This window comes from Denticeps clupeoides, chromosome 3, assembly GCF_900700375.1.
Source record: "Denticeps clupeoides chromosome 3, fDenClu1.1, whole genome shotgun sequence".
Taxonomy (NCBI): Eukaryota; Metazoa; Chordata; class Actinopteri; order Clupeiformes; family Denticipitidae; genus Denticeps; species Denticeps clupeoides.
In genome coordinates, this window is record NC_041709.1 from 25,886,530 (window position 1) to 26,027,837 (window position 141,308).

The 141,308-nt window shown below is 42.1% G+C and overlaps 9 protein-coding genes and 1 long non-coding RNA gene across 20 annotated transcripts in view; 8 read left to right on the top strand and 2 right to left on the bottom strand.

Moving 5' to 3' along the window:
• Nucleotides 1-9,139: 9,139 nt before the first annotated feature.
• On the top strand, nt 9,140-27,091 carry abcc6a (ATP-binding cassette, sub-family C (CFTR/MRP), member 6a). Its single transcript, XM_028971637.1, has 31 exons — nt 9,140-9,539; nt 10,859-11,035; nt 11,492-11,617; nt 13,763-13,900; nt 14,852-14,974; nt 15,851-15,912; nt 15,986-16,117; nt 16,389-16,595; nt 17,112-17,289; nt 17,437-17,598; nt 17,693-17,785; nt 18,651-18,854; nt 18,953-19,099; nt 19,292-19,379; nt 20,628-20,697; nt 20,778-20,904; nt 21,100-21,276; nt 21,440-21,607; nt 21,693-21,876; nt 22,323-22,404; nt 22,492-22,609; nt 22,679-22,886; nt 22,962-23,272; nt 23,348-23,547; nt 23,696-23,822; nt 24,070-24,171; nt 24,245-24,391; nt 24,514-24,672; nt 24,802-24,968; nt 25,684-25,878; nt 26,083-27,091. The coding sequence occupies exons 1-31, from the start codon at nt 9,498-9,500 to the stop codon at nt 26,189-26,191; spliced, it is 4,530 nt and encodes a 1,509-aa protein (XP_028827470.1). The 5' UTR covers nt 9,140-9,497; the 3' UTR covers nt 26,192-27,091.
• Nucleotides 27,092-27,975: 884 nt separating this feature from the next.
• Nucleotides 27,976-29,670, top strand: cep20 (centrosomal protein 20). Of its 2 annotated transcripts, XM_028973830.1 has the most exons (5): nt 27,976-28,080; nt 28,178-28,375; nt 28,538-28,622; nt 29,034-29,160; nt 29,518-29,670. In XM_028973830.1, exons 1-4 carry the CDS (start codon nt 28,053-28,055, stop codon nt 29,152-29,154), a joined length of 432 nt encoding a protein of 143 aa, XP_028829663.1. In that variant the 5' UTR covers nt 27,976-28,052; the 3' UTR covers nt 29,155-29,160; nt 29,518-29,670. The 2 variants fall into 2 exon arrangements, with proteins under 2 accessions (XP_028829663.1, XP_028829662.1); XM_028973829.1 differs by having other exon boundaries at nt 29,034-29,670.
• A 2,090-nt stretch (nt 29,671-31,760) lies between these two features.
• LOC114785174 (uncharacterized) lies at nt 31,761-35,282 on the bottom strand. The gene is made up of 4 exons (XR_003749026.1): nt 35,183-35,282; nt 32,693-33,687; nt 32,410-32,575; nt 31,761-32,205 (listed from the first exon to the last, which is right to left on the bottom strand). It is a non-coding gene; the product is annotated as an uncharacterized LOC114785174 (long non-coding RNA).
• A 5,926-nt stretch (nt 35,283-41,208) lies between these two features.
• On the top strand, nt 41,209-70,837 carry myh11a (myosin, heavy chain 11a, smooth muscle). Of its 6 annotated transcripts, XM_028971017.1 has the most exons (43): nt 41,209-41,362; nt 44,044-44,418; nt 45,025-45,181; nt 48,339-48,366; nt 49,990-50,089; nt 50,245-50,271; nt 52,886-52,978; nt 53,057-53,120; nt 53,553-53,651; nt 53,778-53,921; nt 54,384-54,479; nt 54,719-54,837; nt 54,940-55,092; nt 55,199-55,372; nt 55,780-55,953; nt 56,019-56,133; nt 56,523-56,716; nt 57,629-57,750; nt 57,850-57,919; nt 58,048-58,208; nt 58,309-58,417; nt 58,848-58,979; nt 59,371-59,577; nt 59,655-59,792; nt 60,217-60,340; nt 60,478-60,649; nt 60,969-61,181; nt 61,293-61,437; nt 61,817-62,023; nt 63,825-63,929; nt 64,018-64,170; nt 64,250-64,498; nt 64,577-64,789; nt 64,888-65,100; nt 65,204-65,365; nt 65,443-65,571; nt 65,654-65,742; nt 65,860-65,983; nt 66,087-66,295; nt 66,659-66,767; nt 66,919-67,091; nt 67,696-67,728; nt 69,511-69,644. In XM_028971017.1, exons 2-42 carry the CDS (start codon nt 44,077-44,079, stop codon nt 67,718-67,720), a joined length of 5,832 nt encoding a protein of 1,943 aa, XP_028826850.1. In that variant the 5' UTR covers nt 41,209-41,362; nt 44,044-44,076; the 3' UTR covers nt 67,721-67,728; nt 69,511-69,644. The 6 variants fall into 6 exon arrangements, with proteins under 6 accessions (XP_028826850.1, XP_028826845.1, XP_028826848.1 ...); XM_028971012.1 differs by lacking the exon at nt 67,696-67,728 and having other exon boundaries at nt 69,511-70,837; XM_028971015.1 differs by lacking the exon at nt 67,696-67,728 and having other exon boundaries at nt 50,248-50,271; nt 69,511-70,837.
• A 420-nt stretch (nt 70,838-71,257) lies between these two features.
• LOC114786470 (nuclear distribution protein nudE homolog 1-B-like) lies at nt 71,258-76,496 on the bottom strand. The gene is made up of 9 exons (XM_028973612.1): nt 76,311-76,496; nt 76,109-76,214; nt 75,873-76,026; nt 74,982-75,130; nt 74,763-74,899; nt 74,548-74,679; nt 74,388-74,473; nt 74,149-74,300; nt 71,258-73,257 (listed from the first exon to the last, which is right to left on the bottom strand). The coding sequence occupies exons 2-9, from the start codon at nt 76,195-76,197 to the stop codon at nt 73,164-73,166; spliced, it is 993 nt and encodes a 330-aa protein (XP_028829445.1). The 5' UTR covers nt 76,198-76,214; nt 76,311-76,496; the 3' UTR covers nt 71,258-73,163.
• Nucleotides 76,497-77,714: 1,218 nt separating this feature from the next.
• On the top strand, nt 77,715-78,899 carry LOC114785182 (carbohydrate sulfotransferase 1-like). The gene has a single exon (XM_028971036.1). It carries the CDS (start codon nt 77,715-77,717, stop codon nt 78,897-78,899), a length of 1,185 nt encoding a protein of 394 aa, XP_028826869.1.
• A 1,743-nt stretch (nt 78,900-80,642) lies between these two features.
• On the top strand, nt 80,643-89,004 carry rasal3 (RAS protein activator like 3). Of its 2 annotated transcripts, XM_028973602.1 has the most exons (18): nt 80,643-81,570; nt 81,961-82,091; nt 82,400-82,484; nt 83,489-83,556; nt 83,684-83,745; nt 83,927-84,056; nt 84,331-84,429; nt 84,511-85,164; nt 85,235-85,379; nt 85,470-85,614; nt 85,707-85,943; nt 86,074-86,275; nt 86,407-86,495; nt 87,308-87,566; nt 87,670-87,777; nt 87,855-88,045; nt 88,587-88,671; nt 88,782-89,004. In XM_028973602.1, exons 1-18 carry the CDS (start codon nt 81,015-81,017, stop codon nt 88,845-88,847), a joined length of 3,312 nt encoding a protein of 1,103 aa, XP_028829435.1. In that variant the 5' UTR covers nt 80,643-81,014; the 3' UTR covers nt 88,848-89,004. The 2 variants fall into 2 exon arrangements, with proteins under 2 accessions (XP_028829435.1, XP_028829436.1); XM_028973603.1 differs by lacking the exon at nt 80,643-81,570 and having other exon boundaries at nt 82,029-82,091; nt 82,400-82,843.
• A 928-nt stretch (nt 89,005-89,932) lies between these two features.
• wiza (WIZ zinc finger a) lies at nt 89,933-102,232 on the top strand. The gene is made up of 10 exons (XM_028973605.1): nt 89,933-90,106; nt 91,071-91,166; nt 91,937-92,617; nt 94,549-94,980; nt 95,735-96,124; nt 97,347-97,697; nt 98,223-98,437; nt 99,002-99,242; nt 99,501-99,651; nt 100,138-102,232. The coding sequence occupies exons 1-10, from the start codon at nt 90,037-90,039 to the stop codon at nt 100,322-100,324; spliced, it is 2,814 nt and encodes a 937-aa protein (XP_028829438.1). The 5' UTR covers nt 89,933-90,036; the 3' UTR covers nt 100,325-102,232.
• A 25,451-nt stretch (nt 102,233-127,683) lies between these two features.
• On the top strand, nt 127,684-129,597 carry ptger1a (prostaglandin E receptor 1a (subtype EP1)). Its single transcript, XM_028974418.1, has 3 exons — nt 127,684-127,838; nt 128,352-129,240; nt 129,328-129,597. The coding sequence occupies exons 2-3, from the start codon at nt 128,383-128,385 to the stop codon at nt 129,595-129,597; spliced, it is 1,128 nt and encodes a 375-aa protein (XP_028830251.1). The 5' UTR covers nt 127,684-127,838; nt 128,352-128,382.
• A 1,352-nt stretch (nt 129,598-130,949) lies between these two features.
• The window catches only part of ilf3a (interleukin enhancer binding factor 3a), a 13,249-nt gene continuing 2,890 nt past the window's right edge, over nt 130,950-141,308 (top strand). Inside the window, exons 1-15 of one of the 4 annotated variants that reach the window (XM_028973867.1) lie at nt 130,950-130,998; nt 132,029-132,175; nt 132,257-132,377; nt 134,249-134,433; nt 134,519-134,681; nt 135,570-135,717; nt 136,501-136,592; nt 137,952-138,047; nt 138,694-138,805; nt 139,209-139,306; nt 139,463-139,547; nt 139,661-139,765; nt 139,906-140,111; nt 140,723-140,851; nt 141,122-141,259. In XM_028973867.1, the coding sequence (XP_028829700.1) occupies nt 132,063-132,175; nt 132,257-132,377; nt 134,249-134,433; nt 134,519-134,681; nt 135,570-135,717; nt 136,501-136,592; nt 137,952-138,047; nt 138,694-138,805; nt 139,209-139,306; nt 139,463-139,547; nt 139,661-139,765; nt 139,906-140,111; nt 140,723-140,851; nt 141,122-141,259 (1,791 nt within the window). In that variant the 5' untranslated portion in view covers nt 130,950-130,998; nt 132,029-132,062. Of the gene's footprint in view, nt 131,183-132,023; nt 132,176-132,256; nt 132,378-134,248; nt 134,434-134,518; nt 134,682-135,569; nt 135,718-136,500; nt 136,593-137,951; nt 138,048-138,693; nt 138,806-139,208; nt 139,307-139,462; nt 139,548-139,660; nt 139,766-139,905; nt 140,112-140,722; nt 140,852-141,121; nt 141,260-141,308 lie in introns of all 4 variants that reach the window. The other 3 variants (XM_028973866.1, XM_028973865.1, XM_028973868.1) reach the window with 3 other exon arrangements.

Genomic DNA, 141,308 nt, shown 5'->3' on the forward strand with positions numbered 1-141,308 from the left:
CTTCTGTACTTAGACTACAAATGTAAAAAGTGAAAAAGTACACATGCTCTAGAGAAAATAACATTTTTATGTTTAAAGCATGTAGCACGGGATGGGATTTAATGCAGCAGATGCAATCTGAAATTTGGTATTGCCTTTAAAATGTGGACAGAATACAGATACTTCATTTTTGCATTCTAAATATGTTTACCAACGCTTTAGTAGATTCTTTATGGGGCATTTCACTAGGAAAAAGAATAAAGAAAAGAACAGAAAAAAATAGGTGGCTTGAAATCAGGTTATGCAACAAGAGTGCAAAATCCAAAACCAAGCAACACTTTTGGTTTTATTGCTTCAGTGGCGTCCCATTGCAAGTAAAAACAAACCGTGGAAAAAAAAAACCTTCGCATTTCAGATTTAAAAATTTGTTAAGTCTCCCCAAAGCCACCCATCCCTTTTTATAGACGACCATATAAGAGTAGAGCAAAATACGCCTGGGCTGGAATTCCTGACGTTTTGACGCTTTGTGTTAAGCTGTGGGATTTTGGAGGAGGGGGAGGCCTGTCTGCTCATCTCATCTCGCTTGTCTCTACACGGCGGCAGGATGCATGGACCTTGTGTGCATCAAAATCCGCCTACAGATCAGGTGGTTTTGTGTTGAAATGAATGACACACATCACATCAACTTACCACATCGGGTCTGAGTTCTATAGAGAAATAATCAATACGTATGCAATAACCAGCTATTTTCAGAATTGGCTTTGCTTTTTTCATGCATAATTTAGCACATTGTTGACATGGCATTCATAATGTTGAATGACAAAGACCATGAGTTTGGAGACAAGGATGTGGTTATTTTAGATGTCAGATGCGTAACATTTAAAGGCTTAAAAACATATTAAATCATAGAAGTGGCGCAACTCTTGCATTTACATTTTACTTGTTTGCTTCACAGCAATCTCTGAGCTGACAATGAAAAAAAAAATGAAACCTGATGTTTATTCTGTGCATTAATAAATATAAATTACAACAGCAGCAATTTGAACAACAACATATATATAACAACAACATATATTAAGCACAAGAATGCAAAGATATTTTGCTTGTGTGGATATTACTGTGCAATTCAGTTAGGACTTGATCTTTATGAACTAGGGACACATTCTAAACATGAAGCCAGTCAAGGTTCCCGCAGTCAAGGTGAATATCAACTGATTGCAGTCAACATCTTATTTAAAAGACGATGAAAAGAAGAAATAAGTCATGAACCTGAATGTGAATAGTATTCACGCTCACATTTTACATGCAGAAACATCAGACCAGCTGAGGCTGAATGACCATGTAGAGTCAGCCAAAAAAGAACAGTGGCCTGTTTATTATATGAAATTAAGCTAGCTAGGTTTGGAACTTACTGTCTTTCATTGTGAATTCATACATCACAGTTGGTGTAGTGCCAAAGGATTTGTAATCCACGTATTACACAACATAAATTAAAGACATAAATTAAAGATTCCGGACATTTCCAGGCCCATCCTGACCGGAGTGACTTGTGCTTCCTGATTACCTGGATTGCTCTCATTTGTGATTATTATGTGTGTACATGTGTGTGTTTGCCCACATACCCAGTTTATTCATGCAATGACACACATTATACTAGGGTGTGGTGCAAGAACTTACATCCTGATCTTAACCATGGCCCCAAACTAGTGCGTTATTATGGTTTTAGCAAATGTACATATTGTTATGCAATGTACAAATTGTTATGCATATTGTTACGCAACGTGCACAATTCACAAAAATATTATAAATTGTGCACACTGAAGTGTGAAGTGTGTGTTTAACTGTAATGCCACTAAACAAGAATGCCAGGTTGAAGCAAATTGTGGTGAACCATTGGCAAGGGTCGGCCTGAAAAACAATATTTGGAGACATTTCTCATGCAGTCATAGCTTGCGCACACATGAAGACACTTGTGTAGACAGGTACGAACAGACCGTGGCTCGGTCTGTTAATTGAAACCGGGACCAACCGTGACCCAAAACACCAACACTCCCCCTCATATTCAACACACAAGCACCACTAGTTAACGCCCTAAAAGCAACTCAGACTGGGATATTTATAGCCCCATCCTGAGAATAAATAAAAAAAAACTGGTTTTGAGCAGCATGCGTATTCTCATAAATGAATGGATGTACGTCAGGCACCTCAAGTGAGTGGGAGGTGGGCTGCAGTCGATTAGTGGGCCAGTCGGCTGGTCTACCCCATGGATTTCCACAAGACTCTAATTTGGTCTCAGGACGCCTGTTTTCAGTTTTGCGAAAAAGCCACAGCATCCTATAAAGACCTGTTAAAAGTAATAGGGCGATGTTTACGTATTGCTCTAGACGGGGTCTGCTTCTAGAGACCTGCCTTCAGTGACTGGCCCAGGCCACTACTCTGGCAGAAATGCAGGATGTAGGTTCTTCTATTCACCCTGAAGATGATAGCAGGGACAGAAGGCCTTAAAAATGGTAGCACATGGGGAGTATTTCATAAAGGTCACATCAAGTTTCTCTTCTGGATTTTCAGAGAAAAACAAAGAGAAAGAAAAAGTGACAGCTTGCTGTATGTTTGTTGGAGAGGAGGAACAAACTACCCACCCATTATAGTTAGTTTTGGCAGCATCTCTTAATTCTTGTTTTGCGTCAAACTGCGATTTTAGTCTTTATTGGTCTTAGTCACATCCAGACTCATTTTACTGTAGTCAAGTTTCAGTTGACTAAAAGTCTGAGCATTTTTTTCTTATTTTTCAGAATTGTCCATGACCATTTTAGCATGGTTTTATTCAATGAAAACTGTGTCCAAAGGTGTCAGGATTGGCTCCATTTTCATAGATTCTCGGGTGAATTTGACCTTGCAACGGTTGGTTGTCTTTTGAGTTCTGGCAATCGGCACACACCTGCGGGCAGGTTTGTGTTTTTCCCCTGTTATTTTTCACTGTTTTCGGCCACTGAGCCGCGTTTATTTGTGTTTATTAATAAATCCTTGTTACCAGTGAGTCCCTCCTCTGCGGTTCCTTCCCCCGTCAGCTCGCCGGCGTGACAAAAGGTTGCTTCATCTTTTTCTCCCAGCCGTCTGAAACCCACCACAATATATCTATGACCCTCCACAAGCATTCTGAAATCTAAAAAGTTCATGAATGCGAGTTGAAGAAGTGACATCATCTGTGCGACCAAAAGAAAACAGAAATACTGCATAATAATATCACGATTGAACGAAAGAGAAATAATGTCTCATCACATTTTCATTAACGAAAATAAAGAGACATTTTAGTTTTTTAGAATTTTATTTTGCAAATTACATTTAGTTTTATTTTATTCATCAACAATATTACACAATTGTCAATGTGCGAGTTCGGGGACGCATTTGCAGGCATGCTTGGAGCAAGGGAACAAGTCATCGAGGACACTGGACGAGCTGGGGAGGAGGACCGGCGGTGCATGGCCGGTGAAAGGGAGTTGTAACGGGAGTGTAGCAGTGAACACACCGCGGCGGGGAGGGAACTCTGGCTCCGTGGGGGGTAGCAGGGAAGGAGGCGAGGGAAGGAGGCTGGACGGGAGGACGTCTGGGATGGCATGGGATCAAACTCCAGATCCAGGGCAGGTGAAGGTCGTGGTCACAAGGCAGAATCCATCAGGCGATCCTCGTAACAAAAGGGGCAGGCAAAGCTCAAGGTCAGGAACAGGCAAAGGTCGTGGTCATGGATTCTTATCAGTCGGGTGTGGGTAAATAAGGCTAGCGTCTCTGGGAATAAATTCAACAAAGAGCGGGCAGCGTCTCCCCGGGGTCACCTGTCTTTTATACACTTCCGCTTTCGTGTCTACCTGGCTGGTCTGGTGCTCTCTGGTGGGCTGGAGCTGTATTGGCCGTGACAACAATATATTTAGTTATAGTTATAGTTATTACATGACCAGCATTTACATCTCATCCGATCTTCATAACATCATAAGGTTTGTCAAAAACTACAACCCAGCCTTTTTTGTTGGTGTGTGATTATTTCTAACACCCAGAATGTTTAAAAAGGGAGGAGCCTGTAGGCATGACTGACAGCTCAGTCACTGTAGACATCTTGGGACCACACCCACTTCCATGAACAACAGGAAGATTATCGGTGCTTTCCTTTAGGATATATATTTCTCAGTACATAATTTATGCTATTAGCAATATTTTTAACTGCATATGTTTTTTTAAATTCATGTTCCACACCAACAAATTGCAACACAATTAACTTGGCTTACTGGTTTCAGCTGAAGGAGGGGCCTTCATGCATGTGAAAATAATTACAATTCATATTTTGGGACAATACTATGCAACCCACTGCATGTACTGTAGTGTAGACATTTCCTCTAAAATCCTAGTGCAGATATCATTATACCAGGCTTGCATTACCCACAGGTTTTGAAGACATGAGAGAAGAAAGGCAAAGCACTTCCTGCATTGTACTAAACCACACGGGAAAGGTGTTATAGTCATAAATCATCAGCCGAAGTTAATTACCCCTGCGAAGCGAGCGGGATGGAGTTACGTTTCATCGTTGTGTAATTACAGACGTTGGAGGATGGACCGTCAGAACTTCCGGTGAGAGCAGACGAACCATTTGTAGGTGGCAGGAAACCAGACAGCAGAAGTCCCAGATCTGTCTCCATCAAAACACACTCAGCCTGTAATCATAATTGAAATCTTCCGCCTTCAAATCATCTAAGAATATGCCGGTCATGTCAACAGTACTCGGTCATTCTGCAATGCATAACATGTTATGAAATGTTTAATTATTGGCATAAGGAATCATTACTAGAGTAATGAACTGTATTTTCCTTTTATATAGAAATTGCTGCCAACAATATGATCCCAACCATGATAACTGTGTATAAATATAACTTTGTATGAAATAATGGATAAATAATAATCTTACATGCTCCATTCAGAATATGAAATGTAAGGTTGTAAGGAGGCAGCGTTGTTGCCTTTTTTGTATTATAGCTTTGGGGAAATAAGCACCAGCAAAATTATTGATTTGTTTGATGTATTGAAGTATTTTTTTTATTTAGGCCAGTTGTGATCAGATTGAAGTGTTGCCTTCACCTTCATTCGCAAACACATTTAAAAAAAAGAGGGAAATTCAAAGGAATTCAAGGAAATCCATAACTGTAACTTATATACAGGGACATGGATATATATCAGAATTCTTTATGACAGAATTTAGAGTAGCATTGTCCCATGAAGGGATGTTTCTGAGGAGCTATATTAAGTTGTGTTCATTTTTAACAGCACATAATGCTACGCATCATTTATAGGAGGCACACACTGGGCACGAGCAGCCAGGGTGAAACACTTTCATCTGTGGGACGGCGATTGGTGCCAGGAGAGCCAGGTGGCAAATGGGGCTGGTAAAGGTCTGCGAGACTTCCTCACATGTTTGGCCTTTTTTCAGGTGGTTCCAGTGAGAAGCTGCCTAGACGAGCTGCCTTAACGTCTCTAGACGATCAGCAAAGTCTGTACCAGAACTGACGGTAGACACAGGATGGTGAGAAGCAGTCCCTTCTACTGTCAACAACAACAACATGTGTTTCTTATATAGCCCAAAATCACATACAGTATGTCTCAAGGGACTTTGACAGACCCTACAGTTGACACCCCTCACACTTACCCACAGGGTAAGTGTGACCCTTCTGCACACAAGGAAAAATGCCACACTAAAAAACTCTAGGAGAGAGAAAAAGAGAAAGGAAGAAACCTTCCAGGGTATAGTGAGCCTGCAAATGGTGTCAGTGCAGGGTTGGTGATGATTTGTCCAATAAGAAAAAAAGTCCTACAGCTGTAGTGGTAGAGAAGTCCAAAGTGTAGTCCATTATGATACTACTGGTCCATTTGAAAATCCCTGAAGCTTTAGTTGTCACAGTGGTGGTGGCTGTGGTGACCCTCTGGTTCGTTAAGTCCTCATTTAGCAGTTGCCAGGAAACAGGATTTATCTGCTGTTCTCTTCACTGGAGTTTGCTGGTGGTCTGTGCGCTGGATTCTGTGTCCCAGAGAGAACAAACAGAACCAGCGGCAGACGGTGGCATTGTACGACTGGTACAGAAATATGTAGCTATAATGGTATATTTGTGCAACGGTGGCCCGGTGACTGTGTGATAAAGCGGACTTAATAATTGACACTGTGTCTGGGACTTTAACAGAAGGCCAGAGAAAACAGATGTGTTTTCAGTTTAGATTTAAACACAGAGATTGATTTATTAATAGTGACTTCGCACCCGTTGATTGCAGGGGGCTTGGCAGGTCCTAAATATCTAAGAGTTCACTCTGGTAAGGTGGAGCAAGACCATTTTGAGCTTTTTAGGTCAAAAGGAGGATTTAGTAGTCAATCCTAAATTTGATTGGTAACCAGTGCACTGGGGTGATGTGGTCAAATTTCCTAGTTCTAGTTAGAACTCTGGCTGCAGCATTCTGATCTAGCTGGAGTTTACCCATGCACCTACTAGAGCATCCAGACAGTAATGCTTTGCAGTAATCTAACCATGATGTGATTAAGGCATGGACCAACTTTTATGCATTATGCATTGAGATGATGTTTCTTATCTTTGCAATATTTCTAAGGTAAAATAATGCTATCCAAGTGACATTATATATAAAGCTACCCCTGGTCTACTGCCCCTGCTGGATGAATGCAGTGTTGTTTAAAGCTCCGCCCATCATCATGTGTTTCAGTGATAAAACAGTGGATTTATCATTTCGCCATGACAGGTGGGTCTCTCATGATCCGGTCTGGTAGGGGTTACTCTTGTCAAACCAGCGTGACAGGGCCTACCAAATGAGTACTTATTAATTGATTCTCATTTGTACTATACAGACTCTGCCTCATGATTTCTCTTGAACGGAAAGCCAAGAGAGCCATAAGAATCCTGCTGACGCAAGCATGCACCAGATTAGCTACTTGACCAGCCCTGATTTGACTCGACTCAGTCAGAGGAAGTGATCGTGCTCTGGTTAACCAGGTCCCCTGCACCAGCTCTACTTACAGGCTTGACTAGCCTGACTGCCTCTCTGCCAATTCCATATAAACTGTATTTTGGTTCCCACATGAAGCAGATGCATGTGCCCTGCATGGCACCTTCCTGGCCAACTTGGTTTCAGGTTTAAGTATCAAGTCTGGTTGAGCCAGTGGTCGTTCGAATATGATGGTACAATAATTTAACACTTACAATTTATCCACATTTACAGAACCCCCGAAGCTGAATATAAAATTTCATACAGTCCTCTGAGTCTAGTAACATTGTAAGTCATGAAGTCTTTAGCTCCATTAATCAAACAGACAAACCTGGACAAACTGAAAATTTTATAAAAGCAACTCATGTTGTTTCTGGAACCTTTTTTGTGGAACACCTTCTAGAACCCTAACAGGTCAACTCAAGGATGACAGAGTTGTATTTCACTGGAAGGTAAAATATAACTCATGACTCCCAAATGTTGCGTTGCCATGTCAAGGCTGTTGGGTGTGTAATTTTGTGGCAGAAAATGTAATATGCTTTTTAGAAATGACTTCTTGGGGTTCTATGGTGCTCTGAATCTTAAAATAGTTTCTGTTAGACTATTTTTAAAGGATATACATAAATAAATAGATAAAACAAGAAAGGCTTGGTAGTTATCTCTATCTTGAAGAGGAGAAACAATTTTTTCTGTTATCAGAGCACAATCAATAATGATGTTTTTATAAAACAGGAGGCACCTGATGATTGGCGGTCCCTATGCATGTCCCTTCCTCACTGTAGATGATGTACACCTGCACCCATCAACGTATCACATGCAAACAACGTTTTCTATCCGTTAACGTATGTAATGCTAACAAACAAGCCAAGCCACTGCGTTTAGCGGCAGTTTGAAAACTGAGTGTTACATTATCCATGTTAGGAATCATACTCTACATGCATTCTGAATTTGGAGAGGAATGATCATGTTCAGAATGGAGCACAGAGCAACAATAAGTCAGTATGGTTACTGAGAAATGTGGTATGTGTGTATAGTAATACATATTGTTTATTAAATGAACATGTTTAACAATGTAATGTGATGTACTGTATTTATAGTCTGACCCCTTTTTGTTTCTTTCCTCCATCGACCACATCAGCTGAGTCATCATCATCATTATGACAGAAATGTGCATGTTGACGTTGTGCATTTCCCAGCAGAGGGGGCTGATGATTTTCATAGATTATACAGATTTATTTACCCACACTGCTACATCAGCCGTACAACAATACAACAGTATAACAATACAGTTGATGGGAAGCATCTCAGGATGCATCTCAGCATCAAATGCATGTCAGCTTTTAAATCTGTGTAATTATGTACACATAACAGAAACAACCCATCAATACAGCACTGAAACAGAAATACGTTTCAGCTGAAGTTCACTGTAGTCATAAGTGTAAAGTGGAAGTGTATGCAAGGCACTGCATTATGTCATGTAAAGCATTTTTTGTTGATGGAATAAGAAAAAAGCAACACGGAATCTTTTTTTTACCTTCAGTAAAGTCTCCTGAGAATTTCAGATGTTAATTAAACTTTATAAAACTGTAGAAAATATGCATTTATTTATTGGAAAAGTAATTGCATGCATGCATTAAAAAGCATGATTTTGTGTAAAAAATTTATTTTGTTGTTGTTGTTGTTATTATTAATGCAGTAATTACATGAAATCAATAAACGTGTGAAATGAGGACTCCTTGGCTGGCACACAGGGAGTTGTGCATAAACGTCCTCCATAAAGGAGGCGTTTACAGGCCCATTCTGTAATGGTTGAGTCTATCCAGAGAAAACGACAGAATAGAGCAGCAAAGTAAGCAATATTTTACGAGTGATGAATCAGAGGCCTTTCAGTATAAGATAATATTTGCTTTAGACTCTCACAAGGCTCAGCTGATCCACAGTTATTTTCCATGATTTTAGCCATGCCTCTCTGGCTCTTATTCCTTCAACAGATGGACCGCTGTCCAGTTGTCCAGTTGTCCAGCCAGGGCTGACCTCTGAACAGAGGGGGTCAGATACCACGATAAACCATAAAAAACACACATTGTGTCAGGAATTACCTCATGTTCACTGTTAGTCTCACACACACACTCACACACACACACATCAAGGGCTTTATCACTGGATGCCCACTGATTGAGAGAAAAGTGCCTCAGCACCTTGAGAAAGCCTCCTGGGTGCGGTGTCAGTTTGCTCAGGAATCACTCCAGCGGTGGTTTGATTAAGATCCAGCCCAACACATGTACGTGAGAGGGAAGAGGGGGAGTGAAGAAGAAGAAGGGAAAAAAAGTGGCTATTTCCACCCACCTAGCAGGCAGCGCTCATATAGAGCAGCCGGAGGCAGTCAGGGGCTCAGACAGACCGAGGACAGAGGGAGGACAAGATCAACTCACACTGTAGACAGCTGCTGACCCCTCACCCAGGATTAGAGTCAGGAGGACACAGGAGGAGAGTGAATGGATGCCCTCTGCAGTCTCAGTGGCCTGGACCCACTGTGGGTGAGTTCAACCCCGGGCAACCTTTTATTCCGTCAGTCTTCACATATTTATTTATTTCAGGTACAAAAATGACCTGATGTTATCTACATCTAGAAATATCTGAATCTAATATTTAAACCTACATTAAAAATATTAAGAACTCATTCATTTCGTCTTTCACTTATTCATGAATTTCTTCTGAAAATTCCTGATCCGTTATCTATTATAAATATATCACACAGCTATTATATAAAGTTATAGGTCTAATTTAGGGTTGTGCGCTATTTCACATATTAATCGCATAGTTGATCTGATTATAATCTGACTTTATTTTATCATCACTTATCCATTCATTTTCATCTATGCAATGCAATCATCTATGGTCTAGATTTATACATATCATAATGCACTAAATCTACAATGTAATCCTAGAGTAGGGTTAAAAATAAACTATTTTCTCAACTGAAAATTCTATATAGTCTAGAACATACTGAACATAATCTAATTGGTTCAATGCAATAAAGTGTTATAATGGTTGAAATCTCATAGGTGAAGTGAACACAGGTTTATTACGATGAATACTGATTGCCAGGATGAATACTGGTGTTTCCTGGCCTGTGTAAATAGTTTATTGAGGACCGGTGAACTCTCCTGTTCATGTGAAGTTAGAGGTCATGTGATCCCCTGCCGTGCCTAGCAGCGGCACCTGCAGTAGGCAGGAACGGCTGCTGCATCTGTGGGCGTGGCACTGGAATGGGTTGGGTTGCGGCGCGTTTACCTGAACCTCCGCACTTTGGCTGTCTGGCTGGTGGCTTTTCCACCCGCCGCCAAGTGCTTTGTACCCTCATTACGGCAGGGGTGGCTAATTACACCCTCGGCTCATCCCGGTGGGGAAGTTGGGAAGGAGCTGGCGGCAGAAGGCAGAGTGCATAAGCCACTGGCCGCTTGACCTGTGGTGCCGGAGTGGAAAGTTTCTGGAGACGTTTGACCGACTGACTCAGCTCGCTGGAGGAGCAACACTCCGCTGCTGCTGTAGAACATGTCTGTTGAGTAATTGTGGTTTCATTCACATTTCCCACTGTCGGAGCCCTGGGGATTGCACGGCAACATAAATATTCGTGTGCAACTGACTGGCGGGTAAACTTTGAAACCAGAGCAGAGCAGACTGTGGTGCAAACCCAAAACCGAGGCTCATTCAGTGAGATTCATGTTCGTTCCTGAAGCGAAGCCATGCTGACACCCCTGGACACTCTGAAATGCAAACAAATGTTCTGTTCTTGACCAGTGTCCCACTTCCCTCTGGCCAGTATGCAAACGCGGCATCTTCACCTTGTCCACAGGACTGGAACACCACGTGGTTCACCCCCAACCCCGACTTCACCCAGTGTTTCCAGAACACGGTGCTGGTGTGGGTGCCCTGCATCTACCTCTGGCTGTGCGCCCCCTTCTACTGCCTCCACCTGTACTGCCATGGACATGGCCGCATCCCCGTCTCTGTCCTGTTCAGCACTAAACTGGTGAGTTCCGGTTCACGTGTAAACTTTCCATGGTTCTCAAACCCCTAAATACTCACAATAAATGCAGACCCCACTTTCAGAACCCATGAGCACTCTGGCTGGTCGGTCCAAAATTAGACAGTCTTTATTAACCACTAAAGCCAATACTGGAAAAAGCCAATATTGTAAACATTATACACTTTTAAGTAAATATTAATGCATTTCCCCTCATCTGTTCACTGACACACACATTGATATATTAGACAGGTTAGGAGAATCTGTGATCTAAGAAGAGATTTTTGATTGTTCAGCAAACAATCTATCAGGAAACCAACAACAGTCTGCACTGGTATTGGATGGATGTAGGAATGCAAAAGTCAAACTACGTTCCATTTGATTCTGTACAGGTTTCACAGCATGAACCACAAACTGCACCAATCTGAACTGAACAATCTGTATGTGTTCTTGCTCCTGTAGCTGCTGGGCTTCTTCCTGATGTCCTTTGGCCTGGTGGAGTTCTTCTACATCATGCTCCTTCGGAACCAAGAGATCCTGAAGCATACAGTGTTTCTGCTGAGCCCTGTCCTGCGCAGCCTGACCATGGTAATCTCACACATCAGAATCTCCACAGCTAGCTGGAAGCTTCTATGAAAGCTCCCGTGTCTTATGAAGTTTCTCCATTGATATCAAACATAGCCTAAACGTTGTAACTTCTCAAAAAATATAAACCAAGAGAGATATGAATCTGCATACTGATCCAAAGGTGTCCGATGAGCCATATAAAGGACAGGGGAAGAATACGGAGAAGCTTCTTCAATACCACAATCCTATGGTTGCACGCTAACAATTAATGCTAACATTAAGACATGACTTTTTAATAACGTTTTTTTGCTGAGCAGTTAGAGACCACTGCCAACCCCAAGTAGCAGATTCAGGATCAGTTTCCTCTCGCCCAACACAAATATTTATCATCATGCCTCATTAAAATGTAATGACCTTTGGGAAGAAGCACAGACTCAACACAGTCAGCTCTGCGGTCGCACTGTCCACGCTCTTTGCCAGGCACCCTCTCCGTGTCCGCGCCCATAAGAAAAAATAAAGCAAAAATGGTACAAGATTGTGGAAAACACCCGTTCTAATTTGCACAGTGAACAATGGCAGGCGAGAGCGTGCAGAACAGGAAAATGTCGGCCTATAAAAACAAGCCACAATTCACTGTAGGGAATAGAGTGGTGTGAGACGACGGTTGAGGTCGTTGTGGCTGAATTAATGGATGCAGAATTCAAAGAAAAGCTCTGCGTCAGCAAATCACCTATTAGAGAACATTCAGACAAACATAGGCACGCACCTTATATTTGGTCGTTGAGTATGAACATGTTCTATTTAACTGGATTATAATTTTCCTGAAATATTTTTCCCCTGGAGTGCATGAGAACTGGACTTGTGTGTCAGAAGTCCCACAAACCCACACCTAATGCAGACGCGCTCAGCCCAACCAGACGCTTGCTCCCACCTGTGGTCTCTTCAGACGCTTAAGTCAATATCAGAAACAGTGAACGGTCACAACGCCCGACTGTGACTCGCTCTCAAAGCTTGTCCAAAGCGAGTCTTGAGTCAAAACAAGACAGCAGACCCGCTGACTGTAATTACAAACATCAACACTGAGATGGCAAAAATATTCCCGCCTGCGGTCCACCGCTCTTCCTGATCCCACTGCCGCTTACGATTATGTAATCTTGAATAGGGTCACACACACCCCAGTGGCATAAAACCGACCACGTTTTGGTTCCGGCACCATATGGAAATGAGAAAGGTGACGACTGTGCTGGGAAATGACGTAAAGCTGCGTTAGCCCCAAGTGAACAACACCCTCCCATCCAGCCGGTAATTATGAGGTATGGGTTAGACCTTGGGTTTTGAGGCCCTCGACGCTGTACTACTTTCCACCCGCCAAACTGACTGCATCCCATATCTCATTTGTTTGCTCTGTGCAACTCACAAGACAACCTGATCTTGGAATGTACAAAAATTCTAACATAATACAAAAAACTACAAACATAAATTAATGTAACATAAACTCTATGTCATCTACTTATTATCTTTTCAGCAGTTCAATATGTTTTTTAATGTTATCTTTGCTAGTTCCCCCAGCAAATTCTCAAATTCTGCATGTTTCGAAATTCTGCATGGTCTCTCTACAGCAGAGATCACTGCTTTACCTTGAGATCCTTTGATGTACCATGTCCACAAGGTGTGTTATTAGTGTAGAAGACAGAGTGAAACGGAGATGGATGCTGCGCTACACCTGGGACTACACCTCGTCTTTAAGGGCACTATAAAGACATCCTCAGGATTGACACAAATAAAGAAAAAAGAAAAAGACAAACACACCCTTAAGTGATGTTTGCACATACTTAATTTATGAAAACATTATTTCTAATAGCTACTGAACAGTTCAGTTCAGTTCACGGCTTGAGTTTTTCCAGTCAGCCATGCATCCAGTCACTGGGGAGGGAGAGGCGGTAATTCTGGAAGCGGACGTGGTTTGGAAAATGGCTCATCTCTGATTTAGCAGGATCTATTGTTGTTGTGCAATCAAAAGCCAAGGCTGAGGGAGGACTCTTGCGCTGAGGGAGCAACCTTGCGCTTTTTCGACCAGAATATTTGAAGGGTTCATGCATCACAAGGGTCACATGGCCTCTCATTTCACACCCAAACAAAGAAGCTGACCAGTGTTCCCTCCTGCAGATCCTGGCTCTGTGCGTTATCTTGTGGGAGCGAGTGAGGGGCTACCGCTCCTCGGTGTTCCTCTTCCTCTTCTGGCTGCTGGCTGTGCTCTGCTCACTGGTGCCACTGAGGGCTAAGATTCAGCTGGCCATGGATGAGGTGAGAAAAGTGACACTGGCCCCAAATGGCTCGACCTGGGTCAGAGCATCTCCATGCCGCCTAGGTCACCTGATGTCCACTTAGACCACATAAAAGGGCTGCTGCATGTCTATCAGGAGAATCAGGCAACACTTTCAGTTCTGCCAAGTAGGCGCTTTCTTATGGAGACTTGCAAACCCAAGACGCCAGGCAAACTTTACTGACCTATATTCTCCTCCCACTCAAACCCATGGGGAGCATGTTTTGCTTTGTGGTGAAAGTGCACTTTCCACACCTTGGCATGAGATCGAATGTCTACCACAACGTGTTTCGGTCCAGTGCAAAGGACGGGCATAAACCCAATATTGTAGCACAACACCATGGCCTATATAGAAGGTGGGTGGGGCTAATATTGGTCCCTGGCCCTGTTCCACCAAATTCGAGGCGCACCGCAATCTCGGATACAGCCTATAGCGTAACACAGACGCCTTAACAATTCTTTTTATGCCTAAACCATGTATTTAAACAGGGCTTTTAAACCCTTTAAAACTTTTAAGGGTTTTCACCATGATTTGCCTTAATTGTTCAAAATAAGCTTTACTGTTCCATTCATGTAGCTCTTGAGTAAGTCCCAAAGTACAGGAAAGCAAAAAGAATTGTTCTGTCAGTTTTGATTGCATGTTCCTAAAGTGTTTTCCAATAATATGGGGGGGGGGAAATCCACATTCTAGCATAGTCCAGTACAGGCATTTACATAAAAAGGGACAAAAATCAGACAGCAGACAGCAAATGTCCCATTATGGAAAGTGGCTGACGTCAGATTATGGAAGAATCTTAGTGTACCTGAACTCCCCTCTCTGTCTCATCATGACCCTGTAATTCCATCTGCCTTGTCCCATTACTGTAATGAATAAGCACCAGGGCCAGACAGTCATCTCTCTCTCTCTCTCTCTCTCTCTCTTTCTGTGACAGGGTCTCTCACCCAATCTCGTCCAGTACTTGGCCTTTTTCTCTTATTTTGCCCTGCAGTTGGCCCAGCTTTTCCTCAGTTGCTTTGCTGATCAGTCACCAAATCCTAAATATGCTAATGTCAAGGTAAGAGATGACACTGATTCTTACATACATTGTTTTTCTGAACTAGGATATTAAAAGTTTCAATTAACTTGTTATTTGCTACAGTTCCAACTTTCAAATATTTATAATTCATGCACACTTTAAAAAACTTGACAACTCCTGTGATTCTGCAAAATTAAAAAATATGTAATTATTTCAGGACTTAAAATCTGAAAAAAAAAATCCTCACTTCCTGTATAAAATGAACCCTTCCCTTGTATAAAGATTGAAATGTTTCCTCTCCATACATATGTGAAGTTTTCTTTTTCACCCTTCTGCTGTGACTCAGTCCATTGCTAAAAATCTGTCAAGCATCCATCATGTGTATCAAGTTGCAATCTGAGAAAAGCTCTGGTTTCTAGAACAAACTGAGTCATGCAGGAGTGCAGTCACAGCAGCCTGTGAGACTGCAGCGTGGTCCCGGAAGAAAACAGGAAAACACACTCGTTCAAAAAAAAAAAGACAGAGAGAGAGTGGCTGGGTGCAGTGGGGCCCAGAGGTTGGAAGCCACAGGCGGGTTTGGCCTCAGGGGCCACACCCCGAGATCCATTCATTACTCACTGCATCCCAAAAGGGTCGGACCTCCGGTGAGGGGGCGAGTGTGTGTGTGTGTTTCAATGAGTGAGAGCTGAAGTCAGCATCAGCCACTACTCTGCCTATAGTAAAGCACACAGTGTACACATTTTTCTTAGTGGGAACCACGTGTGACGCGTGCAACTTATGTAAGTGTTTAAGTGGGAAACTATGAAACCAGACTTTTCTAATTCTAAACCTGAAGTTTAGAAGCCACTTACAGCTTGTGCAGAGATAAAGTTAAGCTTCATCATTTAAATTTTCATCATATACATTTTTTTGCAGAACCCATGTCCTGTTGAAGATGCATCTTTCTTCTCAAAATTGTTGTTCTGGTGGTTCAGTGGGTAAGAGCATTTTTTTAACACATCCTAAACTTAACTTGAGGCACTACAAGAATTTTATTTTGTGTGTGTGCAGGCTGGTTGTTAAAGGTTATCGTACTCCACTGCAAGCTGAAGACCTTTGGTCACTGCGTGAGGAGGACACGTCAGAGAAGATCATCTTAGACCTGCAGGAGGAGTGGACAGCCAAATGTGCCAAACTGAAACAGTAAGACTATTTGAAAATGCCGCTACTTGATTCAGTCTGGAAACTAGTGGTGAACATTATTTGTCACCGGGTGGCTTGTTATGAAGGCTTCGAAGTTTGGTTGTTGTGAGCTCTCACACGTCAGGTAATGTGGTGTAATCTGTTTTATGACTGCTGGGAAACTCAACCGCACTACATGTTGGCTCTGTTTTAAATTACATCTTGAAAGGCCCAGAGATGTTTTCTTCCTGGGACATCTTTGTACGTCTCACTGTGTCCCTCCCACTGACAGACAGGACAAGAACCTGAGTGCTAACGTGGCGCTGGGGTCCAGGCTCCCAGAACAAGCCCAGCTCATCAGGAAACTGCAGAAAGAGCAGAGCTCAGGCTTTTTCCTGCTGCGAACCCTCGCCCGGAAGTTTGGGCCCTACTTCCTGAAAGGGACGGTGTGCCTCCTGGTCCATGATGTCTTCATGTTTGCTGTTCCACAGGTGCTCAGGTGAGATGGCGCTCTGAGAAAAAGTACCATCACAAGTTCCCAGTAGCAGAACCTCTGAGGTTGTGGTCACAAAGTCTGGCCACAATGAGAGAGTGAGCTTCCAGACAGGAGGCTAATTAAGATGGATGATTGTGTAACCAAGGCTGGTGTGTGTGGCCTCCTCTGGTTGTCTTGATGACCAACTGTTGCCGACTGCAGTGCAGAACTGCAGTTACAGCATTTCCCATTTTCAAAATGGCACTTCCAGTGCCTTTCAACATTTCTGTGTAGGATTAACGTAACTCAGTTTTATTTTGTTGGTGGTGGGTTTGAATGAAGGTAAAAAAAATGGGGGGGGGAAAAAAAATATATATATGCAAAACATTTTAAACAATTGGCCATGCAATAACATTTAGTTCTCATGAACTATTCAAAATAAAATTAAACTGGTTGCCACAGTGTGAGAGGTACTTGCAAGTTTACATTATGGTATTTTGGGACCCTGCTTAAGAACATCTCTTGTATCAACCTCCTCAGTCTGCTACTGGGTTTCATGAGGGAGACAGATGCCCCTCTGTGGAAAGGCTACTTCTACGCATCTCTTATGTTCCTGCTTTCCTGCTTCCAGTCCCTCTTCAACCACCAGTACATGTACACCTGCTTCACTGTGGGCATGAGGGTGAAGACTGCAGTCATGGGCCTAGTCTACAGGAAGGTGGGTTTCTATAATGTGCTTATATAATGTGCTTTTTTAGATTTCTTTTAAAAGTCGTTCCTCTCAATGCATGTTGGTGGCATGTGTACAACACTGGAGGTGTGTGTCTGACCCAAGGCTTGTCTTGTGTATTTATTGTATTGTTAGTCTTTGATCATAAACAGCGCGGCACGTAGGACATGCACAGTCGGGGAGATAGTGAACCTGGTCTCTGCAGACACCCAGAAGCTCATGGACTTTGTGGTGTACTTTAATGCAGTATGGTTGGCTCCTGTTGAGATCGCCCTTTCTCTGTTCTTCCTCTGGCAGGTGAATGACCCTCTTTCATATGTGTGAGAAAAAAGTCTGTCAAAAAAATTCATCATAATATTGACAAAACAAAAAATATATATTTTATTTACAGCACCTGGGTCCTTCAGCCTTAGCTGGAATTGCCACTGTCATCCTCATCTTTCCGCTCAATGGATTCATTGCCAAGAAACGAAGCAAGCTGCAGGTAGAGTCCTTGCAAAAGAACCAATGGACCAAGTTTCCTTTCAATGTAGCCAAAAAAAACTTTTTAAGAACCAAAATGATAATACATGGAATTTCGAAAGACCTGCAAAGGGTCCAGCCCTGTAAAATGGGATACACTTGGAGGAAGCTATGTAGTTCAAAAGTAGTTTGTAAAACCTGAAGTATCTCAAAGTGTCTTTCCTGAAATGGAGTCAGTGCAACCCTAACCCATGATCCTAACTAGGTCACACCCAGCAGCACTGTCTGGAGGCACCTGTTTGAGGGCTCCATTTAATCATCTGATGTTTCCACCAAATGCAGTTTAGCCAGAAAGGTCTAAATGTGTAACTGTCCCTTATGACTGCCAAATCCCAAAAAAGGACACCATGTCATCTCAGGCCAACACTTGGTGTCCCACAGCTGTTTTAGATAGGCGTGGGTGGTTGGGTTGGACACTGTCTGTTTCAGCCCTTTCATGTCATCTTGTTTGTGAAGATGAAAAACAACCACAGCAGAGAAAAATGCAATAAAACATTTTTAAGAGATGATGACACATCAATGAAACATACATTACCCAGAACATTAGTGACTGACTAGAACAATGTGACATTTTACTGTAGTCATTTCTGAAGGATTGGGATGTCCTAGAGGTGGTAATAACTTGATAACTTGAGGCTCATGTAGTCAACTTCATTTTTATTGACTAGAAAAAAAAAACGCATGGCTTGAATGACCAGTCACTCCAGTCACTCCAATTCAGATCGGAGAGGTAGTCAGGGTAAAACAAGACAAGGTATAGGGGAAAAGTCCAGACTCAAAAGTCTACAATTCTATCGTCACGACTGGTTTTTGTTCACTATTTTCAGGAAATTCAAATGAATTATATGGATGGTCGGATCAAGTTAATGAATGAGATCTTCAACGGGATCAAGATCCTAAAGTTTTATGCCTGGGAAAAGGCTTTCCTGGAGCAGGTACTAGGATACAGGGAGAAGGAGCTGAGGGCCTTAAAGAAGTCTCAGATCCTCTACTCCATTTCCATAGCATCTTTCAACTCTTCATCCTTCTTGGTATGTCCTACCTCACTGCATTTATTCAACCTAGAAACATAGTTAAGTTTCTGTGATGTTCTGGAGATGTTCTGACTGTATATTTTGGTTTGTCGCAGATTGCCTTTGCCATGTTTGGTGTTTTCGTAACAATTGATGATAAGAATGTACTGGATGCCCAGAAGGTCTTTGTGTCGATGGCCATCATTAACATCCTGAAGACCCCACTGAGCCAGCTTCCCTTTGCCATGAGCACCACCATGCAGGTATCTTTGATTGCTCTAGAGTGATTCTTGGTCTGTCAACACTAGCTGTCTGACTTGGATTAATCAACTTGAATGACTTGAGTAGATTAGTCGACAAAATAAATTTTTTATAAATGTAAGTGCTATACTGTGCTAAGGTAGCCAATGCTGTTTAAATATACACTCATTTTAAGAAGCCTTTTTGTGTTTCAGGCAGTTGTCTCACTGAAACGTCTGGGGAAATTTCTTTGCCAGGAAGAACTGAAGCCAGACAGTGTGGTCAAAGGGCCTTTCAAATCTGGTGAGCTTTCTCTTTGGCCACCGAGAGCACTCTCGGCTTCCATCACACTTTATGAATGGGGACCAGACAGTTGGTGGGGGTGTTGTTTACCGATTGCCGAATTCCTCAGTTATACGGTGGTATGTTTTCACATCCTGTAACTGGGATGAGGGCAATTAGAGTGCCATTCTTACCCTGCTGCACCAAACCGGTGAGACACCAGAACAGAAAATGCCCCTTGCAGGCAGTCAACACATCGTCAGACGCCTTGTAAAAGCGCAGCATTCATTTTCTCAAATGCGACTAATTATAGATTAAACTAGACTCTGCTGTCTGATAGCGGCTCAAAGCAGCACCCTTTTCCTGTACAACAGTCTATTGCCTGGTTGTCTGAGGTGCTTTTAGAACACTGACATGTTTTTCATCCATTCATTTTTGTTCTAAGGAAGAATGTGAAAATACACAATCCCACTGCAGTAACGGTGCAGTAACTTTTTTCAAATTTCTTATTTATATTGACCTGCAATGCAATTTCTATGAGTTAAATATAAATGCTAAATTGAATTATTTATTGATGAAAAAAGACTTGACCCGGTGCAGGGGTTAGGGTGGCTTCACACCTCTATGGTTGTGAGTTAGAATCTTGACTCGGACCGTTCAGTGGGTACATGAAGTATTCAGATCCTCTTAAATTGTTATATTGTTAATTGTTATATTGCAGCCATTTGCTTAAACAATTTAAGATCCTTTTTTTTTCTCCTCATTTATGCACACACAGCATAATAACAGAAAAACACAGAATTATTAACAAAGAAATCTGAAAAAAATGTCAACAATATATCAAAGAGTGAAATATTTAAGGGCATCTGAATATTTTCCGTACCCACTGTACTCTCCTCGTGTTGGTGCGGGTTTCATCTGGACTCTGCGGTTTCACCATACCAAGGCATGTACACTAGGTAAATTGTCTGTAGGTGTGAGTGAATGGGATATGTGTGTACTCTCCGCCCTGTGGTGAGTTTCCACCCTGCGCCCAGTGTCTCGGTATGGGCTCTGGCAGCCGCAATCCATAACTAAGCAGTTATGAAAAGTGAGTGAGTGAGAAGGAAAAACGTGCATGCATTTGATTTTACGTGCATGCATTTGATGTTCATTATTGTTGGACCATTTAAAATCCCTCACCATATTCATTTTTTCCTTGTAATTATCCCATTGAGCTGTTTTTGCATACGTCTCGTCATACGTGTCTCCTTGTCTCCTCTCTCACAGATGAAGATGCTATAGTCATAGAAAATGCAACCTTTTCCTGGTCTAAAGATAAAGCTCCATGTCTAAAAAAGTGAGTCAACGTTCATGTATTTAAATTTAATTTACAAATGTGTCTATGTTCCTTTAGCTTTCTAATCACCCCATGTGTAGGATTAATGTTAGGGTTCCTCGTGGCTCTCTGGTAGCTGTGGTGGGCCATGTTGGAAGTGGGAAATCCTCTCTGCTCTCAGCAATGCTTGGCGAGGCAGAGAAGAGAAATGGCAACGTCTATGTAACGGTAAGAAGCTGAAGAATGTCTTCTAATTTGCAAAGCTCTTCCAAAATGACGTGTCTCTTTTGGGACAAGTGTAGGGGTGGCTCAACTGTAGGGCCTGTCAAAGCCCGTTGAGACATACTGTATGTTATTATGGGCTACATAAGAAAATAAAATAAATGTTTTAGTTAATAACTTTCTTTCTGCTTCATTCCACAGGGCTCTGTGGCATATGTGCCACAGCAGGCCTGGATTCAAAATGCGACTCTTCATGACAACATCCTGTTTGGACAGGAGAAGCGTAAAGTCTGGTATCAGCGAGTGTTAGAGGCCTGTGCCCTGACATCGGACCTTGAGATTCTGCCTGCTGGAGATGCCACCGAGATTGGAGAGAAGGTTGGAGTCATTGGGCATCAATAATAATAATCAATATGGAAATCCAATAAGTTTGTGTTAAATGATAAAACAGTTATGCAACAGTGAAAAATGTGATGCAACATCATATTAGACTGAATGTAAGACACATGACAGCTGAGATTAATTTGATTTTTATTCACAGGGTCTGAACCTTTCAGGTGGCCAGAAGCAGAGGGTCAGTCTGGCACGGGCAGTCTACAGGAAAGCAGACATCTACTTCCTGGACGACCCTCTTTCTGCTGTAGATGCCCACGTGGGTCAGCACATTTTTGACAAGGTCATTGGACCCAAGGGTGTGCTGAGGGACAAGGTCAGTGCAGTAAATTCCTGCACTTTGCAGATCTTCGTCTTCTGTTTGGATGCATTTGTTTGTTTATACTGCAGTCTGTGTGCAGACTCGAATTCTGGTGACCCACGGAATGAGCTTCCTGCCTCAAGCTGACCTCATCTTGGTGCTGGACGATGGTGAAATTACAGAGAGCGGATCCTACCAGGAGTTGTTGAGCCGAAATGGAGCCGTCGCTGATTTTATTCGTACATTTGCCAGCGCAGAGCGGAAAGAGAGTACAGTACAGAGAGGTAAACATGGATACCTGCATTCCTCTTCCCACCAAAGCTGCCTCTAGCTGGGTTTCCATTGCAGTTTAGCACAAACTAGAAGTGACTAAATACAATCGCTCTGTGTTTATCTCGATGATGATATGAGATTAAGGGTCATTTCTCTGTCTAATTGAAGATCATTGTCTGCCATGATTGTGTGTAACATTTGCTGAATTATACAACACAGTTGGACTGAAGGAGCCAGTTCCATCCAAGAAGCTCAATGTCAATTCATGTAACTCAAATGCAAAATATGTATGTATATATTGCTTTGTCAAATCCTTTGGAAAATGAACCCCATATGAAAACCAGGCAGGAAAAGCAGAATCATGGAAACCCACCTACTGACAAGTAACACTTGTGTTTTAAATGTCTGCTTCTCTGCCAAGAGCATGATAATAAAAACACACTTTACTTGGCCATAGGATCCAGGAAGTCCATGTCCCGCCTGAGTGTTACAGACTTCATGCCATTCTCCAGAGATCTTTCCCAGGAGCAGCTCATTGGGTATGTAAGATGATCAAATACCAGCATGTTAGTGCGTTCTCCAGTTTCTGCAGTAACCTCCAGATCCTTCTCTTTTTTAATTGTTAGGGGTGACACTAGCAGTGTATCTATGCAGAACCTTGAGCAAATCCCTGACGTTGAGCAGGAGCAGCTTTCAGAGGACCTGGGGAAACTAACCGAGGTCGACAAAGCCCACACTGGCAGGGTATGTTCTTTGTGAACATTCAGATTTTGCAGAATGTCTTTGCAGACCAGTAATTCAGTTTCTCTGCAGGTGAAACTTGAGATGTATGCTGAGTACTTCCGGACCATCGGCCTTGGCTTGATCATCCCAATCATTATCCTTTACGCCTTCCAGCAGGCCGCATCTCTGGCCTACAACTACTGGCTCAGCATGTGGGCTGATGAGCCAGTGGTCAACGGAACCCAGATCAACACAGACATGAAGCTGGGAGTTTTTGGAGCTCTGGGTTTGGCACAAGGTGAGACCCTCTGTGGATGTTTACCCATCGGCTGGTAAAAGACATTGATTACGGTGTCCTGCTCTATGAAAACAGGCATGGGGATATTTGGAACCACTGTTGCCATCTCAGTTGGGGGCATTATCGCCTCACGTCACCTGCACATGAACCTGCTCACCAACGTGCTCCACTCGCCCATGTCCTTCTTTGAGAGCACGCCCAGCGGCAATCTCCTCAATCGCTTTGCCAAGGAAATTGACGCCATCGACTGCATGGTTCCGGATGGTCTTAAGATGATGCTGGGCTACTTTTTCAAGCTGATGGAGGTGTGCATTATAGTGCTGCTAGCAACGCCGTTTGCAGCCATCGCCATCCTCCCTCTGGCGCTTCTTTATGGTTTTGTCCAGGTATGTCTGACATTGCAAATATAGAGTCAGATTAAATGGGTTGTTGGGTTTGACCCATCTTGTTTGGTCAAAAAGAGCTTCTACGTGGCCACATCCTGCCAGCTGCGACGACTGGAAGCTGTTAGCCGCTCGCCCATCTACTCACACTTCAACGAGAGCGTGCAGGGTGCCAGTGTGATCCGGGCCTTTGGTGAACAATCGCGCTTCATACTGCAGGCCAACGAGAAAGTGGACCACAACCAGACCTCCTACTTCCCTCGATTTGTAGCCACCAGGTTAGAAACAGCACACTGGTTAAAACTCATTCCTAGTGAAGTCTGTGAGTACAGTACTTGTCTACCAATGGGTCTAAATTCTACCATGCCAACCAAAAAAGGAGAAAATGATACAATGTCATTTCAGCTTTCGGAATTATTTCTTCAGGTGGCTGGCTGTGAACCTGGAGTTTCTTGGCAATGGTGTTGTGTTGGCAGCCGCGGTTCTGTCTGTGATGGGAAAAGAAACTCTGAGCCCTGGCATTGTTGGTCTGGCCGTGTCTCATTCCCTGCAGGTAATGCACAATTCTGAAAAAAATGTTCACAATGGAACCGTTGCCCCCCTTCCTTGGGCTCACTTGCAAATTCAGTCTATTCTCTGGGGAAGCTGCTACCCTTTCTTGCAACAGACACTATGCGTGCCGCGTCTCTCAATTATGTGGTTAACCCATTCGAAAATAATGTGGCCGAGACGTCTCCTTGTTGCACAATTCTGTTACACAAACCTTCTGCCACAAGCTTAGATTCTCAAGTTTATTGCAGGTAACGGCCATCCTGAGCTGGATTGTGAGGTCTTGGACGGATGTGGAAAACAACATTGTGTCAGTGGAGAGAGTGAAGGAGTACGCGGACACGCCCAAGGAGGTGAGCATTGCCCTTTCACCTCCTTAAGTTTGTTTGGAGCAGCACCTTCACGCAACTGTTCACCAATCTGCAGGCAGCTTGGAGTGTCGAAGGCAGTTCCCTGCCCCCAGCTTGGCCCCACACTGGCACTATTGAGTTCTGTGACTATGGCCTCCAGTACCGCAGAGGATTAGAACTGGCTCTGAAAGGCATTTCCTTGCAAATCCAGAAGAGAGAGAAGGTCAGGGGAAAAAATAACTGTGTGGTTCCATAATAATACACGAGAAGACAATGAATTTAAAGCATCTGGATTATTCATGCAAAGGCTTTATAAACAGCAGTCCCACTTCCTCTTCAACGTAGGTTGGTATTGTCGGAAGGACTGGAGCGGGAAAGTCCTCCCTGGCCCTTGGAATCTTCCGGATATTGGAGGCGGCCAAAGGGGAAATCTACATCGATGGTGTCAACATTGCGGAGATTGGACTTCACGAGCTGCGATCGCGCATCACCATCATTCCTCAGGTAAAATGGAATAGCTGCTCTGTGACCACAGCGGCGGTGCCACGACGGTGTGAATTCAAGTGCCAGTGCTAAAATGACTGAGGTCACTTCATTCTACTTGTAATAAATGACTTCTCGTTACGTTGTCAGGACCCCGTGCTGTTCTCCGGCTCGCTGCGCATGAATCTGGACCCTTTTGATGCGTATTCCGATGAAGAGGTGTGGAATACACTCGAACTCGCTCACCTCAAGAACTTTGTGTCGGGCCTGCCGGACAAGCTCCAATACGAGTGCTCCGAAGGTGGAGAGAACTTGAGGTGAGGGGACAGCAAACAATGTGCGACAAACTCGCTTTAACAGATCCTTTATAGATGATATAAATGAAGGGAAAACCTCAGAAAGGAACATTCTGCCAAGTCGTTTGAGCAAACAGCAGATGGCAATGAAGGGTTGGTGTTAAAGTGTCCATCATTATTAGTGTACGGAGGTTTGTAGAAGACATGAAGTTTAATTGTTTTGTCTTGTTAGTGTCGAGACCATGTCCCAAGATCACAGCTATTTGTTCCTTAACAGCTTGAAAAAACAAATGTACACTTTTACGTTCTAGGGATGAGCACATTCACGAACTGACAAAAATAGAAATTTTCATATTAGTGTCTGTTATTTGGGATGGAGACTCAGGGAGTTAATTATATTTAAAAATTCCAATAGAAATTCAATTTAATGGACTTCCATAATAGGGAGTGGTTTTTTTTTTAAGTTCTATTTTTAAAGATATTAAAGCAATGTTGCATGTGCAGAACCTCCAGGCGGTAGAGACATAAATTATAGAACCTCTGGTAAACACATCCCAGACGCAGCTTCTATATTACAATACAATATTTTGTATAATTGTTGTATGGCATGGCATACAAATAAGCACCAAACGCTACCTTGTTGATAAAATGTGGTAGACCTGGTGTTTATCTTCGTTCAGCATGTTTCAGGAGAGGTCAAAGGGTTAATGCTGAAGTTTTACTTTTTCGCCCACAGCCTTGGTCAGCGACAGCTGGTGTGCCTGGCACGGGCCCTCCTTCGCAAAACCAAGGTTCTGGTCCTGGACGAGGCCACGGCGGCGGTCGACCTGGAAACAGACGCTCTGATCCAGTCCACCATCCGCAGCCAGTTTGAAGACTGCACCGTCTTGACCATAGCCCACCGGCTCAATACCATCCTGGATTACAGCAGGTAGAGTGAACTGGTGGCCATGCCCTGTTTGCCAAGTCTGCTGCCATTGGTTTATAAACACAGGGTGAGACAGAGTGAAACCACGCGACTGGATCGCATGGCGTTACGACTCCCCCGAAACTATAAACCGACCTGCTAGCATGACAAACAGTCAGCTCTCCAGCGCCGGAGTAACGATGGCGTATTCTTTTTTTTCCCCTCCAGAGTCATCGTCATGGACAAAGGAACCATTGTAGAAATGGATTCTCCACCCAATCTCATCTCCCAGCATGGCCAGTTCTACCGAATGTGCCGAGAGGCTGGCCTGGTGTGAACCTACTCTTCCACATTTAGAAACTGTATGTATTAGTTGCGATGAGACTAAAGCTAAATTACTCAGGTCAAAGGTCGTGCTCAGGGCACAGCAGATGAACACTTTACTTGGTAAATATACATGTGAAGCTAAAGGTTTCTCCAGAATGCAAAACATTCTCTACATAAATACATAAATAATCCACATGGGGATAGCAGCACAAAGCCCCGCCTCCTCGAACAGAAATATCTATTCATGAATGTGAAGGAAATGCACAGCAAACAACGTTGTATCGATAATGTACATATGAAGCCTTTTCTGAAGATCCATACGTTTCCCTGACGTCTCACCAGGACAAACATGTTTACTGAGATACCTGACTTGGGGAAAAGAGAACTCACCGTGTTCGACTCGCAAACCAGCCATTTCAGTATTTTATGAGAAGGGTGAAAAGACACTGCCGAGTGCCAAAATGCAAAAGTCCAAGTATGCTGCGGCATCTGTTCGTTTTAAGAAGAGTAAACACATAAAACGAACATTCTGTATTTGCCCCGTTACCCACGTACAGCTGGTCCTCATTTCATCATTGCTCTCCACACACACGCTCCTGTTCTGCGGCACATTCAGGCAGAACACGCGAATCTCAACATTCGACATGTTTCATACGCCTACTGTAAGATGAAGCCCTTTCCTGGTTCTGCCAGGTTCTGAAACGTTCTGTACTGTTGCACACCTTCCTCGTTGTTCTGCCAACGACAGCGCTATCCAGTATTTATGTGATGTAGCTAAATCCATATGCCATTATGTGCCTTCGAGATTGTACTGTATTTATTCTATTGATATTTAATCTGTTGTATTGTATTATTTCTTCTGGTTTGTATTCACGTTTATACTCCTGCGGGAAATAAAAGACTAAATGTTCGCTGGCTGCCACTTTGTTTTGTTTGTCTGAGGCTTTTCCAGAACTTTCGGACTGGCCTTGGTTTTTTGGTAATGGGAGTGGAAATGCAGTGCCCTGAAAGGTGGCCTTACAACAGGATAAACCTGATGCTCCCTATTGGTGCCCTTCCAAACAGTGGCCTATACATTTCCCCCATATGATTATGGGTAGAAAATGGTTGCACTTTAAAATAACCTAAATGGGAGTCATTGCCAGATTAAGTTATTTGTCTAATAAAGGATGATGGACCTGCCTCCAATGAGCTTCATCCAATGGATCAAATATCAATCAATGAATGGTATTCACTGCTGTATGTCTGTCCAGACAGTTCTAGCGTTCTTCTGGGAGGCACCATGTGGGTTTACAGAGCTGTACATTTACAGATCTCATGGCTGCCCACGGCCAACCAGGGGTGATAGGTTAAATGCAGAGGACACATTTCGTTGCGTCACCGTGTGTTGTGCAGTGTATCACAATGACAATCACTTCACTTTCAGCTAGAGCATTTCAGCAACAACCATTCTGCAGTTCCACAGATATCCACTAGATGGGCCTATCGCATAAGTATTAAATCTACAAGTTGTCCTGTCATATGTTGTTTTATTACTTTTATCGATTAATTTTGTATTTTGTATGAATGTGTTGCTTGACCTTTAAGTGTTTTAGACTACGTTGTTTAAACTGCGGGATGTGGCAACCAAGGCTGCCCCGTCCGCTTTTTTGTCTGTGACGTTGTGTTAAATTGCTTCGTCTGTTTGTGTGTTTCTCTTTATTTTAGCTTCATGAAGGTCTCACTCATCACTATAACAGGACGCTTATTATATGTTGATCGTCGTATCGCGTGAAACTTTTCTTTTAAATTCTCACCCTTCTTTTCTCGCGAGATTTGGCAACCTTGGCGACCGGGTTGTTAGCGGCGTCGCGACTGATCCTGTGGCTGCAATGGCGTCCGTCGCGGATCTGAAGGAGGGTGAGCATTGTTAAAATATTTCGGGAGTTATTAAATAATTCGTAGTACGGCCGCGCGCAAACGGGTGCTCTCTTCGTGATCCTGCTCTCGTTCTCAGTATTAACGGAGACCCTGGAGTCCCGCGGCGTCCTCGGCCAGATTAAAGCCCGAATCCGGGCGGAAGTGTTCCACGCGCTGGACGACCAGCGCGAGCAGCGCCCTCCCCTTTCTCGCGAGAATCTGCTGATCAACGAGCTCGTCCGCGAGTACCTGGAGTTCAACAAGTACCGCTACTCCGCGTCGGTGCTGAGCGCAGGTTGGCGGGCCTTTACACTCTCGCGAGACTTCTCAAGGTTTCACAATTGAATGGTTTCTAACTGTCTTGAGGGAAAATGCCTCCTTTCTGACACACACCGTGTGGTGAGACATTTCCAGAACGTGGTAATGAACGTGTTGCTGTTGTAATGCTCATTCCCAGAGTCCGGCCAGCCTGAGGTTCCTTTGGACAGGCACTTTCTGACAAGTGAGCTGAACGTCATTGAGGACCCCAGCACTCAAAAGCTGTAGGTAAACCCTAAATGTCGCACATTTATCTGTTTTTTACTCACTACATCGTTTCTTTAAGAACATTTTTCCTTGTTTATAACTACAATGTTTAAAACTAGCGCAGGTTTACGTAGTGAACCACCATATTCCATATTCGTGTCTCCTTTTAAAAGGAGTATAAATTACACCTGCTAGTCCATTTTACTCTGCAAACTTGAAGGAAGAAACACTGTCATTTAAGTTGAGCTTTTTAGGTTTGACAGAAGTTTAGTTTAACAATATTTTGGTAAATTTGACTTTTTGTGATTTCAGAGAACATATGGTCATGAAAATTTGACTTAGAATCATTGTAAAGTTGTGGAAATTATTTTCTATAAATGTGTAAGAACCCTACTCATTTATTTTTTTGGTGTGTGTGTTTTTACCAGGCCCCTTCTCTATAGCCTTATTTCTCATTTTGTGAACGCCTCTGGCAATAACACGGGAAAACTCTTCCTCCGAAGTTGTGCACCATCGGAACCCAGAACCAGCCAGAGCACTCAACCATGATGTCTGGTATGAGCACAATGGTTCTCAGCTCGTCCATCTCCAAGCTAACTTGGACCAGACCCCAATCCAAAATCATTTAATACAAAAGAATATTAGATGCAGAAAATCACATAATTGATTTAGTTTTGTTACATGTTTCTGAACATAAGGGCCATATGGTTTAGTAAGCTTGGAATGGTTTTTCAAAGGCATCAGAATAAATGACTGGTCGTGACATCATTTGTCTGCCTTTAAAATCCACCTTGGATGATCATTTAGGCCACATCATCATTGACCACATGTTTAGATTTCACAGACATTGCACTTGGGGAGTGTTTGCAAATGTCAGATTCACAAGTCGGCCCTGTATGTTTGATTTGGCAGCGGTGATTTCCTGAAGTGAGCAGAGCAAAAATGGAGTGAAATGGTGGCAACTTGACTTCAGGAAGTAGGGTTCCTGAGAGCTGTCAATCATGCCTACTAGCTCCTACTCCTTTTTCGACACTATTGTAAAAACATTAAATTCGTTTAGAATGAGATTATTTCATTTTAATTGGTTTATTTTTATAAATCTTGAAAACTTCTTTGATGTTACGTTAGCGATCGCACCATGGAAATAGGGTATCTGATGTGATTTATTCTTTTTATGTTCCCGGGTGAATGAGGTTCAGTATGTTAGACATGACTGATTATTCTCCAGAGACACTTTTTACTGTTTTTCTCCATTGTTCATTATGTTTTTTTTTTTGTTTTTTTTTACAAAATGGTAATACATAGTTTTATTGTACTATTACTTGACCCTTAAGTTTCTACAAATTATTTGTAGCTTTGAAATTATTTTACCTATTTTTTCATCTATTGCCAATAAATTCATACAAAATGTAAAATGATTAACTGATTATGTATTCCCACACTACAAAATTAGTGTGGGAATTCCTATACCGTTATCTGTGCATGTGTCCATGACGGTCCATGTCAACACATTTGGACTTTTACTTGCCAGTTTTGCTGTAGAATCACGATGTCTGGGCCACAGTACAATTTTATCGCAAATATTATAATTTGATTCTGTAATACAATTCAAAAGTTGAGGCACCTGGAAGTTATGGAGACGAATATGGAGCCATTATGAAGAATCCAATACCAGAAACATATTTAGTATTTGTTGTATGAGGAGAAAGTGAAGTATGTTTGATTAATCATTTTTTTCCCCAGAGTTGCCTCTTTTACCTTTCATGGCTGCTTTGTTCACTATTGTTATCAAATGATGAGATGCTCAGCTTTGGAGAGAATCAGATGTTCATCTTTTTATTTTATTTTTTGGTTAATCACATAAGCTCATGTTTGGTTCATGGTCCTGTGTCTTCAACTTTGTTCTGTAATGTAAACCCACTCAGGGTTAAGTGTCTTGCTTAGGGACACCATGATAGTAAGTGGAGTTTGAACCTGCTTTGTGGTCTTCCGAATAACATGTCAATTTTACAGTATAAACCAGTAAATATAACAGAAGTCCAGTGTCTTATATGCTGGTTTAAACTGTAAAATGTACATGTTATTCAGTAAAAGCAATTACTGTTCTGGTGTATATTTTACAGAATTGTTCTGGTAACCTCAGCTGCCAGTTTTTTTTTCCCGTTAAGACTACGGGACTTTTTTTTTTTTTTTTTCTTTTTACATTGGACATCAAAACCAATTTGATTTCACTCAAACACATTATTTTACTATGAAATCACCATTATTTTAAGACTACTATACTGGAACAGAATTGAAGGTATGTCGCAGATATTCGGTTAACTACACAGACTTTATTGTAAAAACAAAGCCCAACTTTTGTTAACCACAAGGCTGCCACAGAACAGTCTTAAGAACATTGGTTCACTCAGAATCAAACATGTTAACACAGCATGAGAATCAAACATGTTTCGTGTGAGTATATGTCTGTGTTAGAGTCTCTCTCTCTGTGTGTGTTTGAGAGCGAGAACGTGAGTTTGTCTTAAGTGTGTGTATATATAAAACACGTATTGTGTGCATGTGTGACATTGTCATAAACAATGAAGAATCAAAGCCCAACTTCCGGTAATCACAGGACTGCCACAGAACAATCAAACGTAACATTATCTTAAGAATATTGGTTCACAAAAGCATCAGAATCATGTGTGTGTGTGAGAGAGTAAATATGCCTGTGTAAGAGTGAGTCTCTCTCCCCGTGTGTGCATATGACTGCACGTAGGGGAGTATGTGTTTGAGCGGATCATCAAAGATGTACCATACTCTAGGTCATTAATGTATGTGTGTGTGTGTGTGTCTTTGTCTGCTCCGTACTACAGCCTGCGGGATGTGATTGGCGGGTCTATCGGTGATAATCCGCAGATTGAATGCACCTGCTGCTGCGCCCCGAGTGTTTCCTTAGCTGAAGCATTTGGCAGATTTGGGCTCTGGGCTTTGGGTTTTTGGAGTTTGGTTGGTAGTAGCACCTTTTACACTGCACCAACAGTACATCACAATGTTGCACTCAGGCACCCTGCGCTACACACTGATTCTGACGGTTGCAGGAACATTAAAATAGTGGAAAGCAACAACAAAACATAATAATCTTCCTGCATACATCAGAATCAGGGTGTAGCACAGGGTGCAACATTGTGATGTACTGTTGGTGCAGTGTAAAAGGTGCTAAAAGTAACCAAACTCCGAAAACTTAAGGTCCAGAACCCAAATCTACCAAATGCATCAGCTAACGCTCTTTTAAGGAAGCACTTGGGGCGCAGCAGCAGGTGCATTCAATCTACGGATTATCGCCGATAAACCCGCCAATCACATCCCGCAGCACACAGTCACTCTTACACGGACATATGTACTCTTGTCAATCTCACATACACACGTGTGTATGTGTGCAATGCCTGTTTTTGTGTGTGTTTGTGTCTATATCTATGTATGTATGTTTTTGGGTGGATGAGAGAAAGAGAGAGAGGGTGGATAATCGAACATTCATGGTCAGACAGGTTAACATGGAGGCGGGATTTGCTGATCTTCTCCACCTTGGTCCCCCTCTCCAGATTGATGGAAAAGAAACATCTGGAGAACAGTGAAAAAAAAAACGAGGGAAAGAAAACCAGACTGTTAAAAGCACAAAGGCTTCTTCAAAATAAGTAAAAAAAAAAAAAAATAAAATTATATATATATATATTTTATACAAACTATAAAGTCAGTATGGTTACTAAGGTTTATGCCAAATATTGAAGTTATTTTTTAATATTGATTTAAAGAATAAATAAAAACCTCTGTAAGAACTCCAGCATGGATGCGAGGACTACTGGATAGTGGATATTGAAGACACAGAAGCCAAACATCAGACACAGGGCCGGTATGAATGATGTGATACTGGGCTGTACAATCTTTGGGTCCACACTCAGCATCCATCTCTTTGCCGAGAAGCACGACTGTCCTACAAAAACAAATACAATTAACAACAAAAAGGTGAGAGGACAATGGATGTGGGTGTGTTTCTGAGACACAGTTTGGCATGTGAATGCCTGTGTGAGAGAGCGCATGGTAAACTTACCACAGACAACAATGGTTGGTGTCAAGGGAACTTGGTCCATCTGCACCTCCTCCGCCAGGCATGTGTCTTCCATGTATGTGAACATCATGTCAACAGGAGCAACACCATCTCCAACACATCGCCTGAGGGCCCTGTGTGCTCTCTCCTAATCAGCTGAATGTTTGTAAGATTGGACTAGCCTCTTTGACTTGTTCACAGCTCTTAAAAGTGAACAGCCATGCCCATCTCATCAAACAAAAATGGCCAGCCTTCCAGTAAGTGTTTGATTTCTTTCCCATTGTTGACCTCTTTGCGTTGGGTGTAGAATGTCGACTTGGTGAGCTGTTTAACCACATCCTGGTTTGGGGCATTTTGTTTAGACAGGTTTTTCAGTTAGTCTAGGCTCTGCTGTTGGCTCTCTGCAGTCTCCCCAAGGGGCATGAACTTAATTTCCCATTTGATGCAACCATAGGTCTCCTGGATTGGAGCTCTTTTTTCAGCAGGCATTTCATACGTGTCAGACTCTGCGCGCAGTTTTCTTTTTCTTCTTTTTGGTGTTGTGGAGCATTTTGCATTTTCAATTCTAGTTTGGAGCTGTTTTACGAGAGAATGATACCCTGACCCAATTATGTCCCCTTCAATTACATCCTGTAGTGATTTGGGAAATGTAGCCACTATTGTTTTGGCCACAATAGTGCAGTGCCTTTTACTTATGTCTGATGACTTCTGCATCATTTCACGTACAACAATCCTCACCATCTCCCTCCTCTTCTGTGGACTTGGACGCTTCCTTCTCTCTAAGGACTGGATCAATTCTTCTGGAAACTTCTTCCATGGAATTTCAAAAGTATCTGCCCAGTCAACATCTGGGCTGCAAGATGTTCACTTCACTTTAAGAGGCACTGGAAGAGGTTGATACTGGGGAGAGAGACCGAGAGGATGAAGAAGGTCCTGGTGAGACAGGGGGAAGAGATGAAGCACCTTCCTGGATGCTGAATCCTGGGTAGTATCCTGGCCTTTAAAATACACACAAATACACAAAAGATTATTAGGGACATACACATTTCAAATCAATGTTATTTTCTTTTATGGCTGACTGCATCATACTTATGATCAGTACTGGATCGGACATTTGCAGGTAAATTTGCCACAGAAAGATAAACTGCAACAACTTTTTCTTAGCAGAGCAGAGTGGATTGACAATTTCAAAAGCATCCTGGTACAGAATTAGCTTCAGACATCCTGGATTTTCAATGAAGAACGGGTTGGATTTGTAGTTTTGTCCATCTTTTATGTCACTATAAACACCTGACTGTTCACAAGACTGTTGTGACACTGAATTCTTCCATAATTCAGATTCTACTAAGCCTTTAAATATCTGTTACAAAGGTATGTAGTAAGCAAACTACTGTGTCATATTTTCATTGGTTCCTAATGTTATCTTTTTAGGGTCTATGTACATGAACATCTTTTTAAATGTCTGAGCTCTTAAATATGTTGTTCTCAGTGGTCCATGACAGACAAAGAACAGATCTGAATCCTTAACACAATCACATATTTTACCAATAGCATCATCAGTTAGACCCTTGTCATTTTTTAAAAGTGACCGTAGGTTACATAAAGTGTAATCCTCATGAACCTTTTAAATCTCTTCCACAATTGTCTGTATTGTGGAAGAAGCTGGAAGAAGAAGCTGCCCTTGCAGTTTTAGGTAAAACAAAGATACATTCCTAAGGAAAGTCTCATTGAAATTTTCTGTCATTTAAAAGCTTATATTTGTTGTGATATCATTTGATATGTCTTCAAAGCATCTTTACATGCACTAATAGCTGAAGTAGAGGCAATCGTTTCTCTGTACATCTCATTTATGCTATCCTCTGAACATGCTTTATGTTTCCTGGGCATGTGAGAAGTAAATGATGATTTCACAGTGAATGTATTTTATCAACATTTTACTGAACACGTCACAGGCCGCCCCTTCTACTAAGTGTGATACAAGTTCTTTCGCTGTGTGATATTGGCGCGTACACAGCGAAATTGCACATTTGGATTCTGTAAAAAACTACTGCAGCAATAGCAGGAGGTGTGTTATGTACACGATAGAAAGGAGCTTTAAAAGCTGCATGAGTACAAAATGCAGTCAGCGCCAACACATTTGAAAAAAACAATGAGGTTTGTTTTTATGACCTCTACAATGTAAAACATAACCCTTCAAAATCTCTATTGGTTAGCTGCAAAAACGGCAGGTTATCATATTTATCAGACTAACAACCTGCCTATTATTATGCCATATTATTAAAGTTTGTAACCTCTGCTAAAATGCAATAAAAACGACTACTTCAGAATATGAAGTTAACTAAAAGACGAAATGGAAGATTTTAGTCTCAAGATAATTAGACAGGCCCAGTGAGTCGCGTTAGCACTAACTGCTAAAAGCATCGACGGTTAAAGAGAGAAGCTTGTATTTTCCACACGACCTTCAACTTCACAGAAAAAAAGACGTTAGCTTACCAGTGTTACGACGTGACTCTCTGTGTCTTCATGTAGATCCAGCTCCACTCGTTGCAACAGTGCTCGCGCGCTCGCTCAGACTAAATGATCTGTCGTGAACTTCGCGTCGCTGGCTGCTCTCGCGATAATAGCGTTGTCCAATCAGAGAACAGATAGAAACCTGCAGCTTGGTAACTTGACAACACAGACCTCACCTGGTTTGAAATTCAAACGTATACGTGTATTTTCGCGGGAATGTAAAATATACACTGAAATTCAAACTTTTACATTTAGATTGGCGTTAAAGCCTTAATATTATACAATGACATTACCAACCATTTTATAATTTATAATAGGCTAAATAATAAAGAAGCAAAAATAACAAACTGATAAACAGGTATACACTGTCAGTCATTGCAAGTATTAAAATTATGGCTTCTTCTTCCTTTAACCTCATTTGCTGCTTAGTAAGAACATCCCCAAGACTCATTTACTGCTTCCAATACACCTCACAACACATTATGGTCTCAAAATAATTCGTGTTATTCAGTTTGAATGTTATAGCTGATTCATGTATGTATATTTTACATACTTGTATTGTTATTGTACATAATCTTGCCTGTAAATTATAACATATTTATTTGTAAATTATTATACAGTTTTCTTCTGCACAAAATACATTAGATCAACACTGTGATTATGTAATTTTACCTGTATTGTATAGTTTTTTGTAGTACAATTTTCCATTGTTAAAATTACAGTCATCTAGAGTTTCCACATAGAAGTATAATTATTTTAACATTTACTTACTGCAAAATAAACAGTTTTGTTTGGTTTAGTAGTTCATTAAATATTAGTGTAAATAAAACACTGCTTGATTGTTTTTCTATTTACATTTTTTTAATGTCGGTATTTTACAGCCCTTTACTGTTAATTTCACAGCCATTTTTACAGTGTAGGGTTCTCCTCTCTTTCCCTCACTCACTACCTCCTTCCCTCACTCACTATCCTTAAGTGCTTAGTCCTGTTACTCAGGAACCCATTACAGGGCGCGGTCCCCAAAGGCCCCATGTCTGACATTGTGTTGCGCAACCTCAGAGTGAAGCAGTACTAAGTCACAAAGTACCAAATCATGGTATGATTCAATTGGGAATGTGAGGTACAAAATCAATGCAACAGAAAAAAAAAGAAGTATTATGGTGATGCGCACCTGCCGGACTGGCTCCTGCTTTGTGTCCAGGACAGTTTGAATATGTAAAGAGGCAGTATTCTCTGTAGCGAGGGACTGTGGCCATTACTCACCTTCCTTAAGACAGAAGAGAGCACAGAGCGCTGCTGTCTGTATAAGGAAACTTCTGCCTCTGCTGTATGTTTCAGTGTTGCCAAAAAAAGGCTGAACTCTGTCTGATCCACTGTCTCCTCTTAAAAACGTAGTAAACTTCAACCCAGAGATGTTATTTTGATAATATCAGCTCTCATTTCTTGGTTCTTTTTAAAAGTCGAGTGGTTTGACTTTATTTTTTAAAACGAATCTCTTCTGAGTGAATGAAAATGATGAGATGAAGGCAGATGTTAACTCTGCATATAGGGGAGAGTTGTTGTAAATACAGTCATGGTTGAAATTACTCTATCACCCTAATGTGCTCACATTGTTTCCATGTACGGAAGTGTCCCAGTGCGAAAATGTCCACAGGTGTGGCACACTGGAAAGTGATCGAAAGAAACACAATGTAACTTTGTGAAATAGATTAATCAGATTAAATAATTGAGAATGCAGGAGTAAAGCACAAAATACAGGTATGCAATTCATAGGTTAAACTAACATAAATGTAGTGGTTTAATTTTTTATGCCACAACACCAAACTGTACCAACAACACACAGAAATACGTCACTGTCAGCTTTTTGCATGACAATGTGAGCCAAATTTTGTGCAGTTTGTGAAATACACTAGTAGTCAAAAGTCTAGACGCCCTTATTCTGTGGAAGTTGTGGAGACTAATATGGAGCCATTATGAACAATCCAATGCAAGAAACATATTTAGTATTTGTTGTATGAGGATTAATCAGTTTTTTCATAGTCACTTCTTTTTTACCTGAATGATAAGAAAGTGTTCAGCATGAACCTTCAGGACTGTTGGAAACCGTCCCTGTTGTCCAAATCAAGGTGGTGGACAGAAGACAAGAGTGTTCATGACAGCAAAAGCTCCCTGATTTGGAGAAATGGGTTTTTGGGTTTATTACATGACCTCTCATAAGTTATTTCATATTCCTGTGTCTTCAGTTTGTTCCATAGCGTAAAAACTTCAAGACCCATAAATGAGTAGGTGTGTCCATACTTTTAACTGGTAGTGCATGTTATGTAAGGTGATACTTTATGAGTTAAAAGGCTTCAGATTGGAACACAAAAGTTGTTGATCATACTTACCATTGCTCCTGTGTAAAATGATGATAAAAAGATGATAATAATACAACGAACCAAGCCAAACAATTTTTAGCAATCCAACGTAAATCCAGCACCTTTTTTTTTTTATCTCTGACATGCATGGTTTAAATTTGACAAAGTCTTCCAACACATCGGCACTCATGTTTTATTTATTTAAATATTTATTCATGGATGATTTTTTTTTTTACAATAATATTTTTGTGTGTTGTTCACATTACAACCGATAAAAAAGGAAGAAGAATCATTACCCTACTGTGTTTGCAGCTTTATGGACGAGCTGTGTTACATTTTGTCCCCTCTCACCCCTACAAGTCTCCCTCACATTTCCTCACATGCCTTAAAAGGGCATCCAGCATCCTTATCTTCCAGCGCATAAAGTCGTCCCCTGAAGTGCTGCCGCTGTCTTCTGAGATGGGATGTATTCAGTTATTTAAAATTCTCTTGTAATAATAAATACCGAGTGTTTCATTCAGGAAAAGACAGAAAGGTGCAATTGTCAGGCAGTATAGAGGCCCACGTCTGCTTTACTGCTTTCACTGGTTCAGGAACGTGTAGAAACCCTCAGAAGGTTGACCTGTTGCATCTCGTCATGAGTTCTGGAAGAACATAAAAGCTAAGCACTGATCCTGATATGATTCCAGCAGCACTTTCCTGGACTCAGGATTGTAATGACCAGTGAAATGAGCAGCAAGTGATATTAAAACGAACTTCACATGCAACCCTGGTTATTGTGCCCAGGAAATTCACGAGCGAATAGATGTGCTGCGTGGGCTGGGCAGGGTAAACAGGAAAGGGTGTTCGTTGAATTCCGACCCTGAGGATAATGTTAACATTCATTTGCATGTCAGATTCAGTTTTACAGTAAAAACGCTGGAAAACAAGTTTTGATGCAATTTTCAAGTAACTCAGTAAGAAAATGTCTGATGTCAGATAGCTCTTCTTACTAATTAATTAATTTACATTTTATAATGTAGTTGTCTAGTAGTGTCTAAAAATCTATTTTTATACATATTATATTTATTATATTTGTTATGTTTTTAGTATAGACTTTATATAATATATTGCATTGTCTGATTGAATGATAATAAAGTGTGTAATAAAACTATAGCAATAATCGTATGCAATAAATAATTAAAATACTGAGTTACTATACTGAGTTTTATGAGCAATAATCTATAGATCATTGTGTATTAACACTAAATAAAGACTTAAGCAGGTCAAAGGTCAATTCAATTCTTCAGACACCATATTAACATCCATCCAAATAACATCCATAGTGTGGTAGTAGCCTAGTGGGTAACGCACTTGCCTATGAACCAGAAGACTCAAATCCTACTTACTACCATTGTGTCCCTGAGCAAGACACTTAACCCTGAGTGTCTCCAGGGGGGGGGACTGTCCCTGTAACTACTGATTGTAAGTCGCTCTGGATAAGGGCGTCTGATAAATGCTGTAAATGTAAATGTGAGAGAACTTCTCAGTAATGTGGGATCCTGATCATCATACTACCTCCACTGGCTTGCTTTCTATCCCATAATGCATCCCGCTGAATCTCTTCACCCAGCTGTCCATATGATCTAAAAGAAAATGTGATTCACCAGATCAAGTCCAGTCCTGGTGCTAATTTCTGGGGGATTGAACAAGATCTTCACACCTTGAAATTAAGAATGAGCCTTGGGTTTATGATCTTCTCCTTTCTTGTTCCATTCTTCCTGCTTCCAACACATCATCTTCAAGAACTGACAGCCACCTACTATAACCAGATCATCAGAGTTCTTCACTTCACCAGTGGATTTTGTGTTGTGGCCGATCAGTGGGTGTAAAGTCAATAGGGTTTTTTTTTTTTTTTGAGGGAAGATGTTGTTCCTTCTACAACTCAGACGTGTTCTTGGCCTCTGGAGATGAACTGTTTTTGGGACTCGGGACTCCTACAGTCTGTCTGTGGAAAGATTTTCCACTCACTCTTCCCCTGCACAGGAACCCCTCCCTTTAAATAAAACGTCTGTCAGGTGAGGTGAGTTCATCAAACTGAACGAGATGTTAGATTAGTCAGTTTGCAACAACACAGACGGCCTCAGATGCCTCCATATGCATGTGGACTGTCACCCCAAGACAAATTTTCAACCTTTTTTAATGACACAAGCAAATATCATCCGGAAAAAGAGTGCAAGCATTCCTGATGTTACATTACTGATGTTACAGATGTTACATTTTCGCCAGCGTCCTTAACTTTAAGTATGACGTTAAGTATGAAGGTCCAAGCCTGAACCTGGAGGGAACCCGGTGGTGCCACTCAGGGGGATGGAGTGACCAAGGCGGCTGGGGGATCTTCGGATTCAGTTCTGAGCTCCATGTTGTACCTGTTATCTCCCTGCCGACCCTGTAGTGTCCGTTGAGAGCGAGGGTGTGAGTAAACAGGCCAAAGCTTGTTTGAACAATGCTTTTGCTGCTGGACCATATTTAGTCACTCGGTCCCGGCCGCTTCGGCTGCCGAGATTCCTGGCAGACCCCCCTGTCCTTATATGGCACAGCTCTCGGCCTCCCTCCCCCCAGGGCCTGTCTCCGTGGCCCTGCGGCCCGGGGGGCTCCTGGTCTCTTCCCTTCCACTGCTTCGCTCCCATCAGCACGTTCCTGACGCTCGCCAGAGCCAGCGTCTGTTTCCAAGCCCTGCACCTTCGCTCGCCGCCGCTGCCGCGACGTTTGTGAGCATACCGATCCGTGCCTGGACGAGGCCGGCATGATTTATGGGATGAAATGGGAGGGTTGTCCTTATATAGGAAGCTCTAATGGAGACTGTGGGAACGTGCCGAGGGTGCTGGAGGAATGTGGCCAAAACATTCCCTGCTAGAATCGCCTCCTCAGATGTATGCAACATAGGGAATCTCCACCCTGTCCCAGACTTATATGGCGCTGTGGCAGTGGGAGCGTGATAAGCAGCTCTCCCTTCTGGGATTCCATGCCTGATCTTGTCTGGATTATTGACTGCTTCCTTTTTATACCGGTTTGCCACACTGGTGCAGACCCGGTCTGTCCCCGCTTCCCCGTTATGTCACCTCCTCCATCTTCAGCTGGTCCGCTACTCCAGCTGAGAATCCCTGCAACAGCAGTCACCGTCACCAGCCTCACCTCTGCTTTCACCTGGACCTTGTTCAGCAGGGTCAGCGTAAAGCTGGTAGCTTGGAATTATTAAAAATGTTGAATTAAACAAATATTGTCTATTTTATTTCCTTTTCTCCAATATTATTTTCATTCCAACACAACACAAGTGAGCTGTTGATTATATGATTAGTTGAACCCCGGAATGGGGAACACTGCTGTGGATATACAGATTTTTGGATTGGATTGCATTGCTTTTTATATATAATTCTTATTGTGCATGATCGTTTTATTTGGAAGTTTGGTACAAACATGAGTGTGTTTTGTGTGCATGCATGAGTATGTGAGTGTGTGTATGTGAGTGTGCATGTGATTATGTGTATGTGCGAGTGCGTGTGTGTATGTGAGTGTGTGTGTGTGTCTAAGTGAGTGTGTATGTGAGTGTGCATGTGAGTGTGCGTGCGCGTGTGTATGTGTGTGAGTGTGTGTAAATGTGTGTGTGTGTGTGTGTGTGTGTGTCGCTGTTCCTGTACAGAGGAAGGTCTGAGCGCGCGGTCCCTCCCTTCCGCACACCAGCGCGGTTTAAAATGCTCGTGTGAGGAAGTTTCGTCTCAGTCTGGACTTTCTCGTCTGTGGAGAACCTCCTGGACCCTCCAGATCGGTGAGTGCCTTCATCATCATTAATCACCACCATCACCATCATCTTCTTCTCACCGCTGCAGATCCGGAGCGCGCGCGTCTGCAGGTGCAGCGGCATATTCATAATTATAAATATATTTAAATATCAGCGATTCAATTTTTTGATTTATGATTAATAGATTGCTTGCTTTAGTCTGTCGGTTGGGTTTTTACTCCACTTTACTTGGTGTTTTCTTTTTATTAATATCATTGGATGCTTGGAGGTGATGAAAACCTTTTTTGATGCCCCACGAGGGTAATCCAGCCACGATTCGACCTTGTGTTTGTGAGAGAGGGAGAGAGAGTGGGGTTATGTGAGAAACTCGATTACATCTTGACTAGAGTTGCATGTGTCACCCTGTAGGAAATGGTTGGGGTTGACAGTGTGAGAAACAGAAATGTTCCTGTTGTCCAAATATGGTAGTGAAAAGACTGTTCAGTGAGACGCCTTCTGCAGGAAGCAAAGCGAAGCCGTGCTCACCCGCATCGCCCATCCTCTCCAGCTTCTTCCAGACGAGAGGAGGCCGCTGGACGCGTGGGAACGCCAAGTCGCTTCATATGGCACCGGCGTTTGGAGTGATGGGGTGGGGAAGCTCGTGTGCGTCACAGGATAAAAAGGCAGGAGGGGGAGGAACCACTTTCTGGAATGGGACTGGTTTTATGTTTACCTCCTGAACACTATAATGTAAAAAGCCATGGTTTTAGATTTCCCTTCTGAAAACTTTACTTGTAGTGAATGTACATATGTTTGGGGCAGTGGTGGCCTAGCGGTTAAGGAATAGGCCCCGAAATCAGAAGGTTGCCGGTTCAAATCCTGATCCGCCAAGGTGCCACTGAGCGAAGCACCGTCCCCACACACTGCTCCCCGGGCGCCTGTGATGGTTAAAAGCAGAGGACACATTTCATTGTATCACCGTGTGCTGTGCTGCTGTGTATGGCAATCACTTTCCTTTTATTTATATACCTCATTGAATGAATCTACTAAAGCCATTTTAACCCTATTCTCAGTGTTTGAGAGGCACTATCAAAAGATCCCAAGCTAATATTTTTAGAAAATGCTGTACATGTTGTGTAAAAAGCTTGATGTTTCTTTGTGAAGGAGAGTTTCTAAAAAATACTTTCACAGGCCCGGAGGTCATGGCTCCATCCAACTTGCTGCAGAGGTCACACGGGTTTCTAGGCAGCAGGCCCACTTCCTGCTCTGCACTGGTTTATTTTCACGATGAAAAGCCAATATTTCCCCAGCTTGTCGGGGCTCAATTGCTGGTTTATATAAAGCCTGTGCTGAATTTCACTTCGCGAGTTAATGTCCGTTTCCAGTTTGTTTACCGCAACCTGCCTGGGATGAGCTGGGATGCAGAGGCAGCTGCAGCAGTGAATTAAACCGGCTAATCGGCCTAATTCTGCCCTGCCAAGGAGGACAGTTGCACGGTTCCATAGGTCCACTCCTTTTGGGAAATGTGGCTCATTTCCTGCCCCTTTTGGCTTTTGAATCCGGCCTGTTGCAGATGACGAAGTCTAACTGTGCAAGGACATTAAACGTCACTTAAATGTTTCTTCCCATCCAACACATTCTGGAGGGAGAAAAAAGTGAATTGAAATTGTATAATATCATCTGCACTTTATACTTTTTTTTCAAACATTAATAACCTGAGGAAGGATTATTGTCTGAATAATGCATATGGAAAAAATAATGAATGCTCGTCAGTGTTCGGGAGACACCACTAGATGGAGTCACCTCATGAATGAACATGCAAATGAGTTGACTGCGGGTCAAATTATAGATTTGTCAAATTTAAGGCCAGCTGGATGTTTAATTGAGTCACAATGCCCACAATGCACAATGAGATAAAGCAGCGCCTAGGCCTACAAAACCGAGGACCACCTCCAACATGGAGGAGAGCCCGTATGGTGGGGTGATGGATGGTTGCTGCAGGTTTCATCTTGAACTGTGCTTTGCTCTTCTCTCAGTTCAGATGGTTGTGTCTCGTTGAGCTGAGTCTCGTCTTAATTCCAGGCCTAGTGGGATGTTACGACTGATTCATCAGCAATAAAACTGGCCGATGTTCTGGCTGCATTCAGAAGATATATGGGACTCTGTGGGAACATTCGTCTCCAAATTTGCAGCCCACCCCGACTCACTGCAGGAACATCTTCATGCATCATCTGGTCCCTAATCAGAGGTATACAGAAATGGAGAAAAAAGCACCACCCGCCCCACCCTTCCCTCGGCTCCAGCCACCCCCTAGGAACCCGCAGCGGTGTGTAATCGTTTTTGGAGTAAACTGCGAGTGCGGGACATACTATTCCCTATAAGGGCTTTGTTTGGGAGTTCGCCTTGTTTAGGTCCACTGCAGTGAAGGTGCCCTTATATGGTCAGTGAGGCACAGGACCACCGCCATGTTGCAGGGGAGAAGCAGAGGAACAAGAATTAAAGAGGAGAAAGCAGTGTTGCTATGGTGACGAGGGTGGCTGCATGTATGGTTTGTTTTCCCAAGCACGGCACAATGGGCTTTACAAACCTGTTTCCACGATTATAAAAAACTACAGAACCTAGAACCCATTCTGGTCCTTGGATGTAGATTTATTTATTCATCCTCTTATTAAATGTAGTCAATAGTTATGGGTACATTTGTTAACGGGTCAACTTGCCTTTGTCTCCAGTTCTTAAGTAGATCCCCCCACCCAACTACCAAGATGTCCCAAAAACAAATGACTGAGGATGAGAAGTTCCTCTTCCTGGATAAGGACTTCATCAACAGCCCCGTGGCACAGGCAGACTGGGCAGCCAAGAAGCTGGTGTGGGTCCCATCCGAGAAGCACGGCTTCGAAGCGGCCAGCATCAAGGAAGAGCATGGCGATGAGGTGCTGGTGGAGCTGGCCGACAATGCCAAGAAGATGACCATCAGCAAGGACGACATCCAGAAGATGAACCCGCCCAAGTTCAGCAAGGTGGAGGACATGGCTGAGCTTACTCACCTGAACGAGGCCTCGGTGCTGCAGAACCTGAGGGAGCGCTACTTCTCCGGCCTCATCTATGTGAGTATGGTGCCGTTTCTGTAGATCATGTTGGGAGCACTGAACTTCCAGAAACTATTCAATATGAATCACTAAATTTGCAAATAGATTCACATTTAAAGAACACACAAAGAACACATTTTTTGATAGTAAGGATTTGGCCAAGTTGGTGACAAGATTTTATGCAGTACTGTCTGGCACAATAAAAGTTGATAAAAGTTATTTTATCACAAACAATGCAAAGGACGTTACTCCAGTAAGGCAAAAAGGCAAAATTATCCAAGCGCTGTCAAAGTATTAGTATTATTAATAAATGCAAAAATGATATTTATCATGTAAGTGGTCCTGTACTCAGTCAATAGGTTGATTGGCTACTGCAGAATATTTCAGATTATTTGCAAAGGATTCTGAGAACCACACACCAAACCATTTCATTTGATGTCATGTGGAAAAATCAGAATTAAGACTGCAGTCTTAACAGTCCCACCACATCAACCAATCCTGAACAATATTAAGAAAAACATTATAGTAGAAATGCATCAGGGCAAAGTATTCCATAAATGTATTTATTAACATGATTTCTTTCCATTCCTACACTGGAAAATACGTGTTTTTATTCTTACGCAGACATACTCTGGCCTGTTCTGTGTGGTGGTGAATCCGTACAAAATGCTGCCCATCTACTCTGAGAAGATTATCGAGATGTACAAAGGGAAGAAGCGTCACGAAGTGCCTCCACACATCTACTCCATCACTGACAATGCCTACAGGAACATGATGCAAGGTGATAACTCAGTCTGGAAAATGTGTTCACTTTCCCGTTCGTGGATTAATACCAACCCTAGACTAAAAGGAGTGAATGGAGAACTTCATGAGAGCTCCTGAGGACCTCGATCACAGTGATTTGTGATTTGCTGACACGTGTGGTGACAACGCTGAGGGTCAGAAGTGATTTGGGTTGTCAGAGTGTGTGTGTGAGAGAGAGCTGGAGCGACATTGGAGAAAGATAAGCTGTCAGATGGGAAACTTGCAAGTGGCTTCTTGTCACCAGGGATTTGAAACAGAACGTTGTTTTTATGTTCCAAGTGTTCTCACTTCAGCACCCTAAAATGAGAAAAAGTTCATGTCCACTGCACTTACGCCAGTGATGCTCACCAGATTTATAATTACAGTGTACTTTCAACATTTAGTGGACATACTATTCCTTTCTCGCTCTGAACCTCAGGGTTATTGTCCACTTTGGAACAGTCTGAACCAAGGATATAAATCTGCTGTTATGTAAGGTGTAGGTGTAATGTCCCTCCACAGAATATATTTCAGGCATATTACTGGGGCAGTGGTGGCCTAGCGGGTGAGGAAGCGGACCCGTAATCAGAAGTTGCCAGTTTTAGTTCAGAGTCGCCAAGGTGCCACTGAGGTGCCGCTGAGCAAAGCACCATCTCCACACACTGCTCCCCGGGCGCCTGTCATGGCTGCCCACTGCTCACTAAGGGTGATGGGTTAAAAGCAGAGGACACATTTCGTTGTGCTGTACTGTGCGTTGTGCTTCACAACGACATCACGTTTATTTGGAATAGAAGAGTCTAACGAATATACATTTCAAAACATTATTTTTGTCTGAGTGTTTGGGACAAATACAGCTTTTTTTTCATCCTGTGTGTCATCAAGACTGTTATGAATGTTTTTGGAAATGTCACAGTCACAGTATTAGTCTGAAAATAGGCCAAATTAGTACGAAAAACTGCCAAAAGAGTTTTATGATTCATATTTTAACAGTTCTGACCGCTTGGTTTTGCCATATTTTCCACAATCTGGCAACCATGATAATAGCAGAGCCAGAGCATGAATTAGCATCAACAGTGGTTATGGTTAACTGTGTCATTTTAATTTAGGTGAACATTTAACTGTACATTAAATTAATACAATTAAAGTAAAATAGACAAACAACCAATCAATGTCAATGGCAACAATTATTAACACTTTTATCCTAATATAAATACACTTTTGCTGCATGAACAAACACAGATAGATAGATAGATGTAATGGGATCTGTGCACATCTCAAGCATACACAAAAATTATGGCTTTGGTGCGGAGTTCCTGCTTTCCCAGAAGATTGTTAGCATGGTTCCCAGAGTCATGCCCACTTGACCTGTGTAATTTCAGAAGTTTTTCTGATTACCCAGCGGATGTCTGGAAATAGGTCGCACTTCAGAAATCAAACTGTTTGACTCTCATTGCTCATTTTTTGGATAGATTTAGTGGGCAGAAATTTTTTGACATACTTTTCAAAGCACAATGGCTTTCTTCCACCACACTTGCTTGTTGGCTTTTTACCAGAGTGTGATCTCAGGCAAAAACCCTTCTGTGAATAAGTGAAAACCCTAATAGTGTTTCCATAGTTAGCCGTCGTGACGAAGAAGGAGAAACAGGCTGATATCATGACAGTGCTGCATGAAAAACGTAGCCCACATTCATTCACACTGGCAGGAAGCTGTGATGATTAAGGTATTCTGAGGAGAACCAGCATTTTGGAGCTTTTACTGAGAGATAGGAAGCACTCTCTCACTGGGCTTATCATACATCGGTGGGTCTAGTCGGCCAGCTGAAAGGCAGCCCTCCCTTCCTGGAGGACCCACATTCCTTCACTAATGCCTTGACCCGTTTTTTCTTTTGAAGTTCAGCAGCTTGGCAGCTTGGCATAAAGCAGGGTTTTTGACGGCGGTCATGCTGATGTCCTCGTGAATACATCCTGGGTGTAATGACCTGTCAGCATAATAATTACCCCAAACCATTGCTAATATTAATATATATTTTTAAAAGTAAGTAAACACATACACAACTCTGGTTATATAGGTGTGTTCCAATATTTCTAGCTGTTGAGAAGATTTATGGCTTTACATATGAAAGATCTTGAATATATTTGTAATGCAGCTTGTGATGCAGTGTACGAGAGACCTGATGGGGAGGACTGTGCCTTGCCTGATATTTACATTTTACAGTCTGGAAATAAATTGCTTACTAATAGCAATTATATCATTTAGAAACCTTTAGAAAGTTATTAGACTTATAGCAGGTCTGGAGTAATTGAATTGACCTATATATTTATTTTTGGGGTGATGCATTTCCTGTCTCTATGTGAACTCGTGATTCTCACTATGACCCTGGTAACCTGGATGGGGAACGGATGGAGTTATTGTTCTCCCAATCCACTTAAAATAAAGAAACTGAAGCTTCAGGACTCATTCTTGTCCTTATAGGCTCTTTGACATGCCTAAGGTATCTGGTCGGAAAGCTGTGGCTGAACAAGGCGAGGTCCCCCTTCTTTGTGTTTAGATATCAGTTACGAATGTGATCCAAGTCTTGGACGGCTGTGCCTTAATTAGGAAGAAATAGAGGAACAAGCCGAATGTTATGTGTGGACATGCGCCCAGGCAGAGACCAGCTCCTAAATGAAGCGCAATCCTTCAGCATCTGCTCCAAAGCCAGGCATTCATACTCGGATCCAGTTGGTTCACCACTAGATGCATCAATCCTAATAACAGCCAAATGTTTTTTTATCAGCAGGAAAAGTACAAAAATATCTGTAAAGTTACAAATACAGCTCAAATTAACCGACAAATCTGGAATAAAAGCTATGTTAAATGAAAAGTACCAGCAGTACCCAAACTGAATATTTCTGTAGAAGGCTTCTACACGCGCATGTTCCTTATAAACTGTTGTCTAGCTAGCTCGCCTTCTGGATTTAGTGCTTGAGATCAGTGATTCCTGTGTTTGTGATCAGCAACAATATTTCAACAATATTTTATTCTAAGCAATTTTGGGCTTGTTGTTCTATAGAGTCATTTACAAATGGAGAGGTGAGAATCATATAAATGACAATCGTATTCATATTCGACATTTCATATTCAAATTTGCTTCATTTGTCTCATTTCTCTACAGATCGTGAGGACCAGTCTATTCTTTGCACGTAAGTAACACATTAACTTTTTTGTGTGTGAGAGTATCTGTGGGTAGTTACGGACCAATGGAAGCTTTTGAAATGCCTAACAAATGAATCAACAGCATTCAGTGTGGTGGGAATCACCATTAGTTGACGCCACTCTGCTTTTGATGGGTCATCTGGCAGGCCGGCTGGTATTTGACTTTGTGGACAGTGGGAACGATGGAGCGGGAACGCCCCTGGGGGATCAGCTCTGTAAAGAATTAGCCCACTCACAGGAAATGGTCCCTCTGTTCTGATACTAAAACTAGATTAGCATGTGTTTTGGGCTGTTTTGACTGTTTGTCTCCAGTGATTAGCAAGAATGCGACAAAACCTAGCTGAAGCGCTGATTTACTTTACTAATGGTGACTTTAAATGCACCAGTACTATTTCTTCCTTTTCCGGTTCTCTCCAGGAAATGGAACCTGTTTGCTTGGAATGGAATGAAGGTTGAATCCTTCCTGTTGGCTTATTTCATGTATCTGTTGTCGAAGAACAAATGCGAAGTGGTTTCTGGATTAAAATGTTTTTTTTCAAGTATGTCATGTTTGTTAACTGGCACAATCTAAACAAAACTATCAAAGTAATTGTTTCTGACTTGGGATGCAATATGATTGGCTGGTGCCTGTGATTCCAAGGATTCCTTTCAGCCAATCAATAGGCTGATGTCAAATTTGGAGGAAATTGTTATTTTTGGCTTCCTATTGGCTGTGGAGCATAGGTCTGTCTGTTGCGTCACACATGTCTATATAAACCGCTGCGTATGATCTGCATGTGTGTGATTTTCTTTCCATGCAGTGAAAAAACAATGAGAGACCTGGGCTGCTTTGGTGTTGAAGCACCCCTCAGTTTAAGGCTTTGCACACCACTTCCTGTGTTTGTGACGTGTGTTATGGAGAGAGGCATGGGCCTTTAACCACAAGATACACACATTAAAAGAAAGATACTGGAAACATACTTCATGAGGACCAGAAGACCCGGGTTCGAATCCCGCTTACTACCATTGTGTCCCTGAGCAAGACACTTAACCCTAAGTTGCTCCAGGGAGACTGTCCCTGTAACTACTGATTGTAAGTCGCTCTGGATAAGGGCGTCTGATAAATGCTGTAAATGTAAATGTAAATGTAACATGTATATGAGGACACTGCATGTTTTAGTATAGCTATGACTTGAGCCATCACTTGAATGAGTCGTATTTAGGATGGGATGGGAAGCCCTAACAGTAAAGACCAGGGCTACAACCACCCCCCACCTCCACCCTCGCTCTGCTAGACCAGCCAGTGCAAGGTCTTATGAATCCCACGCGCATATCTCCTTATAAGGGAATGCTGGAAAGGCCTGGAGGGCTGGCTGGGCCCGTATCACAGATCAAAGGCTAATAATAACTGTGTTCAAATTCACAGCTAGCGTTCCATTTCTGTCAACTCTTTTTGTTGCAGATTGAATGTTTAGAACATTAACCATATAATGTTAACACAATGCTAGAATGAAGTCTGAATAATGTTCTTGTCACAGCATATGAGCAAATGTGGAACCATGTACTAAAATGTACTACTACCATGTGCAATTGGGTCTCAGGTGACGTGATTTATAAATCCTGTTTTTTAGTGGGGAGTCCGGGGCTGGGAAGACGGAGAACACCAAAAAAGTCATCCAGTATTTGGCGGTGGTTGCCTCTTCACACAAAGGCAAGAAGGACACAAGCACTGTGAGTACAGACCAGCAAACGGGCAGCTTAGCACACAAACGCCACGTCTCCCAGCAGAATTGTTGTAAAAATTTACACCATTCTGACATTAAGTTCATGGAGTCAAGTGTGCAGCTGCATGTGGTAACCCATGTATCGCAATTTCCTCCAAATAGCAGCAGGCAGGATCACAGTTGTCCTATGTGAGTAGAAGAATACCCAGAGTTTGCCTGTGTGCGTGTGCGTGCTACGTTTGGGTTAGAGACTCCTGCATGCTGAAATTGAACACTGCAGATTTATTTTTTGAATTTTTATTTACTTTCTAAAGTCTTAAATGGAGGGAGTTCGGTCACAGCCCTTTTTAGGTATATACTGTATATATAATTGCAATAAATCTGCATTTGAGGCCCAGTGTCTCACGTTAGAAATACTGTGTTATTCCCCCATCTGAGCTTTAGTAACCCTTTCATTGCCAGAGTCATCGACTGGCACTGAAATGGCACGGTCAAGGTGTGAGCATGAGCCTGGCCTCGTGTACTGTCACGACCCTTCTTTCAGTCACCTGTCATCTAGCTGAAGGTTAATCTCTAACAGCCTCTGTGGAGCCCAGATGTATGAGAATGGTCCAGAATGTAACACATTGAAAATGTATGCTTCTCTTATCCACACAATTATGTGCTGTCTGAATCAGTAGTAAGATAAGGTCAGTAACATGCTAAACATTTCCATTTTTCTTGGAAACTGCTTATGTACCTGTGTGGCTTGCTTCATGTTTAAACTCAACTGCGTAAAAGCGAATCATGGCTACATTGTTGTAGCAGACATTTGTATCTTTATATGTGTGAGAGAATCTCAATTTGATGTTCTGATCATGAGTTCATTTTGTGAACGTAACGTTGCATTACTGAGCTTTAGCAGAAGCTGTTTTTAAATAATCTAAATATAATTGATGCCACATACAATTATTTTCTCTATAGGACAGACATCATTACAGATGACGCATAATCGCAGTGCGTCATACGTTTTACTCCAAAAGTTTACATATCATTATGTAAATTTGCATTGAATTTTACATTGGATTTTACACCAACAAAGAAGTAATTCAGGTTGACTAAACTTAAAATATATTACGTTTAATAATGGTAAGTCTTTTAAAGTTTGAACATTGACAGTCCTTTTATGTGCTAAATGCTTAGCAGACATCATTGCCACCTATTTAGTTTCATAATGTAAAGAGTCATTCTAGGAAATGCGTTTATCTTGTTGATACTAAACTGTATTGTGTTAATAATACATTAACTTCATTCATGTTAACTACAATATATATATTTTTTGCATTAACATCTCCTCATAGCTACAATGCATAATGTCCTGTAATAGGCCGTTAGCATGCTTTCTACATGTGGGCTTCACAGACTCAGGTTACAGGTTGATCTTTCCAGTAGCTGTAGTTGTAGCATTCGGAACACTTAACTGCACAGTGTGAAGTTTTTTTGTACCTTTTATTCTAAATCACCACTTGCACCACAAAAGACACCAAACAAAACCAAAGTTTCAAACCCTCACACTGATGCTGCAAACTGCCGGTGAGTTGAGGAAAGTATTCTGTGCGCAACACAGACCTTTGGGAGCCTTTCTGGGTTTATGTTTTGCTGGTTTACCAGAGTGTGTCTTATCCTTTCACCCTCTAATCTCCTTCCTTCTGTCGGTCGTTTCAGCAATCTGTTCAGAACATGTCTCTTCTGTCCTCTTTTATTTCTCTGTTGTCTCTCCCTCTCTTTCGGCTTTGTTCTGCCAGTGTTAGAGGCCAGATGGAGATCTGCTGAAATGTCTCTGCTTGACTTCAACTCCCTGCTGCAAGTACCTGAACCTCCACCTTATTTATCTCTCTGAAACTGCTGTGGTCTCTTTTGCTAATCGCTAACGCTGTTAGAACATGTAATCTGGCTAATTGCTTAACTACAGCAGACTACTAGTTCCAACCTAAAGTAGACCTCTCATCTGAAACTTATATACCCAGACCATAGCATTTTAATTAGTCAATTACATAGCTTTGAAGTTTGCCCCTTACATAGCTTAGAAGTCGCCCCTTTTTCTGGCTTTTATTCCGTGTGTTGAAGAATCCATATTTTAGAAGTGGACTCATCTTGATCCACTAAAGTAAAGGTTGTCCAGCTGACTTTTCATGCTTTCGAGAAAATGTCAGGACTCAACTGTTATAGAATTAAGCTGCCTTTTGATCAAGACTGATCAGCGTGGGGTCTCGTCTCTTGGAAGCTTGGAGCTTCTGTGTCATGCAAATAGGAGGAGACAATGGACAGCGGCCTTGTTTAGAGTCTGGCAAAGAAAGTCCTCCTCTTGTCTACCCAGTCATACTGACCACCATTTTAGCTGAAACTAATTAGCCTAGACAGCGTAAACAGATATTAAGGTGGACCAGTTTAGTATGAAATGAATTAAGAACTAAACAATGGTTGATGGAAATATCTGTACATTTAATGTATTTTTCAGATAATCTGACATGTTGGTAGTAGTTTGCTATATTGGTATATCATGTTTCAGAGACAGCTAGATAGCACTAAAGCTTCTAACTCATCCAACATTAGGTGGGGCCTTTTCATAGGATCATTTTACTCAAATTGTCCAGGAAACAGGCAGATTGTTGTAATTAGAAACTTAGTGGAAACACGCAGCTGGTTTCCTGCCTTACTACTGCCTGTTCTTTTTCACTTTCATGGTTCTCCAATCTGAACCTGAATCTCCTCAGTGAGGCTCCTGAAGTGCCGTCAGTCTTACTCTCTAACCTTGATGCTTTAGGGAGAGCTGGAGAAACAGCTTTTGCAGGCAAACCCCATTTTGGAGGCATTTGGTAATGCCAAGACCATCAAAAATGACAACTCGTCCAGATTTGTGAGTTTGATCTGATTCGTACTTCCTTTTGTCTATTTTATGATGAAATGTAACTGATAAAGGTTTTTTTTTCTATAGGGGAAATTCATCCGTATCAACTTTGATGTGAATGGCTACATTGTTGGAGCAAACATCGAAACTTGTATCCTCAAATGTATGAGAGATTCATATCAATTTGAGGAAGGTCCCAACGTGTCTACAGCAGAGATCATGTTTGATCACAAACACTGACAAACTCTGTGTACAAGGGGTATTGACAGGATTGGGTTACCCCACTTACTACAATTGTGTCCTGAGCAGGACACTTTACCCTGAGTGTCTCCAGGATGACTGTCCCTGTATCTACTAATTGTAAGGCACTCTGGAAAAGTTTGTTTGTGTCTTTAAAGATGCTTTCATCATGTCCATCCATGATTGAAGTACTTCTTAATAACGCTAACAACTGCTAAATGAGTGGTTTTAGTCTGAAATGTATACAAATTTTGTTCTAAATGTAAAATTACACTAGTACCATAATAGCATAAAGCTTGGCAAGGCTCTAGAGATTCTTTCCCTTACAGTGGAACTATCTCAGACCTACTGGAGAAGTCCCGCTGCATCAGGCAGGCAAAAACTGAGAGAGCTTTCCACATCTTCTACTACATGGTGGCAGGAGCAAAGGATAAACTACGTGGCAAGTGCAGATTTGAACACACATGGAACAAAAAAATCGTTGTATCTCTGTACAAATTTTACTTACAATTGCCGGCTTTGACATTGTTGGTTCATTGATTTCAAACCTTTATTTGCTTCAATGTAGAGGACCTGCTTTTGGAGAGTTTCAACAACTACCGCTTCTTAGTGGCGGGCCATGTCCAAATCCCAGGCAGCCAGGATGATGAGATGTATGAAGAAACCATGGAGGCCATGTCAATCATGGGCTTTACTGATGAGGAGCGCATCGGTAGAGTGTGAAAACATGCCTACATTAGAATTCTTCATGAAATGGGACGATAATTATTCCATTAGGAATAATGCTGCATGCTGAATTATACTTATAATGCATCTCATGCGCTTTGGATTGTCCAATCATAGTCCACTGTGTTTATGGGTTTTTATGAACATTATGTTATCTGTGTACATTTTATTTAACAACATATGCACATGAAAATACTTTGCCATTTGGCAAGACTCGCACCAGGAGCTGGTGTTGAGCAGAATGTTCCACAAATCACACTCCATATGAATGAACCATTAGTCAACTCAGTTTCATGGTAGGTTAACTTAATGTAGAACTTCAGAGTGTGAGTTTAGGGAGTGACAATCAGAACCACCAAAGCAAATCCAAAGCACCCACACCAAGACTCAAGATGAGCACCACACGTTCTACTCCATGATGTTGTTTTTTTGTTTTTTTGCTTCCCAGAGATTCTAAAAGTGGTGTCAACAGTATTGCAGTTGGGTAATATTGAATTTAAAAAGGAAAGGAACCAGGAACAGGCCACCATGCCAGACAACACAGGTGAGGGAGAGAACAGAACACACAATAACCGCAGCAGCTTTTATTCATGATCAATGATCACGTGATTATTACAATGCCATTAAACAGGGGATATTTTGCTCTCAATATCTTTTCTGTGAAATGCTCTTCAGAAAATCTTTGAAAAACAAACATGATTACATGTTACTTTCTATATAACTTTAGACAAGCAAGAGTAATACTTTTAATGCCATGGAATTTTCATTTCTTTTGGATCAAAGCTGCCCAGAAAGTGTGTCACCTTCAGGGCATCAACGTTATCGACTTCACCAAAGCCATTCTGACTCCTCGCATCAAAGTGGGACGAGAAGTAGTGCAGAAGGCTCAGACCAAAGAACAGGTAAAGAGCCTGAACTGCACTTTCATAATCTTGTTTCCTCTAATTGGAGACTCAATATGAATTTGAACAGAAGAAGTCCATGCATGTTCTGTTCTCTGACAGGCAGACTTTGCAACAGAGGCCTTGGCCAAAGCCACCTTTGAGCGCCTCTTCAAATGGATTCTCTCACGGGTCAACAAGGCTCTGGACAAGACCAAACGCCAGGGTGCTTCCTTCCTTGGCATCTTGGACATTGCTGGCTTTGAGATCTTTGAGGTTTTTATAAGTTTCTTCTCACTACCCATGATGTTTTAGAACATGGGCTGCATGCTGGAAAGTTACAATAATGTCACGAATTCATGAAGCCTTTGTGCTCCACCAGGATAACTCCTTTGAGCAGCTCTGCATCAACTACACCAACGAGAAGCTACAGCAGCTCTTCAACCACACCATGTTCATCCTAGAGCAGGAGGAGTACCAGCGCGAGGGCATCGAGTGGAACTTCATAGATTTCGGACTGGACCTGCAGCCGTGCATTGAGCTTATTGAGCGACCGGTAAATAAGTTATCATGTTAATAGCATGTTCTTGTGAACCATTGTTATCCATTGTTTAATGTTGTGATTCATGTGTTTCCATGGAGAAATGTCCATAGTTAGTTATTAGGGCTGTCACTGCATTTTAACACACTCTGCATCATGCATAGTGGAACATATACAGTACTTCTTAACTATACTACATAAATAATTTGTTGCATGTTGTATTTTCAGCACAGTATTTAAACATAAATACTCATTAACATTACATTACATTACAGGTGGTTAAGAGATGTTTTAATTGTGGGAATCTAGTTAACTTGTATCATGTTATCTATCATTTAAATGCATTTGGAAATTTTTACATGAACATATAGGTAATGGATGAAAGGATTCTGTTCATAACCCCTCTGAAATCCTCTCAACAGAACAACCCGCCAGGCATCCTGGCCCTGCTGGATGAGGAATGCTGGTTCCCCAAGGCCACCGACGTCTCTTTTGTAGAGAAGCTCTGCAACACGCAAGGCAATCACTTGAAGTTCACCAAGCCCAAACAGCTCAAAGACAAAACAGAGTTCTCCGTGCAGCACTATGCCGGAAAGGTGAGTACGAACACAAGAGAACCTGCGATTGGGTTGCTTGTCTGAAATGTTGAAATACGGTTTAGGTGGACTACAACGCCACAGCGTGGTTAACGAAGAACATGGACCCACTGAATGATAACGTGACATCACTTCTTAACAACTCCTCCAGCCAGTTTGTGCAGGATCTCTGGAAAGAAAGTGAGTATAAAGTTCAAGGGGCGCAAGTGACTTTTTGGTCGATGTGTTTTTTTTACACACACACACACACACACACACACACACACATATATATATATATATATATATATATATATATATATATAAGCAGAGGACACATTTTGTTGTATCAACGTGTGCTGTGCTGCACTGTATAACAATGACAAACACTTCACCTCCTCAAAATTTTTACACCCCTTGGTTTAAGCCTTTGTTGCTGTTTGATATCAAAGCTTTTTATATTATGAAATGAATCCAACCTTCACATTATTCTACATAGATTTGAACAAGATGTTTTTATTTTTAAAATATATATCATTAGTGTGATGACTTTGATGCTTCATATTGAATGGAACACTGTTGTCTTGCAGTGGATCGCGTGGTGGGACTGGACACCATCGCCAAAATGTCTGACAGCTCCATGCCCAGTGGCTCCAAGACCAAGAAGGGCATGTTCCGCACAGTGGGCCAACTCTACAAGGAGTCTCTTTCCAAACTGATGACAACACTTCACAACACCCAGCCCAACTTTGTCCGCTGCATCATCCCCAACCATGAGAAGAGGGTGAGTTTTTTTCCTGCAGGACTGTCATGAATGCGCTTTCACTTGCTCTGAGATGTAGATCCATGCTTTGAATCCATGGGTCCAGGTGCCTTACAGTGCATCTGGAAAATATTCACAGAGCATCACTTCTTGTTACAGCCTTGTTCCAAAATGGATTAAACTCATTAAATTATACAATTTTGTGCATTTAGTGCATTTTGTGGCATGGAATGTGATAGAAAGTGAAGTGATTGTGAAACACAGCACAGCACACAGTGCACACATCAAAATGTGTCCTCTGCTTTTAAACCATCACCCTTGGTGAGCAGTGGGCAGCCATGACAGGTGCCCCGATGGCACCTCAGTGGCAATTTAGCGGATTGGGATTTGAACCGGCAACCTTCTGATTACAGGGCCGCTTCCTTAACCGCTAGGCCACCACTACACCATTAGATTTAATATTGGAGAAAATGAACCATATTAGTAGTTCTAAAACTTCTGTTAAAGCCCATCGAGACATATATTGGGGAAGTGGTGGCCTATCGATTAAGGAAATGGCCCTGTAATCAGAAGGTTGCCAGTTCGAATCCCAATCTGGTAAGGTGCCACCTAGGTGCCACTGAGCAAGGCACCGTCCCCACACACTGCTCCCCGGGCGCCTGTCATGGCTGCCCACTGCTCACTTAGGGTGATGGATTAAATACAGAGGACAAACTTCACTGTGTGCACTGTGTGCTGTGCTGCTGTGTATCACAAGTGACAATCACTTCACTTTCACCTTTTTCTTTTCTTACTGTACAAGAAATATGGTAAATGTGTAACTTTTTATAGCAAATTGATTGCTCTGTAAATGATCACGTCAAGACATAAAATCTTGCCAGAATTTTATGCATTGTTGTGTGAGTGTTAATGTGCTGATAACTCTGCCCACAGGCAGGAAAGCTGGATGCCCACCTGGTGCTGGAACAGCTCCGGTGTAATGGTGTGCTGGAGGGCATCCGAATTTGCCGCCAAGGATTCCCCAACCGAATCGTCTTCCAGGAGTTCCGTCAACGGTATGTGCCCCGGATGTGTTGTCCAGACTGGAGATGCTGAGATAACATGTGAACTCTCCATTCAGTTTTTCTGTAACTATGTTTTCTTACCTCACCCAGGTATGAAATTTTGGCGGCTGGTTCTATTCCCAAAGGTTTCATGGATGGCAAGCAAGCTTGCTGCTTAATGGTGAGTAATGCAATGTGCAGTGCTGAGCTTTGACAAAATGTAATAATCAATTTAGACTTTTAATGTAAACCTGCCTTTAGGACTAAAACATGAATATTAGCTAATAAGGGTGTATTATTGTGACACAGATGAAGCACCTGGACCTGGACACTAACCTCTACCGCATCGGTCAGAGTAAGATTTTCTTCCGCACTGGAGTTCTGGCACAGCTGGAGGAAGAGCGAGACCTCAAGATCACCGTGATCATTATTGCCCTGCAGGCTCAAGCTCGAGGCTTTCTGGCCAGAAAGTGAATATGTTTCTCCACAGTCATTCAGAGGGTTGGAGATAGACTTAGAGGCTTTTCAAAGTATATTTTACTGCCCTAATTCTAAATATCTTATCTGCAGGGCTTTCGCCAAGCGACAGCAACAGCTTACAGCTATGAAGGTCATCCAAAGAAACTGTGCTGCCTACCTCAAACTCAGGAACTGGCAGTGGTGGAGACTCTTCACCAAGGTGAGTCAACACATGGAAAAAATATTTTGTATATTGTATATTACATAAAGTTAAGAAACTTTTAATTGTTTTTGCTTTGTCAAATCAATTTTATTCTTTTGTTTGCACAGTTTTTACAAAAAAAAAATCTAAAATTGTGAAATTTCAAAATATGAAATAAAAATAACTAATAAATTAAATAAAAAAAATCATTAATTAAATTTATGTATTTTAAGAATCATGCCAGAATGAAACAAAATAGAACAAAATATCTAAATTGGTGGTGCTGCTATTGGAAACTTAGTTAAGATAACAAACAGTGTATAGAAAATATGCAATAATTTTGAAAAAAATATGTATTGCACAATATTTACTTCATCATGCCACAGTTTCCTTTTCTTCACCCCCTGGAGGATGGTGCTTCAGTGGTAATGTCTGTCTTGTGCTACAGGTCAAGCCTCTGCTCCAGGTTACCAGGCAGGAGGAAGAGATGAGCCTGAAGGAGGAAGAGTTGCAAAGAATCAAAGAGTCTTCGCAGCGGTTCGAGACGGAACTGAAAGACATCACCCTGAAGCACACACAGGTAGACATACAAATCCCCTGAATTGGATCCACAAATCCACAAAAGATCATTTTTGGAATCTGTATAAATGCAGCCAAATCTCATCTCTTCACAGTGTTGAAAAACAACAGATTAAAACAAATATTTAATCATCTACTCTACTGTCTCTACTATATTATTATTCACTAATAAATTCAATCCATTGATTGAATCAATTTTGTCCAAATCTGGAGGGGTTAAAATTCCATTAGGTCAGTGTAGTTCTGGGCTAGTTTGGTGGCATTAAACTATGTGAGATATCCCATAACTTCTGCAGGACGTTGCAGAGGTTTCACAGGATTTTGCAAAAGTTAAGGTTGTGCTGGTTATGAGAAGACTGCTCTCAGGCCTTTATTTACCCGCCTTCCGTCAGGTTTTAGAGGAGAGGAATCATCTCCAGGAGCAGCTGCAGGCCGAGACCGAGCTCTTTGCTGAGGCTGAAGAAATGAGGATTCGTCTGGCCGCCAAGAAGCAAGAGCTGGAGGAGATCTTGCATGAGATGGAGGCTCGGCTAGATGAAGAGGAGGAACGCAGTGCCACTATGCAGGTGGAGAAGAAGAAGATGCAGCAGCAGATCCAGGTAACTTGCAAGCCTGCTGTGACCAAATATCCACTCAAATGTTCTCATTCACACATTGTCTTGATTTATATCCCCAGGAACTGGAGGAACATCTGGAGGAAGAAGAGGATGCCCGCCAGAAACTGCAGCTGGAGAAGGTTGCTTGTGAGGGAAAGATCAAAAAGCTGGAAGATGACATTATTGTGATGGAGGACCAAAACAGCAAATTGCACAAGGTTAGTGATACCATGACCAGAAAAATGTTGCACAAGTGGGTGATACATTTCTGAAATTAATATTATCACCAATTGAAACACTATATTCCAGATGTTATTTTTATTTTGAGCACATTTTATACACCCTATGTCGGTGACAACTATCGCCATATTCAGACCATACAAAAACACGCTATATTGGGTGGTAATGGCCTAGTGGGTAACACACCTATGAACTAGAAGACCACAAAGTCTTATTGTTCCTCAAACCACACTTACTACCATTGTGTCCCTGAGCAAGACACTTAACCCTGAGTGTCTCCAGGCTGACTGTTTCTGTCACTATAGATTTTAAGTCGCTCGGGATAAAGATGTCTGGTAAATGCTCTAAATGCAAATGTTATGTTATGGATGTAAATTATTTGTACTCCATCTGGTTCGTCAGGAAAGGAAATTGTTGGAAGAGAGAGTTGCTGACTTCAGTGCCAACCTGGCAGAGGAAGAGGAGAAATCCAAAAACCTGACTAAACTGAAGAACAAGCACGAATCGATGATCTCTGAACTTGAGGGTTGGTTGCACTTTTCAACATGAATCAAAATTAATCAACTCTTCCACTTGTATAAAACATAGAATTGTGCAGAACTGCATTTCACACTGAAGTTTTATTACTATTTGGAGTCATTTATCTATTTTCTTACCTTGTAGTACGTCTGAAAAAGGAAGAGAAGACAAGACAGGAACTAGATAAAGCCAAGAGGAAGTTGGAAGCTGAATCAAATGACCTCCAGGAGCAGATTGCCGACCTGCAGGCTCAAATTGCTGATCTGAAAGCTCAACTTGCAAAGAAGGAAGAGGAGCTCCAGAATGCCTTGGCCAGGTAAAGCACTTATTCCTCAGCAGAGAGAAAAGGGCATGGCATGTCTGTCTGATATAATGCAGCCTGGCCAAAAGTGTGGGTTGGTGTAGACCTCAAACTGTGATTCAAATCTTCTCACCTGGCACACAGTCACATCCGATCAACCGATTAATAAAGCTTATTTATAATATATCATTCATAGCAAAATGCTGTTCTATGATTGGTGGAGACACCTGCACTTATGTGCTTCTTGGAATCATGGATTCATGTGTAAATAAAATGTGTCATGTAAAAGCTGTTTGTTTGCCCCACCTGATGTCTAATGTGCTCTTCATCTTAGACTGGAGGATGAGATAGGCCAGAAGAATAATGCCCTGAAGAAGATTCGTGAGTTGGAGGGCATCATCTCAGACCTCCAGGAAGATCTGGAGTCAGAGCGTGCCGCCCGCAACAAGGCAGAGAAGACCAAGAGGGACCTTGGTGAGGAGCTAGAGGCCCTGAAGTCTGAGCTTGAGGACACACTGGATACCACAGCCACTCAGCAGGAGCTCAGGTACACGACCATCCTTTCATATGTCTAACATCAACACCAGCTTGGACAAAACATAAATTTTGCGGTTTTGGTAGAACATCCAGTGCTCTGAAAGTCTTGACCTGTTCACAGGGCCAAACGGGAGCAGGAGGTGACAGTGCTGAAACGTGCCATGGAGGAGGAGAGCCGCAACCACGAGGCCCAGGTGCAGGAAATGCGTCAGAAGCATGTGCAGGTTGTGGAGGAGCTCAACGAGCAGCTTGAACAGTCAAAGCGGGTAGGTTCCCCTGGCAACAGTATGATGTCTGGTGGGGTTTGATGTTTATCCATCTCATGAAACATATTTCTGTTGTGTTTCTGTTTTATCAAATACACAGTAGATAACCAAGTGGCCACCAAAATCAAATTGAGTCCAATTCTGTGGCCTTGTCCACCAAAATCTAATTAAAACAACAGATTTTTTTTTTAACCAAATTACCTTTGACCTGCTTACCTTTTGCTCACAAAAATGGGTTGGACAACAAGAAAACGAAATGTGACAAATCTTCTTTTCATCTAATACTTGGTAGTAGAGCTGAGCCCAAATATTCAGTAATGGTTCCTTGGGTTGGCTCCTTGACTAGCAGGCCTGAGTTCTTGTCATGTTTTATTCACAGGTCAGATCCAACCTGGAAAAAGCCAAGCAGGCCCTGGAGAAGGAGACGTCAGAGCTTCACGTGGAAATCCGTTCCCTTACACAGTCCAAGCAGGATGTGGAGCACAAGAAAAAGAAGTTGGAGGGTCAGCTGGGCGACCTGCAGTCGCGTTTCAATGAGGGCGAGAGGCAGAAAGCAGAGCTGGGAGACAGAGTGTCCAAAATCACAGTGAGTGAATGAAATCAAGCCTTTTCTTTCCATTTTGAAACAGATTTATATCCTCTGTAGTACAAGTACAAAACAATTCCATTCCAGGGGTTTCAAATATGATTTTGTTTGCATAGTAAATATCAGGATTTATGTCTACGTGTATCACTTTCAAAAAACCTGAGAAACCATGTGTAGTATAAGTATTCACAGCCTTTACTCAGTACTTTTTCAATGCACCTTTGGCAGCAATTACAGGCTCAAGTCTTTTTGAATATGATGCCACAAGCTTGGCACACCAAGCTTGGCACACCAATCCTTGGCCCATTCCTCTTTGCAGCACCTCTCAAGCTCCATCATAATAATAATAATAAAGTGAAGTGATTGTCACATGTGACGCACAGTGCACACAGTGACATTTGTCCTCTGCATTTAACCCATCACCCTGTGTGAGCAGTGGGCAGCCATGACAGGGGCCCGGGGAGCAGTGTGTGGGGACGGCGCTTTGCTCAGTGGCACCTCATTGGAACCGTGGCAGACCGGGATTTGAACCAGCAACCTTCTGATTACGGGGCAGCTTCCTTAACTGCTAGGCCACCACTGCCCCACGGGTTTGATGGGAATTGTTGGTGCACATCCATTTCCCCAGAGATGTCTGGCTCTGGCTGGCCCACCCAAGGACATTCACAGAGTTGTCCTGAAGCCGCTCCTTTGATACCTTGGCTGTGTGCTTAAGGTCGTTGTCCTGCTGAAAGAGTTGTCTCTGTACATTGCTGCAGCGGTGCCTGGTTTCTTCTAAATGTGACACCTGCCCTTCACACTAAAGAGTTTAATCTTTTTTTCATTTTGTTTTTCATGGTCTGAGAGTCCTTCAGGTGCCATGTGCCTTTTACTAAGGAGTGGCTTCCGCCTGACCACTCTACTATAAAGGCCTGCTGCAGAGATGGTTGCCCTTTTAGAAGGTTCTCCTCTCTCCACAGAGGATCTCTGGAGCTCTGATAGAGTGACCATTGGGTCCTTGGTCACCTCCCTGACAAAGGCCCTTCTCCCCTGATTGCTCAGTTTAGGTGACCGGCCAGCTCTAGGAAGAGTCCTTCTGGTTTTGATCTTCTTCCACTTATAGGTGGAAGTAGCCTCCATTATATGATGGAGGCTACTTTGCTCATTGGAACCTTCAAAGCACCAGAAATTTTTCTGTAACCCTCCCCAGATTTGTACCTTGAGATAATCCTGTCTCAGAGATCTACTGACAAGTCCTTTGACTTCATGCTTGGTTTGTTCTCTGACATGAACTGTCAACTGTGGGACCGTATATACAACTGTGTGTCTTTCCAAATCAGGGCCAATAAACTGTTTTTTCTGCAGGTGGAGTCAATTAAGCTGCAGAAGTGTCTCAAGGATGATCAGGGGTAACAGGAGGCACCTCAGCTCAATTTTGAACTTCATGCCAAATTCTGTGACTATTTGTGCTTTCTCAATTTCAGATGAAATTTCTGAATAAAAAAAATTGAATCCATTTGGAATAAGGCTCTGACGTAATAAAATGTGCATAAAGTGATGCGCTGTGAGGACTTTCTGGATGCACTGTATGCTCTGGATAAATAGAACATTAGATCTACTTTTTACTTTTTACCAAATGACTTTAGATTCTTTATATGTTCTATTTAAGAGTTTGCAAATTGGGGTTATGTTAAACTCTTTGCAGATTAGCACAACTCCAAAACATTAATGTGAAGCCACAGAGGGCAGCAAGGCCTGACTAGAGAAATCATTCGTATTTAATCATAAGATTAGATGTGACGTATGAATTATTTCTCTGTAGGTGGAATTGGAGAGCATCACTACTCTTCTCAATGATGCTGAGGGCAAGAACATCAAGCTAAGCAAAGATGTGGCCAGTCTGACCTCCCAAGTCCATGACACACAGGTAACATTCATAGACCTTGCAACATCACATCAGTCTGTAGTACGCAGTGTGAAGCTCATTTGGGCCTTTTTGGCATTTCGGGTCTCAGGAGCTGTTGGCTGAGGAGACCCGGCAGAAGCTACAGTTCTCCACACGCTTGCGGCAGATGGAGGACGAGCGCAACAGTTTGCAGGAGCAGCTGGAAGAGGAGGCAGAAGCCAAGAGGAACGTGGAAAGACACGTCTCCACATTAAACATTCAGGTGGGATGAACATTGTTATCCTGTAGAGTAAAAATAGGATACATGTGAATCATGCTAACATGCTACAATAAAATTCCAGCTGTCTGATTCTAAGAAGAAGCTTGAAGAAATGGCTGGAAATGTAGAACTTCTTGAAGAGGGAAAGAAACGGCTGCAGAAAGACCTGGAAGCTGCTAACACTCAATTTGAAGAGAAGGCTGCAGCCTTTGACAAGCTGGAGAAGACTAAGAACCGTCTGCAACAGGAGCTTGAGGATGTTCTGATGGACCTGGACAACCAGAGGCAGGTGGTGTCTAACCTGGAGAAGAAGCAGAAGAAATTTGACCAGGTTTGTCTTTTTTTCATGATTCAGCCATATTAGAGGTAACATTTAGTGGGAAATTGATAGGATGTTTTGTCTTGACAGATGCTGGCAGAGGAAAAGAGCATCTCAAGCAAATACGCAGATGAACGGGACCGGGCTGAGGCCGAGGCTCGGGAAAAGGAGACCAGGGCTCTTTCTCTCGCTCGTGCCCTTGAGGAAGCTCAGGATTCCCGTGAAGAGCTCGAGAGGGTCAACAAAGCCCTGCGTACTGAGATGGAGGACCTGGTCAGCTCCAAAGATGATGTTGGCAAGAATGTAAGGTGTTAATATCATTGTGGATTGTTGCTTTGCTATGCGATGAGCATTTGCCTTGGTTTTCACCTTGGCTATATCATTGGATTCTTTTTCTGCAGGTGCATGAACTGGAGAAGTCAAAGCGTGGCCTGGAGGCACAGGTGGAAGAGATGAAGACCCAGCTGGAAGAGCTGGAAGATGAGCTGCAAGCAGCAGAAGATGCCAAACTGCGTTTGGAGGTCAACATGCAGGCTCTCAAGGCCCAGTTTGAGAGAGACCTCCTGGGCAGGGATGAGCAGGGCGAGGAGAAGAAGAGGCAGCTTGTAAAGCAGGTACATACAAGATATTGTAGGTGACATGGCTCTGAACTAAAATGTGATTGGTTATGCTTCAGAGATGGTAATGTCTAATACAATGATCCTCATTTCTGCTCAGGTCCGTGAGTTGGAGACAGAGCTGGAGGATGAGCGCAAGCAGAGGGCTACGATGGCTGCTGCTAAGAAGAAGATGGAGGGCGACCTGAAGGACCTGGAGGGACAGATTGAGACATCCAATAAGGGCAGAGACGAGGCCATTAAGCAGCTTCGCAAACTCCAGGTGAGAAGCAGTCTGTGAAAATGTACTGTGTTAACAACCAAGGGTTGAGCTGACTAGTATTTGTACCACTCCCTCAGGCTCAGATGAAGGACTTCCAGAGGGAACTAGATGATGCTCGTGCTGCAAGGGAGGAAGTTCTGTCCACAGCTAAGGAAAGCGAGAGGAAGGCCAAAAGCCTGGAGGCTGAACTTCTTCAACTGCAAGAGGTAGCAAAGCCGGATTTGTGACAGATTAACAAACAGGATGGGATTCCATCATAGGCTAATGCATTTCATGTTGCATATGAAGGACCTGGCCGCTGCAGAGAGAGCCAAAAAACAAGCGGAGGCTGAAAGAGATGAACTTGCTGATGAGCTCTCCAGCAACACCTCTGGAAAGTAAGTAGAAAGCTGATCAGCAAGGAGGAGGACATTTCTGTTAAATTTTACTTGCTGCAGTACTAACACAATTCAGTGGAGGTGCACCGAATAGCCTGATTTACTGAATATTTCCAGGACTGCGTTGGCCGATGAGAAACGCCGATTGGAGGCTAAGATTGCGCAGTTAGAGGAAGAGCTGGAGGAGGAGCAAAGCAACATGGAGATGCTCAATGACAGGTTGAGGAAGAGCACACAACAGGTAAACATGCAGATGGTTTTCCGATTGCTTGAGTGTCTACTGGTGAAATCCACATTATTATGTAGATGGCTGTCTGTTTCATTAAGAATTTTTTCACCTTCAGGTTGACCAGCTGAATAATGACCTTCAGAATGAGCGTACCACATCCCAGAAGAACGAGAGCGCCAGACAACAGATGGAGCGACAGAACAAGGACCTGAAAGCCAAACTGCAGGAGATGGAAAACCAAGTCAAGTCAAAATTCAAGTCTTCAATTAGTGCTTTGGAAGCTAAGGTCGCTCAGCTGGAGGAGCAACTGGAGCAGGAGAACAGGTGGGACAACCAAAACATTTTTGGTTCTTTCATCACTTGCTGTGGCAAGCGAACCAAATTGCAATTAGAAGCTAAAAAGGAAGAGACAGTTCTGCAGATCTATTCATTAGCATGGGTTCAGGATCAATTATGGGTTTATTTTGTGATACATCATCTTGGACACCTAGACATTCAAGAGACAATTAAGGGAACAATGAAACACCTAAGAAAGGTGGCCAATGGTGACCCATACAATGGTGTAGGCAAGCAGATGAGCACTTTGTGGGCATCCTTGGTGGTAAGATGGTGTGGATACAGTGATTGATCATTGATGTCAGGATTCCATCAGTTAATGATGACCAATATAGTTTTGAAATCTACTAGGGAGAAGCAGAATACTGCCAAGACAATGAGACAGAAAGAGAAGAAACTGAAGGACCTGATGATACAGGTGGAGGATGAGCGAAAGCAAGCAGAACAGTACAAGGACCAGGTGAGAAATCTTCACTTTGCCCTTCTTCATACGTCCTCATTATTTATTGCCCACAGACCAGAAAAATAGGTGTTCCACTGCTCCTTTGAACTCATATTCCTGACAGAATCAGGCCCCTTCCACTGAATGTAATAGCTTTGTCCCACCACAGGCGGATAAGGCAAATTCGCGGATGAAGCAGCTGAAGAGGCAGCTAGAGGAGTCAGAGGAGGAGTCGCAGCGCATTGTTGCTGCCCGCAGGAAGCTCCAGAGAGAGCTGGATGAGGCCAATGAGGCTAATGAGGGTCTGAATCGTGAGGTCAATTCGCTCAAGAGCAAACTCAGGTAGGACAGAATTTGTTGTCTAATGCGAAAGATTTCCACTGTGCCTTGTGTATCAGCATGAAAGAGGCACCTATCTGTTCTTGAATGGCAATGCAAAAATTTAAACTACAATTTTATTTGGGAATAAAACAGAAAAACAAGGATACAACATTATCTCTATGAAGTGAAACCACCATAGGTCTAGTGCCCCTGCTGGCTGTCTGCAGTATGAGCACCACTCATGTGTTTCAGTGACAAAATGACTTTTCTTGTCCTTTTCAACCATATTATCAACTTCAAACAGTCCCATATGATTATATCTGCTTTTTTAAATTACAAACCTAATAATAACAAATTGGACATCCATGCACACAAAGTTGCTGTGCTGATGCCACTGTGGTAATGGGAGCAGGGGGCGGGGCTAGCAAAATAGGCTCAGCCGACTCTAGTTTGGCTTTAAAGTTGACAACATAGGGCTTTATTTCTATAAAATGAAATGGCAGTAATGCCTTGCTGGCCATTGTTTGGCATCTAAACAAACTGGAATAGAGGTTAAACGAAAGAAAAAAACTCTACTTCAGTTCCACATCAGTGGGAAATCAAAGCTTGTCTATGTCTGTTGCAGAGGCAACCCCGAGCCCTCGCAGTGACTAAGCAGGTATTATGCCCTCAGGAGTTGTCACATTGTGGTTCTCTTTCACTGGTCACTTAACACCTTTCCTCATACTTCTTCTGTCTGTTCGAGTGAAATATGGTAGCTGCAGGAATCACAAAGCAGCCCATGCGAATCCACAAATCCTCATCAGCACCCATGTCACCATATTTCTCTCTACCTGCAGGCTTGGTTTAGCACTCTGAAACAGTGTTTCCCATTCCTGCTTCAGAGTCTACCAGAATAGGATGGGAACCACTGTTCTAAACCGGACTCATTTGTTTATTCAGATGAGTTCAAGAACTTCTTAACCTGCATATTCTGCGCGTTCTTCACCGGGATCTCATTTATACACATTGCATATGATGCAAAACCTGTGAATGGTGTGACAGCTGGATGCCCTCTTGAATGGTTTTGGTTGGTTTGGGTGGGCATCAGTCTAATGGAGGTTGGTCACAGTCTGTGAGGATGATTTTAATGATTTGTTTTTAATTGTTCTCTATGTCCCATTCCATTATATTATACAACCCCCTCACCCATTGCAGTGAAATTCAGTTCTCCTGGGTTGTTGACCTTTCACCTTTTTATAAATGAGATCCTTAGTATTTGATTTTGGGTTCTTTTCTGGCCTAATTTTTGCAGGCTAAATGCTATAGATAAAAAAACTCTGTTATTAACTATAACACTGCTTTTAACATATTGACTTCTAATGACTTATTTCTAAAGAATGCTGACAATGTAAAAATCATTAACAATTCAGATGGTATATTGTGATGAATATTTTATGAATACCATCGATTATGAATGCTTTGATTGTTCTAGGCTGATAAAACTTTGACCCTTTGTTTTATGGTTTTGGTTTGTTTTCAGATTTATTTTCTTTCAAAATGTCTTAACAAGAGGGGTTGTCTTGTATTTGCTGTCTGACAAAAGAGGCAATACAAATAGATGTTGCCAAATGCAATATTTATTATTTAATTTAAAGGGGAGTGATGTTCTATTTGGAGCCATACATTTAGAAGAATGCAGTGTTATAAAAGATGATCTTTCTTCCATTAGTCTCTATGATGACCTGTTGGATGTCCACTGAAACTATAGCTGAATTTATGTGAGAGCATTGGCACTTCCATCGGACATTGACGGTGGTCGGCAAGGGGAATTACACCATTTACACCAAAATCACTGCATCACTGTGATAAATGGGCAGATAAATGGGCAGTAAAATTGTAATGTTTTTCACCAGAGATGCTTTGGAATTCTTTTCATTCCTTTCTTTTCAGGACATCAATCACAATATTTTCTCCATGTTGAAATCATGTATAAAACTGTAAAATATATTGAGTGGCTATGAGATGTTGATTATGATTACCACATTGTAAAATGTACAGCGATGGATAATGAGACCCGTCTAATGATAAATTGCACCAGCAACAGAATTTCCTATTCAAGAATAAAGTGCCATGCTCACAATATTGCAACTTCAGAATCATGGGATGATATTTAATCAAGCTATCACCCAACCCTGGTACTATACAATTTTCATATTTGTTTACTCAACTCCTTTAGTCTAAATATGTGTAATTTACTGCTTATTTCTATTTTAGTTTGGGTAAACTGGACTGGGACATGTCCACTTTTTTATGTTATGGAAAATGCAAATAATTCTGCACTAATTTGTAACAACATTACGCTTATGCTTTCCATTTTCTACTAATGGCGGTTTCAGGTGTTGTACCACACAACAACCAAGCTGCAATCATTTTGATTCCAATTTTTCTTACATTGCAGACGAGGCAATGAGCCAACCTTCAGCAGCACACCACGGCGCACAGGAGGAGTTGGGCGGAGAACGATGATCGACAACACTGATGCAGCGGAGGATGATGGCGACATCGGAGGGGATTACAACGGAACCAAGGGAGATTAGGATGAATCCGGTCCAAGCTTTTTAACTTTCTGCTATACCAAAAAGAGCACAGATCTGTTAGGCTGCACAGGCATTCGGGGAAAATTTTTGTCTTTATTAACCTGCAAAGTATGGCATGACGTAAAGATCTGCTACCTTAACTCCACTGTCTTTATCTAATTCTAACAAATTCCAAAGAAGGCTCTACAACAAAAAAGCTGGGTTCTCTCAGGTATCTCTGTCTTTCTCTGACACATTTCCAGTTCCATTATTTTCTAGTGAAGGAGTGTCTCTTTGCACCCATGTGCATGTAGCAATGGAAGCACAGCAAAAACACAAATGCAAACCATTTCAAATGCTACATTACACAAAATGGCAGCCTTAAGTGTTTCAAACGATATGTGGATGATCAGGGTGTAAATATAGTACGTTGCTGAGTACACCTGGATTTCAAACACAAGCACTGCAACCTACACCCCAGGTGTAAATTACACAGACTGCTACCTACAATGGGGGCTTCAACAGCGTACACCGCTGTCTACTGCCGGGGTGTAAATATCACACACTGCTACCTATACTGGGGAGAAAACTGTATAGATTGCTGCCTACACCGGGGTGTAAACAGCATAGCCTACTTTGCTACTTACCGTGGAGTGCAAATAGTACACACTGCTTGGGTGTAAGTAATAGGCATTGCTACCTGAACCCAGGTGCAAACAGCTTCTCCCTTTCTAATATTCATATCTTTTTTGTGATGACCGTACAGGGCCAAGAGCCGAGGCCAGCATTCGTGAATGCCATCTATCATCTATTTTATAGACTTGCTCCCCGTTTTTCTCCCCGCACTTTAGCACATTTCCTTTCACCTAGTTCGTAATATGATAGCAACTAACAGTTCAAGACATATTAACATCAACAATTTCAATTCTGTAGATACTTGTCAACCTAAATGTCACAAATATCACATTTTTTTGCAAACCAGTATAGCAGTCATGAGCAGTATAATTTTCATTCAAAATTTCTGAATTTTACAAAAGTGCCCGTTGTTGTAGTTAAAAAGTGGGGACGTTCTAAATTTATTTAAAATATATAAATATATTCTAAAGCTATAGCACTGTTCACCATAAATTAATTTTTACATAGGTGGCATTAACGTGTCACTTAAATAAACCATCAATAAATATTTGAAACCACTTGCACATGAAATAAAGTGTGAAAAGTTAAATGAGAATTTCTGTTTCTGTGTGTTTCTTTCTGAGTCTGCATATTTTGTGTATTTAGCAACACATGTTTCTGATGCTGATGTTCCCACACTTTTCCATTTTAATATTGTTCCCTACCTTTTAAAATAAGGATTAAATAAAGTTTAAGATTTTAAGGCAACTGTGTATCCATGGAAACCTTTCTGACAGCTGTTCCATGAATAACTTTATTGAGACAGGTTTCACATTTATTGTTTAGGAAGTCAAAACTGATTTCTTGGTCCAGTTCAGGTTTGGCCTATAAAATCTGAATTTCCGTTCCACCAAGCTTGTCTAATCCACCAAGCTTGACTTATCTGCTAAGGTGGCATGGTTACAATTGGAAATGGAATGATTGACGGACATGTGGATGCATTCAAGGAAACCATTCAAGCTTGTCAGAGCATTTATTGAGATGCAGAGCTCACATTACATCACAGCGCTGCCTGAAATCCTTGTAACGTGCAAAAGACAACAGCGCAGATTCTATATGGTATATAATATTGTACCATTATTGCCCATATACATGCTCACGCATAATACAGTTATATGGTCATGTACCTGAATCACCATTATTGCGTTATACTGCTTTATTGTTGTGAAGTGTTTTTAGAGTCATTCATCCTCCAACTCAAAGCAGCATTGCAGGAATGGCATGCCATACTTGTGCTTTGCTACAACTACAATGTGCTTATTAGTCCACAGCAACAGGAAGAACATCAATGAGCATTAATGAACCTCAGTGACGTGTAGCAAGGCAGCACAGGTGCAACTTTTGTTAACTGATGGATGAGACATTACCCAGACAATCAAAACCTGGAGACCCCATTGGTGACCAGGCTATGGAACAATGGTGACAAGCGAATAGATTTAAAAGTGCCACCCCACTAAGGCTTCAATGTGACACTGAATGTTGTACTTTCCACAATGCCATGGGGACAATCCAATCAAACGGTGTGTCTTCAAAGGCAAAGCTATTTTAGGCAAACAACACAATTTCAGAATTATGTCACTTATCAAGCCTATGTATTTGATGATTTAATGAGGAAACAACAAGGCAGCCTCCAGTCATATTTTCATGTTCACATTTTAGCACAAGCTTTGCCATTTAGTAAAATGCATAGATCATTATAGAGAGCAAACATGGAGCACTGAATTTCCCATGTCGTAACATTTTAGTGACAGCTCGAGCAAACAGTGACAATAATTAAATTCTTTCCAAGCAGTGAACTGTTGTACAGCTAAAAGCTGCATTTGTGCTGTCTACTTTATAAGCTGCCATTTTGTGAAAAGACCTAAAATGCATTCTAGGTTGCAATTTTCTCCAACAAGGTCCATATTGATCTGAGATACAGCTAGATTCATCCCTCATATTAACCAAAAACAAATCATCCACCACACATAAAAATTAAGAACTTTTTTCAATTTACAACATACTGGAATATTTGGCCAGAATATTAAGAGTAAAATTCTGTGTGTCCCCCCACATATTCAGTGTGCAAAACGAACTACGACCATTAGTGTTATTCGTTTGATCACATTTAACGATGGGGCTTGTGCCATGTATGGAATATGCTTGGAGAACATTTAAAAACTCATAATTAAGGCGTGGTTGTAACGTTTACACAGTAAATATAGAGCATCACTGCTGCACATCTTCTACTGATATGAGTTAATTACATTCTGAGATTTTTTTCAAATTCCATACAGCAAAGCCAGCCAAATTATTTCCTGTTCCATCAGAATTACCAAATCCTGGTACAACTTTACAGTCCAGGCAGTAAAGGCAGGTGAATTCTGACTTTTCTCCCCCACAGACTTACATTCCAGCTACAGAATAGTTGTAACGTAAGTAAACAGGACCATTGCAGGACCATTTAGTGCAGGACCATTAACTAAAACACGTTCGAGGCTTATTAAAAATCTGGGCAAAGTTAACACTAATAATGCATTAACACATTGCATTTTAACACCGATATTGCTCTTATCTATTCTGAAGGAATTTTCAAAATGTAACCCCTCCATATGATAGAGATGCATCACTGATATTCAGACTGTTAATGTATTATATTATTCACAAGTATGTAGTTAAATGTGTTGACTGAGCAGAATTGTGCTATTATAATGCATAGCGTTAACGTTATTAAAGTCATTAAAAATGCTTTAGACGGGGTTGTGCCGGGGAAGTTCCACGCTCTAAATACACAGTTGCCTCTTTTCCTCAGCACTCCCTGTCCCATCGAGGCCAGAAGATCAGCTCTAATAGGGGGTGAAGCGGCTCAGCAGGTCCTTCCCTACAGCAGGATCTTCACGCCGCTTTGGGGAGATTTCAGTGGCTGCAAGGCGGTGTGGGGAGACGCGGGTCCAAATTCCAGCCGTTTCACCAACCTAGAGAAGTAATAAAATGATCAGAATGCCAAATCTGGGAACTGAAATAAAGACAGACATTCAGGAACTGGAAATGGAATATGAAACAAAAACATTTTGTAAGAACGTGTACAGATTATTGATGAATTATGATTAATTCACTAAATAGAGAATACAAGGCCTACAACACTGTATCTTGTAATGTAATCAATAAATCATTACTAGCCTATTCACAATTACAAAATTAAACAAGGATGTTGGCTCAGTTGCACTCTGGCAACAAGGAAATCTATTATAAACACTGGCCATTTTGCTCAAAGAGGTTTATATTAAGGGTGCAACAATGCAGCTATCCTACGGTACAGTTCGAACCTTGGTTTTTGGGCCACGGTTTCAGTTTGTTTGAGAACAATCTACAGGTTCTCTTCTTTTATCTGTTTATCTGAAGTGCCATGGTAGGTCTGTTCAAAAGCATTTTCGATAGACAGTTGTCGTTTTGCTGCATGTACCTTTTCAAGTCACTCAAGTGTATTTCTTCCAACATTTCTGGACCGATTTCAAATTGAATTGCAAAACCGAAATCCCATGGTCCATGCAGGATGAACAAAACAGTTCAATATTTTACCAGATATTGTTGCACCCCTACTTAATAAATGAATTATATGAGCATCCATTGCCATTTATTAACTGATAAACTCAGTATTATGTTTTTAAAATATCATCTGTTATACTGCTGACTATGGATAATAGAAAATCCAATGTAATAAAGGAACATACAATCAATCAAAAATTCAGAATACAGCTGAAAAGTATCTTCATTTATACTTGATTGGGACTGAACCATTAAAGGTTTACCTTTTTGAATAAAATTACAAAATAATTTTTTTTTTGAGGACAGGAACTTCAACTCACCCCTTCTCCATTGTGGGTACATTACGGCTAGCTGAGAGAACTTCCGGACACTCTGCCAGTGGCGTTGATGGGGTTCCTGCAGGTAGGGCTGGTCTGCCCGCTGACGTCTCAAACATGAACTCTCGGCATGAGGCAAGTTTGGACTCCAGGTTCTAAACAGATGGAGGAGGCCAAAGACTTCAGCTGCGATGAAGTCGCACAGAACCTCCCGACTTCCTTCACAACCTTGACGTTCTTACCCCAACTTTCCTGAGCAGCTCCCCAACAATGTTCAAAGCCGAGATGCGAGCCGAGGTAGTGAGGGGGGTCCCTGTTACAGACGGACCTGGAGAGACCAGCACACTCACTCATGCTGTTAAGCCAAAATATTTCTTAAGAACATATGTTGAAATATTTCACCAGTGTAAAGGGACTGGGGGGTGGAAAACGTGCTGAGGGGCTTCACAGGAGTGTCTGGGTGAGGGGTCCGACCAAGACACTCCGATATTTTGTTTTCCTGCTTCTGCTGCACGCCCAGCTCCTGACGCAGGTCTACCACGGGTTACAAATCACAGGCATTTAACTCCAAATCTCACACCCACACACGTACACACACACAGATCTCATTCATCTACCTCGAGCTTCATCTTTAAGCCTCTGCACAGATTCCAAAAGGTTCTCCTTCTCATCCAACTCGCTCTCCAAGAAGGCATTTCTTTCAATAACGTAATTCATTCGCTGCTCAAAATCCTCCAAGGACATGATTGTGGCCCTAAAAAAACATAAAAAATTTTACATTAAGTGGAAGTTTGGACAGATACTCATGGTGGCAATTTGCCAGAATGCAACCGGACCTTTTGGTTCTCTCCAGGTCATCGTTGGCCTGCTCCAGCTCTCGGATGTATCTCTGCAGGTGGTCTTTGATAGCGGTGGTCTCTGCCAGATCCTGCTCCAGCCGGGAAATGTGCCTGAATGAATCCGAATGCTGGACCGCCACCTTTTCCTGAAGAAACCAAACCATTATGCCGCTATTTACAACTGATACCGCTTGCAATTTGCTGTCATATATTTCCACAAACTAGCAACATCTGGGCCAAAAGTAAATGTTGGGGATCTTTCAATTGTCTAATAACTTTACTGCCCTCAAAATACATATGAAAAAATCACAGGGAGTGTTGGCCTAACAGTTAACACAGCGGACTCGAAACCAGAAGGCTGAGGGTTCAAGTCCCATAGCAAGCACTGAGATGCCCTCCCCCACAATAAATAAATAGATAAACAAACAAACTTGGGCCAGTTTACTATACAATTTCCTGCTGAAGTGCATTTTATACGGACACCTTACAGTTACATTTAAAATATATACCGCAATATATACAGTCTATGGTTAAATTGATATCGCAATATGAATTTATGCCATATCGCACAACAACCATATCACTAGACATAAAAATGCAATACCAGTAGAAATTTTATATTTAAATTTATATTTTGCAGCATGTGTTTTCATTAACTTAAAGAAACTAAGAGAATTCCTATTCTGATCAGATTTTAACCAAAATGTGACAGTACTTCTTTTGGTGACAGTACTTCTACTGTAACTAACATACAATATTTTCACTGAAATTATAAAAACCATTATTCTCTATCGCAGTATATGCGGGGCGGTATGTCACCGATGCCGTGACGTCACCAGTCATGCGCATGCGCACTCCCCGCTGGAGAAGATCTGCCGTGGTCCGCACCTTGATGCTGTCCAGCTCGGAGCGCATCTGCTCGTTGCGCGCCTGCAGCTCCCGGTTGCGGGCCTCGCACTGCTTCAGCTCCAGCTCCAGCTCCAGCTCGTAGTCCCGACTCATCTGGCGGAACTCCTGCAGCTCCTCCCGGGCCTCCAGGGCGCTTATGGCCGCAAGACAACACAGAAATTGAGCTTAAAGAGACGCTCCTCTCTTCTGTTAGAAAGCATGAAGGCGCGACTCACCTCTGCTGGTGTTGGTGCGCCAGCGCTTTCCAATGGCCGAGCTCCTCCTCCAGGCTGCGGACCCTGGGTGGACGGGCTGCTTCTCCCATGGCTGCACTTCTTCACACTAAATGAAACAAAACAGGCAAACGTGTGATATTCCACAACTGTGTCTGGCACATGTGTGATGTTGATCAAAAAATAATAAAACTATTTCACTCACGATGCTGGTCGGCCGGGCCTTAGTTTGTCTAAATGAGCTCAAACTTTCACTTTAAAGATACGCCCAATGAACCTTTAATGGCGGGAAGTCGCGTTTATTCCCGGACGAACTCATACGTACATTTGGGTTTCTGTGCTGGGCAAAAAAAGATTCTCAAACAGCCGCCGCATAGCAGCACGGCGCTCCTCACGCCAAAAACCGAACGATAACAGGAAGCGCCGCAGCGCCGCCATTGGCTGGTAGCCCCTGGCGTAAAACCAAATTCAGCCAACCAGCGAGTGCAAGGGGGGAGTCGAGCCAATCCCGTGGCGCACTGAGTCTGAGGGCGGGGCCTCGACTTGTTGACTCCGCCTCCTTTCTGAAGTCTGGGCTTTGACATTGTGTGACGTCGGTTAAGAGAGGAGTAGAAAAGTTTATGCATGCAAAAAACATACACCACAGTTCAAAAGTTTAAAAAGACATCATAAATTACTCTTAATGATGGAACATCTGCCATATCATGCTGGGTCTCCCTTCTCAACAATCTCAGTACAGCTGAAAGCAGTTACATTTCTGAACAGTAGAGTACATTTTATTTGATTCATTTTTTTATTTGAGTCTGAAGCCTTGAGATTTAACATGTTTTGCACATTGAGGTAGTTCTTAAAATGAAGCACGTTTCTTTACTCATGAAGCAATTTTCTTATGTAACATATATTTGTTTTTTGTATGTTTTATCTTTAGAAGTCCATCAGTAAACAATATCATTTTGCTCCAATTCTTACTTAACATCTAAACAGCCAAATGAAATTGTGCTCCAGTCACAGTACTTTAAAAATGTAGACAAATGAACATTTGAAAGAAATGCTTAATAATTGTCAATGAATGTTCTCTTTATTGTAAACATATACATATAAATAAAAACATCCAATGTAAGTGTCACAGGTGTTGCAAGACTGTTATTAACTCCAATCGGCTTGGAATGGGATGCTCAGTATACAGACACTTTCTTCTATACATCGTGTGTTGGTCAAGCGGCATCTTCCGATATTTACTGTTTCTTCACAGTTTTACAGTATGTACTAAATCAAGTTATTATTATATAGTACAATTATTTTCACTGGTGACACACCCTTATCAAAGGCTAAAACACTGCACCACCCGTGGCTTATCTGACACAGTAAAAGTCTTGTGCTGCAGTATTCCATGGTACCTTAAGGTAAGGACCTCTATAGAACCATGTTCTAGCCTCCTCAGGGATTGAAACATTTTCAAATCTCATATGTTTTCTCATTTATCTTATTATCATTTTAGGTTGCAAAGGTTACATCTGGTGGTCAATAGATTTCGTGAACAGCTGGTGGTAAGGCTCATATTTTCCTAACCTTCCGATGTTCTGGAATGATATTGCAAGAGCTGTTCACCATGCACTGCTCATGGAAAGCTGTGATCCTGCTGGCTTTGGTGTTCGTGGCTGTTCAGTATGCACTCATCAGGTCCATTACATCGGAAAATTACAGCAGCTGTTCTGACACACAAAGGTGTTGTGATGTAAAGCAAATGAGTTCAAAGAAGAACCACATTCTGATCCTGGCTGCAACTCGCTCTGGCTCTTCATTCTTCGGTCAGCTCTTCAACCAACACCCAGACGTCTTCTACCTGTACGAACCTCTAAACCACGTCCAGACTGCCTTGAACTCAACCAATGACAACAGACAGGTGATACTAGGAGCCAGTCGAGATATTCTCAGAGGCTTGTTCACCTGCAACCTTCACCTCTTGGAGAGCTACATCAATCCAGTTCCAGAGAACCACATGACAGATGCAGTGAAGCGCCGTGGGGCCAGTAAAGCCCTCTGCACACCACCAGTCTGTGATGCTTTTAGCTCCAGCATGGTGAACATTAGTGAAGAAGAATGCCTCCAAGAATGTGGCTACCTCAACCTCACGCTTGCTTCTGTTTCCTGTCAGCAGAGACATAATGTGGTGATGAAGACTGTCCGGGTGCCAGTGGTTAGTGTCATTAGAGACCTGCTGGAAGACCCGCGTCTCAACCTGAAAGTGATCCAGCTGGTCAGGGACCCACGTGGCATTGTTGCCTCCAGAATGATGACTTTTCCAGAGAAGTACCCGATGATGAGGCTGTGGAAGATGAAAGGCCAGAAACCTAGAAACCTTGGTTTCACCAAGATCCCTGTTTGTGAGGATTTCCTCAGCTCTGTGTCCACAGGTTTAAGTCAGCCTTCATGGCTGAGAGGAAAGTATATGCTAGTGAGGTATGAGGATCTGGCGCAGAATCCACTCACAAAAACCCAGGAGATCTTCGCATATTTGGGCATCTCTTTGCACCAGCATGTTGTTGACTGGATACAGGAGAACACCGAGGCAAAAGGTGTCTGGTCACCCATGGAGGTGTTCAGTACCAAGAGAGATTCGGCTGCAAATTCTGAGGGCTGGAGGTTGAAACTGTCATTTGGCATGGTGGAATACCTCCAGACCGTGTGCCAAGCGGTTTTACAGAAGCTGGGTTACAAAAGAGTCCGTTCCTCTGGGGAACTGACCAACTTGTCATATTCTCTTGTTGAAGACATGAAGATTTCCTTTCAGTGACATTCACAGAACTGGCAACTTTACCATAATACTTGCTCAAGATAATAAAATATCAGATAAATATATTTTTATATATTTGAAATACCAATATAAATTGTAAAATCTAAATATTAGCTATGATTTGGCATAAAATATTTAATCAAATCTAAACAAGATAAAAAAAATGGCATAAAGTAATGCTCAGCTAAAACAGTTGTTTAGTCACAATTTTAAAAATTCTCTATAAGCAATTAATTAGTTTGCAGCCTTTCATTCATCTTTCATAAACTGGGATTTAATTTAACAGAGAAGCTGTAAAATGAACTGAACTTGCAATTTCTCTCGCCTGTTGTGTCTGGATATGCTCACTACTTTTGCTCTTGTAGACTATGTACACATTGCTAAATTTCAAGATAAGATAGGTTGACCTTGACTGAGCCGAAAAACAACATCAGGAACTTATTAGCATTAGCATTTACATTTACCAGATGCCCTTATCCAGAGCAACTTACAATCAGTAGTTACAGGGACAGTCCCCCTGGAGCACTTTTAGGGTTAAGTGTCTTGCTCAGGGACACAATGGTAGTAAGTGGGGTTTGAACCTGGGTCTTCTGGTTCATAGGCGAGTGTGTTACCCACTAGGCTACTACCACCCACTAGCGCTCAGAATCAGGCCTTTAAAAATCTAATACTGGTCCACAAAGATTCTGCTGCTGGGAGTAAAACATAAAGTAATATGATTTTGTGATGTGACACTGTGATGCTGTCATGTCAAGGAGGTCACACGATGTTAATAATATTTACTGAACACAAAACATGAGAAAAAAAACACATATATAAACTGAAATGTCAGGGATGTATGGGAACCGCTAACACAATGAGAAGAATATACCGGTCCACAAAGCAACTATACTGTAAGGGAAAGCAAACGTTTAAATAAGGACCCTAATTATGTGTTAATTATTACTGACAAGACAAGGAAACGGCGCCCCCTGGTGGGACAGGAGCACCAAATGTCCACCATGTCCCCTACGATGCCTCAGAACACATGAGGGGACAAAAGAGCATTTTGCTGAAACTTTTTTAAAATAGTTTTTTTCAATATAATGATTTGAATATATTTTATTTAAAAATATTTAAAAAAACGTATTATTACAATTATATGTTCATAATGAGACCTTAATATTGATTATGAGTGTTATATGTGTGTTTAGCTGTAGCATCTGGTTATTTCAAAACGTTGTTTAAATGTAACTTCTGTCAGCTAACGACAGAGCAAACTGAATAAATTGTTCTCACTCAAATAAAACAACGTGACCCAGGTGAGGATTTTGAAGTGTCAACGTTATTTGTAACTTGGTGCTGCACAGGAAGTGGTTTTCAGAAGACCTGAGAGCTGGAGAGAAATATGAGAAAGGAAGGGCTGCTGCAACAGGAAACTAAACCCTGCGGTTACAGATGGCTGTATATGGCAGCTGCATGTAGGCATCAGTAGCTCTGCTGATCATTGTCCTCATCGTCACGGACTACGTGACTACGAGACTGTGGCACTATGTCTTCTGAGTCTGAAAACCACTAAAACCCATCCGCTGTCGAAAACCCACCAGCTGTCCATGGTTGGTTGAATTGCAATAGTCTTTTATTGTAATATATTTACTTTATTCTGCTATATTTAGCGCTAGCTGGAAATTTGTTCCCCGCCCTGCCTGTAGTTGTTAGATCTGAACACTTGAATGTGATTGGCCAGATCTACCCACAAGCCACTTCCTGTGCAGAGAAGCGGAGACAAACTGAGCAAAATGTTAACACGCTTGAGACAGGTCTAACACGTAATGTGTTTTTTTTAATTATTTTATTTTATTGTGGGCAATAAGACATTTGCATTGTATTTGTATACTGTCTAATATTCGTAACAAAAGATCTGAAGGAACGGTGGCAACCTCAGACACCTGAAGAAGTCCTTGCGATGGACGTGAGCAAGATCAAGAAAAGAAGCAGCCATTAGAGAAAGCAAGCGGATGGAGAGGGGACTCCCAGACCAATAGTCGCAACCAGACACCCTTTTCTGGCGGTTCAAAAGACAACCTCTGCAGCATCAAATCATAAAAAGGCACGTCAAAGTTGCTGCAAGTCAAAATGGGCACCAACAAGGAATTGGACCCCGAACAGAGGACTCGGCAGGAAGAAAAAGGGGAGGAAGTGGAAGGAGCAGAGAAAGATGCCCCAGCAGAAAACGCGGTAAACAGTCCAGAGGACGCCAATCTCCTCAACACTTACAAATGGCATACCGGGACCAAGCAACTCAGTGAGGCATCGAAAGCTCCAGCCGGCACACAGAATGCCGTCAGCACCTTGACCAAGTGGGGCAAAATGCAATCTTGGCGCAGAGTCCAGAGTGAGGACACAGGGGACAGGTCTCCGAACCAGAGCAAGCCTGAGAAGAAGAAGAATCCCTTCCGAAGGGCCCTTTCTGAGCCCCCGGGTGCACTGTTCTCAGCGCTGTCCTCCTCGTCAGCCTCTGCTTCAGCATCAGCCTCAGCACCTTCCACATCCAGCACCGCAGGTGCCAAGGCTGCCAGTCCAGCTGGCCAAGAACCGGCACAGAAGGGCAAGTTCATGAAGTGCCTGCAGACCGTCTCTCGTAAGATCAAGAGACCTCGGCTGCCGAGTCGCCCGCCAATTGCAGAGCAAGGTGAGGGTGGTCAACTTTTAATTTTTTTTTCTTTAATACTACAAATGAGAACAGTAGCAGGGCCTGGTTCTAGTCCATCTAGGACTGAGTCTGTCATTGATATTAATATCCAGTTACCATATCATCAGATTCATAAATCAAATCAAACTTATGAGAAATATTTATCAGTCCGTTCCTCAGAACCTTTTAGGCATAAAGGTTATTAGGTTATAGTGTATCATATTGGTTTCAAAAGATGTCTTACATTAACACAGAAACAATAAACCAATATGAAATTTTCTAACAATATTCTGTAAGCTGACGTTGTTCAAGTTCATGGTTCCCAAAACCTATTGAGGTTTAATGGTCCACTGCTTGTACCTGTCTTCTGCTTCTTCTCATGTGCACAAGTGCCAGTTGCAGAAAGTGCAGCTATAGAACCAGTCAGGCTCTCCTGGGTTCCCCCACAGGATGTCCCAGTGTGGGACATAAACAACTGTGTCCTGCAGGATGGACAAATACTCATCTCAAGAGAAGAGGAGGTACTGGGTCTTAAGGCTACTGGCTTGTTCTTTCATTGCAAATGTTGCTGGGCATGGCTGATCGTAGAAAGTTCTTGTCTTGAAATAGAGCTTGATAGGGTCCATCTTGCACATTCATTCTCTGTTTTGATTGTTGATGTTGGGTTGTTTGGGACGTAATAATCCAGTCCAGATTCAGTTAACCAGTTATATAGGGGTTCCATGAGTCTAAATCGGCTATAATGATAGAAGGACCTGAATCTTGCTGGTTCTGAACCCCTTAGACCAGTGTTGTATCAATGAACCTTTGAAAACCATGTTTATTCTAGCCAGTGATGAGGAAGAGGAACCGAACCAGCAGCTACCTGTCGAACCTCAGCCTGCAAAACTTGACCGAGAGCCACAATGACCTGGGTGGGTTCCAAACAAGCAAAGCTACACAGTGTTTTAGCATTGCAACACATAAATATGTTTTGAAGACACATAATCCACACACAAAAAAACTAATTATCTGCCTGTGAAAGCACTGCTGCTGCTGCAGCAGAGGAAATAGCATACGTGATCATAAATGCCTGTGTCTGTCAAATTATTTCCTCTAAAATGTTGGGAGATAACATCAGACCAGAGGGTTGTAGATTTGCTGAGGACGTTGCTGTACTTCTCCCCAAATGGTTATGAAAAAGCAGTAAAAAATAACCGTAGAAAGACACTTTCAGGGTTATTTCTGGTGACTATGGGGTTCAGACGTTGGATAGTTTGTAGAGGAGCTCTGGGTAAGCGACATTCTTACATTAATTCATAATTTACAAAAAGTACAGTTGGTCTTGTTTCAGTTATGATTTTAATCTGAATTGTTTTTAGTCAACCAGTGCGGATAGTAAAAATATATTTACCAAGAAAATATTCAAATTAAGTTTAATGTTTGGTTAAATATTATTGGACACTTTTGCGTGATGTTTGCAAAGAGCAATAGTTTGCAATCTGAACATAAAATAATTTATGCAATAATCTGTTAGCGGAGTGAGTTCTGCCATTTTCTACTGTGTTTAACGTTTCTGACTAGGAGTGTATGTCTATGTTATTGCAAGCATAAGCCACATCCTGTGCAGTGTTTCATCTCCTGAGTAAAGACTGACTGTTGATCTCTTTTGTCACATCACAAGGTCACAGGATTGACCTCAGTTTGGAGCCCTTGGATGCTCCTGCAACCCCAGTACTTTGATTGTTCATTTGTCTCAGTCCTACCAACATTTTACAATCCTTCTATTTCTGTTTTTTCGTCAAAACACCCTTTGAGCTGTCCAAAACAGGAAATGAATGACTTCCAACCGTGGTTACGGATAAGAAAATGATTCAGCCTGCAATGAATCCACGTAACCAAAATCCAGCAACACTAATAACATCTCTCTGTGTTCAAGAATGCACTCCGGATCACGTGGCTCCCACGAGTGGCCAAAAAGTAAAGGGCCAAGATGGCGGAGTCAAGGTTAGATAACATGCATTTTGCTATTATGATTGATAATTGCCAAGTGTTTCCTGTGGGCATGAGCTGTAGTTCAGAGACCTCCCTTAACCATGCCTGCCTGAACTTCCGCCTCCTTTCTTCTGTTTAGGGGATGATCAAACGTCGCTTCCAAGCAAACCCCCTCCGAAAGAGCAGCACACAGCTGAACAGGTACAGTCCACAGTCAGGCTTTAACATGGATGTTATTTAGACCCAGATATTGCTTGCAAACATTGAATCTAATTGTGCATCATTTCAGAGCAGTTTGGCATGGGTCTGAACCATTTTTTGCAAAACCATATATTAATCTCCTGATGCTAAAGTTTTATTTTCTGTCATAATCTCCTTCCAGGCACTATGGCTCCAAAGAGTCCCTGTCTATTCCGGTCAGTGCAGCAGAAAGTCTGGACCTCAACACAGACCAAAGCACTATTATCCGGCCTGTGCACAGCTCCATCCTCGGGGAAAAGTACTGCTTTGAGGTAACACAATGTTGGATCTTTGTACCCACATCATGTGTTAGCATCAAGATAAAAACTGGCAAGATCAACATAAAGCTATACATAAAACGTGACAAAAATAAAAAGTCAACTTGAAATTCACCAAACATTGGAATTCTTAAGTTCAAACAAGCCACAACCACAGACAGTGTCGACGCTGTGGTTAAAACTGTAGTAAAGTGATTTCCATCATATGTTACATTTCAGTCTCCTAGGTTTAGAATTCTCTCTGACTGAAACCACATCTGTCACTTAGGTGATCAATTCTGACAGCAACCACTGCTTTGGATGCAGCTCCGCTGCAGAAAGGGACAGGTGGATTGAAAATTTACGGCGTGCTGCCCAACCAAACAAGGTATCGTGACTTGACTGGAGCTTACGTCTTATTGCATGCGTTTGTGATTGTAGGGGCTTAATTTTACTCCTTGTAAAACAGGACAACTGTGAACGCACAGAGAACTCGCTATGCTTGTGGGCAACCGAGGCCAAGGCTCTTCCTCCAAAAAGGCGCTATTACTGCGAGATTCACCTGGACGGCATCTTATTTGCCCGCACCACAAGCAAAGAGGTGGGCAAACCCACCCAGTCGTCCGGCCTGGCAAGTGACGTTGGTGTGGGAACAGCAGCAATGATGCCCGGAGGTCAGCTTTTCTGGGGAGAGCACTTTGAGTTGGATAATCTTCCCCCTGTGACTCAAATTACTCTCCACCTCTTCCGGGATGAGGATCCTAAGAAGAAGAGGCATTCCAAAGACGATTCCAACCTGCATCCACTAGGTAGTGTGACTTTACCCTTGGCTGACATTCAGGGCCGGGCCTTTCAGGAAAAATGGTATCCCATCCTTCCATACAAGACTTCAGGCTCCAGCAATGTGAAGGACCATTTGGGACCACAGGCTTCGCTGAGGGTCAAAGCTCGTTTCCAGAACCTCAAAGTGCTGCCTATCGAACGATACAAGGAGTTTGCTGAGTACTTGACCCTGAATTACGTGGACATGTGCAGTAGCCTTGAGCCCCTACTCAATGTCCGTGACAAGGAGGAGCTGGCTGGGGCTTTAGTACATGTGCTGCAGAGCATCGGGAAGGCTAAGGTAGGCAAGTGGCTCTCAACTACTATGCAAACTGTGTTTAGGTTCCTCTTAATTACTGTGTGCTTTGCAGGACTTTCTCATTGACCTTGGAAGTGCAGAAGTTCAGCGCTTGGGAGAGAAGGAGGCTCTAATTTTTCGAGAGAACACATTGGCTACCAAGGCCATCGATGAGTACATGAAGCTGGTGGGGCAGAAGTACCTAATCGATACACTAAGTAAGCTGTGTGTAATGTCGGTGCACTTTTCCAGATACACATTTTTTACTTTGAACATTGCTTGATGGTGGGCAATGACCCTTTGTGTAGGAGACTTCATTGATCAGCTCTACGAGTCAGCAGAAACCTGTGAGGTCAACCCTCGTAAGTGTCCTCCTTCGGACTTGGCCAGCAATCAGAGGAATTTAAGGGAGAGCTGTGAGCGGGTGGTGCAGAGGATTACTGATATGCACAGGTAATGCCTATCTTTTCAGATATGTTGATCGTGGGACGGTGCCTTCCATGCAAGTCTGACAGTGAACCCTTCTCTTGTCTTGGAACTGGTAGCTCGTTTCCAGTGGAGCTCAATGAAATCTTCTCCAAGTGGGTGGAAGAGTGCGAGGGTCTGGGTCGGCCGGAAATAGGCCAACGGCTGATTTCTGCCTCGCTCTTCCTGCGTTTCCTCTGCCCCGCGATACTAAGCCCATCATTGTTTAGCCTGATACAGCCGTACCCAGAACCTACGATTCTACGCACACTGACTCTCATCGCAAAAGTCATCCAGAACTTGGCCAATTTCACCCTGTGAGTCAACGTGAACATTTACTTAAACACATGTTAGCATGCTGTCTAAGGTGTCTGTTGAATTGAAGCTAGCATAGCATCACGTTTTTGTGTGTCGCTTTGGCTGACTCACTGCTATGTCTTTGTCTAGGTTTGGAGAAAAGGAAGAATACATGCTGTTCATCAATGACTTCCTGGAGCAACACTGGGAGCACATGAAAGGTTTCTTGCAAACAGTGTCCAACCCAGACAGTGAGCTGGACATGGCCCGTTTTGATGGTTATGTGGACCTGCCTCTACGTCTGGCTGTTCTGCACAGCTTGCTAGTGCACATCGTCTCCCCCATGAAGGAGGTGAAATTTTAGGGCTGAAGCACAGCACACATGTTGTAGGGGTGCTGGCCATCTTTGAATTTAGCTGAACTGAACACACAGCAATACATTGTGACGTTGCACCTAGTTCTCACTCTTGTGTAATTCCTCAGGAGACCATCTACAACTTGCAGCCACTCCCTTCAATTCTCAACCAGATTTCAGAATACCTGGGCCCTGATGCACAGAGGATCACAGTCAGGTACTGGAGTTACTTAATGTGTCTATTTAATATTTTTATTAGCCCACTAACTTACTCTATTGCTAATACAATCGACTGCAACAGCATTAGCATTACAGTTTTGTCACATAAGTTTAATTCTTTAGTCAACTCTAATGTCACTTTTTGTAAACATAAAAATATATAGAATAAATAATTAAATACACAAAAATTTGTTCTACCCCATTTATCTTCTTCTGTGAACATGGTTCATAAACTGCTAAAACACCAGGGCTTGCTACGTGTTTTCCTAGCTCGTTCTGTGAACATAAAGGCACAGAAATGATTGAATGATAAAACATGGAAACAGAGAATTGAATAAATAAAATGGAGGCCAAATTGCAGAAATATCATGACCAAAGTCAGTATTTAAAAGCATTGTCAGGTTGGGTGTGGAGCAGAGTGGAGGGGAAGGTCGGAGACAAACAGGGTTTGTACCAGGGAGACAGTCAAAGCAGAGAGGCTTGGCAGGAAGAGTAGTCAAGAGCCGGCAGGATTCATTACAAATCCAAAAGGCGGTGATCCAGATAAAAGCAGGGATCAGTCCAGGAATAAGTTAGTAGCACAGAGAGACAAGTCAAACTATGAACGAGCAAGGACTAGCGTCCTCATCATTCCTCATCACCTTTTTTATACTGGTAGTCTTCCTCATGGGTTGCTGGGGTACGAGATTGCCCCGAGGGGTGTCCGCGCCCCTTCTGCTGGGGTAAAGCTCATGACGGGTACATATAAGTTTACATATTTATACATGTAATGATTTAGGTGTACTTTCATTTGCCTCTTTTGTCCTACAGTGCTGAAAAAACAAAGCCCACCTACGTGCCTCCCAAGGACTTAGCCAAGTACAGCCCCATTCACAACTCCATGCAGCAGCTCACCGCAGATCTCAAGAGCGCAAATACGAAGGAGAAACCCAGGAAGCAAGTGATGAGAACAAGGAGTGTTCCCAGTCGCTCACCAATGCAGTTTAAACAGCCCAAGAGGCAGGCGAGCAGTGAAAATCTGACCCAGTACGGCGAGGACCCTCCCATGGACATTTCACCCCCAGAACCGGTGAGTTCCTGTGCCAGGTTCTATCACAAGCTGGGTCGGTCCTAGTTCATTCTCACAGGTTTACAGAGAACATCTTGGTTCATTTGAAACTGTTGGGCTTTAGAGCATTCGAGTGAAAGCCCCTCCTGCCCCGGTGCCCTGGATTAAAGTGACCAACAAAGAGACCTATCAAGTCCCCACAGAAGAAGATGAAGACAGCATGCTTGACAGGGTGAGTCTGTTGGCCCAAATTGGAGGATAGAGATGCTAAAAATGCTCTGACAACAGCCCTGCCTACCTGCTCATCAGCAACAGCAGGAGATGTCTGAGCTCCGCCTGGGCATGGAGCAGGTGACCGAGCGCGAGTTGGAGATGGCCAAGCGCCTGGAAGACTTCATAGCACAGAGCCAAGAACAGAACGCAGAGCTGGAGGGTAAAGTGCAGAAGCTGGAGAGTCTGCTGGCAAAGTGCGAAGAGGAGCTCGCCAGCGCTACCTTCAGGTGAGCAGATGCAGGACGAGCAAGATGTGTGCCGCAATATCGCATTCCAGACCTGGCGGTCCATGGTACAATAAAATATGTAATACCTTATTTTGCAATATTTTCAAAAGCACAACAATGATTTTTTTATTAATTCCTTACATGCAAGATTGCTTGAGTACTAGAGTGCTGAACGTATGCATAAATATATGTTTGTTTGTTTTGCTTAAATCTGTATGCACATAGAATTCTGGGTTCTTTTTCTACAACGAGATGAATGATGTAATACATCATATCACACTTTGATATTTTACATCCTAGTATCTTTACTGTGATGTGTATGGTATAGTCAGCCCCAGTCCAGAGATCCACAGCAAAATGAGAAGTTGAGATGATTAGTAATAATAATAATAATAATAATAATAAACATGCTTATCAATTTTTTACACATAGTGCGAAAAGCAGAAATGAAATATTCTTGTGACTTTAACCTAACTGTTAATAGGTTGTAAGACTTGTGTGGTGTCATGTTTTTGGATGGTGATCTTTCTGTTGAACTCAGGCTGGGGGTGATTGAGGAGGAGCGTGTGGAGGACGAGAGGAAGCTGAGTGTTGCTGTGGCAGCAACTGAGCGCCTGAATGCTCTGGTAAGACAAAGCTCTTGTCTCCCGAGGTTCAGTCACCTGTAGACTACCAAAGTCCACCAAGTCAAAATTTGCATCTGCGAATTTTGTGTTTTTTTTTTTTTTATTTACAGGAAGAGCAGTTTGCAGGCCTGCTAAAGAACATATCTCAACCCAACACAAACTCTGAGCTTCCGTGAGGAAAACAGCAAATATCCATTTTCCTACAGGAAAAAAAAAACCCATGGAACATAGTATACTGAACAAAGGTGGTTTATAGAAGCACAAAGAAATGATTAGAAAATTTTATCTCACCTTAAAACCAATATTCAGATCTTATTAAATTACTACACTCTCTTTCTTGTGTCTTGTTGCCTAATGGATTTTGTTCCATATTATATTTTTAATAAAACTCCCTGTTCACTACATTACAGTATTCTCATGTGACTTGAGAATACTGTAATGTGACTTGAAACTAAGCACACTTAATACTTCATAAAATAACACTTTGAGTGTTAAAATGTTTTGGAAAATGGAAGAATATACAAATATAGTTTCATCTTAGATTAGAAGTACTTCATATTTCTTTGTAGGGGAACCATGCATTTTTGTCATTTAATCATAATGTTTTAGGCCCATTGTTTTAAAAAATACTTATAGATTTAAACTGCATGTGCTAGATCATTATTTTTTTCACTCTAGAGTTAGATTATTTTCATATTTTTATTAATATTCACTGTCACTGTCTGCTTAAAGTAGTTTAGATCCTCAATCTGTACAACTAACATCCTCACTTGCTGTGTGTTTGCAGTATTGAGAGTGGATGACAATCAATAATAAAGAATATTAAAATTAGGTATAAAGACAGAATAAATTAAATTGCAATACAATTGAATACAATGAGAATCACTCCTCTATACACTCTCAAAATGTTACAAGTTCTTGTAAAGTAACAGATTGGGTTGAATCTTGAAAATGGGTAGTTCAAAAAGAAAAGAGGGATTCTGAAATCAGACCAAATCACCTCATCCAATCTCAGTTTTAATCTGGATCAAACCCTCACTTTGTGTAGTCCAAATGTTTATTTGAATCGGGATGCATTTGATGGATAGTCCTGACCCCAACACACTGAACAAAATTGATCACAAAGGCACGTTTGCTGTATCATTTACTTATATTTTGTACGAAGTACAGTCGGAAAAAAGACACGAAGGCTATCTGGATAGTAATGTTGTGAGTAAAGCTGTAAACATTAATACTGTGCATGAGTGAAAATGACGGCGTTTTTGTATTAAAAAAGAGAGCGCCGTGAGGAGCGTGGTTACGTAACTCGGATTTCCCGCTCCGCGCTCGACAGGTCACGCCTGCGGCGGTCACTCATGGTGCAAAATGGCAGCTTCCCCGTCACAGCGACCGCGGGAGCAGGAGGGTTTGTCCGGCGCAGCTGTCCACGAAGCAGGTATGGGTGTAGCCGCCCTTTTCTGGGCGCCTCGATAAAAAAACACGTCCGTGGTGCGGAATGGACGGAACCCGCGCTAACAGTCCAGCCAGTCGATCAGGAGGCGGTGCGATGTTTACACCGCGCTAGCGCCGATAGCCTCCAGCTAACAGGAGGATCTTTGCCGGGGTTTTTTGTTTTGTTTCTGAGTATTGTTAAAAGGTTAAAAGCGCGCTTCGTAAAACTACCGGTAAAACCGGCGGCCGGGCCGGTTCGCCCTGGCCGCATCTGTCCATTCATAATAATTCCGCAGTTGACCCGGAGGTGGCTTTCAGACCGGACATTTTTGTTGATATCGAAACACTCGTTATGTATTTAACTTACCCCGCAGCTAATATAAAACCGAGCACATTGTTAAATATACTGATATGCTGTCTATTGCAAGTATTAGTCGCTTATCGCTACGCTTTTTTTTGTTGCCATTATTAAAACCATTCGCCTTTCAGCAGTGATTTAAAATGCTGGGATTTTATGACATCTGAACAGATTTTTTTTATTTACATAATCGATTACATGCATCGATTTATAATGAAATAATAAATTAGTAATTAAATATTGGACAAATATTGGTTGGTTCTCGTTTTTTTTTATTTTGAGTGAGTCCCACTTTAATAAATAATCGCTAATAGCCCAATAATTTAACAAGCATATCATAAAACATTAAGAAGGCATCTCATTGGTGAAAGTAATTATTCATCAGTGCTTAATGAATCAGCTTCACAGTTGTGGAACGAGCAATAAAACTTTCATTTAATTGTGTCAAATAAATGTCTATGGCAGTGTATTCGTTATTTCTACTCTGCATCATCACGGTGGTAGAAGTGTATTTCCTTGAATTGCCTAAGGGAATCGAGACGGGAGGTTCAAATCAAAGAGAGAGACAGTCATGCGCATTTGATTTTCTTGTTTTCTTTTCTAAATAAAGACAAGGTGGCAGTTGTGAGCAGTGGAACGGCGAGGAAGGGTTGTATTAGCGCGGTCAAACCCGTGGGGACGTCCTCAGCGACAAGCGTGTCTGAGCGTGAGTATGAGAGATGTTATTTTAACAGGTCTTTTTTTTTTTTTTTTTTTTTTTTTTGATAAAAAAAAAAAAAAAAGTAAAGTGATTGTCATTTTGACACAGAGCAGGACAGCACACGATGCACACAGTGAAATGTGTTGTCTGCATTTAACCATCACCCTTAGGGAGCAGTGGGCAGCCATGACAGGTGCTCGGGGAGCAGTGTGTGGAGACGGTGCTTTGCTCAGTGGCACCTGGGCGGATCGGGATTCAAACCTGCAACCTTCTGATCATGGGGCCACTTCCTTAACCGCTAGGCCACCACTGTCACGTTACCGGAAAACCACATCCACAATCAAGTTTAACTAAAACTTTTAATGTTTTATTTACATTCTTAACTACTTACGAGCTTACAATTCACAAGGCATTTATATATTAAACTGTTTTGATCTGATGACAAATGGGCAGTGGTGTCCTACTGGTTAAGTAAAAAATGGACCCGTAAACAGAAGGTTGAATCCTGAAGTGCCACTGAGCAAAGCACCGTCCCAACACACTGCTCCCCGGGCATCTGTCATGGCTGCCCACTGCTCACCAAGGGCGATGGTTAAAAGCAGAGGACACATTTCGTTGTGTCATTTTGTGCTGTGCTGTAGTGTTTCACAATGACAATCACTTTCACTTCAAATGCGCACGTGAGACAGTGAAACGGTGCAATATATTAGACTAACTTTTTGCACTGGAATGCCTAATTATTATTTTTGTTTGTTTTACTGTCCTCTTTTCTACAGTGTTGGACTCGCACACGTGTGAGCTGTGTGGCTTGTGTTTCGAGACTCGGCGGGGTCTTTCCAGTCACGCTCGCTTCCACTTGCGCCAGTTGGGCGTCACTTTGTCCGAGAGTAGCGGCGCTCCCATTGACCTTCTGCACCAGCTGATTGAGGACAGGGACATCCATCTGCCCAAGGCCCTTTTTCTGCCACCTACTAATAAGAAACCAAAGATGCCCAAGACACAACAGTTGGTGCAGTCACCAGCCCCTAAAAAAGATCTCCCCACCTCTAAAAAGGATGTTTCTACTGCCAAGAAAGATTCTCTTTCCCACAAAAAGGATGTTCCTGGGGCTAAGTTGAAGATCAAGATTGCAGATCTGGTGAAGAAAAAGCACACCCTGCTGGCTCCCGTGTTCCGTAAAAACAAGGCGTCGTCTTCCTCCTTTCAAGGCCATTCTGTTTCGCCATCGCTTTCCCCTCATCCACGTTCTGCTTCTCCTGTGGTGAAGAACTGCCCTCCTACCTCATCCTCTTCTTCTGCTTCTTCTCCTTCCTCCTCCTCCTCCTCCTCTTCTTCCTCGGTGCTGCCACATGCCTTTGATTCCAGGATGAGTGCAGAGAGTGATGCTACCGTTAACCCTATGGCCCCCGAAAAGCCCCTCTGGGCTCCTCAGGAATCCGATGCTCCTCTGAACCTGAGTACGTACCCCCAACACACATCTAGTAAAGAATAAGTTCAGAATGGACACCTCATTAACGTAAAAAGAGTCTGCCAGAAATATGTTTTGCTAATTTAGACAGAAATATCATCACCACAATATGGCTGCTCGCTACTAACTAATCACTAATGCAGAATTGTTTAAAATTTTCCAATTCTTTGAATAGTTCATTCTAATTATACCCACCATAATTAGAAATAAACATTAGGCCGAGTTCAGATCACTTTGTGGAATGAACCACACATCAACATTTATATTTAATCACCAGTGATTTATACATCACTGGTGAGCTATAGACTGAAATCAGAATCACAATTAATGGAAGGTTTTAACTGTATTTGTGACTTAAAGAATGCTTATTGTGTAGGGCTGTGAAAACAAACCTTGTGATTAATTTATAACTATGTTATATAACCACTAGGGCTGCACGATAATGGGAAAATATGCAATATTGTTGTTGAATATTTCTTGCGATATAACATTTCCCTAGAGAATTGCTTTTTAAAGTATTATTATTATTACCTATTTTTTAAAAATCATTTATATATGTAATGATCATACTAAAATTAAATTATATATATATTCATCTGATCTAATGAAATCTAAAAATAAGCAATATGTCAAGGAAGTTGCAAATATTTAGACTTAAAACTCTCAGCAGATATTCTGATTTCTGGTTTGCTGTTACCATAGAACTGCCAACAAAATATGAATTGCTTTCAAATATGACTTTATTTACATTTAACCAAACACTCATCAAGAGTGTCTTAAAGCAAGAGAATCTTTTAAACAAAATGTTTCCTTGCTTTGGCGTTAATAATATTTTATATATATACATATTATTAAAAAAAATTATTGGGAGGCAGGTATACAGATAGTAAGGGCCCATCTGATTGGTCAAATTTGGACACACAAATGCTTGGCACATAAATTAATGCTCCATCTGAAATTGCATACTACTTGAGTAGGTACTACATTTGAATTTGTACGTACTGCGCTACCATTAAAACAGTATGTTCTATATAGTATGAATGAGGGTAGTACGAATGGAATTCGGACATACTACATCCGCTTTCTTGTGTAATTTAACCACAATGAACAACGTTCTCCTTAAGGTACTTACACTTTAAAAAAAGCTGTTTCGAATATGACGCCGCCTCTCCCACTGCTTATGGGATAGTGAACTGTCCATTGAATGCCTACTACAGAATTCGGCTGAAAGTAGTAGGTCCTCTGGGTACTTCTCGTCTACTGTTTTTCGAATACTATGAATTCGGACGTACTACTCTCCTCGCATACTGTTTTTCACATACAATATAGTGTGGCAGCAGAGGCAGGCCATGAGTTGGGACCAGCATGCCTTGCAGAGGAGATATACGCGCCGACGGGACGGCCCAGCAAATATTTAACCATGTTACGGGTAAATGTGTTCTGTTAGGGTTCGGGATGTGTGTGTTATGGGGATTTAATGTAGCATGTGCAAGGGGAGAAACTTTACACCAGGACGTAGTGGTGTAGGGCTGGAGGAGAAGAAGAGATGCCTCCCTGTTGTGTGGAAGCCAGAGGAGTAGGTATTGGCTGCTAGCACCACCTACTGTCTACCATTCAATAAAAAGCATTGTTCCAAAACCCACATGATGGAGCCGATTTCTCCTTTCCTGACCTCCGTGGCATGGCTCGTCACAATCGTATATAGTATGCGATTTTGGACGTAGCATGAATTTCATTTATCGCAACTCTTTGCGATACATATATCACGTATACTTTTATCGCGATAACGATAATTTTTTAAAATATCGTGCAGCCCTAATAACCACTCAGAAAGTCACATTGAAAGTGTGGTGCTGTGACAGCTGATTGGCTGCTATTGAGCTTTTGTTTGAAATGAGTTTCCTCTCTGTTGCTGTGTAGTGGTAATGGACCCTTCAGGACGGGATGACGTTCATGTCTGTGAGCTGTGTGGTGCCTGGTTTGAGACGCGCAAAGGCCTTGCCAGCCACGCCCGAGCCCATCTCCGACAGATCGGCATGGACAGTGAGGAGGCAAAGGGAGCTGCCATTGAGGTTCTTCACCGGATCATCAGGAACGAGGGCTTGAAACCTTCTGACCGTGCCACACTAGTTGACCTAGATCACACTGACAAGGACCCATCTCAACTTTCCATCCACTCCTTCAAACCCGCACCTAAACGGTCATCTTCTCCTGGGTCTTCCAAGGCCAGGCCAAAATCGTCCAGCTCCAGCTTTCCCCCTGTCAAACGCCTAAAAATTGCCTCCACAGAAAAGCTCTCGCTGGAGGACTTTTCATCCAAGGAAACTGAATTGGCTCTGCAACCTCCAAGCGGTGAGTGAAACATGTTTTCATCATTCACTCCTGAAATCAGAAATTAGGTTTAATTGAGGCATGGCTCGTTTATTGGTATCCGCCACAGTTCTGGTATCCACAACAGTTCGCAAAGTTTAATTTCAATAATCATATGTTTAAAATTTCATCTGATATAGCATTTGTGAGCTTAGAGTGTTAGAAGTTGATCACATGCAGCATCAAAAGTGAATGTGCTTTTTTTAAAAGCTGAACGCTGTCATGGGAGTTCGAATCTTGACACCGGATTGTGTGATGGTTTGCTCTCCCCATTTCCTCACACAGCCCAAAGTCCCAGCCCTGCATCCAAGACCCGTGCAACTACATATAAGACCATTGTATGACCGCTTTTGACTTTGGATGTGCCCTCTGGGCTGAATCTTTTACAACTGTTGTGATCACGGATTCACTTTGATTTTGATTCTTTTAAACTTTGTGAGATCCCATGCAAATTTTAGAAGATTCAGCAGAAAATGCTGCAAAATAGTTGCAGAATTTCACATTTGTGAAGTGGTAAAAACCAGCCTGAGATTCTGTTCTGAGATTCTTTTTTGAGATTCCATTTACTTCTGCAGGATTTCCATTTAAAACATCTTTAGATTATTATTAAAAAAAAAAAAAAACTTGTAGAGTGTAGAAGTAAAATGCTCTTACCCAGAGGTTCTGTTTGCTCATTACAGTTTGTATTCGCGGCTTTCCTGTATGTACGTTTGAATGGTTGATGTTTTCTTCCCAGGTGAGGCGCAGGGCCGGCCCATTGTGTGTGAATTTTGCAGGGAGACTTTTGTGCGAAACCAGAGTCTCTCCAGCCATGCCCGCTCACACCTGCGTCAGCTGGGCATCACTGAGTGGACCGTGAAAGGCTCACCCATGGCAACGCTGCGAGAAGTGATGGCCAAAAGGGGTGTGACAAGCTTGCCGTCCCCCACACAATCTCCCAAACCCTCTCAGTCTCCATGCTTTCCGGGCGCAGTCACCCAAACCAAGCTGCCCAAGGCCCGGAAGGGCTCCAGGTTGGTGAACAAGCCTAAGGATGAACCCATTGACATAGAAGTGAGCCCACCGCCCCAAAAATCCTTCATGGGAAGCTGGAGCAGCTCTACAGCCATCCAAAATCCCACTGCAAGTGAGTAGTTTTTATATGTATTATTTATATTTTCTGACATTCTTTTATATTTGCAGCATAATGACTTATAGGTTAATAATAATCTGATTATCTTGACTGCACCTCTTAGTGACAAATTTCACTGTGTGCACCGTGTGCTGTGACAATCACTTCACTTTTTCACTTTAATCCAGACCTTTCTAGCTAACTTTGTTGAGAAACTAGCCATTAGAAATTTTCATCGGGATTAAATCTTAGATTAGATGGTGAATTCTTGTAAGACAAAATCATATGGCACCAAAAGCATTTGAAAATGAAAGCGGGGGAAAAATCTCTCAAAGGCCATGGATGTCTTTGCAAACTGGACTTGCAGGTCAATAGCTGTGCACGGTCATTTGTTTGGTGCACTTATCTATCGATTGCTTCTGACAGGTCACGGGAGACACTGAACTCGCATGGTTCTTAGTCGACACGCGCCACTAAGCATTTTGATCTAACAGGTCAAAGGTTCGTAGTGGAGTAAAAAGTTCGATTTTTGACATTGAAATATACCAAAGTTAGAGTAAAAAGTTTCCACAAATAAAATACTTTTACTAAAAGTCCATGGAGGTTTGGATTTGTCAATTTATGACCGTTTCTGACCGTTTGAGCAGACTCATGCACATTTGTGCTCCTCCTGTTCCTCCTTGCACAACGGCGGAGAAAGTGGTCCTGCTGCTGGGTTGTGACCCTTCTACATCCTCCATGCTCTGGACACTACACTAACAGACACCACAAACCTTCTTGCCACAGCTTGCATCGATGTGCCATCCTGGATGAGCTGCACTACCTGAGCCACTTGTGAAAATGAAGTGACTGTCATTATGATTCACAACACACGGTGACACAATGAAATGTGTCCTCTGCTTTTAACCCATCACCCTTAGTGAGCCAGAGTGAAAGTACCACCAGCATTCAAGAGTGACTAAAACATCAGCCAGAAAGAATAGTAAATGAGAAGTGGTCTGTGGTCACCACCTGCAGGACAACGCCTTTATTGGGGATGTCTGCTAATTGGCTATAATTTCCACCTGTTGTCTGTTGGTGGTCAATGGAAGCCAATAGTAATAGAAATTCAAACTTTTGATTGCCCTATATATTTTTTTTCTCCCCGGCATTTTATGAATATAATCTTATTTCCCTGTAGTCAGCTGGCATTGGTGCCCTCCTACCTGATATAGGCTGTGTCTTTCTCTCTCCTCAGCCCCCAAGACTGAGCAGGAAGCCCTGCAGCCTGTGACGTGTGAGTTTTGTGGCGAGACGTTTGACTCCCGTAAAGCCCTTTCCTGCCACTCACGCGCCCACCTACGCCAGCTGGGTGTGTGTTGGCCAGCCAGCGTCTCGCCCATCGACGTTCTCCTCCAGATCATGCAGGAAGAGGGCATTAGCCGCGCGTCAGGAGACAAAATGGAGCCTGTCACTGTTGCCGTGCGAACCACGTCACCCTGGCGAAAGCAGGGCTCCTCCCCCAGAACCTTCAGTGTTTCACCAGTTGACTTTTCTATCAAGGGGCCAAAAATGTCATTTTCAGAGAAGGACCAGGTGACTCAGTCAGGTAGGCGATGATTTTCCACGTTTTATATTAATAAATCAGTATTTGGACTGAACAGTTTCATGAACAGCCGAACACCAACGCTCAGCTTGTGAAGTTGTCATGTTCTCTTAGAGGACTTTTATTGTAGGCCAAACTTTCCCATGCTGAGCCCCTCCAAGTAGCATGAAATTCTACCTGTTTGTTCCCACTCTCTTAGCTTCATGGGATGAAAACAGGGTGCATTAAAAATTAGTCAAATTTGTAATATGAAAAAGTAAAAAAGCTAAAGCATTATTAATATATTGAGAATCTTTTCTATATCAACCAAAGGTAAGGTTCTGTTGATTCTCAGGTACTGGATTTCCTGAGCTATTAACTGTAGTAAACAAAAATTTAAAAATATTTTATTTAGCTTATTAGCTTATTTCAATCATATCATATCATATTCTGCCGCTCCCTAGTGGTTCGATGTTTACAGTTTGCTGCTGCTTGCTGATGTTAATTCTCCAACATCATTTCAATGTTCTTCTTGCTTTTCTTCCTCAGCGGTTGACACCATATGTGAGCTCTGTGGCCTCTACTTCGAAAACCGCAAAGCCTTGGCCAGCCACGCCCGAGCCCATCTACGCCAGGTAGGGGTGGACTGGCACGCCATTGGTTCCCCTATTGAGACATTGACCGGCTGGATCCAGAGAGAGCCAGGGAAGGTGGCCGAGCTGCAGAAGCGCTACATGCGAGGAGATCTGCCCCCAGTTAAAAAGGTTGGTCCCACCCCCACCCTTCACATCAAATCAATGGGGACCACATCTCTTTGATCTCATGCATACAGAAAATCGACTTTTTCCCCCAATGTTAATCTGACCTGTAAACTGAACCGTTCCATTCATGTCTAATGAGCTGGTTAACCTCTTATATTTATGCACATTGGATTGTTGGACTGGCATACACAGTTTTTTTTCCATGAAAAGATACCGTTATTTACATTTTCTTGGCAGGATGAGGGAAAAGTCAGAATTCATTCAAATCTCCATTGTTGTTTTTTTTGTTTATTTTTGTTTGGACATGAGATTTATGTTCCCACATTTAAGAAAAATCTAATCTTTTGTCAAATCTTCGTTAGTTATCCTTGTGGCACAGTAATAGATAAGATAAAAATTAACAATTAATTAGTTTATTTAACATAGAAGTGCTGCAAATTGTAGCCTCCACACCACTGATAAAAATCATAATTCATTAAAAATCAATAAAATCTCCACAGCAGCCATGATACAGAACTGTTCTATTGTGTTTTAACTGTGAATACCTGTTATCTGGAACCCTGGCAGAGACACTCCTGTTCCCCACGGAGCTCCAGTGAAATGGCGAAGGCTCGCAGTGGATCAAACAAGTCCTCCCACAAGGCTTCACTGGGCCTTCCGCACGGGTCCCGGGCAGCACGAGAGGTCACCACTGCCTCCACCTCACGCTTGTTAGGCAAAGGAGACACAAGCCACTTTTCACACAAGAGCCACCGGGGTCAAGGGTCCACATCTGCCCATGCGGACCACAGCACACACGTGGCCAGAGGTGAGCGGGGCTTCTTTATACCATTTATCAGATGCCCTTCTCCAGAGAGCTTTACAGTCAGTAGTGACAGGGACAGTCCCCCTGGAGACACCTAGGGTTAAGTGTCATGCTCAGGTACACAATGTTTGTAAGTGGGGTTTGAGCCTGTGATCTGTCAAGTGACTTGACACAATGCACACTTTTACACATACTTATACACCGTTCGCACTTTATACACCCTGTGCTTCCTTTCAGATATTTTTTTTTTTGCTTTTTCAGGTGGTGAGCGGCGTCCTCCTAAACACACTTCACACACAGAGGGCAGATCTACGAAGCCCTCACGTTCTGGAAACATCCCTGCCCTGGTGCCCAGGCCACCAGCCTCACCTCTGGTCAAAGTGGTTGGGAAGGTCTACTCCCTCAAGTGCAGGTGGGTGTGAATGTTTAGAGTAGTTCCAATAAAAAGTGTATTAAATTTAAAATGTGATTTTCAATAAATAAATAAACAAACAAACAAAAATTCACTTTGGTTTTGTTTACTAATATCCACATAAATGACAAATGTTGTCGAACCAAGTTTTTGTTTTCCTCTCAATTGTATATCAATTGACTACACATTTATTTCAGTTTTGAGGAAAAAGTGACAATTTTGATACAAATATTAATTTGACAGCTTTTTTTATTTTATTTTCATTTTTCTACAATTTGATCATATGGGTCACAACAGTGCTCATACCAGAAAAGTAAATCTTAAAGTACCATGCCATTTTTCCTGCACCACTCGGTTTGCGTCTTTTTTTTATTACTACTATAATTTGAGGGAATTCTGACTTTATTTCCTGGTTCCAAAAATACTCATTAATTTCATTTTGAATTCAGTGTTTTATGTGTTTACTCAGTTTGGTTTCTGACTCAGGTTTTGTGATCTGGAATTTCGGGGTCCACTCTCCGTGCAGGAGGACTGGGTGAGGCACCTTCAGCAGCACATCCTGAATCTCAAGCGTGACGCGCCCCCTGCAAGCCCCGCCCCTTCACCCGCGCCCCTTCCCTCTGCCCCTCTCAACCCTGCTGCACCAATCCTGGTTTCTGCGCAGGCAGTTTAGGACCCTTCAGCTCTTTTAATTCATGGTTTTAACACTAAATAGGCCGACATCGATGAGAAATGGTCCAAACGGATCACTCTTGGGCCCTTTTAAAGAATATTCCATTTGTTTTACTAACAGTGCAACAGTGGGATTTTCAGTGTTATAAGTTGCTCCAGGGCTCAGCAACTCTGGGGCAAAGAATGTAAACACCCCCCTTCTTAAATTTCTGAACAGCACTATTCAGTGTCTTCTACATGTTCCAGCATTTTTTTTTAAACCTGACATTGGGTGCTTTACACAATTTTACATGAGTCTTGTATCAGTCCTCAATCTTTTCAGACTTTATATGTAAAAAAGAACTTTTCTACTTTTTTGTTTATCATTTTTTTAAAAATTCTTTTAAAATAGTTTTTAAATGTTATTTGGAAGGGATTTTTAACACCTTTTTTATTTGTAGACGTAAAGCAAAACAAAAAAAATGTTTTAAGGTCACCCAAGGTACTATGGGATTGTCACTGTGACACACTACTGACCATGTGTATTTCCTGTTAAAAGCTCAATAAATGTGTAAAGAAAAGTTTTTGCTCTGGTAGAAATCTGACTGTCCTGCAGTAATTTTTTTTTTAATTTTAGAAATCTGATTCTTCTGCATTTTCATGAGTGAAGCCATTTATTGTCCTGTAGGGGGCGAAGTTGAGGTTTTCATCTCTTCTTTCCCACTTGGTCTGTAACTGAATTTTGTCTACATGTGCGTTTTTCCATGTTCCGTCAGGTGGATGTTACATTGCCAACCTAGAGCTGTGCGTTACGCTCAGCTCATCTCATAGCTTGCCTTGACTGCCAGGGGAATGCATGGAAAGTGACTGCTGACTGTTGTCATTGTGACTGACTTTTAATTTAATTTGTCATTTTGATACATTTTCCCCCCCCTTAGTAAGCAGTGGGTAGCCATGAAAGGCGCCTGGGGAGCAGTGTGTGGGGTACCTTGATCAAGGGGACATTAGTGGCACCTTGACTGTTCAGAATTTGAACCCGCTTCCTTACCTGCTAGACCACCACTGATTTAAGCGGGTCTATAGTCAGTATTAGAACATAATATTCACAGGATATAAATATTACTACATACCAACGAGTTAATCATGGTTCATTTTCAGTATAATTTCAGGAATTATTTTGTTTCCAAATTACTGAAATCTGTTTGCCATTTTCTATCAATTTATTTGTTACGTCACATCATTGTATATACAGACCTTCTCATCATGCAGTATTAGCGCCAACTCATCACGTCTCCAAATTATTGATGTATGCTGAACTTCCTGGTGCAGACATGTGACTGTGCATTGGTGTTCCCATATTTTCAGATGCTAGATTGTTGTTAAAGATGAGATCCCACCCATTTAACAATTGCAATAACATTTCTGTATTACATCAAATCTCTTTAACTCTTTAAACATCCATAAAAAAAATTCCATGCAGTTTAGTTAAATCTATTTCCCACAAATAAACTTAGGTTTGTGAGCTTATGGTTTCAAATGGGGAAAAGTAGAAGTTTATTAGCGTAATGTAACCTATAACTGTCCTGCACGTCTCAGTATTGTGATCTCACATATTTCTCCCAACCATCCTCTGGATGAACACTTGATTGTGATTAGGTGGTAGGTGTTCATTAAAGAAAGTGAACGAACGAGTAGTGCTGTCTGACTTGATCACAGTTTTGAATCGACTGCGTCTTGGCTGTCTGCTGTCATTAGTGGCCTCTGATGGCACTACTGCGCACAAGTGTGTTTGTAACTGTTTTTTCCTCCAAACTTCCTTGACTCCTTGCTTTTGTCTTGTGTGCAAATGTGCTTGTAGTGTTCTTGCCTACTTCCTGCCATTTTGGGGCCACAAACTCTCACTTTTATTAAAATGAAATTTGCATTTTGACCTGTGTCCTTTATCCTCCATGCAACTGCGAAGCGGATTTGTCTAGGCTCTTCCCTACAAACATCCAAAACAATTTGTGGCCAATGCTAAGGATGAGGTTTTGATAGATTTATGATTACAAGAATTCGGGTGTTTAAATAAAAACCCTTAACTTTTGTCATGGTTGACCCTTGTTGCCTGCGGGGGGCGGGGGGCTTTTGTCTCTGTGATGAGTTAAGTGTTAGTTGGAATGAATGGGATCTTCACCATTGACCACTGGGATCCATTCCTCCACAAACCTGCGGTGTTCAACACCATGTTTTTCTTCAGCGGTCCTTCCCCAACTCTTGGCACCAGGAGGACTCTTCACATATGTCTTATGGCTTCAGCATCACAGATTGCTGGGTCTGCAGAATGCCTCTTGGAAAGACGTTTTCCCCAACACTGTTTTAAACTGTTAGCGAGTCCCTGTCATAATGAACCAATGTCTACTTTGTGTCTGTGATTTTTTTTTTTTGTATTTATATTTTATTGAGGTTCAGGTTAGATTTGGTCTTTTTGTGAAGGCATTATTCTGGGAAACCAGCACTGGAAAAAATGGTTTTGCTTACTTTGTTAAATTAAATATATGGTGGGGGGGTATGTCCCAACATTCATGAAAATTTCAGTTCAACAGTGTATTATGGCCTCTTTCCCACACTAGTTTTAATAGTTTTATCTGTAATCTGGCTCTGTGTGGATCACCACATGGCAAGTGGCGTCCCCTCATTAAACCGTGAATGCCATTTGTGGAACATTTTGGAGATGTGTTATTTTTGTCCAAAACTGATCTAAGGGACCCTTTTTTAAAAAATAAAAAAAAAATGGCCTGTTGAGTCCCAGGCTTTCCATTTTAATGGGGAATGAACTCCGATTGGGTCTGGGTTACGGAAGTATGTTCTGTTTTTTTATTTACTTTAATGATTCCTGATTACATTAATGATTCCTGATTCCGGATACTTGATTACTTTTATTAGAATCAGACTGTTCTTTCTCAAAGGTTCTGTTTTATTGTTCTATTAAGCAATGTGTTCATGTGTTCGGAAACATTTGCGATTAGATAACAGACGATCCCTCTCATCGCATACATATTTAGCCTGGCTGGGGAATTCAAAGGTCATCTGTGGTATCTCTGAAGCATCGACTGGAAACAACATCAACATCGGGACTCCGTCGTGTTTTCTTGTGCAGAAATGAAGAGCAACATCTGGGGAAAGGACAGTTGAAAAGTCCCTGATGGAATACTTTTGTGTCCAGGCCCACTGCAACCACTGGTTATGTACTGACACTGCAACCATTAATCTGCAGTAATATGTCATTAGAATGATATATTCTAATTGGGAAAAGAGCAGAGCACACTTACCACTGGAGTTTTTGTGTACAAGCTGTGAAAGATTATCTCCTTAAGTCATTACAGAAAGACAAGGATGCTAACTGATACAAACAGTAATGCAACTAAATATATGAATCTTTTCAACATTACACATGGTGGTGTCAAGCCAAGTCTCATATGTTCTCAAAATATTTCACATAGCACAAGGCTTGTGTTTATACATAAATTATATGAAACACACAAACACACAAGGGCTATGAAACACACAAATAACTACCCTGGTTTTAGAGGATGTAGAGTGCTCCAGGGCCCTTTGGCCTGGAGAACCCCAAAATGCCTTGTTTTTTTCAGGGGGTCAAAGGTCTTCAAATGACATTCACACAACGTCACCTTTCTATGTCATGACCCTTCACAGGCACTGCATTTAAAATGAGCTCCCGTGACTGGTGAGTAATTTCTGTGTAAATTTTCACGTATTTTCTTGAAGATCTTGAGACGAGAATCATGGCAACATGACAGAATAAATGTCAATTTAATAAATCAATTGGATTATTTTCTGTTCATATTAAACATTTGTGTGCAGATAAGTCTCAGATCTGGGAGAACCATTGGTTCTTCTTGTAGACTTTATTTGGTTGACAAGTTTTAGAACCACATTATTATAATAATTATTATTATCATTATTATTATTATTATTAAGCATTCCAGAATAAAGACACATCATTTTGTTTTTTATTTGGATGATTTGTCACGTTTTGATGGTGAGGGGATGTCTAATTTCTCTCTCGCTCAAGTTTTTGAAGAAAACTGAAAACAGGAAAACTGGAAAAAGAATTCTATCTTTTTTTTTGTTGTTTTGTTTGTTTGCTTTTTTTTTTTTAATTGATTGGTTGGAATAACCTTGGTTGAAACATCATGTGATTACAGCGGCATGCTATCCCCATGGAAACGGAGCCCCTCCACCCCAAAAAGAGGGTCGGGGCTAAAACCCCATGCGCTTAACTCTCTACAAGATAAAAATTACAGTTCAATATTAGTGAGAAAGTGATGCCAGTGTGACATTATTCAGATCTCTTCCCCCGGCATTTACCAAATTATGTATAAAGCTATAAAGCATCTTCACTTACTGGCCTGCATTCCCAGATCAGTACAGTGGTGCCTGCTTGTTAAACAGGTTAACCTAGCGCATCTTAAAATTATGCCGCTATTTTGCTCATTTCATGAAGCAATGGAATGCATAAGCCTGCTAATGTATATTTTTGTTTCAGGGCTGTTAGGGCTGTTACCAAAGTAATAAGTAATTATTATTTTCTTTCTTCGATTAACAGACTGATTTCATTTAACGTTTTCAACCATCTGTGTGTGGAATATTTACCACATACACATACACATACGCCTGTCATGGCTGCCCACTGCTCACCAAGGGCGAGGTCAAACTCAGAAAAGTTGTGGCACAAAGATGCATTGCCTTATTAACAATGAGTCATTTTAATGGTCATGGGGCAGTGGTGGCCTAGCGGTTAAGGAAGCGACCCTGTAATCAAAGGTTGCCGGTTCAAATCCCAAGCCGCCAAGGTGCCACTGAGGTGCCACTGAGCAAAGCACCGTCCCCACACACTGCTCCCGGGGCGCCTGTCATGGCTGCCCACTGCTCACCAAGGGTGATGGTTAAAAGCAGAGGACACATTTTGTTGTGTCACCATTTGCTGTGCTGTGTATGACAATGACAATCACTTCACTTAACATGTAATTTAGATGCATTGTTATTATATTTTTGATCTTCTAACTGGTTGTTATTTTAGGCAAAGGCATCAGAATTCTGGAACATGGAAATAACACTTCTGCTCAGAAACTCTACACACCTCGGCAACCACTGGTATCGATATGAAATCCAGTTCCTCAGGCGGCACAGAAATAATTTTCTCAAATTGAAACGAATGCATTTTGCACTTTTCAGGCCTATGAAAATCTATGCCTACATGATGACATTGACATTCTGGAGGTCATTAGGGAGGGTAGGGCGGTTTGAGAAGAGGTGAACAGCCATGGTCACATGGGCTTCATCACGATCAGGACGCCCAGAAGACACAGCCACTTGAACCATCTAAAATTCAATTTCCCCGATGCCTAATGTTTTTAATCCACTTTCACTGCCCAGGAGCAAACATTATGCAAAACTAATATTGATCAAGCTGAGGCCACAGGCGCGTAAAGGCCAGGCCTTTTCATAATTTATTTAGTTCAATAGCGCAGAGCATGGCAGTGTGGCTGCAGCAGCTTTTCTGAAGGATCTGGATTAAAGTGACACTTTGTGATAGTTTGGCTCCATTGTTGGTCCTCAGGTCTGGCTCTCAAATCCAAATGGATATAAAAAAAAAATGATGATTATCACTTAAGCAAATGTTCTTACACAATGTAAAATGAAAGCACCCATCCTTATATTGTAAGCACTATTATTTTCTCATAGTATCACTTGTACCTCAAAATCCCACGTTTGTTAATGGGTGTTTTTTTTTTTTGGTGGACATTTGAAAGGAAAATGACCGTTTGGCAATTATGATCACTGACCAATCAAATCCTGCAATAGGAGCTATGAGATATAGGAGTGGTAGGAGGAGTGGTAGGAGTGGCATGTTTACCGTATACACTACCAGTCAGAAGTTTGGGCACGCCTTTTCATTTATTGGTACTGCATTTTTTCACATTATTAAACAAAACTAAAGACACAGTACTATGAAATAATAAATGTGAGGTTGTGTAATAAACAAAGAAAAATTCAAACAAGGCAAAAAAAATTACATTTGCGTCTCTCTCAAAAATTCTAATAACATCCCTTGGATTAGACAGCTCTCTGGTCTTGGCCATGGAGGTTTGGAGTCTGACAGTCTGAAGGTGTGGACAGGTGTCTTTTATACAGATAACGTGTTTAAACAGGCGCCATTAATACAGGTAACGAGTGAAGGACAGAAGAACAATGCAATTTCCTGGATTTCATTCAGCCTCTCGCAGTTGAAGTGTACCTATGATGAAAATTACAGACCAAAATTGGTGGCTGCCAAATTATTTTTTGCCCCACTGTTGCAAGTCACTCCCCTGCCATACCAAAAAAGGTCAATAGATAGCAATTATAGAACACCAAAGTCAACTGGGAATTGATTAGTTTATTTATTTTTAATTGTTTATTAAAAATTGCTTACTTTCATTCTCAGACAGAGATTTTTTGATTATTCTGGCGATATGCTGTGTGTAACAAGACAGCGCACATGCTGCCTCGATGTCCATCTCGAGTTTATCCTCCGCTAATTTCTTACATAAAGTGACGAGTAGATGTAAAGCAATAGAAAATTAAAGGTGGAGCGCTTGTGGCCGTGAAGACATCTACTTCTTAGGAACCATGATGTGAGGACTTTTTGCTGATTGGACCAGGCATTGCACTGGTGTATCGAAGATTGAAGGAAATAGTGACAAACGCTCAAAACCCCACCAGGCTGACCGGATAGATTGATTGATTTAGCAGAGCTGTGGGCACCTAGACTGAGACTATCAATCGCAATTTGGATTCCATCTTTGTGACTATAGATCGCAGGTGGTTGTTATTGATGGCTTGAGGTTTTGCATAGAAATTTTGATTGAGTTGTCAAGAGAATTTAGGAGAGCTGTGACAGCTTTTCACCTGGAAAAGACAAACCTATACTATCTGCATTTGGCTCCCCTAATCGGCACAGGCATCAGCCAAGGTTTCCGCTGAATTTCCCCTGGAGGATGTGGCAGTTTGACTGTCTCCGTTCCTTTCCCAAACGCAAGGACCCACACACACACAAATGCACACATACAGACATGCACCCACCGCATCCTCCCCATCCCACGTATTTTTAATTTCCCACAATGTACTCCCTATTGGAGTACAGTCTTGTTTGTGTTTTTTTTATTCTCCTTCTCTCTCCTCAGGTAATCCAGTTTTTCTCTGTTCTTCCTGATTCGGTTGTGGTCACATGCGGCTTGTTATTGTGTGTCAGCGACAAATAAAGTAATTTGAACTGAATTGACAATAGCATGTGGACTACCGAGGTACAAATACAGCAGAAAATGTTATAATTTAACCTCAATACAGTTGCAGACGTAATGGCTATATCCAAAAAGGACATATAGTGACATGTTTCTGGGGACACAAAAGTCTGTCCTCCAGAAGTCATAAAGACCCTTATTGGGTCCAGGAAAGATCCCGTTAGAGGTACAGGGTTTCACTAGACCGTAACTGGTATATAGATCCAACCAGACTCAGGAGAAAGTCTATGTTGTCAAAAACCTAAGCACACCCTGGCTTGGACTACCAGCCATTGGCCTAATCATGTGAATTGACAGCATTACAATCAACACTTTAAAGAAAATGGCAAGCTATGCAGTGGACTGGGGGATATTCAACAAGCTCAAAGCTGAAACCAAATGCAGTGCCATCCTCCTTAAAAGCACCAAGGAGAATTCCTCTGCCACTTTTGGGAAAATTCAAAGAAGAGCCCCAACAAATGGAAAAGCTGGGCATCATCAGCAGGGTGGAGGAGCCAATAGAGTGGTGTGCCGGCATTGTGGTCATACCAGGAAAAAAGACAGCGTCTGTTTGTGGACTTCATTGACCTGAACAAGGTCAGATCCCTCAAGCAGAGGAGTCAGTATTTCACCTTCATAATGCCCTTCAGGCAGTTTTATTTTAACTGTCTTACATTTGGAATAAATTCCGCCACAGAACACATCCAGCATGTGATGGCGGAGGTCAAAGATGGACTTGAGGGTGTGGTATGCCCGGCAAGAGAACACCACTTCCAGGCGCTGTAGATGAGCTTTTATGGAGGAGGAAAAAAGGACAACATCCAAATATAACAAATTCTGGAAATTTTCTGCTTCAAAAATCCGCTCAGTCCCTTAAAGGTGCGTTACAAAGGCCAAATGGGATCAGATTAAACTTGAACAGGCTGAAGGGGGTACAAAAAGTTGTCTTCATCAGTCCTTTTCAGCAGCTGGAACCTGATTGTAACCACTAGAAAATGTGGAAAACCAGACAACCCCCCGCTAGTAAGTTTGCCAGTTCTACCGCCCCTACAGTACCTAGCGTGCAGAGGGGAGGTAACTTAACATTAACCATTACATAATTTATCACAGCAATGTACACCCAGCCTATCCCAACCCGTTCCGGGAAAACCAGTAGGCCAGACAGCAACTGATCATCATTAGTCAGTTGCTCAAATAACACTGCAGAGGAGGTTGGAATTAGTAGCTGTCCACCCCAGGATATAAAATGGGCACTTACCTTAAGTTTAACTTAACAATCCTACACGGGCAACCCTCAGGTCAACTCCAGGCCTGTCGGATCTGGCTTGCAGCTTGCTGAACTGGGGACTGCTCAAACAAAGAACCATACTGCCTGAACTATTAAACATGCACAAATAATGTTCATGCCCAGCACCCCCGGACTTAGAAACCACAAGGCCCAACCAAGAGTCGTGGGGCAGTGGTGGCCTAGCGGTTAAGGAAGCGGGCCCGTAATCAGAAGGTTGCCGGTTCGAATAATGATTCGCTGAGGTGCCACTGAGGTGCCCACGGCTCACTCAGGATGATGGGTAAATTGCAGAGGACAAATTTCACTGTGTGCTGTGACAATCACTTCACTTTTTTATTATTATTAATACTTTAAGAGTCCTTTATGTTCAAGTTCAAGTTCAAGTGACATTTATTGTCATCTCTTCTATATATTGTGCAGATATACAGAGAGACGAGAAGACGTGGATCCAGTTTACAGTGCAACATAAAAGTAGACAACAAAAAAACAGAAAACAGATGCGTCACATGAAATACAATATATAAATAAATAGGATACAGAATATACAATTTAGCTAAAAAAGTAGTGTTAAAAAGTGACCAGTGATATATACATGTTTAGACTGTGCAAATAAATAACAGTAGTGATAGTACAGTTATTGGTTTCAGTGCAACAAGAAGAGATAGTCCGTATAGCAGCGTGTGCATATTTGCAACAATGAGGTATAAAGTGCAGAGGTGCAACAGAGTTAGTCCACAGTGCGAGTGTGTGTGGGGGGAAGTATGAGTGCAGGTAGTGTGTTCAGGAGCCTGATGGCTTGTGGGAAGAAGCTGTCACGCATCCTGGAGGATCGAGACCTGATGCTGCGGTAGCGTCTGCCGGATGGGAGGAGTGTAAAAAGTTCATGTGATGGATGTGAGGGGTCGAGCACGATGCAGGAGGCTCTTCTGATGCAGCGCTTGTAGAAGATGTCCTGCAGTGGCGGAAGAGACGCTCCGATGATGTTACCAGCTGCTTTGATGATCCTTTGAAGCTGCCTGATATCGGCAACAGTGCTTTTACCGAACCAGGCGGAGATGCAGCTGGTCAGGACAATCTCTATGGTATCCCTGTAAAACACGGTGAGGGTGGGAGGGGGCAGGTTGGCTCGCTTCAGCTGTCTCAGAAAGTGGAGAAGCTGCTGGGCCTTTTTGGTAATGGAGGTGATGTTGGTGGTCCAAGTGAGATCGTCTGAGATGTGGACTTATGATAAGGTGCCTTTAAAAAGTGTAGGTACTTTTTAAATGTATGGTGCATGTTGTCAATGCATTACGGGCTTATGTTATGTCTGTTTTCTGCACAGATCCCCTGTTGTCCTCATTAGCTTTGCTTTCTCAAATAAACACACCGTAAGTTACCAGTTTCATTTATTTATTTACTTATTGTTATCCATCCTAGCGAACCCACCTCTTCAGCTTCAGTATCCATTTATAGTTCCATACAATTACGCATACACATTCACATTTTCACACGTTTTCCTTGTCCGGCAGCATAAATGTTCCCAATGAGAACGGTGAAGTGTTTGTCTGCTGTGTTTATTTTGTTAATGTATAAATGTTCTTTTTGATTTGAGTCATGTCCTTTGTCTTATGAAATGGTAAATTGTGAATATGCACAGGGATATGTTATGTTGATATATAGAAATCTAGAGTTCACCTGATATAACCACCTGCTTTCCCCCCCCTACCATCTTGAGCTCACCCAATTAGGCTATGATTCTGGGGTGTATTTAAGGGGACAGCGTAGTAGGCCAGGGACCTTTGTGTGGGTTAAGGTCAGGTTGGTGGGTCAGGGATTGATGAGCATTAGTGTAACAGATTGCTGTGAATCTCTATCTTTTGTCATATGTATGTATATATATATTGGCTGTTTTTTGTTTGTGTTTTTCTGCAGTTTTTTTTGGTTTGAATTTTTGACACTTCACGCACTGTAAATAAACCTGCCCCTTTTTTTCCTTCATTACACCTGGTGTGTTTGGCCTTTTTGTTTGGTTGAAACACCCAGTGTAGACAGGATGTGGACATTTGTGCTTCACAGTACCCAAAATAGCAATAGCAAGCTCAATTTAAAGAATCTCCAGACCATCAAATTTCAAATTCAAATTTTATTTGTACAGTCATACACGATATGACATGCAGTGAAATGCTTGTGAAACTGCTATTGACCTCAATATAACAAATATTGCAAGTAATTTTAAAAAGTGTTAAGTGTTACAAATATGCAAATATTGCTAATATAAACAAATGTTACAAATTTAAACATAATTTAAACATAATTTATATGCAAAGAGTAGGGAGAAGGTGTGCAAATGTGTAAAGTGAAGCTGTGCAAATGACTGAGGTGATAGTCCAGAAGTTGTTTGAAAGTGGTGGAGTGTATTAGTGTTCCGTCCTATGTAGTGTTGTTATTGTATGGCCTGCGGGAAGAAGCTCCTCCTCATTCTCTCTGTGTTGGACTTCAGGGAGTTGAAGTGCTTCCCTGATCACAGCAGAGAGAAGAGTCCATTGTTGGGGTGGCTGAGGTCCTTCACAAGACCTGGCCCTGGTCCAGCACCGCTTGCTGTAGATCGATTGAAGGTCAGGGAGCTTGGTACAGATGTAACCACTGACTCTGTTTTAACGTGTCCTTAAAGAAGCCATGACAACAATTACTCTGAAAGGGTAGAAACCATTCACCTGATGTCCACTAAACACTTCACAAACATCCCATCCATATTTACCATAACGTGGGGACATGGGCCAATCAACTGAGGGAGTGCAGACCTTTAGGACCGGAGGACATTTTTTTCACACTCATGGAATACTAAAAAAAAAAAACTATGGTTGTTACGTTAAAGTCTCTAGTATTGTTTATGTACAGCAGTCCTTCTTTATTAAATAGGTAAACTCCTTCATCGGAGTTGCTGCAGAATCTGTAGGCCTCTCCCCTGTCTTGTCTGCTCATGTGTACAGACTACTCTGCTCATTTAATAGTGTGCACACAATATACAGTTCCTGACAAAAGTCTTGTCGCTTATCTATTTTGTAGAAACACCTGCTATGAACCTGACTTTTAATTAATCTATTGGTGTTAGAAATAGCTCATATGAAAATCTAAAACCCTACCAAACGATGTTTAATGCATTGAAATTAATTAGTTTCACTGAAAAAAAGATTTATCATTTAATTAAAACAAAAAGGTCACATTTTGGCAAGACAAAAGTTTTGTCGCCTATACAGAAATTGAACAAATTTACTGCAAATACATGTCAGTAAATTATGTATGGTGCTGTGAGATCCAAATTTAATATCTTGTATGACTTCCATGAGCTTAAGGACAGCATTTTTGCAGTTTGGCAAGATTTCATACAATTTATTGATTAGGTCATCGGGAATAGAAAAAGAAAGCAGTCTTGCATGCCTCCCAGAGTTCATCAATATTCCTTGGTTTCGTCTTCCATGCTTCCTCTTTCATCCTACCCCACACATGCTCAATGATGTTCATGTCTGGTGACTGGGCCGGCCAATCCTGGAGCATCTTGATCTTCTTCGGCTTGAGGAACTTTGATGTGGAGATGAAAGTATGTGATGGAGCACCATCCTGGTGCAGAATTTGGCCTCTTTTATGGCTGGGAATATAAAAGGTTTCTTGGTATCTCATTGATGTTGCCTTCCGCCCTGCTGATCTCTTGCAGAGCCCCATGCACAGCCTTAAAATATATTTCAGCGGCACTTGAGGTCAATTCTTACACAAGCGACAAGACTTTTGTCAGGGACTGTACGTGCACAAAATTTGGCTATGAATTGATTTCCCTTGTGCTTCTATGTGCACAGCCAATGACGAGAAAATTAATGACAGGCCGCGATTAATTGTTCTAAACAAACATGTTCCAATCAAACACACTTGAACTTATACATGAACAGCGCACACAATATAATACTGGACAAAGTATACATACAAAAAGATTTTATAATCTGGTAGCACTTTGCAATTTCCCCGGTCTGTAAATTCTTAGCTTCATTCTCAGCAACCCTTCATAACTATAAAGCGCACAGTGCACTCACTTTCTGTGCCACGTAAATTAAAGTTGCAGGCCTGAGTCATAGCTGGTGTGCGGTGAGGCTGCTTCCAGTGAGCTAAATAAAAATACGATGTCGGTACCTCGCTCTTGTCACCTCCTGACCTCTCGGTGAGCAGCTCAGGTGTCGTCTAATCCAGGAGAATTTGAGTTCTCCCAGTTGTCAATGAAGGAGCTGGCACCATTCCGTCCTCAAGTGATTTCTGATTTCTTCCTCTGGTGGAAATGAGCATTGCGCCACTATCTTTCAGACAACAAGCGTCTCCTCGACAAACTCACATTAACCAATGAATTGTTTGAATTGTTGAATTTATTCACAGTCAGACATGGTCCTGCACAGTTTTTGGTGATGTTCGTTTATGTGCATGGCATTGGAAATGGGTTTTGCTTAGGTAGTTATTGATGAGCAGATTTCCTGTTTGGTTAAACAGGAAAACGGGGGAGCAGTACTGGCCTAGCAGTGGCTTAGCCTTTAAGGAAGTGGCCCCGTAGCCCTTTAAGTTCGAGCCCGAGCTGCCAAGATGCCAATAAGGTGCCACTAAGCAAAAGTACCGTCCCCACACACTGCTCCCCAGTTGCCTGTCCACTGCTCACCAAGAGTGATGGTTAAAAGCAGAGGAAACATTTCGTTGTGTCACCGTGTGCTGTTCTGCAGTGTTTCACAATGACAATCACTTCACTGTCACTTTAACCTGTCTATTTGTCCTTTCTTTATAGTTGATATAGTTGTTTAGTTGACATAGTTGATATAGATGTTTATAAATGTAAAAATATTTTTTGTTATTAAACAGTGTTTTTTATGCTTGAAATGAACTTAATTATGCTGTTTAAATGGAGTTTAAAAAGCTGTGTCATAAGAATGGGATACACTTTTTCAGGTCATTTGAAAAGTATATTTTTCTGGGAAGTAATAATTAAACATACTTTGACAAACAATTGGAAAAAAATTAATAACTGATTATAGTAACCAAATATTTGCTTATTAATGGTTAGTATTAAGTTGGAGTAATTTTTTTACATCCAATACAATTTATACTAAAATACATTTACAGTATTTGCAATTAATTGTAAAAAACAATTTAAGTTTTCACTGTAATAGAACACATTTCATAAATTCTCAATGGAAATTAGATACTTGCCCTCTGAGAAACTACTCAAGCAAAAATCTCAAATCCTATTGGCTGATTGTAAGTTACGGCTGTATTTCCAACACAGAGCATGTTGTTGGGCCGAGTCAGTCATATAATGGAACATCCTTGGTAAGAAACGTCAGGTTCTGACAGGACGTGCCAGAACATGAGAGATTAAGCAGCAGTTGTTCCTCCGCCAAAGAAGATTACACAGCAGGAGGGGTTGTATGCTTACGTTCACCAGGGACCAATACAAAAGATGCTCAAATATAAACTTTCTTCTTTCTGTACTTTTCTGTGACTCACAAGGCTAAACAAAGAACTAAGAATACAGGAAGACCAAAATGGCATTTATGGATGTGTTTGCCTTGTTTACACCTTCTTTCTCTACCTTCTCACTCACACCTCACTTTTCATCTGGCACGCCGATCTCACTTGACTCATCATTTAAATCTGTATTTCGTAAAAGTGATCAAAAGACATTAAGTTAACATTAGATGTAGTGTTAGCTACATGTTTACGTTAGCTTTGGGAAATTCTTGTTTTATAGATGCCATAGCACGGCGTGATAATGATGAATAGCAAGTTGCGTTTTCATACAAAGAGCAACACAGGATTTTAACAACTTCTGTAAACTCTACACTCTGTCAGCAGTCTGTTAGTTTTGTCGTGGGAGCTGGCTGAGGTTTTTCGTCCTGAAATTACAACACCCTTTCAGACCTGTGATTTGTAGCCAGCCTCTTAGGCCCCTTTGGTAATGGAGAGTAAAGAACACAAAATAGTGGAGATTCCCAAAGAATAATCTCCATCATCCATAAAACAAGTGTACACCGGCCAGAACATGGTGACAGTATATTGTCAAGGGGTAGACATACCACATTCCTGCTAGGAAGGGTTTGATAAACATGCTCAAGGTGTTGACTTGTCCTCGTAATTCTTAAGATCTCAATACATCAAGAGAGACAGTGCAAATCAACTGAAAAGTACATTTAAACCTTCAGTGTGTGTGTGAGTGGGGGTATTCACAACTTACTGGAGTAACATCTTGCAACCAGGTACTACAGGACACTTTCAAAGGGTCAAAGATGAGATGGCAAAAGGGGAGCTTTCCCTTTTAATTAATTAATCAGGACCAGATTCCTGTAGATTCCAGCAGGAGCCTGCAGAGTGCATTATAACTCAGGACCAGTCCATTCAGTTGACACAAGTGGAACATTTCATGCATGAAGTTACATTTCCCTTGTAGTATTTGTAGTACTCCAGTCAGCTCTGTATGGATTATCTACTTCAGATCTCCACTTCATGGTCTTCAGGATAATTTTGTCTGGTGACCTAATTTTCAAGGGTCTCAAAGCCGTTCATCTTTGATAGTGATTTTATTTCTCCCTGGTTGAGGCACTGTGGTTGGCTCAGCAGCAGTTACAGAAGAAATTCACTTTAATCCCCTTCCGTGGGTGGACGTTTTTTTTTATACGCAAAATATTCCAGTTTCTTGGACTTGTTGTGCGAGGTTCTCACTTCAAAGGCGTTGGAGATGGCCAGAGACGTTTGCAGCTGCCAAGATATTATCCAGCACCTGCCGAACCTTTACAGATGTGTGATGGATGTGTGGTCTTCAGCACGTCTCTGGAAACAAACAACATATTTTCATATAGTATAACATATCATGCTCCTCTGCATCAGTCTCATAAGTTGTCTTAAGGCAGCAGTAATCAGACTGGGATTGGAAGCAATGCATTCCACCTAGTAACTGTAGTTCTGTTATTTTTGGCCATAACACATAATGCAAGTAAATATCATAATGCAAATACAATTTTGTGTTCCCTAAGCAAACCATAAAATTGACTTCTTGTAATCAGTAACATTCAACTTTTAAATAACCTTTGACCAAATGAACTACACATCTTCTTCTGTAAGGTAAATACAATTTGTGATCATGAATATTTAATAAACACCTATTTTGGTGAAAGCTGCATAAGAAAGTACTGAGCTGATAAATCATGATGGATTTGTTATTGTGTCCAATTTTTAATTAACCCAGATATCAAGAAGTATTCAGTGTGGTATAGGGAAGGTCCACTAGATGGACCTGTCTGATTGTGAATGTCAAGGTAACAAAGACACTGTCCACATGATCACGGGTAGGTTTGAAATCTGGATGTGTACCAAGGTTACAGGTTTTATATCCCATCCAAAAACTGAAACTACTACTTCATTGAATACGTCCATCTAGTTTAAAAAATAAGTTGCTCGCCAAGGACAAATTACTAGTCTAACACAAGGAAAACAGTGAGGCAGGCCAAATTGTGACGCAAAATTATACAAAATTCTAATCATAAATGCATGTTATTTCATTGATTTATTTAATCTAAGTGCCCTACTCAATGTGTCAGTATGAATGGCTTCACAGACCGGACCCAGATCTCATGTGCTGGATGGATTTTGGCCCTTTTTGGTGCTACTGAGCCTTACAGTTACATAAAACATCAGTGACACGCTGTGCAATGAGTGCTGTGTTTAAAATCCCTTCTGTTTATAGCACTTTCCTTATCAATAACAATACCTATTTGGTTCACTGTGCACTTTTCATCGCAATTTCATAATTTGCTAACAACGACCACCTACCTTGAATTGTAAGCAGTTTACAGTGACAAAGCTTCAACTATGCAAACGGTTCCCTACAGCTACACTGAAAGAAAGGACATGTGCCTGACTTGAACCTGGACCAGTCACTTCACATAGTGACCAAATATGAACTGCAAAATTATTATTTTTAATAAGCAACCTTAAAGTACTCCCACAAAACCTTTAATGATACCACAGATGACTTGTGCATTTAAAATACAGACCTTTTGCCGGTTCTGGCACTGGAGAGTCTGGGAGTTGGGACAAGGGTTGTCAGACCACAGTCTGAAATATTGGAATATTAAACATGCTGGTACAGCGTCCTGTTCCACCACAAGAACCACAGGCTGCAGACACAACCCGGTCTGTATGTGATACTGATACAATTTGGGGCTGATCTCAGAGCAGTGTAAATTCCTATTTACAAATTATTTGCCTCTGCAAACCATCACCGTTGTCTGACTTAAGGTGGTGGAGAAAAGACAAGAGTGTAAAATACTGCAATCACAGCAAAAACTCCCTGCTTTGGAGAAAGTATTTTTGTATAACATAACCTCACGTGTTAATTATTAGTCCCGTGCCTTCATTTTTGTTCTGTAATTTGAAAAATGTTAATAAAATATAATGTTTTATTTTATTACATATTGTTATGTAAACTGTGTACATATTGTTATGTAAACTGTGAAAATAACATATTCTTCCATTGATGTTGCTATATTGAGTAAAACCTGTAAATAGTGACTTAGGTAAAAGTCACAGGTGCCTTTAGTCTCAGGATGTGTCATTTCTCTATATAAGAATTTCCTTCTGATATGCTGCTAAAGAACTACAGAGCTATGACAGTTTATACAGTTTTTGGCTATTTGGGTCTTTGAAATGGCTTTTCACGCCCTTAGCGTTTCATAATGTGCATTTCACTGTCAACATTACATTTTTCTTTTTAATCAATCAAACAATCAGTCAGGAAGGCCATTCCACCAACGTGGACTTAAGTGAGGTCACTATGAGTGTTATGGATTATTAAAAGGCTGCTAGAAGACTTGAAGACATGACGTTAAGAGTCCATTAGCAAGTCTGGATGTGTACACAGGTTACAAGGTTTTACTAATTTACTAAGTTACAAGTCGTACAAATTGGTGAACCTAATTGGGAATTTGAGTACTGAATATCATCTACAAAAAAATAGAATAAAAATGGATGCTTGAGAAAGAAATGTGAACACTCTAGCAGTTAGTTATATTCCTAATGTGGCACACAGATCACAGATCTGAGTCACCTACGTACTGGAATACATTTGGAATAATTGCAGTCGTCTGACACTACCTAGACTTCTTCAAAATGAGTGAACTGAGAAGATGCTCCATTACGTGACAAGTTCCTCATTACCCTGACACACTTCACCAATTTAATTGCACTGAATCTTTGAGACCTTTCATGTTCTGTTGAACTGTTAGATAAAAAGAAACAGAATTTAATTGAAGACATCCACATCTCTAAATTAGCCCAGGCTCAGAGAAGAGCGTGAGGCTAAAGTGGCCAAAGGGTGAATCCTTTTTAATCTAATTTCTGCTCTGCCTCAGCAGGAACTGGACAGGATCAATAACCGCTCTCCTCAGTAATCGCTTGGCTAATCGTCACGTCTGGCCAGATGCTCTGTGTCCTTGTTAGCTTTCATCTAACACTAGCGTCACGCTAATCTGGCTGGTGATTCAGCAGCAAAGCCTGCAAATTTGCCCTTTTGTTGCATAATAAGGATGGCTTTTGTCCCACCAGTGACAGCAAACATGGATGTTTATTCACTTTTGGCCGAAGACCAGTGCTGCCTTGAGTTCACATGTTACATCCGTTTCTGCAACTTTCACAAAATGCTTATAAAAATGTAAGTGAAAAGGTGAGATTTGAATCCACAACCTTCTGATTACTTCCTTACCTGCTACATTTACAGCATTTATCAGACGCTCTTATCCAGAGCGATTTACAATCCGTAGTTACAGGGACAGTCTTGCTCAGGGACAAAATGGTAGTAAGTGGGATTAGAAGACTTGAGTCTTGTTTCATAGGCGAGTGTGTTACCTGCTAGGCTACAACCACCACTGCTAAGCCATCAATGCCCTTAAAATATTCTGATCAGTTGACCCTCAATTCTGTATTCATCTGTTTTTGAATACAGGCTACAATCAAATTTCTTGACATTTTGCCACATTTATGCCAACAGTCATCAGTTTACAAGATAACCTTCTCATGATAGATAATTTAGCTTTTTTCACAATGCACAAATAATGAAATGTGTGAAATGAAAATTTGTCTTGTCCCCTTTGCAGAAAAGCCTCCCCAAAGCATGATGTTTCCACCCCTATGCTTCACGGTTGGAATTGTACACATCATTCTTTTTCCTCTACACATGGCGAGTGGAGTTCATAACAAAACTTTTTGTTTTAGTCTCTGACCAACTTCTCCCATGCCTCCTCTGGATCATCCAGATGGTCTTTGGCAAACTTCAGATGGGTTTGGACATGTGCTGTCTTGAGCAGGAGGACCAAGCGGGATTTTTGTCCATGATGGTGTAGTGTGTTGCTAATAGTAACCTTTGAGGTTGGAGTCTGGTTGATTGAGTGTGTGGACAGGTGTCTCTTATACAGGTAACAAGTGCAATAAATACAGGCAATGAGTAGAGGACAGGAGGACTTCTTAAAGACAAACTAACAGGTCTGTGTGAGCCAGAATTCTTCCTGGTTGGTAGGTGATCAAATACTTGTTACAGGCAAAAAAAATGCTAAATAATTATTTTAAATATCATGTGATTTTCTGAATTTTTTAGTGTCTCTCTGCTCTTTGTAAGTCTGAAAATGTATTTTCACTGTGCATTTGGATTGAGTGGCTAAAATAAATTCAGTCCATCTGAATTGAAACAATCTGCATGCAGTAACCACCTTCAGCTCTTCTCTCGTATGTAGAGCACTTCAGACTTCAGAGCTCCACCCTGGCTGACTGGGCCCTGACCTTCTGCTGGAAATAGTCCTCATAATTCTTAGATTTCCTTCGTTTATCTTTTAAGCATTCTCTTCATTTCATTTCAGTTCTCTCTCCTAATACTTAGAAAGATGTCATAAACACAGATTTGTTTATCTCATCTTTACGGTCTCCTGCTTGAGAAGCTGTTTTTCACTGTTCGTTTTTACAATTTATGCTCATTTTTGCCTTCCTGTATGCTTTCTCACTTTTTTTCTTTTTTCAAATATTCCTGCAGTTTTTGCCAGCTCTCTTCCCTCTGTACGTTTTAGAGAAACAATACAGATGATTTGAGGTGGGGGTTGCTGTGCATGGAGATAGAGAAGGTTGCCAACTGGACATAAATACTCAGTTTGTAATTGTCATATTCCATATTTAGGTCAAATGTCAGGTCTTATTAGGTCAAAGTTCAGTGACTCTTTAATCAAATATGGGCAATAATAAAAAAAACATCCAATTTGACATGCTTAGATTTTGGTGATATAAAGGCCATTGGTTGTTGTAGTCTCGTGTTCTTACCCACTGTGCATAGACACGTTTTTTTTCAGGTCATCTTTGCACGTCCACTGTTGGTCTGCTGAAGGTGCAGACCGTGACGCCAGATGACTTTTTGACGTCTTCCAAACGTTTAGTATTTACACTCCCAGGAGTTACGGATAAGGGCTCATTCTAGTCCAAATGAGATCGTTCCCACCCAGCAGACCCGTTGAAGCAAAATCTTAAGTGGTTTAGTGTTCAAGTGGATTTTCCTACAGCTTCATTTGATTGTCTCAGCAGCAGATTTGAACTGGAAATGCTTTACACCGTTGTATGCATCTGGATATGCATATGCATTTTAAACTTATTTTTATAAAATACAGTTATACATGGTACAGTTATACACATCATGCTTTGCCAAAAGAAATGCCAACTCATTTCTTTCCATTAATTCCATCCCCCAACTACATACTCAACTATATACATACACACACAATATAAAACAACACTTGAGATATTCAGTCCTGTGTGTCCTCCACCTCCACATCTTTGTGGTTGATGCTTCAAATGCTCTGAAGCACACACTCTTATTATCTCTGTGGCTGTGACGTCAAATTTCATGACTCTGTCTGCACGTGTAGAAAAAGGCAATTCCGATGTTGGTCAGGAGAACTGCTCGCAGCTGGTGATGTGTGAGGAATTTTTATTTATGGCCAACGGGGCCATGCTGAGCCAAGCAAAACTGGAACACAGACAAATCCAAGTCAGGGAGGTGAAATTAGAAGGAAAGTCTGGACAAGTCAACAAAAAAAATGACTTTGTTCAATTTCTGCCTGTCACACCCAGGCATGTATAATATAAAGAAACTGCATGCCCAAATCCACTTTTAATCGTAAAAAACGCTGTTGTGTAGGTTTGAATAGCATTTTTTACGCTGTTTTCTCACCGTTACCTGCTTAATCGTGAACCTGCCAATTAGCTGCCTTGTTGGCTTGTCGTAGTGGGGGGAGGTGCAGCGGTGGCCGGATAGTAAAGTTATGTATCATTTTTATTATTACTACTGCTACTTAATAGGCTTTGTTAAGCAGGTAAGTTCTTGGTGGTTTTTTTTTTAATTTTTTTTTTTACATTGAACATTTTTTATACCTTGGCATTTTCCTATATTGTCTATGCCATGCTGATAGCTCATGAACTCCAGTAGTGGATGAAAAGTATCTTCATTTATACACTCAGTACATGTTTGGGGCTGAAGGTTTACCTTTTTGAATAATATTACAAAAGCAAAATACCCTTGTTCTGTAAGATGTGTTATAATACATTACAAAGCCTCCCACATGATTCATGGAAAGCAGGTTTGTAAATGAACTCTTTGTATGTTTGCCGTGAAGTTCCAGTAGCTGTAATGTTCCAGACAGTGCGTCCAAGCAGGAATGCAGCAGAATCCGACACAGATTCCTGGAACCCATCATTCTCTCCCGCACCTCTGTCTGACAAAACCACTCTGACCATGCTGGCTCCACGTCTAACTTTTTTTTTTTTTTTTCAACCAGCCAAGGTTTCCTGAGGGATGTGTGTGGAGAGCGGAACTGTCAGATGCAGAACCAGGATAATTCCAGCACTTCACACCCAGAGCGGCAGATTATGGTCACCAGTGGACAAAGGTTCCAAAATGTTTCTGAAGACCTCCAGGAAGGACACATCTAACTGAATGGTCAGGTTTTGTTCTGTGAAAAGATAACTCCAGACCAGGCCAAATAATAACTCAATATTGCAACTAAATAGTCCATGGACTACAGTATTCTGAACCACAAAATTTGAACCACAATCTAACGAATCCCACGGGGAACAGAACCTAGAGTTAATGGATTGATGAAAGGCAGCTTTCTGTAACGTTCAGTTCAGTTCCGACACTTCGTTCTGTATTTATTGAAGCTGAGGGACTCCGGTCAGGACTCTGCTAATGAAGGTTACACAGCAAATCAGCTATGTGCTTTGTTTATGCAGCAGATATGTAGTTTTTTTGCCAAAAAAGGCAGTAAAAAAAGACTCGCCACAGCGGGAGTGAGGAGACGCGCTCTTGCAGCAAAAAAAAAAAAAACACAAATCAGATCCATCAGACGACCTAATGATGTTTAGAAAAGCCCAGAGCAACTGCTGGCTTTCCTCAAAATGCCTCTCGGCCTCCAGGATGTGTGGCTCAGAGCAGCACTGGAGCTTGTAAATCTGCGTTTGAACATGTATCTGCACCGCCTCAACCCCTTGAGTGAATTTGTTGGCATCTTAATGAAAAATGCAAAATTGTATTACTTGTGCAATTACAACCAGCATTTTACTCATGATGAGCAACTGGATCTCAACCTGACATAGTGTCTAGAGTGTAGCGTGCATTTGACCACAACTGTAAAAGTAATTATTTAAAGGGGCAAGTTTCACAGTTTGGATCAAATTGTGAGCATTATAAAGTTAAAGCATATTATCCAAAATGTGTGTGTGGGAGGGGGGTTGTTTTAAAGCATTTTGAGTTACTGTAGGGTCAGGGAATTAGATCATGAATGAGGCTTGAACATGTTGTTTAATAACCAGTGTTAATACTGGCTAAACACTAGCTTACTATCACAACAGAAGGAGCTTAGAAGTGCCACCCTGAGTGCACATTTGCCCAAAAACAGCCCTATACATCTCTCTACTCACACTTTGGACCTAGTCCCGTTGCCCACACATTTCAGTGCAATACTAAGGTATGCTCAAATCAATAAACCTGGTTTTCAACTTGTGCAGACTGTTCCCCGGGGAAGACAGTGAGAGGCGTGGTGAGGCCTGGTCGATCAAAGCGGAGCTCAATCTGGCCTGATTGACCAGGGCTTTATAAGAGAGGGTGGCATGGCTGCATTAATGTATTGGCAATGCTCTTCCTTGAAAGGATGCTAGATTTGTTGGCAATACTGGCATTGGAAGCTGTTTGCTATTTTTGTTCAAGAGAATACAGTGCATGTAGTTAAATCTTAATAAAAAAATAAATAAAAAAAAACTAAAAATAGTGTCTGTGTTGTTTAGAGGTCTGAGCTGAACACAGGAAACTCTTTGGATAAACCACAGCAGAACCCATACCAGTGTTTGCATTCCTCTGGTTTGAAGAAGAAAAAAGTGAGTTGTTTTATAATGCTTAGCCAACAATGAATGATATTCCATCCCTGCGGTAAATCACAAGCCACCGTTTGTGCCTGGGTTCCGCTTTCCCAATAAAACGCTGTGAATAAGTAGCCCAGACCATGCACCTCCACGTTCAACCTCAAGTGTTTTTTTTTGTCTCCCAGATGTCCAGACAGATGATGTGGTTTTTCAATCAGAAATTGAGAAACTGGAACTGTTAATCCTTCTGGAATATTGTTCAGCGTTTCATGGTATTTGGTTGAAAATTCAATGAGGTATTGGTTTAAATGGACTAATTAAAACTGGTTGTATTGAATGCAATATTAATGGTTTCCCCATATCTCCATCATAGCTGTAAGTGAAGTGGAGAAGAGAGACTTCGACGTCGCCTTTTCAGGAGGTCCGGTGCCCAGTCTGAAATTGGGTTGGTACAGCCTTCTTGGACTAGCATAGTGTCTGTGTCTTTTCCTGTAGTGTGGCTGGGAACAGGAACAAGACATCTGCAGGTGTGGTCTTGGAGGGCTGCAAGGCCAAATGGAGGAACTGAGTTGGGGAACTGGAGGAATAACATCACCTCAGGCCAAGAGCCCCATTGACTTCAGTTCTCCACATCGGAACACTGCAGATTTAGAAAGGAAGAGAAGGAACGCCAAAGCGGGCTTTACATCCAAGGTCAACAGTTGTGAACATGGACCACGGCAAGAGGAAACTCTTCGGTTCAAACACGATTGTATGAAACCCAGCCAGCATGGGTCCAGTATCTGGTACTATTTTGTCTGTCAGATTTCATTAAGCAGACATTATAAAAGCTCCTCTGGTTTTTGACTGAAAATATTTTTGTCTGTGTATTTTCCTTCTGAATTCTGAATTCCTACATTGGATTTGGAATGGTCAGGATAGTGTTGTTGTCAACAAAATTTCTGATGAAATATCTTCATCAACAAACTTTTATGACTTGACGGAAACGAGAGTGGTGGTAGTAGCCTAGTGGGTAACACACTCGCCCGTGAACCAGAAGACCCAGGTTCAAACCCTACTTACTACCATTGTGTCTCTGAGCAAGACACTTAAGTTGCTCCAGGGGTGACTGTCCCTGTAACTACTGATTGTAAGTCGCTCTGGATAACGGTGTCTGATAAATGCTGTAAATGTAAATGAGAGGACATGCTCGTCATGTGACTATAGCTATCTGAAATGTATTGTGCCATATTGCTGATGAATAAAAGCAAGACTAAATGTTGTTTCTCTTAATTTTGTCTTTATTTTCATTGACAAGACAATACGTTATTTATGAATGAGAGAGTAAACCCCACAGATATATAAGGCTAGTGTTAAATGCCACCCCTTTTCCAGATTTTGCAGCATATGATCAAAGGTTTCAGACTTTTATGGACAGTATGGACATGACTAAGACTAATAAAAACTAAAATGACAGCTTGATACAAAGACTTGTTTAGATACAAAGACTAGAACTAAAATTAAGACAGGTTGCCAGCTATAGTTCTATAGTTCAACTATAACCGATTTGTAAAGAGAAGTGGATGTTATTAATGTAATTTCAGAGACTCTTGACACTTTTCCACTGCTTGGGAATGAAAGTCGTGCCTTTCCAACCGTTAACGGTCACAATTAGGATTTCTTTTGGTTTCATCCAATACGAGTTAAAACTGTCCTGTTTCTCCGTGTCTTGTGTCTCCTTTCTGTGGTCTTGTGTGTTGTGGTAGTCATTATCCAGAGCAAAGTACAACCAGTAGTTATAGGGACAGTCCCCCTGGAGACACTCAGAGTTATAGGAGATACCCCCTGGAGACACTCATAGCTTCATAGCCTTAGCCAGGTTGCATTTTTTTTTCATTTAAGTAAAACAACCTTAGCAACATTGTGTAGTCTCTGGGTCAGGGGTCACCCTGTCCTGAAAAGCTTTGATCTTTCCGTGTTACACCGCAACTCTTTGTCCACATTGGCGTCATTTCTTTTGCTAACACATCAGCAAGATGTACACCATGGCCTTTAGAATCTTGCAGTACCTAAGTCAGTCAGTGGGCATCTTTGAGAAGCGAAATAAAATAATGGGCACTCAGCATTTTATTTTATACTCTGAGATGGTGTTTCACATTAAATATGCATTCGTCCTCTTAAAAGTCCTGCAAATAGACCAAATCCATTTTCTTCTGGCACCTACATGATCAATACCCCAGTATAAGCATATCCAACACTCCAGAACGGCACGTCTCAGCACATCTCTTTGTGAATGTAGAAAAGGTTTTGAGTGTGTTATGGAACGTGCCCAAGCCAATGATGGGGCAGGCTGCTGGTTCCACTCTGAAATTACGTACAGGTAGAAAAGAGAGATGGGATCCAGTAAAATGTGAGTCAACGGTCTCCTCCTGGAACCCCAACAAAGAAGCTTTGACCTCCCAATGGTTGTAGTTGAGGTAAAAACAGCTCACAGAATTTTTAGGGCACCCTACAAAAAAATCATCACAATCCAATCATTCAAGAAGATCCCCCTCTTCAGATTCTGCTAGAGGACGGATTAAGAGGATGAGAGACGAGAGGAGGATATACAGATGGTGAAAACAGAAAGTACTAAAGCGAGGTTAGAGATCAGAAAACAGAGAGAACGGACTGATATCGACTCTAATAGAACAGTGTATCATGACCAGGCCGACAAAGTTTACTTTAGTTCTACACTTTTTTTAAAACTTAAAAAAGAACCATTTTATGTTTGCTAAAGCAATTTATCCAGACTAATCCAAACTAAATCAATTTATCCATAGCGCACTTAGTGATGTAAATTAGCGAACTTAGTGATGTAAAAACCAGACGTTCCCCAAGGCGACTCCCGCCTTCATCCCCAGCAGGTGAAGGTGCTAAACTGGAGGACCATTTGGTGTCAGTTTAAACCAGAGGGACACATGGTGTTCACAGCTAGCGCCACTCCAAGGAACCCCATTCCGTTCCAACTCCTGTGCCCGAGGAGCGGCGTATGTTGGGAGTGGGCATCAACGCGCTAACATCTAGTGTTCCTGCTTGCTGTGTGACTGGATGAAAGATGAGAGGGCAGCGTAACTGAAAGCTAAGCACTGCTGTTCACCTTGGACATCTAGGACAACAGCAAAAAAAAAGTAAAGATGCTGAATGCAGCCCATGAGGCAGAGCAGAGGACTGAGAACAGTCCATGGGGCTTATGTTGAATAGTTGAATTACTGAAAGAGACATTTTGATAGTGGGCATCATGTGATGCACTCTCAACCTTGATAGACCATGCTGGTGAACATCTTGCTGTTATAAAGTGATTTCCCTCATGGACTGAGTGGTAAGATGTGGGGGTGGGGCTCTTTTTGTCAGTTTTCCCCATTGCTGTATTGGAAACAGGTGCGTGTTTTTCGCTCAGTCAGTCCCTGGCAGCCTCTTGAAAGCATTGAGGCCTGTGGTGTGATGAAGAACAATATTTTAAGGCCGGTAGACATTCACAGATGTAAGAAGGGAGTGGTAGAGCGGCTGCGGGACCAGTGTTTTCCTGGGTGATGGTCCAGCTCTAGACATTTTTCGAAGTAAAAGTGGAAAACTGTCCTGATTTTCCCAGCGTGTCTTAAAAATCGGGATATGGTGAAAAGGTGACGTTTTTGTAATTTAATGCACAAACACAAACTTTCTGTTATTCGGCCCCAGGTTTCATGAGCTAGCAGCCATCAACTTTAAAGAATATGTTTCACATTTCATATAGACTGAATGTATGTGTGAAGGATTACTGAACAATGCCAGTCCTGCATTTCTTTGATGATTGGCAGGTCCATAGTGAGGTTGGACCAGTCATCCAGTTCGGAAAACACCTCCAGTCCTTAGTAGCCTTGCATTTTTGTGAAATTATGAACCGGAGTGAAGTTTTTATTTCCAAAAAAGAAAAAAAAGTTTTGCACACAAACTTTCAGTTATTATCGTTGACCTGCCCTGTGTCTGTCTCCATAATAAATGTGGTGGGAGTGGCCTGAGCGCCGACACAGTGAGGGGGCGGGGCTTCACAAAGTGCCCAGAAAACACACCATGTAACTACACCGACATAGTCTCAGCTCTTTTGAAAGGGTATCGATATATCATTTATATCGGCATATCGTTTACCCTCACGGTAGGATAGTAATGTGTGTCTAAAAAAAGTGTAGTTTAGATGCATGTTAGATGATTTCTACATTCAGCCCACGTGTCACAGGATCAATATAAAATCCATTCAATATTAATAAGGCGGTTTTGTGAGTGAGGTTTTGTTCTCCAGCGATTGAAACGCCATTTTTGTCCGGGAGGGGGGCTATATAACCACCGGCGCGCCGCTCGGACCAATCCGCCTTTTTATTAAACGCCGCAATAACGGGACACCGCTGCCGCCGCCGCCGCCGCCGCTTTTCTTCTCTTCTGGATTAATAATCATCATCATCATCATCATCTGGAGAACAGTCCTGGTAATTCACATTTTCATTCTACATCACTAACCAAAGTTTAAAGTTGATCTCAGATTTTATGACGATTTTAGCAGATGGAGCGTGAGTAATGCATTATATTTAATATTTCATATAGAATATCGGTATTAACTTTTTTTTTTTTTTTTACTTTGTGTGTGTGTGTGTGAATATTTTCCCCATCACATCAAATAATTAATACAATCAGTATGTAATAATAGATATGTATCTAACATCTGTAAATATTTGGAACCCCTTTTGGTTCTGTAGCCAGTTTATTACACTAAAACTATTTAATATTATTTATATATTTCCCCATTTTTCCCAGTTCCACAAATGAAGATTCGTTTTTGTCATCCCTGTGCACAGTATTGATTTGTTATGTGGTGTTATAAAACACTCACTTTCCTCCCATTTGCCTTTATTGTTTTTGAAAATTATTTTTCAAATAATTTTGCTGCTTTTGCTGCTAAAATTGACATTTCATTTTTCTTTGCCTTTTTCTGTCCTTCTCAGCGATGGTGGTCCCAACCATCCTGGTCCAGTAATGTTGTCCCTGCAGCACCACAACGCCACCAGGCACGGGCCTGCCGGCTCCCCTTTCAATCAGAGCCAGGGCGATGCACAGGTGGGCGTGGCCTCGCTCGCCCTGCAGGTCAACCTCACTCTGGACAAGATCTCCGCCCATGGGCCCATCGCAGCGGCGCTCTCCATGAGCCTGGGCGTCCTCTCCAACATCGTCGCCCTGATCATCCTGGCCAACGCCTACAACCGCCGGCGCTCCAAGGCCACCTTCCTGCTGTTCGCCACCTCCCTCGTGGCAACAGACTTCGCCGGCCACATCATCCCGGGCGCCTTGGTGCTGAGGCTCTATTTGTTTGGAGGTGTGTCCCCACAGGACTACCATTCCGCAGACCCCCTGTGCCAGTTTCTTGGCGGGAACATGGTGTTCTTCGGCCTGTGCCCGCTCTTCCTTGGCTGTGCCATGGCTGCCGAGCGCTGCCTGGGCGTCACACGGCCGCTGCTGCACACCTCGCTGGTGACCGCCACCCGAACCAAACTCTCGCTTGCCGTCATCTGGCTGGCGGCCCTGCTGGTGGCCCTGCTGCCCTGCTTCCACATGGGCTCTTACATCTACCAGCACCCGGGAACCTGGTGCTTCATCAAGGTGCTGGAGGACACGGCGGAAGCGGACGTGGCCTTTGTGGCGCTCTTCTCCGGGCTGGGCCTGGCCTCCCTGGCCGCGGCGCTGGTGTGCAACACAGTCAGCGGGTTGACTCTGGCACGGGCGCGTATGCGCCGAAGGCCATGCAACAGGCGCTCGGCCAGGTCGCACGACATTGAGATGATGGTGCAGCTGCTGGGTATCATGGTCACTTCCTGTATCTGTTGGAGCCCCCTGCTGGTGAGTCCACAGAGCAGCACATTTAGATAAGCTAAGATATGGCATATTTTGTGTTTCTCACATTTCAGGGGGCTTTCTCACCACTAGATCTTCGGCCTGATAACAGCAACGCGGTCATACAGTGGCACCATTGGGGCTGACCTGGCCACCTATGAGACCCTGATGGTCATGGGGGTACGTCTGGCCTCCTGGAACCAGATCCTGGACCCCTGGGTGTACATCCTGCTGCGGCGTGCGGTCCTGAGGAAACTCTACCTCATCACCAAGCGCCATGTGGAGCTGAAGGACAGCACCTTACGCCACTGGGAGGCCACCTCTTTCGGCAGCACGGAGAAGAACGCTGTGAATCGGGTCTAAAGACGCCTATCATTAGTTGACTGCACAAAACGTGACCCGGTAAAAGGGAAGCCCTCACTGAGATACATATTTATTTTATTTATGAAGAGGCTAAACCAAGGCCTTGAATTGCCTGATGTGGCCAATTTGTTTTGCACACATGGGTCATTGCAGACCTCACAGATCCTCACAACTGAACCAGATTCCAGCCAAGATTCACTTTTGGCTTCATGCTATGTGATTGAAGCCGAGACCCTGTGTTGTTTACTATGGGAAGACTGCATACGGAGTCTTGATTTTTCTGACCTGTCTATGGATTTTGCTGAACATAAACTTTTTTATGGTGTTGACCCATACATAGCCCTGAATAAGTAGAAGCGGTTATGGAAAATGGACGAAAATGGTAGAATTGCATATTTACATGTATATATCGAATTATATTACACGTCTGAGATTTCCTCAATTGTTTGAGGACAATATTAAACATTTTGTAACAAAATAAATTTGAACTGCTTAACAGTGTGACTTGAGTCTTCTTTAGAAAGACAAGAAGGTTCAAATCTAGACCACGGTTCTTCAACTCTGGACCTCAAATCCAAATCCAGGCTTTGTATTCAGTTCTCACAGGTAGCTTTGGATTCCATCTAAGAAATGACCAGTACCCAGGCCCCCAGGGTTGTGAGTTGTAGAACCCGGATCTAGACGGCTTTGGTTCAAATTGGACTCCTTGTACATGGGTCTATGCTTGAATTCGCTGGGATTAGTGATGGATGTTGAGATTCTGGATCCAGACCAAAACTTTGTTTCAACCAACCCGGTGGACCACCTTCTCACAGCCAGGTTGAAGGACATCAGCAGTGGGGACCTCTCAAGAGTGAGTAGGGCAGATGAATAAAGAGTATTTCCAGAGGAGCCATCACTCCACAATAAAAGAGTCTGCACAGAACAATCTTTTTATTCCTTTTTTAAACAAATAGTTCATTGAAAAACAATAAGAATAAAATCAAGTTTCATACAAAACAGTAAATATATAGCCACTTAAGTCGACATACGAATAAGGTATAAAGAGAATACATACCAATTTACATAGAAAATACAAATCACACAAAGATGCTGCATTCTGTTTATCTGTGAAGATTCTCAGTCAACTGGACTTTCTTTCTTTAATGTAGATACGTTTCATTCTGCATCCACAGAACTCTGAGTGAAGTTGGCTTTTGATCACATTCATGCATTCATGCATTCTGTCTGAAAGTCTGCCTGGATGACTGAGAATCTTCACAGACATATTCATGCATTCTGTTTATTGTTCTATTTGAGTTGTTCTTCACCCGGTCCGGTAGATGGCGGAAGAGCTCCAATAATGAATGGGAACCACCGAGGAAGAGTCGCGCATCCCACGTGGTCACGGCTTAGACAGCGGTGAGTGGAGCCGCTGCAGCAGCCTCTTTCCGGCGTTTCTAAAACCCCGTTGCCGCATCGCCCCCCGTCTTTACGCCGTACCGAGTTAGCTCGGCGTGCGCAGCATCGCCCGGGGCGAGAGCGAAACGAACGCGCCCACAACGCGTCCCGGCGCTAGCCGAATTAGCTCGTTGCTAACTAGCAGGTAACGCGACTCCTGGGCTGCTGGGTTTCGTAAGGAAGGCGGGCGTCGGCTGCCGGAGTGTCGGGCGCGTCTGCTGTTGCTGCCAGTGGCTTTAGATCGCGCGTACTGTAGCCTGTTAGTGGAGGGCCGGGATAGAACACCGGCTCTACCCCCCCAGTTGAAAAAACAGTGTGAACACCCAGGGGCTCTGCGGGTCTAAAATGCGAACAGGTTCAAACGGCAAGAGCTGTGAGACCGCTGCACCCATCCATATATCCACCAGCACTCAAATATTATAATCCTTGGTTTGTAATCGTGTGTAGTTAAGAGGTGATAGTCTCGTTTGGCATGGATCATCTTGAACTTTGCTTGTCTTTATGTACAGAAGATTTAGCAGGCTGTATGTCAGCAGTAAGCCAGGCGATCATTTTGTACAGGAATTACTGTATGTTTAATGTAACGGTAAACTTTGGAATAGAAAGCTGCTTTGGATAGTTTCGGCAAACAATGGCTGTTTAACTGTGACAGTAAGTGGTTGCTGAAGTTAAGTACTTTACAGGGGCTTTTATGTGTGGTTTTTGATGCTGAAATTACGGCTTGGTTATAATAATAAACAAAATCTGTACTTTTACTTTTTTTGTAAGATTGCTTCGCCAAATGCTCTTTTCTTACTAAGGTTTGCTATTGTGCCGACTGCCATGTTTTGATTTGGTTTCACCTTTAATACATTCTTTTCATCCTGAATGTGACTATATTAATTTTAGGAAAAGCTTTGTCATTGCCCATAGTTCAGTTATAGTAAAAATGCATGGCGTTGTGAATTATTTCATTTGCACCTCGTGACCCCCGATTTCTCTTTAAGTTCAGCAACAGAGTGAGTTCCTGGAGGAGAGGTTGTACCATGCAGACCCAGCCGCCACCAATCTGGGACGAGCATGCGGCCTATGAGGAGCTTCTCTACTGGGACGGTGTCATCCAGGAAGGCCACCGCCTTCACCCGCATGACTTCAACAGGTAGAGCAGATCATCCACGGCACCCACAGCTCGCTGGTGGGGTTTCAAAAGTAACTCCCCGTTTCTGTTGTGTTCTTGTAGATATGAGGACCTGCGCTATTGGTATGACTGTATCTGTTACGAAGACGAACTCAGGAAGTACAATGACTACATTGCATCCTTAAGGGAGTGTGAGGACCAGCACCTTGCCCCACCAGAAGCGGTACGCACTTCACCCCGATCCCATCCTCTGTTACATAGAGAATGCTATTTAGGACCATTCTGCTAATTGCGATGGTCATGATGATCAGAATGAGCTGACTGTTTTATTGTTGTTGGGACTTAATAGAGTTGCTGCATGGAAGCATGCTGTGTGCAACTTAGGGCTAAACAATATAACGAAATTGCGATTTTGCAAACCCAGACTCTGCACCATCAGTTACTTTGAGGGTTGATGCGGGGAGACGCATGCGCAGACATGCTTGGTTGGCTGGAGAATGTCAGCGAGCAAGAGGCTGGAGTGTTGGTGACGCTTTGTGGGGTGAACGCGAATGCAGCCGAATGGGCAGGGCGTGGCCAGACGATCCTCTGTCAGTCCGAGGGGACGTGCAGCAGAGTAAACAAAGTTTGAAAGTGCGTCAGGGCATGCAGCGGTCAAAGTTACTGATCTTCAAACAACACTCACTGATCTTCATCAGATGCGGGTCACGTCCAACATATGTATAAGTTAATTGTCTGTATCACTATCTAGACACTGGGTCTAAATCCGTACAATAGACTCTCTGCAGCCCTTTCCTCAAAAGACATATTCTGTTTTTACTCTCTGCCCACGTGTTTTTACTCTCTGCCCACGTGACTGAAACCCACCCACCAAAACCCAAACTGTTGCGCACTGAACCAATCAGGAATTTAATTTCAAGTGATCTTCAAAGGGTTCCCCGAGTCAAGGCGGCTGCCGTGACTACGTCCCCAGAGGGGAAAAATAGTAATAAAGCCTGTCATGTGTTGAGGCTGAATAGGGGCATGCCTTGGTTGAATATAAAAAATTCTGGGTTCGGGTAGAATACGACACCCCACCCCTTCCAAGTTAATGTAAAAATTGTGAAAGAAAGCCACAGATTTTTCACTGTTAAAAAAAAGAAAAAGTATTGATATTTTTTGCTATGTCAACCTCCTCTATGTGCAGAAGAACATACATATTGAGTGCATTATAAATGCTGATGTAAGTTTGGCTAAATACCCAAGCAGCCTGTAAAATAATAATGCTTGTGTAAGCAAATTATATAAGCAAGCAAGCATGCATGAAATGAAATGTCATACGCTTAAAGGCAAAACATTTCTACCCGATCTCTAGTCTTTTTTTTTTTTTAATACATATATAAATACAGCTCATGATTTCTGTTTTCCAGAGGTACTCTTACACACATTTACAGCGAGGACTATGACACTCACATGGCTGTCCAGACTGCAGAGGAGTCACACAGGGGAGGGCTTACCTTCCCCAGACTGAAGGAAGTCTGGAGGAAGGATTTCACTGCAGTGATTAGCCCAGAATAAAAAGTCTGCTCAAAGAATTGAGTTTGTTTACTTGGTTATGGCGTAGTAGTAGCCTAGTGGGTAACACACTCGCCTATGAACCAGAATACCCAGGTTCAAACACCACTTACATTGTGTCCCTGAGCAAGACACTTAACCCTAAGTTGCCCCGGGGGATACTGTCCCTGTAACTACTGATTGTAAGTCACTCTGGATAAGGGCATCTGATAAATGCTGTACAATCAGTAGTTACAGGGACAGTCCCCCCTGGGGCAATTTAAATGTGTTTCTTTTTTTGGTCCTGGTCACCCCTTGAAAATATTGGCGACCAACCCAATGAGGGATGGGACAAATCAATTTTTTTAAATTGGAGGAGTGTCCATTGTAGTATGTACCTATACAATATTAAATTGCATTTAAGTACCATGCTGAGTTGAGCTGTGTTTTTTTGACTCGCACCTTTGATTTCTTCACAACACATTCAGCAGTGCCGGAGGATGATGGTGAGATTAGTGTCACATAATTAAAGTTGGGGAACTCCTCCCATCTCTCTTTCAGGAGCCAACCCCGCCCAGTCGTCTGTTTGCCATGTCCGACCGCCTTGTGATGACCAAGCACAACTCTGTGTATCCCAGCGCTGAGGATCTGGAGGCTGTCCAGGCCATGGTGGGCCAGGTTGAGTGTGGCCTCAAGGTGGTTTCTGACTGGATGAACGAGCAGGATTTTCTTCGCTCAGCTGAAAGGTGAGTGGGCGGAGGAGAAAGGCGGGGCTAGCGGCAGACTGGAGCCAAGGCCTGATCGCTAAATCTGTCTTCTCTTTTCCTGCAGGCCTCCTTCTTGCACCTTACGCGGAGTGATGAGGGTGGGGTTGGTGGCCAAAGGCCTGCTGCTCAGGGATGATCTGGTCCTGGAGCTGGTGCTGCTCTGCCGAGACACGCCGACGAGTTCCCTGCTCATGATGGTCACCGGGAAGCTGTCAATAGAACTGAAGGTTTTATTTTACTTTTTTATTTGGAAGTCAGATAAACCCTGAACGTCGTAACCTGGATGTGGTAGGCGGCTGTGATTGGAATAATGGAGTTACTGTAAAAAAATAACCGGCAATTACTGGTTCCATCATTGCAATGGTGTTATCATTACTGACAATAACATGCGGCGCAATTAAGTTAAGTTGTTTTCATCTGATCAGCAACAACAGCGGCAAAACCGAAGGGAGGGGCGAGACAAGCGCATAAGTGCTGATGATTGGCTGAGGTTGAGTTAAACTTCACTGTAAGCCCACCAGAGGCAGAGGTGGGCGGGGATCATTCCATTCCATAACCTGATAAACACTGTTTATCAGGTTATTCAATTAGAATAGCATTTCAAAATCTGTAACCCCTTGGAGTGAGTAAAGAGTTGTTTTACGATACTTAGTGTTTAATTTGGAAATGTTGACCTTTAGTTGATACGTACGTTGTTAGGTACTCGCAGATCTCTGTACGGTCTCTCCGCTGTTGGTGATCAAATGAAAACAGCTTCACAGGCTTTGTGAAAGTGGAGATTTCTAGGTTTCTGTTTAATGAGTAAGAGAAAATCCAGCGAAATGTATTAATGTCTGTTGAATACAGAACTCACTCTTAACTTTACTGAGCTAAAAAAAAAAAAAAAAAGCATGTCCCCTGGAGTCACACACACTCCCCCAGCATCACTGTGCTGCAATGTTTTAAAATGACAGTCACTTTACTTTAGTGGGTAGATACTTGACTATGAACCAGATAAATGCTGTAAATGAAAAAGAAATAAAATTTAATGTGCCAGGTATCAACCCAGTCTTTAATTTCATTTATACTCCGCTGTTGCATATCTGTTGCCAATTTTTGCTTTCTTCTCCTTACAGTGCATTGCGAATGACGAGTACACCATCACTCCATGGTCTGAGGAAGCCTCCATCGTGGTGAAGAGAGTAACAGAGCCGGCCCTGACCCTCACGATCCATGTGACGTCGCCCACAGTCCGACAGGATGCAGACTTAAAAACAACTGGAGGTATTTCTCCATGAGAAGACCTCACTGGCTTCAGTCAATGAAAACATCTATTACTTGCCTGGGTGGCATCAGCCTCTGAAAATTATGTTTTTGTTCGTTTCTGTTTGTCCTGCCGTTCTCAGATGAATAATTTTGCGTTTAGTTTCCTACAGTTCGTGCACACGTGTGCAGTGTATATTTCTTATCATTTATATATAACCTTATTTAATTTGTTGGATGGTTTGTATTGCAGCAAATTTGCAAATGATTAATTGTTTTTTTTAGTTTAGTTTATTATTTTTTTCCCCTCTGGTTATTTGGGGACTAAATTATATATATTTTTTTGCACTATTGCACTTGTAGCTCTAGAGCGTTTGCTGCAGTAGAGACCCTGATAGCTCTGATCCACTCGTTGTACTGTTGAGTAATTTATTTCTTTCTACCAAACCTTCTAGTGTGTCCACTTTTAGGGTCGCTGGACCTTTGACCAACTGGATGCTGTTTGTCTCGGAAAGGGGAGAAGCAGCACATCCCCGTAAGGGGGCAGAGGGGAGGGGCTTTGCTTAGATGCACTTTGTCACCATGGTTATCGTACTACTGTATACACCAACACTGTCTTTTAGAGGATGCTTTCACCGTCCCACCACAGGCTTGTGTTGCAAGGGGTCCACATAGTGTCCTCTTGCCATGGAGACCCCCTCCTTTGCCCCTGGCTCGGGAAGACTGCCTCTTCTCCCTGGCCGGATGACACAACCCCCCCTTGGTCAAACTGTGCCTTTTTCTTCTTATTCCACTCGCCGATAGAAACTCAATCGGTCATCGATCCGCCGGACGCTCTGGACAGGCAGAAATGCCTGGCTGCCTTGGCGTCTCTGCGTCACGCCAAGTGGTTCCAGGTTTGCACCCGACCATTTCCTTTTACAAAACTCTCTTTCTTAGTGCATCGCAGGTGTGTGGCAAATGTGTATATAAACCCTAAAAAGTTTCCAGTGTAGTCGTTGATGTTGAGCTCTGTATAAGGAGACTTGGACCTGTGGTGTTAATGAGGGAAAAAATGGTTGCTGGTGCTTGCTTATTAATATATGTTCGGTTTAGGGCTGGGCCAAATGGTGAAACAAATGATCACAATATATTTTCCCGTATTTACCTTCTCAGCGTTACGGGTCCATCAATTTTCGTTGTGCGCAACAAAAACTTACAAAATATTAAAACTTTTGAAGCTCCAGCCAATTTATCTGATGTGTTGTTACAAGCAAGACAACAACCAGTCAGCATTGATGTTACGTGTGCAAATAGGGTCACAAACGTCAGGATTGCTGAAATGTAATAGACCATTCCTAAAACATTTATGTTGGATATGGTTATTTATTATTTTCTTCAGACAGGATGCACATTCCTTAGATTAACTAAAATGCCAGGGTTTTCGTCTCCTTAAAATATGGCCACGATGTAAAAACTTCAAAATAAGGGATGTGATATTTGAGGCATTTGCTAAAATAGCTCAGAAAATGTTTGCCATTCTGCCATGGCTACGTTGAGGAACTTTAGCATCGGCTGAACTTTGCCCTGCAACCATCCGTCAGACCGCAACCACAATACTAATAAACTATCGCCAATGATAGGGTTTAGCTATTTAGTTCAATCTGAAAAAGGCATTATTCATAATAATAAAGTTTCGGCTGTTTCTTTAGTCTTGCTACACACATCTGCCCTAATCTTACTAACCCAATACCACATACAGTTTATTGTGTGAATTTTTTTTTTCCCCCCAAACATGATCCACTTGGATGTCTGGCTTAGTCTGAGGAAATTAGTTCCTGAGGAGTTACTTCAGCGGCCGGTTTCTAGAAGCACTAATCATGCAACTGCATGCTAAATTTCCATTTAGCCATTCGCCCTAGTTTTATGTTTCATGCAACTTTAAATTTCCTAATGCAAACTGTGGATATGTGTGCAGCGCGTATTCTATCTGGCGATTTTCAAAAGCAGTGGTAAATGTTTAACCTCACATCCCCTATATTTAGAAAAGAAAAAAAAACTCTCCAAAGCAAACTGATACACATTTGCCAGTAAGGTCACCTGTTTTGTCTAATAAACCCCCCCACCCCCCATCTGAGAATTTTATCACCCCCCCTCCAAAAAAAAACAAAAACATGGCATTTAACAGTAGCAGGAGAAAGACGGCCCTACCTGATTTATGCCGTGTCTCTGAGACTGTGTTGGCTCACTCAGGCCACCTTTTGCTTGATTCCCAGGCCCGGGCTACTGGACTGAAGTCCTGTGTCATTGTCATCCGTATCCTGAGGGACCTCTGCACCTGTGTCCCAGCCTGGTCTCCTCTGAAAGGATGGGTGAGCGTCGAAACCAGTTCGCACTCATGCACTTCCTGCTTCTTTTGCCACTGGCCCGTTAATCTAGCACTTGGTATCAGTGCTATTTGGACCCTGTGATTTTGACCATCTCTGCCAACGGCATAATCATTTTTACTTGCATGTGAATGATTCTGTCTGAGCATTTTGTAGACTGTTGGATTACGGTTTTAAGGGTTACATTTTTAAATAAGAGAATTCAAAAGTGCACCAACCTGTCAGGTGAACATATTAGTTTTTATTGATTCAGGCGTAGGGGTGGGCGTCGGTTGGCGATGTGGCCTCACACCTGCAAGGTTGTGCATTTCAATCCCGACTCAGACCTTGTGTGTGCTGAGTTTACATGCTCTCCCCGTGATGATGCAGGTTTCCTCTGGGTTCTCCCGATTCCTCCCGATTTGCAGGTGAATTGGCGAGTAAGTTTTCTGTAGGTATGAGTGAATGGCGAGTAAGTTTGCTCCCTGCCCTGTACCCAGGGTCCAGGTATGGGCTCCGGCAGTCGTGAACCTGCGTAACAGGTCTAAGTGTTTATGGAAAGTGACAGGAAGGCTTCATTATACCATTTGTTGATTGTAGTTCATTTTATTTCTTCTTATGAATTATTTTCATGCATAAACGTCCTCCCAAGGCCCTCGAGCTGCTTTGTGAAAAAGCAATTGGAACCTGTGACCGTCCACTTGGCCCAAGTGAAGCTCTGCGGAGAGTCTTTGAATGCATCGCGTCAGGAATTTTACTGCAAGGTGGGTGATTTCACCCTTCATATACGTATGACCAGAGTTCATTTTGCCATTTTCCTGGGGATGCGTTAGACTGGTGATTATGTAAAATGCGGTCAGTCCTCTCAGCCAATCAGGACAGCAGGGACCCCGCTGTGGTACCAACTTTCAATGAACGTTCTACATTTCACCAGTCAGCATCTCAAGCATTTCAGCAACTTATCAACAGTTTGATTTTGTTCATTAATTTCTCTTGAATAAAAAATAAAGAAGAGAATTGACAGTCTAATTGTATTGTCTTATTTATAAGTCTTATTGTTCTCAGTCCTTAGTTGATCCCTAAAGGAGCCTCCATGGATTCTGTGATGTCATGCATGTTGAAAATGTTCAATTTAGTTAAATCTGCTAATAAATCCTTCTCTTCAAGACGGCCCTGGTGTCTTAGACCCATGTGAGCGGGTCCCCGTTGATGCGATGGGGTATTTGACACCCCAGCAGCGGGAGGACGTCACAATGAGCGCCCAGGTACATGTTGGCATCGTTCTAGGTCAGAGTGATGCACTTTTTTTTTTTTTTTTTTTTTTTTTTTTTTTTTTTGTGTTTTGCAGATTTTAGACAGAATTATCCTCTCATCACCATGTGTGTTCTGTTTTTTCCACTTCTGTGTGTGTTCCCTGACAGAAAGCTTTAAGGCTGACTGCCTTCTCGCAGTTCTACAAAGTGCTTGGATTGGAACGTTTTCCTAAAGGGAGAGACCCTGGTGCAGGTGGGATGAACCCTTCACTGCGTGTGCATTTTATTATTTTTTCTTATTTTTCATCCATCCTATAAATGTTAACACATTTTCTGTTGAAATGGTTCACGTTTGTCCTGTTGTAGGACGTTATCCGATGCCCGCCCCTCCACAGAAAAGGCCCATGGAAGATGAGGAGGAAGACAGTAGCCCCAGCAAGAAAAAGAAACTTCAGAAGATTCCAAAGAAAAGTATGCATTAGGAACGCTATCATGCCACACCCATTTCTCAGAAAACTATAAAGCCAGCTGTTGTGTTGGACAGGGGTCTTCACCACTTCACTGTTTTTATTTCTTCTTCTTTTTTTTTTTTTTTTTTTTTTTTTTTGCAGTGGACTCTGAGGACAAGGGGCTGCCACAGCAGTCGATCATCCTGCTGAAGCTGAACAAGATGAAGCCGGGCCTTCTCTACCGGCTGGTCTCTCAGACCGGCCCTGTGCACATGCCTGTGTTCACCATGGCCGTGGAAATTGACGGCAAGACGTACGAGGCCTCTGGGCCGTCCAAGCGCTTAGCCAAGCTTCAGGTGGCCCAGAAAGTGAGTAGAGTAGATAAAAAAACACAAAAAACACACATATGAATTATTGAGACTTCTGACATAAGTAGAGTTTTTTCTTCTCAGCCACCCCCTGTAAAAAAACACACAGTTGATAAATTGTTCTTGTTTATAATTCACCCCCCCCTCAAAAAAAAAAAAAATTATACTTCAGTATCTTCTTGAGGGTTGATAACAGCAATTATGGATTATGAATTTAATCCATAATTCCATAATTCATTTCTAAACTGTTGTTTTGGATGAATTATTAATGTAATGTGATCCTCACAGATTGTACACAGCATCTTGTGTATCAGCTTTGTTTTTACATTTTCAGTGAACTTCATAATATCGCAATATGTACAGTCTCACAATATATCACGATATAATCGTATCGTGAACCATGTACCGTGATACGTATCGTATCGTGAGATCCTTCCCAATACACACCCCTAGTCTCCTTAATGTTCTCATTTTTTTTGAAGCCATATAGTCCAAAGGCCTGAAGGGTTCAGAAATGAATGTAAACTTTAAGAAACTAGCATGTGATTCGGGGCAGATGTAAGGCGCTTCCATTTGAGACTTTGACATGAATTCTGGTCTTGCTTTTGAAGGCTCTCCAAGCCTTGGGTGTTAAAGTGGGTCCACAGACAAAAGCAGCACCTCCAAAAGACTCTGCTGCTGGCGAAGACGCTGACGACCAAAGCAACCAGTTGGCAGCAACCCTGGAAGATGGGTCTGAGGTGGGCTACAGTGTTTTAACTGGCAGAATCCAATTTCAAACTGTTTATAAAACCATGTCCTGAGTATCAGAAATAATTACTCCCCACCAATAAGGGTTGTTAGTTAGGACAATCAGAAGAAAACGCACGTGATTGAAATTTTGACTTAATTTAATGAATCGTTTAAAGAATATATTGAAAAATTAATTTCGTGTTCAGAGACTTAGCAAAGGATTCAGGAAATGCTGCTCCAGGTCTTTGAAACTCTAATTCCGTCTGAGTCGGTTACAGGGTATGATGCAGGCTGGGCCCATTCTCACCAAGCATGGCAAGAACCCAGTGATGGAGCTCAACGAACTTCGGCGAGGCCTGAAGTACGATCTAGTTTCTGAGAGCGGCAGCAGCCACGTGAAGAGCTTCGTTATCGAGGTCTGACCTTACTTCTCACCCTTCACCGGGAAGCTGGCTTTACTTAACC

Bases quoted from the DNA above. Each gene is read 5' to 3' on its own strand.
- abcc6a (XM_028971637.1), top strand. From the start codon at position 9,498: ATGGATGCCCTCTGCAGTCTCAGTGGCCTGGACCCACTGTGG. The intron at 14,975-15,850 runs GTAAGAGATGAC...ATTTTTTTGCAG, and splicing joins CTAAATATGCTAATGTCAAG to AACCCATGTCCTGTTGAAGA. The intron at 22,610-22,678 runs GTATGTTCTTTG...GTTTCTCTGCAG, and splicing joins ACAAAGCCCACACTGGCAGG to GTGAAACTTGAGATGTATGC.
- cep20 (XM_028973829.1), top strand. From the start codon at position 28,053: ATGGCGTCCGTCGCGGATCTGAAGGAGG. The intron at 28,376-28,537 runs GTTGGCGGGCCT...GCTCATTCCCAG, and splicing joins CGCGTCGGTGCTGAGCGCAG to AGTCCGGCCAGCCTGAGGTT. The intron at 28,623-29,033 runs GTAGGTAAACCC...TGTTTTTACCAG, and splicing joins GACCCCAGCACTCAAAAGCT to GCCCCTTCTCTATAGCCTTA.
- myh11a (XM_028971012.1), top strand. From the start codon at position 44,077: ATGTCCCAAAAACAAATGACTGAGGATGAGAAGTTCCTCTTCCTGGAT. The intron at 56,717-57,628 runs GTGAGTTTTTTT...CTCTGCCCACAG, and splicing joins TCCCCAACCATGAGAAGAGG to GCAGGAAAGCTGGATGCCCA. The intron at 66,768-66,918 runs GTGAGAAATCTT...GTCCCACCACAG, and splicing joins CAGAACAGTACAAGGACCAG to GCGGATAAGGCAAATTCGCG.
- LOC114786470 (XM_028973612.1), bottom strand. From the start codon at position 76,197: ATGGGAGAAGCAGCCCGTCCACCCAGGGTCCGCAGCCTGGAGGAGGAG. The intron at 74,900-74,981 runs GTCCGGTTGCAT...ATGTTTTTTTAG, and splicing joins GACCTGGAGAGAACCAAAAG to GGCCACAATCATGTCCTTGG. The intron at 74,680-74,762 runs GTAGATGAATGA...AACCCGTGGTAG, and splicing joins GCTTAAAGATGAAGCTCGAG to ACCTGCGTCAGGAGCTGGGC.
- LOC114785182 (XM_028971036.1), top strand. From the start codon at position 77,715: ATGCACTGCTCATGGAAAGCTGTGATCCTGCTGGCTTTGGTGTTCGTG.
- rasal3 (XM_028973602.1), top strand. From the start codon at position 81,015: ATGGGCACCAACAAGGAATTGGACCCCGAACAGAGGACTCGGCAGGAA. The intron at 83,557-83,683 runs GTTAGATAACAT...TCTTCTGTTTAG, and splicing joins GCCAAGATGGCGGAGTCAAG to GGGATGATCAAACGTCGCTT. The intron at 85,165-85,234 runs GTAGGCAAGTGG...TGTGCTTTGCAG, and splicing joins AGAGCATCGGGAAGGCTAAG to GACTTTCTCATTGACCTTGG.
- wiza (XM_028973605.1), top strand. From the start codon at position 90,037: ATGGCAGCTTCCCCGTCACAGCGACCGCGGGAGCAGGAGGGTTTGTCC. The intron at 96,125-97,346 runs GTGAGTAGTTTT...CTCTCTCCTCAG, and splicing joins CATCCAAAATCCCACTGCAA to CCCCCAAGACTGAGCAGGAA. The intron at 97,698-98,222 runs GTAGGCGATGAT...TTTCTTCCTCAG, and splicing joins GGACCAGGTGACTCAGTCAG to CGGTTGACACCATATGTGAG.
- ptger1a (XM_028974418.1), top strand. From the start codon at position 128,383: ATGTTGTCCCTGCAGCACCACAACGCCACCAGGCACGGGCCTGCCGGC. The intron at 129,241-129,327 runs GTGAGTCCACAG...TCTCACCACTAG, and splicing joins TCTGTTGGAGCCCCCTGCTG to ATCTTCGGCCTGATAACAGC.